Here is a 109,245-nt window from a genome sequence, read left to right on the forward strand (position 1 = left end):
TCCCCTGGGGGAGACCAACACTGAGGCCCTTGGGAAGTGGGGGGGGGGGGGACAGTCAGGGAACCAGGACACCATAGGCTATTAAACCCAGCTCTGCCATTAGTGGAGTTACTTAACCTCTTGGAGCCCCAGCTTCCCCATCTGAAAAATGGGTGTAATAATAATCTACCATGTAGGAGGATTGATGAGGCTGTTCATTCTCAATGCAATGCCTGACATGCAGTGAAGGCTAAAGAAACCTTAATAACTACATGAACCAGAGAGAACGAACTTTCTGGGGTTGGGGCAAGACTCTAACTTTGGAGAAGGCAGCAGCTGGCCTGTCCTCTTCACGGTGTGTAGCAGGTGATCCATGACTGGAATTGAGTGGAAGTGGGGTGACAAAGGGGCAGGTTGGAAGGGAGACCCTCAGGGACACTGGGTGGGGGCGGGGGCAGCTGTGGAGGCTGGATCTGAGACCAGAGGTCTGGATGGGACATGTGCATCTGAGAGTCCTCACGGTCAGCAGGGGGACCCTGCTTCCCGGGTATAGGGTGGCCTTGGACAGCTGCATGAGATTGGGCAAGTCCCTCAACACATCTGGGTCTTGTTGTCCTCATCTTTACAACGGGGGCAGCAGTGCTGGCCTCCCAGGGCTATTGTGAGGAACACGTGGGGGGTATGCCTGCGTATCAGGGACAATGCTGCGCCCTAAGGGCTGCAGTTACTGCTTGGAAATTGTGGAATCTGCTTCTGCAGGCTCAGGGACTGAGCTGGAGAGAGGCTGATGGGACGTGTGTCTCCTGCTTTGCATCTCCACCTCCTGTCCCCCATGCCCCATATCCTGACTCCCCCTGCCATCCTCCCCTCCCACCTCCTCCCTGCTGGAGTCACTGCTCAATCTATTTAGACTAGGTTGTGTCCCTGATAGTTGTCAGATTCAGCACATAAAAATACAGGATGCTTTCTGAAAATTTTATTTCAGAAAGCAAATTTTTAGTATAAGTATGTACCATTCAGTATTTGGGATATGCTTATACTAAAACGTGATTGGGGGCTTGTCTGAAATACCAATTTTACTGGTGTCCTGCCTTTTTCATCTGGCAACGCTAGTCCCTGGCTACACTGGGAAGCTGTGGAGTTGCAGAATTTCTGATTTCCTAATCCATCCACCCCCACCCCCTTTTCAGATGACCAAACTGAAACCCTAGAGGTCAAGCACCAGAGCCAAGGTTGCATGGGCAAGTGGTGACGAGCTTGGGAGGGAGCGGGGTCTCCTGACTCCCACTCCAGTGCTCCCTTCCCCTGTGATAGTGACGGGGTGAGACGGCAGAGTGTATGGCTGTCAAACAGGAGGGTATTGCGGTTTTAATCCTCCATGACTAAACATTCATACCGGTGGAAAAGGTTCTGAGCTCAGAGACAGCATCAGCGTGCTCCTGCAGAGAGGACAGTGGAGGCTTTCGGGCAGCCCCGGTCGGTGACCTCGCTGCACTCTGGGGCCCCTCAGACCACGGTTCAGTATTTCTCATCAGCTTCACATGCTTGGAAGGAGAGCTGGGATTTTTTTTTTGTCTTTTTTCGTGACCGGCAACAGATCGCAACCCTTAGTGTTGCGCCCGTACCGGACCGGGACCGGCAACGGGATCGCAACCCTCGGTGTTGCGCCCGCACCTCGCTCAGCCAGTGAGCGGGAACCGGTCTGTATGTGGGATCCGAACCCTCGGCGGGAGCGCTGCTGCGCTTCCCAAGTGGTGCACTATAGCAGTGCGCCACCGGGCCGGCCCAGAGCTGGGATTTAAGTGCAATTTCTTTTCTTCTCTTTTCTAATCAAAACATGCAGGGAGTGGGAAGGGAGGAGCCGAGGAGCGGGGAACAATCCTTGTTGCTAAACCAGTGCCTGAGGGGCTCTGCTCCCAGCACTTCTGTCTCAGTAGCTCCCACCCCCCAGGTGAACAATTTGCCTATTTCTGCCAGTAGAGAATTGCTCTGGGCCCTCGTTTGTGCTTTGCCCTGGGGCGACATCCTGGTGGATGTAATCATCCTGCACACATGGGGAGGCGCTGTCCTGCGGCGGGTGGTAATTGAAGTCGTCAAACTGCTTGGTGGCTCTAATTAGCCCAGAGCGGCTCCTTCTGGCCTCGGATTGACGGCCCCTCCTGACCCTGGGTTTCACCAGCTGGTCCTTGAAGGCGTAGGGAATCACAAGGCATTGAAACAATCCAGACTTTTCCTGGCTGAGCTGGTCTTTCTCAGTGGGTCCCTTGGGGCCTCGCAGAGCACCCCTGCCTGCATGGAGGTCCCGTCTCCTTCCACTCTGCAGCTAGCCTCCAGGGATGGGTGCTCCAGCTGTGCACGCGCATCCCCTTCCCACCTGGAATGACTCCCACCAGCATGTCTCTGTCCTACTGACCTTTCAGGGTGCAGTGCCTCCTCCTCCAGGAAGCCATCCCTGATCCCCAGGCTGGGCCCTCTCAGGCCCCATGTCTCCCTTCATCACAACACGGGCCACACCACATAGTGCCTGTTTACATTCCTGACTCCTGGAGAGACTGGGGCCCCCTAGGGACAGGGGCTGCCTTGCCTCATTCACTCCTGGCCTCGAGTGGTGACACAGCACGTGTCTGCTGGAATGGGAGGAGCAAAGGTGGGAGGAAGGAAAGGGGAAAGGAAAGGAGAGAAAAGAGGAGGGGAGGGCAGGGGCGCTGTGCCCATTTTGCAGGTGAAACAGTGGGGACACATTTCTGGAAGGGGTGGAGCTGAGCACACCACTCACTAGCTCATCATATTTCCATTCTTGGTCTCAAATGGCAAAGAGGAGCCTCTGTTTGACTTGGTGAAATGGGAGCAGCTCATATGCCGAGCTGCGGGGAAGGGGAAGGTGTGGAGGGCGGGAGCCGGGCAGGTGCAGGTGCAGAGCTCATCCGCTCCTTGTGGCGCGCTCACCGCTCTGCGCTCTTGGGGGGGCGCTTCAGCCTTCGAACCTTGCTTTTCTCATCTGTACACTCACACTCCTCACCTCCCGGGCTGCTGGGCGGATCAGAGGAGGTGATAGCAGCAGACACTACATCCCAGATGGCATCCCAAGCTCTTCCCCACATCCCCACTTGTCCTCACAGCACCTGATGGGGCAGTTGATACTCACCATGTCATTAACCCGGTGTACAGACGAGGGTGCCCAGGCACAGAGATGTTGAGTCACTGGCCCAAAGTCGCAGAGCTAGTGAGCGATGGAGCCAGGATTTGAGCCTGGGTCCTTGGCTCTGATACCAGTGCCGTGACTCCTCCACCCAGCTGCCTGAGGTATGCAGGCGTCTAGCACAGTGTCTGGCAAATAGTAGGCACTTTGGTGGAAGCCACCATTAACATTGTCCCAAACACACTCCTCAGCACCATCGTCCCCTGCTGAGTCTGTCTAGATGCTTGCTCCCTGGTGTCACTGTGACCTTCCTCTGTGAGTTCATTGCCAGGTGCACTGGAGCTTCTCCATGGTCACTGCTGGAGCCACTTGGACAAATAAAGTGACTATGATGGAGGGCGGTCGGGCACACGAGACCATGCAGGGGAGAGTGGGGACCTGAAGCCCAGCTCAAAGGGGGCTCAGACTCTGATGCTCCAGGGCTCAGGGCTTGGTGTGTGTCCAGCCCCCAGCTGCTGTTCCAGGCTTTGGCCTCACCCATGGTCTCTGGAAGGCCGAGTGGCTGCATCATCTTTGTCCGTGAACTGCTTGGGGTCAGTGATCCTAGAATCACGAATGTTGCTAGCACAGCCAATCTGCACTAATAACTTACGGGGCAAAGCGTGTGCGAAAATATTAAAAATAAATATGTAGGTGAGGGTGGCAGTTTGAAGATTGCTTCTGAAAATACTCAGAAGCACCTCACTAAGCAGCGGCCGGAGCTTGCATTTGCGGGCTGCTTCGGTGAACCTGCAGCCTTCCTGTTTATTAACCGAGTTCAGGAGACAGGTGGAAAAATCTCCCCTTGATCAGTTTTTCTTAGTGGGGCAGGCAAGCTGAATAATTTGAGTATTGAAATTTCTAATAAGATTAATGCTTAAAATGTTGTTTTTGAATTCATATTCATAGTGCGTAAGTTCTTTCTATGATGTCCTCATAGACATTTTATTTGGCCTTTGGTAAATATCAATTTCAGCATTCTGCCATGTGTCATTCGGCCAAAATGTATGTTGTAAACACTTCTACTTTTGACAGAATATCTGTGTGAGTTGAGGCCCTTTCTCCCCTTGAGATCTTCTCTTGGACCCTCCAAGCACAGTTTCCTTCCCACATCCCCTGAACATGACAGCCCCCACGAGCAGAGGCAGGGCGTTATCACAGAGGTGGGAGGGCAAGCCAGCCAGGGTGAGCTTCAGTCCAGTTCTGAGATGCTCGTGTGCAGGGCTCCCATGGGTTGACCTTGACTTCTGCTTTAGGCTCTGAGCATCTTGTGACAAATGGCACCAGCCTAGGAACATGGAAGGGTCCTCGATGGGCCAGGAGCCCCAAGTACTAAGGAAAGTCGTTGGATCAGTAGACACACTCACAAGGGTTTGGGTCCCCTTACCAGCCAGCCTCCCTCCACCACCCAAAAAAGGAAACTTTATAAATATCCAATTTTATAAAATTTTTACAGATTTTGTGATTTTTAAAAATCCATGTTCAATAAAAACAAATCCAAGCCAAAACAACAACAACAACAAAAAAAGATAGAGGCACTCATAAATCAGTCAAATGCCCAAATTGCCCAATGTACTTTCAGGGTGGTAGTTGCCAAACTGTTTGGTCTTAGGAGCCCTCTACACTCTTAAAAATTATTGCAGATCCCAAAGAGCTTTCGTGTGCGTGGGCTCTATCTATTGGTATTTACCATATTGGAAATTAAAGTGGAGATAGTTAAACATGTTTATATATGAATTCATTAAAAATTAAAAACAATAAACTGTTACATGTTCACATAATTTTTTTCTGAAAAATAACTATGCTTTGTAAAGCAAACAGTGAAAAGAGTGGCATTTTTGTAGATCTTTGTCATGTCTTATTAGATGACAGCTGGATTCTCACGTCAGCTCCTGTGTTCAGTCTGTGACAATATGCTGTTTGCTTGAAGTACTGTAGAAATCCTAGCCTCACACAGATATGTAGCTGGAAAAGGAGAACCCCATGAACCCCTAAAAAGGTCCTGGGGAGCCTCAGGGGTCCTTGGACCACAATCTTAGAACTGCTGATTCAGGTGATTAATGAAACTGATGAAGACAAGAGAAACCATGTCAATCCCAGATGACTCCATGTGTTGACAAGGAGATGTGGGCTCTCTAGGTCCCTAACAGTGTCCAACTTGGAGACAGACCAGGAGGGAAACACCAGCCACAGCTGCTTGACTTCAGGCTCCCATCCAAGGCCCCCATCCTTTGGCTCTGTTGTCCCAGCAGTTTTAGTCAGCTGCAGACTTCTGTCTTCCAGCTGGACTGGACATCTCTGGTGGAAGCCTGTCTGTTTGACCCTGCCAGCTGCCTGACTCTTTTCAGGCTTTGCGGTACCACTGCCCTCTGCTCTGGCCACCTCAGCCCCTATGCCTCATCTTAATTGTCCCTCCTCTGCTTTTTCTTAGCATTCAGTAACGTTCTGCAAGGAGCTTGTCTGCAGACAGACAAAGCTGACTCCTGGCCTCCTGTCAGCCACTGGCGAGCCGTGTGCACCCAGGAGAGTGAGGTGGTTATTAATTCACTTAACAAGCAATGAATGAGATCTCATCACATGACTGGCCCAGTGCATTTCCCATGCCAAGGCTGGGGTAGGTCAGACCTCCTTGAACAAATCTGGATGAATTTGTGGCTTGATAAATATGAATGATCTTAGTTGATGCAAAATGCACCAAATGATTGTTTTTCTTCATGTGATTACTCAGGTGGTCGACTCAATTACATTTAGGGGGTTTAATCAGCACTGTGCTGGAGGCTTCAGATGAGGCTGGGGCCTGAGTACTTCTTTTTTCCCCCCTTTTCCCCTTACTGCACATAAAGACTTTTAAATAACTGTATTGAGTACAATAATCTGCACCCACTTAAAGTGTCGAGTCCCACAGTGTTGACAGCGGCATGCACTTATGAAACCACCACCATAGTTAAGATTCGGGACATCGCCATCACCCCCACAGAAGTTCCCTGTTCCCCGTGTGATCCATCCTGTCTCTGCCCTGCACCCTGGGGAACCGCTGATTTGCCTCTGTCACTGTGCATTAGTTTGTACTTTCTAGAGTTTCATATACATGGGATCATACGGTGCACGCCTTTTTGGTCTGGCTCCTTTCACTCAGCATAATTATTTTGAGATCCGGCCCTGTTGTTGTGTGTATCAGTGGTTTTTTTTTTTTTTAATTGCTGAAAAGTATGGACATGTTATAATTTGCTCATCCATTCGCCTGTTGATGGATAGTTGGATTGTTTCCAGTTTTGAGCTATTGTGGCTAGAGCTGCCGTGAACTCATACCGTATGTACAAGTCTGTGTGTGTTCATGGGCTTTCGTTACTCTTGGTTACAAGGACTCGTTGGGTCACATGGTAGGCATGTGCTTAAGTCTTTCAGAAGCTGCAGAAATGTTTCCCAAAGGGGCTGTGACCTGTGCGTCCCCCCAGCAGTGTGAGTTCTGCTTGCTCCACATCTTCACTGACTCGGTCCTTGTCACTGTCAGTCTTTTCATTTTAGCCATTCATGGGTGTTTGCTGGCATCTCACTGTGATTTTAATTTGCTTTGCCTTAGTGACTAGTGACATCGAGCATCTTTTCACGTACTTACTTGTGATTCATGTATTTTGCTTTGGGAGGTGTCTGTTCAAATCTTTTGTTCATTTTTAACCAGGTTGTTTGTGTTCTTATTTTTGAGCTTTAAGGTATCGGATACAAATAGTTTGTTAGGTGCATGTGTTGTGAATATTTTCCCTCATTCCGTGGCTTGCCTTTTTGTTTTCATAACATTTTCCTTCAAAGAGCAAAAGTTTTTAATTTTTCTAAGTCCAATTTGTCCATTTTTCCCTATGTCATTCATGCTTTTTGTGTCTTGCCTAAGAAATCAAAGTTGCAAAGATTTTCTCCTAGATTTTCTTCTAGAAGTTTCATAGTTTTAGCATTTCTAATTAGGTATACGACTCATTTCAGCATAATTTTGTATGTGGTGTAAGGTAAGACTCAATTTTTCTCCCATATGGATATTTGTATATCGGGAAGATCATCCTTTCCTCATCGAACTACCTGGGTTCTCTGAAACAATCAGTCGATGAGGGATTGGTGGGTCTGTTTCTGGAGTCTCCGCTCTGTTGTATTGATCTATATATCTATCCTTTTACTAATTCTACACTGTTTTGATTACTGTAGCTTTCTAGCAAGTCTTTAAATCAGGTTGGGTAAGTCTTCCAACTTTGCTGTTTTTTTCTGTATAGTTTTTGTTTTGGCTTTTCTGGGTCCTGTTTTAACAGTAATACATATTTACTCATTTAATCCTTATAGTCCTCTGAGGCAGGAGTGAGTATTAAGCCCATTTTACAGATGAGGAAACTGAGGTTCAGAGGGGATAAGTAACTTTCCCAGGTAACTAAGAGGAGGAAGTGAGATTTGAACCCGGGTGTTTGCTGCAGCACCTGGTACTAACCATTAGGATTTACTGCCCTCATTTTGGGGTTCTGCCCATTCCTGGTACAGACTTCTACCCCAGAACCTGGGAGGCTGAAATGAGTTTATGGGCCTTCTTGTCCATCTCCCTCTGAGCTGCAGACCCCGTGTAGGCAGAAACTACATCTACGGCTGTGACCCAGCCCCGGGGCTCTGGCGTGAACATCTGGTGAACAGCTGGCAAATGTGAACGATTGGCTGAATGGGTGGAGTCCACTCAGGAAGGGACCCCAGTCAGCTTTTGGCAGCTGGAGGGCCTGTTCCCGCCAGCCACAGGATCCCAGCTGGGAGCCTCTGTGCTGGTGAGGAAGTGGAGGCAGCATTCCGTGGCCTGAGCTGGCAGAGGGGGCCTGGGGAAGGCCGTGGCTCTCCCAGGGATGCACGGGTCACCACCTGCAGGATAGAGCCTTACCTCCAGACTCATCGGTACCTGCTGATGAGACGGAGCCTTAATTGGCTTCTGTGAGGGGAAGGGTGACGGAGGAGCAGGAGGGTCCGGGGCCTGCCGGGGCCTCCTGCAGGCCAGTGCACAGCAGGCTGGGGCGGGCGGGGGCCTCTGCGAAGCTGCGGGAACAGGTGTCCCTCCAAGAGGGGCAGATTGGAGGGGAGGGGCCTGGCATCCCACGCTGCCTCTCCTCCGGCTCCCGTCCATCCTGCCTGAACTAGGGCAGCTGCAGAAAAGGAGGTCACCAAGAGGCCCCCCAAGCCCAGCCATTTCTCTCACCCTGTCCCCGAGGCTGGGAGACCCCATAGCACCGAGAATATCACCCCTGATGTTTCTTCCCCAGGCAGTAGCGTTCTGTTTATCAAGCCAGGTGGGCGTTTCCCACTGGCCTGGGGTGATTATTTGTTCTCAGCCAGAAGGAGCAGTGGGTGGTATGTGGGGGTCTGGCTGTCACTGGAGCTGAGCTCCCCAGTCCTGGCGTCTGTGGTGCTGGACAGAGTTGATGGGAGCTTTGTGGTGACGAGGGTCCTGCTGGCTGCGATGTGGGGTTTTAGGGTCTGAGCCGGTGTGGCTGTGGGAGGAGGCCAACCTCAGGTACTGGGATTTAGACCCTGACCTAAGGATGCCTGCCAGCACGGCATGGGTGACTTGCTGTGCCCAGGGTGTTCTAGAGCTGGCTCCTGTTAGCTTGTGGGAGCCAATTGTTACATTTTTAGGAATTTTCCAAGCCATTGTTAAACTGTAGATAGCTTGGAGTCAGCCCTGGCTGGAGTATTCATGGCACAGACACGGCAGATGGCAGACACCACACGTCGGGGCACTCTCTCCACCTCCTCCCTCCACACCCCAGGACCCGCTTGTTAGTGGTGCACCTGCACACCACTGACTCCACGTCCTGGAGCCTCAGTTTCCCTGACCGTAGTGGGGAAGAGTAATGTCCACCCCTTAAGGCCATCACCACCATTATTTGAGATCATAGGTGTGAAACGCTTGTAAATGGTCTGAGCTCGAGACCACATAAGGGGAAATTGCTACACCGGCCATTACCATCGTCAACCATGTTGCGGTAACTGGACACCGTGCCCAGGCTGGGAGTTTGTGTCTCCGGGAAAGACTGGGGGAAGGAGCCCGAGAAGCCCTGGATAGTAGTTGGGGCTGGGAGGGCTCTGCACCTGCCAGTCTCCGCCAGCCCTGCCTGAGCGTGCCTCGATTTGTTCATCTTTAAATTGGGCTCAGTGATCCCCAGGTGGGAAGGGGGGTTGTGTGGTCAAGTGTGCTGGTCACAAGGGACAGGGCATGGCTGGAGGAGGCTGCAGAACCCCCACTGTCCATAGAGATGCACAGCCGTCCCGTGGTGAAGGACCTGGACCCGGCCTGGCCCGCACTTCGTATCTAGAGCGCAAGTCCTAGAGTCCCACAGCTGTGAGTCCCCACGTGGAAAGTGGCAGAATGCCACGCACCTCCTAGGGCTGATGCGAGGCTTAATGTGCTCTGTGTGAGTCCCCCGGTGACCCACGTGCCCGGCTAGGGTGGTCACCGTGTCACCAGGACAGGAACGTCTCCAAAGCCCCTTCCTCATTTGCTGCCTGGTGGACTATGCCAGTGGGAACCGAGTGGGCCTTGAGGCTGGGAGAGGGAGCCCCAGGTGAGGCCGGGACTCAGTCCAGCCAGGGAGGGAGGCAGCAAATCTGATGCCCATGGGATGCTCCTTGCCAATGAGGTGGGCCCTGTGGAGAGCAGCAGCAGCAAAGTCAGGAGCACCTGCCCACTTGACAGACGAAGAAACCGAGGCCCTGGAGGGGCTGCCGACGGTTACACGCCGGTGCTGAGACAGAGCTGGCCGCTGTCTGGCCGCCAAGCACATGCCCTCACCCCTGGGCACAGCGCAGGCGTCCCCGACAATGACGGGGCTGAAACTGTTCTGGCCCCTCCACTGGCATGTCCCAGGCCCTGACAACACCCCACGCCATAATAGGAACGGACTGTCGTCCTCCACCAGATTGTCACCCAGGGATGGGACACAGGCCTTTCAACAAGGAGGCAGGGAAAGGGAGCAGAAACCAGCGTGGTTTCTTTCGGAGTTTGGGGTTCTTGTTTTGTTTACCTGAGGACACTGTCCCTCACTGGTCAGACTGGTCTGGCAGGGTCCACTTCTGAGTTCCCAGTGCCTAGTCTGGCACATAGCAGGTGCTCACTGAAAACTTCTTGAATAAGTAAATGGCCACCTCATAGAGAAATGAAAAACTTCCTGGCTAAAGGGGAGGGGTTGAGATGGGAGTGGTGAGCAAGAGGTTAGCCAGAGCTGACGGGGCCTTCGTTCCAAGGGCAATGGGGAGCCACAGAAGGCTTCAGGGAGGGTCACGATAGGACGAGGTTTTAGGTTCAGAAAAGTCCTTCTGGTTGCTGGGTGGACGGGCCAAGATGCAGCCATGAAACCCAGAGGGGAGGCAGCCACAGGCTTCCACATGCAAAGTGCTGACTGTCCAGGCCTGGGCAGATGCAGGAGAGGCGGATGCAGGGGATAGGCCGGCTCTGCCAACTATGACCTCAACACTCCAGGCAGGGGACATATGGCCAGAGACAAAGCAGCTCAGTCCTGACCCCACCCTGGAGCAGACAGGTTTGGGACAGGGCTCTGACAGACACGCTGATGTGATGAGGCCTGAGAGCTATCTTGTTACTGGGCCAGTGTGATCCCCACATGCCTGCCTGCTGGCTGGGGTCTGCAGCCTGAACAGAGGAAAGCACCCGCAGGACCTCAGGTGCTGGGAGGACTGGCCAGCCGAGGCCAGCTGGCCTGGCCCAGACACCAGCCATCAGTCCGAGTCAGCTTCAGGCCTCCACCTCCTCATCCTGCGCGGGAACAGACTTTACAGTTTGCAGAGCCCTCTGGCACAGGCAGTTCTCACTGTCACTGTTTCGCAAATGGGAAAACTGAGACTCAGAGTAAATGACTTGCCTCAATCACATAGCCAGGGCAAGGCGAGGTGAGAAGCCAGGTGCCCCTGGCAGCAAATTTACCCTCTCTCAAACCTTCTCTCTGTGTCATTCATTAATCTTTCAATATCCAGATCGTTCTGTGGTTGGGTATGTATACCTGATAATGCTGTGCCAAGGGCAGCTAGTGATTATTAGTGGTTTCTTCTATCTCTGTTGCCTCATTTAATCCTCGCAACAACTCTGAGTATTATACCCATTTTAGAGGTTAGGAAACCGAGGCTCAGAGACTGTTTGTAACTTGCTGAGAATCAGGCAGCCCCACTAAGGTGTGGGTCTCACTTCCAGACCTGTCAGTGCTTTACTAGTGATTCTCAAGCCTCAGCACACTAAAGGAGAACCTGTCAAAATGCAGATTCCAGGCCCCAGTAATTCTGCTCTGGTAATTTGGGCAGGGCCCTGAGAATCTTCATCTTTAGGAGAGATGCCCAGGTGATGGGGGGATGGGGTGCTCTCCAGTGCCTGTGCTGCAAGAGAGCAGGCAGGGAGCAGCTGGTCTTCTCTCAGTCCTCTTCACCTTGACCCTGTCCTAAGGCCAGCTGCTGGCCTCAGGCCACCTGGCCACCCTGAAAGCCCACAGAAGTCTGGTTAAGGGGCGGGACCTCGAGGACTGTGCTGAAGCCATATCTGGTGTCATCCCAAATCTGAGCACAATCCAGCCTGGCCTAAAAGCAAACCCAGCAGCTTGACCGTATCCTGCTGACGACAGGCAAACCCACAGCTGCCCCCGCCTGCCTCCCCAAGCCCATCTGCCTCTGTGCCAGCCAGGTTGACAGGCACTCCTCAGGGTGGGCCCTGTCCTCCTGGGCCAGGGAGGAGCTGCCATCCGCAGTCCCGGCCTCCCCGTACCCTGTCCCCTGTGGAGCACCGTGGAAGGGGCGTTGTCCCACCTCCTGCTGGCTCCCGCACAACCCTCAGTGGCAAGTGGGTGCAGCCATGCTCAGGGTCCAGGGACACAGGGCCTCCATAGGCTCACAACTCCCTCCAACAGGAGGGACCTGTCTTAAAAAACACGTGATTACAATAGAATATTATTAGCCATAAAATAGAGTGAAGTGTTGGTATGAGCTACAAAACAGGTGAACCTTGAAAACACAGTGCTGAGTCAGAGAAGCCAGCCAGCACAAAAGGCCACATGTCTTATGATTCTATTCTATAAAATGTCTGTAGTAGGCAGCTCCATAGAGACGGAAAGTGGATCAGTGTCTTCAGGGACTGGGGAGGAGGAGATGGGGAGTGACTGCTAATAGGCATGAGGTTTCTTTTGGGGTGATGGGAATGTTCTGGATTAGATAGTAGTGATGGTATCGCAACATAATGAATACTAAAATCCACTCAAGTGTACACCTTGAAATGGTGTATTTTATTTTATGTGTATTATATCTCAACTTCAGAAATGCTAAACTAAAAACAACAAAATCATCGTGATGTCAGCGCCTCTCTTAACAGCCAGGAGCCAGAGCGAAACAGAAGCTGCATAAGGCACGTGAATGACAGGGACGGAACACGGGCTCCTGCCACCCCTCCTGCCCAGCAAGGCTCTGTTCCCTCTGGCATTTACTCACAAACCTTTCCTGAGAGCCGTTCCTGTGCGAGGCACAGGACCGGGCATGGAAGGGTCTATGCCCACCCCTGAAAGAGCTTGTCTGTGCTACAGAGACACATAAGGATAGGAGCGGTCATTAAACCTGTCAGATCATGGCTTCCCAGCTCACTTAGGATGAAACGCCAAAGCCTTCCCCTGGCCTGTAAGGTCTGGGGACCCAGTCCAGCCTGCCTCTCGGAGCTCATGTCCTGCCTGTCACCCTTGTGCACACCCTGGCCTCCTTACTATCCTGAAACAGAACAAACTCACGCATGCCTCAGGGCCTTTGCACATGCTGTTCCCCTAGACAGCTGAGTGGCTCCTCCTCCTATTGATTTCTTCAGGTCTCTGTTCGAATGCCCCCTCCTCCAGGAAGTCCTCCCTGACCTCCCAACTGAGAGCACCTCCCACCCCATCCCCTTTACCATACTATGTTTTCATCATAGCCTCTATCCTCCTCCAAAAATACATATTTACATGGAAATTTGCTTATCGTCTGTCTCTTCCACTAGAGAGTGAGCCTCCCATGGGAGGAGTGTTCTGCTGAGTTCCCAGTGTATGAAACAGTGCTTTGGATACAGTAGGTGTCCAATTAACATTCTCTTTTAATTAAAATTTTAATTGTGGTAGAATATACATAACATAAAATTTCCCATTTTTACCGTTTTTAAGTGTACAATTCGGTGGCATTAAGCACATTCACAATGTTGTGCAACCATCACCACCGTCCATTTCCAGAACTCTTCCTTCATCCCAAGCAGAAACTCTGTCCCCATTCAACAGTAACGCCCCACCATTAATATTGTTTTGAATGACTAAGTGAATGACTCAGCAGATTCCCTGAGTGCCTCGTGTGCCACGTGCTGTGCCCGTAAACCTTCCAACAGCCTTGCAAGGCACGTATTACCATCTCTGTTTCCCAGATGAACAGATTGACTGAGAGAGGTGAGGAGCTTTGTCCAAGGTCACACAGCTTGTGAGAGTGGGATCGGAACTCAGGTCTCTCCCCCTCTGCAGTCAGGACAGCGTGTGGGATAACTGCACTGTCGGGGCATCACTACCCGCCCCCAGGCCTCCAGCCCCGCCCTCAGGCTTCACTCCACTGTCCCCCGACCTCAAAGTCATCAGTTAAACCAGACGTCCCCAGTGTCCTCAGCTCTGGCTGGCTGACCACACTTTGAGTTTCCAGCATTCCCTTTTACCTGCAGCTCTTGAGGCACATGCCGGGATAATGGAACTCTTTTCCCTTGGCCTTTAAAACTAATCAATACTGAGCCCAGCTTGAACGTTTACTCCTGTTCGGGTGCACTTTTCCTGTTATAAACCCAGCTGGGGAAGGGATGTTAAGTCCAGGACTTGCCTGACATGGCCAGCCGGGCTCTGGAAAGAATTCAGTGGGGCCACAAGGCAAGTTCCCAGCGCAGCGCCTGGCCCTGGCACTCTGCCCACCCCCTGCCCCGTCTTGTCCTGTCCTCTGCACGGCAGGAGGAGGGATGAGTTTGTTATTCCTCTTTCGTGGGTGAGGACAGGGAGTCCAGAGGGGAGGTGGCCTACCCAGGCTCACCAGCCACGGAGAGGTGGGGCAGACTCTAGACCCCATCTGTGGGCCAGGACCGGGGCTCCTGCCTGATGCCAGGGTGGCAGCATGGCCACCCCTTCTCTTGCCTATGTGCGGCTGGGACTGGACGCCCTTCCTGTGCTGATGGGAGAGCTCTGGCTCCTGATAGGCAAAGCCAGAGTCCTGGGCCTCTGGGCTGCGTGGGTGGGACAGGTGGCAGCTGGTGCCTACTCCACACAGATCCCCCCTCCAAAAACCTCCTGCCAGCCCCTTGACGATTTTTCCAGCCGAGTGACACGAGCACAACCCGGGGAGACCTTGTGGCCTGGCAACCACATCCCAGCCCTCTGACCACAGGCCAGCTTGGGCGGGAGGGTGACGAAATGTAGGGATTCTACAGCAAAGTGGACATTCAGTAACAATGTGATCATTGCTCCAATTTGGTGCCAGGAACCATGGTGAACCACGTGCTCCCAAGTGAGAATGGAGGTGTGGCAGCAGGCCTGGCCTGCGATCTCGGCATCTCCGTGGTTCTGCTCTGCCTGTCATAAAACCCTGCTCAGGGAGGTCCCCTCCGCCTGCCCTGGGTGAGGCCCGTGCCCTTCTGATCGCTGTCAGAGAGCTGCGTGTCCTGGCGTCCCGTGGTCAGTAACGAATATCGTCTCTGAGCCAGGCTTGGTGTTTCCCCTCCTGTGCTCCCGCAGCAGGCCTACTCCACGCTGGAGGCCGACAGTGGGGAGGGGCCACCTCCTAGTCACTGGTGGCTCTGTGCATTCTGGGTGGGCCTGGCGGGTGGACACAGCTGCCCATCTCTCATGGGTCCTACACTGTAGAGCCCTTACCTGGGGAGTCACAGCTGTATGTCCACTGGCGCATAGCCACCTGTGGCTTTCACCATGTAGCCCTCTGGGAACGGTGGCCCCCTGCACACTCCCCCAACCCCTGCTGTGTTCTCCTTGCCCTGCCAGGCAGCCAGGATCTAAGATGACCCTAGGCCAGCTCTCTCCTGTCCCCAGAAAGCACATGGGAATAAAAGCCTCACCCTGGGAGAGTCAGACCCCAAACCCCAGACCCCTTTGCTTTGAGTCTCAGGCCTGGGTCGCCCTACTTCAGGACACGTATTTGGAGCTTTCCAAGCGTCTCCCTCTAAAAGGGTGGGTGGGGAATCTCAGCTCAGCACCCCTTTCCCCTGACTCTCCAGCCCTGCATCTCTGACGCCTTTAAATGTCTTGAGAAGCACCAGGCCTGGGGGGTCAAGTTCATGGACTGGAGCCAGCCCGCCTGGACTAATTCTTGGTTCTGCACCCACTAGCTGGGTGGCTTTTGGCAACTTAGTTATCCCCTTTGTGCCTCAATTTCTTCATCTGTGCAATGGGAATAACAGTAGCCTACAACAACTTCTTGGAGTTAAAATACTCAATAATAGGTGTAAAGTTCTAGAGCAGGGCCTGGCTCCCAAGAGGTACCAGGAGGATTAGCTGTTATAACCTGTTCCGGTCCAAGGGTCCAAAGTCGTGCAGCAGGTCCTCAGGGCCACTTCCCTTTCCAGTCCCACTCACTGTCCCTCTGCTCTCCTGATGCCTAATCTGCCACCCTGCTTTGTTCCTCGAGACCCCACTCCTGTTACTGTTTCCAGGAGGCTCTCTTGGATCCCGCCCCCTCCTGCCGCCCCTCTGGTCCTCCTGACCATCCCTTACCTCCTGCGTGTCCCCTGGACCTGGCCTGGCCTCCCTCACCTCCTCATCCTCCTCCCGTGTGTGCCCAGAGGAGGTGCTGGGCAGCTTTGCTCACCGAGCTCCGTCCCAGGTGCCGGCCACTGCAGGTGGAACCTCGCACAGAGGGCCTCCCCCAGCAGCAGGCAGACCCTTCCTCCCCCACTGCCATCCTCATTGGCACCGATGCCTCTGGCAGTATAATCCAGTGCTGCAACCTCAGAAGGCTCAAGCTGGGCATGCACAGGCCCCCTCTGCCCTGGGCTCTGATGTCTGATGGCTCATTAGTGGCGCTGACAACACTGATGGTGGTGGACGAGGAGGGGAGGAAGTCCCCTGACGAGCATCTCAGTGTCTTCCTTGTATTTGCAAGCCCTGGCCAGAGACTCCAGGGAAACTAGAAAGTCCACAGAATTATTCGAATGTCACGTAAATGCTAGGAAAACTGGCTGGCTGGATGACAATTCCCATTTTATCCCTGAGGTAGTCAGGGCTCAGAGAGGGTGAGTGATTTGGGTGAGGTCACACAGCTAACGAGTAACAAGGCTGGGACTGGAATACCGTCACCTTGTTGAAAGCTGCAGCGGCATCTTTAAGATCCAAGGGCAGAGCCTCCCACATGGCACAGTGCAGAGGACACCCAGCGGTCCACAGGCCAGGGTGCATCAGGTGGGCCAGGGTGCAGGGTGCGGGCCGGGGTGCAGTCCATAGGCCGGGGTGCAGTCCACAGGCTGGGGTGCAGCACATGGGCCGGGGTGCAGGGCGTGAGCCAGGGTGCAGCCCCGTGCTCGTGAGGGCGGGTGCCTGCTCCAGCTCTTGTTTCTGCTCTGTCTGTGTAGTTCCCTAGGGCGGCTGTGACAAAATACCACAAATGGGGTGTCTAAAACAACTGAAATGTGCTCTCTCCCAGCTCTGAAGGCCAGAAGTCTGAAATCAAGGTGTCAGCAGGGCTGTGCTCCCTCTGAAGTCTCCAGGGGAGAAGCTGTTCCGGGCTCTTCCTGGCTTCTGGTGGTCGCCGGCAGTGCTTGGCTTCCTTGGCTTGTAGACAGTCGCTCCGATCTCTGTCTCCATTATCACATGGCCTTCTCCCCTGTGTCTGTGTGTCCCTGTGTCTTCATATGGCCTTCTGTCAGGACACCAGTCATTGGATTTAGGGCCCCCTTAATCCAGTATGACTGCATCTTAACTTGGTCATCTGCAAAGACTCTAGTTCCACATAAATTCACCTTCACAGGTACGGGGGTTAGGCCTTTAACATAGCTTTTGGGGGACACAATTCAACTTACAGCCCATCTCTGGCTCCGGCATGCAGAGACCCATCATGGGGCTGGTCTCTTGGGACATCACCTCTACCCTCCTTGGGTGTCTGTGGATAGGTCTGCGCTGTGCCCAACACTGGGGTGTTGGCTGATGTCTCCTTGACCAGTGGTCCCTGCAGCCTCCAAGCTGCCTCTTCCAACCCTCCCTTCTCCATTTGGGGGATGCCCCAGAGCTGCCCCATACGGAAGGAGAGGACCTCGCGGGTGGAAGGGCAGCACATTTTTTTGTGGATTTTTTTTCACACCCACAACAGGGCAACCTAGAATGACCTGCCAGTCATGGGTGGGCTTGGTGGACTCCCCCAGTGGCTGAGCTGGGACCCTAAACTGAGGCTGCAGCCAGTGGCAGCTTGAGGCCCTGGTATAAGGGCAGGGACATGCCAAAGGAGCACGTGGCAAGGCTCTGCCACTGAGTGACTTTGGGCAAGTTCTTTGCTTTTGGGTGACCAAGTTTCCATCTCTGTAAGTAGGGAATGAAATAGGACAATAGGATTGTTCTGAGACTGAAGCACTGGGCCGTGCAGCAGCTTTAACCGAAATGCCTTTACTTGTGTTTCATACTTGAAAACTACTTTCACTGGATTCAGAATTGTGGGTTTGCAGGTTTTAAAATTTTCTTCCAGTGTGTTGAGAGAGTCCTCTGGACTCCACTGTTTCTGCTGAGAAGCCAGCAGGCATCTGAGTCGTTGGGCCTCTGAATGCAACGCGTTGTTTTAATTCAGCTGCTTACAAAATTCTCTCATTATTTTGGGTTTCATCAGTTTGACCATGATACGTCCAGGTGTAACTTTATTTGTATTTGTCCTGCTTGGAATTAGCTAAGCTTCTTAAATTTGTAAATTAGTGTCTTTTACCAAATTGGGGGATTTTTCAGTCATTATTTCTTGAAGGCTTTCTTCATTCTAGTCTCTCTCTCTTCTCCCTCTGAAACTCCAATTGCATGTGTGTTAGACCCTTTGATCCTATCCCACAGGTCCCTGAGGATCTGTTCTTTTTCTTAAAAAATTATTTTCTCTCTGTTCTTCAGATTGGGTCATTTTTATTGATATTATCTTCAAGTTCACTAATTTTTTTTTCTGTTGTCTCAAATGTTGTTAAGCAATTCAGTGATTTTTCTGTTTCAGACATTGTATTTTCAGTTATAGGATTTACATTTAGGGCTGACTGGTTAGCTCAGTTGGCTAGAGCACGTGTTGATAACACCAAGGTCAAGTGTTCAGATCCCCAAACTGGCCAGCTGCCCCCCCCCCAAAAAAAGAGAATTTACATTTAGTTCTTTTTTAATGATTTTTATTTCTCTGTTGAGATTTCCTTTCTTTTCATTAAGTATGAGCAAACTTTCTTTACATTCTTTAACATAGTTATAATAGCTACTTAAGGGCCGGCCCGGTGGTGCACTGCTACAGTGTGCCGCTTGGGAGTGTGGCGGCGCTCCCGCCGAGGGTTCGGATCCCACATACAGACTGGTTCCCGCTCACTGGCTGAGCGAGGTGTGGGAGCAACACCGAGGGTTGCGATCCCGTTGCCGGTCCCGGTCCGGTGCGGGCGCGACACTGAGGGTTGCTATCCGTTGCCGGACACGGAAAAAGACAAAAAGGAAAAAAATAAATAAATAAATAATAGCTACTTAAATAATCTCTATTTGTTAATTCCACTATCCAGAACATTTCAGGGTCAGTTTCCATTGACTTTTTTTTATTAAGTATGAGTGATGTTTTCCTATTTTTTGGTATATCTTTACATAATTTTGGATCATATCCTGGGAGTTGTGAATAACATGATACAGATGTACATTTTTATTACTTTCCTCCAAATAGCATTTGTGTTTGGTTTTGTGTATTTGGACGCAGTTAACTTGGCTGAACTCCCCTGTGAACTCCGCCTGCAGGGCTGAGCAGTGGCGGAATCCTAGTTCACGTCAGTCAGCCCAGCTGGGCGGCAGCTGCTTGGAGTCTGTCCTGTGCATGCGTGGTTTGGGATCAGCCAGACACAGGCGGAGTTTATGTGCCACCTTTGGGATCTCTCCGTGCCTCTCTTCTTTCCAGGATTTGCACTCTCCCTTTTCCAGCTGCTGAGATTTCCTCAGACCCTATTTCTGGTTTATCAAGCCAGTGAGACTGTGGCTTTCCATATGAGTTTTAGCAGCCACATGACACAGGCTGGGCCTTGTCCTCAGGCTAAAAGCCATGGAAACTCTCCCAGTGCTGCGCCCTCTCTGTGCTGCTCCCTGCAGCCTCTGCCTGTGTTTGGTCACATTCTGGTGACTTCAGATAGTTTTGTTTTTTGTTTTTTTTTAGTCGAGGGTTTATAGTCTATCGATATTTGCGAGAGAGCTGCTCCAATAGGAGCTGCTAGGCTATTACCAGCGTGTTTAGGGCACTCTGTATCAGGCAGATAGAAGCACTTAAGAAATGTAAGTTATCATAATCAATCACAGTTCTGTGCTGCCTTCTGTGGCCAGGACTAGAGGAACCTGGACACAGACAGCACTACGTGGGACATACTCAGTACCCTGTGAAGGGTGCACAATGGCCATAAGAAAGTGGTTGTAGGAGAGACCACTGAACTGGGGGTGAGGAAAGTGGGAGCTGTCCAGGAAGCCTTCCTGGAGGAGGTGGTATTGGGGCTGGAGGTGTCTGACATTCTGATGAGAGGATGGACTTTCTCCCCAGAGGTGTTCACCAGAACAACTGGCTTTATGGTTTTACTGATGTGAACTTCTGGTTTTCTCCTAAGGCAACTTTTCCTAAGGCAACCTCTGAAGACACTTACTATAAAAATAAGTAGGTGTTAAACATCCACCAGCCCCTTCCTGGGCCTGAGGAAGCCATGCCCCAGCCTGGCTCAGGGGGATTTGAAGTCTGGCGGTTGCTCTGTAAATGTTCGCAGAATGGAACTGGAGGGGCTGGTGGTGAGGATAGTACGTGGTGACGTTGGGCCACAGATCTGTCTCCCACACTTCTGAGCTGGATGCTGCAAAATCTGTTAAGGCCAGAAGCAAAGAAGACAAAGAGCTTTAGCTTTTTGTCCAGTAAATTTTGGTAATTGGTCATTCCTCCCCAGCCTTCTCACCTCCATTGTCTCACTTGAGCCCCCAACACCAGGAAGACTCTACCATAAGCATACTAGATGACAGGACCAAGGCTCAGAGAAGTTGTGTGGCTTACCCAAAGCCACACAGCTGAGGCGCTGGAGCCAAGACTCCAATCCAGGGCTCCCTACTGGTCCTCAAAGAGCTTGCGAGGTCGTTGCCAGTGGAGGGAGCCTCATCTCCTCAGCCAGAATGGAAGTAACAGTAATATCTCCCTTGGGGGTTGGCGTGAGGTTCAGGGAGGCAGAGGATATGAAAATGGCATATAAATGTAAATTGCTCACAGACATTAGTGTCTGTTACTGTGGTAACCGCCCAGCATTTGTGGACCGCGTTTGCTCTGGATAGTAATAGTTACGTTGGCATTTTACTTTAATAGCGTTGTTATTTTCTCACCATAAAAACAATATGCATTATGCATATGTCCCAATGCATCAGATTGCATACATTAAATATGTGCAGTTTTTTGTGTATCGATTATCACCCCAACAAAGCTATTAAAAAATAATATACCTTCAGAAAATCTAGAAAACATAGAAAAGTATAAAGTGGAGGATAAAACTATCTTTTTTCAACCATCCTAAACACCAACCTCTGTTCACATTTTGGAGAATTCTCTTCCAGCTTTTTTTCCCTCTGCCCAGTTTGTTTGCTCATTTAACATGGCTGTGATCACTGGTCTATATAATTAAAAACATTTTATATACAATTTTATATCCTGTTCTTTTTCCCTTAGGGGATTTTACTATGAAATAGCAAGAACTAGTGCCACAGCTGGGACCCTCTCACAGCTGGGTGTGGCTCCAGCTTCAGCTCAGGGCTGTGCAGGCATCTCTGGGCAAGGACAGGCCACCCATGGAGGGACCTGACCCTGTTCTTGCCTCCACACTCCAGAGGTCGTTTCACGTCTCATCTTTTTGGTTTAATGAGATGTGTGTCTTCGTGAATGGGTATGTCCAGCCCTTTATCCCACATCTAAACCACCCTATCACTCTTCTCTTTTCTTTCACCATCTGCATTAGTCCGTTTTCTGTTGCTTATAACAGAATACCTGAAACTTGGTTATTTATAAAGAAACAGAATTTGTTTCTACAGTTCTGGAGGCTGGGAAGTCCAAGGTCAAGGAGGCACATCTGGTGAGGGCCTTCTTCTTGGTGGGGACTCTCTGCAAAGTCCTGAGGTGGTGCAGGGCTCCCATGGCAGGGGCTGAGCAGGGGTGTGCTAACGTGCTGCTTCCTGTCCTTATGCAGCCATGAGCGCCACTCCCATGATTATCCATTAGCTTGCTTATCCATTAACCCACGAATGGATTAATCCTTTCAAGAGGGCATAATCCTCACGAACCAATTACCTCCCAAAGCCCCCCCCAACACTGTCACACTGAGGATCAAGCTTTGGAGGGGACAGATATTCAGACAATAGCCCCTTAAAGATGGCATTTGCCCAGGGCTCAGGCCAGTGCAGCTCAGGAGCTGCCTCTAAAGGGTGTTCGCTGAAAAAGAAAAGGCATCTATTGAATAGATATCTGTGGCTTGCCTACCACGTGCAGGCACCATTTGAGGGCCTGAGGGTGCAACCATGAATCAGAAAGACCGAGATGCCTGCCCTTGTGGAGTTTTCATTCTGGCGGGGGAAGGAGGTAGGGTGGGGAGGGGGTGAGACAGCCAACAGACTACAAAAGCCTTGTAGGGAAAAGTCAGATCAGGCCAGTGGGTGATGCTCTGGAAGGGGTGCTGGGGTGTGGATGGCAAGTTCAACAAGGTGGTCAGTTGCTCTGTGAGAAGGTGGCAGCTGAGCAGCGTGGAAGGGACAGGAACGAGCCATGCTGTGGGCCGCAGGCAAACCACTCCAGGCTGAGGGAACGGGTCTTGAGACAGAAGGTAGCCAGTGCTTTTGAGAAAGGGCAAGGAGCCCATGGTTAGGAGTGAAATAAAGAAGGCAGAGAGTTGTAGGGGATGAAGCTGGGGAGGTGGGAGGGCATAAAACTATACAACGGTAAATTTTTTTATGGCGCATCTGTGGATTCCGTGATCTAGGCTTAGTTGGGCTTGCCATGCTGTGCAGGTCAGTGGGTCTGCTGGAGGCTGGGCTTGGCTGGCCCGGCTCTGCTGCCTGTGTGCCCCCACTCCCCAGCACCAGTGGGCTAGCCTGGGCAAATCCTTCTCTGATAGTGGCCTGGTGCAGGATAGCAAACCGCAGCTCGCAAGCCCCTTTCCAGTCTCTGCTTGTGGCTTTTCTAATTGCTGTCCTGCAGGCCAGATAAATCACGGAGACGAGCCCAGAGTCAAGGTGGGGGTGGGGAGAGGGGCAGGTTTCCCACACCAGGGTAGGAGGCACTGCTGAGTTCTGTGGAGAAGGACACAGGTGCAGGGGAATGGTGAGGTTTGGGCTCCTGATGTGGTCTGCCTCAGGGGCTTTAGACCACTCTGAGGCCTTTGCTTTACTCTGAATTTAAGATGGGGAGCCCCTGGGAACTTTGCTCAAGAGAGTGACATGACCAGGCATAGGTGTTAACAGGCCCTCTCCCACTGCTCCACCGAGGCTGGATTGTAGCCGGGTGAGGGAGAAAGCCAGCTCCACTGGGGGGCTGTCGCGGTGACCCCGGCAGAGGTGGGAAGTGTTTGGCATCTGGCTATGCGTGAAGGCTGAGCCAGCAGCATTGGGTGTGGAGCGTGAGAGGGGGAGGAGTCAGGGCAACCCCAAGGGTTGGGTTTGAGCAGGACTTGGAGCTGCCACCACCTGAGATGGGGGAGCCTGCAGAGGAGGAGCTTTAGGAGGGATCAGAATTCTGTTCTGGAGACCAGTGGAGGGTGTTGAGCAGAGACACACCACGACTCAGCAGTTTAACCACCACCCTGGCGGCTCAACAGGGCATGGGGCAGGGAGGCCAGCTACGCGTCCTACCTGGGGCCGCCGGGAGGAGTGGCCAGACCTGCAGTTTGTTTGCAAGTAGATCCGTTTTGCTAAAGCCAGGATCAGAGATTTGGGTGCTTACAGAGTCCAGGCCAGGAATGTGAAGAATGACTGAGGTCCCATTCACAGGGGGTAGGTCCTGCTCTGCTCCTGCCAACCAGTGCTGCTTGGGAATATGGGGACAGTGTTCTAGAACTTTCCATCTTTCAAGGCATACTGGAAGTGTGGGGTTTTATAGGAAATTTTCCCTTTTTAAATATTAGGAATGAATTCAAATTAAAAATAAAATCACCTTGGAGCTCCAGTAAAACTCGTTGCTGGAGCAGCCCTCTGGCTTCTAGTTTGCCAGCTGTCCTGCAGGACAGCTCAGTCCCTGGAAGGGGAAGGTTTCCTTCTGCCAGGCCAGGGTCCTGTCCTCCGCTTGCTCTCCCCTAGCTCCCAGGGTGTCCTGCTGGAATGTGCGTGCAAGTCTTCTCTGTGACACGTAGAACCCAAGAATGTTGAAGATGGAAGGGGCATTCCCCTAGTTCCCAGATGCAAAAACTGGGGCCTGGAGATGGGGCTGTCGTTTCTTTCCAAACTCCTGCCCATGCAGGAGGGCCAGCCCTGGGGGCCCAAGACTCCACGTATAGGGCAACCCCATAGGAGGATTCCTGAGTACCTTGAGGAAACTTGGTCGGGAAGACGGACAGGGGGTATTGGGAGCTCAGTGTTCTAGAAGCGCAGACTGGGGAGAGATCCCAGAGGCCTGGCTGGAGGCGGGGCCCCCGACTGGGCTCTGATGGGGCAGGGATGATGTGTGCCCCAACCTTACTGTGTGCCAAGCCCTAAGCAGCCCCTGGCAGAGGAGCGTCTTGTTTGTCTACAGAGCTGCTGGGAAAGGCTGGCCTGCCTGAGGTGGCGAGAGCATGGGGGCCTGGTAGAGGTTCAAGACAGGAGAGTGAGGCCACATCCAGGTGGCTTCAGATGCCACATCAGTCCCATGGAGTGTCCAGTTACTATAGAGTCAGCTGGCCACTATGGTTGCCCCCAGGCCTGTGCCAAGTCCCCTGAAGTTTGTGGGGTTCTGGGACCTCCCTTCCCTTGGCCAGGTTCCCGGCCAAAGGGGTCCAGTGGAGACACTGTGTAGGCCACCTGTCTTGGGCCTTTGCCCATGCTGTCCCACCCCCACATGCCGCCTTCCCACCTTCAAAGTCTCCACCAAGCATGGCCTCTTCCCAGAAGCTTGCCCCACTCCCGCCCGGTGGAATAGCCTTTCCCTTCCCTGTCCTGAGTTGGTCCCAGCCTAGATCATGCACGTGTCCATCACAGCTCAGCGGACTTGGGCTGTGTGGGGTGGGAAGTGGGAGGCCTTACTGAGTGTCAGATGCTGACATCCAAACCACCTGCTCAGCACCCAAGGAAACTTCTGAACTGCTGGAAGGAAGGGAAGGAGGGGGAGAGTGAAGCGTGTCCCTGACGCAGGTCTCTGTCGGCAGCCAGCAGAGGGGGTGGGGGAGCCAGCCTGCAGGTGCTGTGCGGCCCGTCCATGCTCCCCACCCCTCGGGCTCCTGTCTGCCCAGCGGAGGCCCTGCCCGGGGCTGCGGGGCCTGGCGCGGGGCTCCCGCACTGCTGCCGTCAGCCTGGTAAACGCAGGGGTCCAACCAGCCGCTGTGTCCTGTCTCTTTCCCCTCCCAGCTGACATCATCTCTACTGTCGAGTTCAACCACACCGGAGAGCTGCTGGCCACCGGTGACAAGGGTGGCCGGGTCGTCATCTTCCAGCGGGAACCGGAGGTGCGAGGCCATAGGGTCTGGTGGGGGGAGGGGCTCAGGTGGGAGGTGGGGGGCAGAGTTGGTGGGGGCCACACTGCAACCTATGGGGGGGCCTTTAACCCACAGGGTACTGCAGGGCATCCTACTGGGATTGTGTCCCTGCCTCTACCACAGGGTACCTGGGGCTGGTGGGAAAGGGGTGCCATGGGGAGGCAGAGATGGGGTGGGCAGGTCCAGGGTGGGAGTCCACTGAGTGGGCTGCAAAGCCGTGCTTTGAGCTCCTTCCACCCAGCAGACGTTTGCTCGCTGGGTGCCACACCCTGTCCTAGACCCCAGAGCAACTGTCAGGACGAGCCAGAGCCAGCTGCTGCTCCAGCGTGAGCCTCCAATGAAACCTTTTGGCCCTTGCCCCCACCCCCACCCTGTCCCTGTGGGGTTCATTGTCCAGCAGAATTCTGGGCAAGACCGGAGCCACCTGGGACAACCCACCCAGGGGTGTATTTCTGAAACACTACATGAACCTTGTGATAAGAGGCCCCCATTTCCTGAGCAACTACTATGTGCAGACACCTGACTAAGTGTTCTGTACACTTTTCTCATTTACTCTCCATTGCTCACCCCAGAGGGTGAGGATCGACACCCCATTTTACAAATGAGGACACTCAGAGAAGTCACCCAGCTGCTGAACAGCAGACCCAGCCCGCCTGGCTCCAGGACGGTGGTCTGTCACTTACATGCCACCCGGCTTCAGAGAGGGGCATCTCCCCCATCACACGTGTGCTGGGGTTTACAGGCAGAAGACACCCCTGAAACTAGGGATGAGGGAGGAAGGGAGGGGAAGGGCAGGACAGGTGGACGAGGGGTGGGGAGGGGAGGAAAGAGATGAGGCACAATCCCCTTCCCGCACTCATGCCTGAGCACAGTCCCCAGAGCTGACGTGCCTTGAGTCTCACTTTCCCTCATTGGCTCACGTGACCCTCGCAGCAACCCTACTGTGCACTACTCGGGACGAGATGAGGTGTGGGATGCCCTTAGCTCTGTGCCCAGCACACAGTAGGTGCTCAGTAAGTGTGAGCCAGCTTGTTCTTACCTATCGGACTAGCGGGGAGGTGGGGCTCAGCACAGCTGCATGGCGTGTCACCGGCCATTTAAAGTGTAGTTTCCCCTGACCCTTGAGTTGGATCCACGGGCGCTGCTTGGTGCCTGGTCACCGTGGCTGTGTCGGTCCCTCTGAGGTTCAGCCACTGGGCCCTTCCCCAGGTCGGTCCCCACCCCGCCCTTGCTGATCGTGGAGCTCAGGCTCCTTCCTGGGGTTTCCTTGCAGAGTAAAAATGCGCCTCAGAGCCAGGGCGAGTACGACGTCTACAGCACGTTCCAGAGCCACGAGCCGGAGTTTGACTACCTCAAGAGCCTGGAGATAGAGGAGAAAATTAACAAGATCAAGTGGCTGCCGCAGCAGAACGCCGCCCGCGCGCTGCTGTCGGCCAACGGTGAGCCACCCGCCCGCCACCCTCCTGCAGACGGTGCCCCAGCAGCGCGTGAGCCCTGCCCAGTCAATACCCAGCACTGCTGCGCTTTCCCTGTGCTGGGACTCGTGCTGTTCCCACTACTGTACATGGCACCATCATGGACATCTCTGTGAACACTTTTCCTTGGGGTGGAGGGAGCTTGATATTCCTGATGAGGGGGCCAGACCTGGACTCTGTCCTGGCCCTGTGGCCTCGGGGAAGTGGCCTTGCTGTCCTGAGCCTCGGTTACCTCTCCTGTCCAGCGGGGTGGACACAGCTCCCTTCTGGGGGCACAGCCGGATGATGGCCACCCAGCGCCCCAAGCACTACAAGTGCAGTGTGTGAGAGGCTTGTGGGCTGACGTCGCCTGTGCCCTCCCTGAGGAAGCCCACGCTCCTCGGGGAGGCCTCTAAGGCTTTTCCAAAACTGGTCAGACTCACCCGGACAACTCCCACCTCGTCCTGTAAGCTTTTGCTGGGTGTCATCTGCCATTGAGCCTCCCTGACCTCTCAGCTGAGCCAGGTATCCCTCCTGTGACGTTTCTGACCCCTGCTGACCCCAAGCTTGTCCCACACTGGCCACCTGCCATTCACATTGTGTGCTCCCACCAGGCTCCTGACGGGCAGGACCCGTGTCCCTTGAGGGCTGCCTGGCATGGAGTCATGCTCAGCAAACCTGTCACCTGAACCAGTGGGGCCTTTCCTGCACAGCAGTGGAGGCAATAAAACGCCCTGCCTAAGGACAGGCCACCTTGGGCAGGAGCATCCGGCAGGTCCTGAGCCTCATACACGTGCTCCTTTTTTTGCAATGATTTAAGGGAGATGTCACTTTCTTTCTGCCTCTCTGGAGGAAAGGCCAGCTTTAGCTCCTTACCAATCCCCCCAAATGCTTCCCAACCTGGTCTTGAATTTCAGCTTCTCCCTTTTCTAATAAATAGCATGACCTTGGGCACCTGTCAAGTGCTCCCTTGATATCAACTTTCTCCTCCCTTCCTTCTCCTGGACGTGGTGGTATTTGTCTTGGCTACTATAGTAATCAGGGTTCTCTGGAGAAACTGAACCAACAGGGTATACTGGAGAGAGAGGGGGGATTTATTTTAAGGAATTGGCTTCTGTGACTGGGGGGCTGCCAGTCTACAGTCTGCAGGGCAGCTGGAGGCTCAGGGGAGAGCTGGTGTTCAAGGCCCAAGGCCACTGGGCAGCCCCTTCTCCCCTGGGGGGTCAGTCTTTGTCTATTAAGGCCTTCAGTGGATTGGATGAGGCCCACCCCACTATGTAGGGTTGTCTGCTTTACACAAAGTCTACTGATTTAAATAGGAATCTCATCTAAAGAATCCTTCACAGCAACATTCAAGACATGTTTGATCAAATAGCTGGATACGTGGCCCAGCCTAGTTGGCATAAAATGAACATCACAGCTACTAAAGATTTCTCTTGTGATGTTCCTGGCAGGATTCCAGGGAAGTAGGGCTGCTGGAGAGCTGGGTCCTGGACGGGAGGACGCTGCTTAGTTAGGAAGAGCACGTAGGTCACCCTCTTCTGTCCACGAAGGACTCAACTAAGTAGGAAGCTACACTGGTACGGTCTTCCTGGAAATCAGTCGAAAGATTGGTAACGACCCTTCAAGTATCATGCCCTTGGGCCCAGCAATTTCACCTTTAGGTTCAGTTGTGGGGAAAGCACAGAGTGAGGACAAGTGCTCCCTACACAGATGTCCGTCGCATCAGGACACGTAATGGACACAATTAGAAAGAACCCACGTGTCTGAGCACACTTAAATCGTTTCTGGACTGGTGCGTCATTATCTTCTTCACTGAAGTGGATATTCCGTTCTCTGTCCTGGTGGTGAATTATGTGTCTTGTTTTACTTTGTTCTGTTTTTAAAGATAAAACTATCAAATTATGGAAGATTACCGAACGGGATAAAAGGCCCGAGGGTTATAACCTAAAGGATGAAGAAGGGAAACTTAAGGACCTCTCCACGGTGACGTCACTGCAGGTGAGATGGTGGGCACAGAATTCCGGCAAGTGGGAAGCACGTTTACGCCTCTTTTATTAAACTATGAGGGTTTTAGAACTTGAAGGGCCTTTGAGATTTGAGTCAGAGTCATGGTCAGATCCTGGCCCGGCTGCTTCCTTGCTGGATGGCCAGGGACATTTCCCTGATCTGTGCCTCAGTTTCCTAGCCACCAAAGTGGAGATGATCATCTTTCTTCTGGAGGTCTGTGAACATGAGGTGTGGCGAGGCATGTCTATGAAGTGCTTTTCACCTGAAGGTGGAGACACGTCAGATAATCCCTTGTTATACAAAGGGGGAAACTGAGGCCCAGAGAGAGGCAGCACCTCGGTCAAAGCCGCTCAGCTGGGTGAGTGGCAGAGCCAGAAGGAGAACCTGTCAGTGGAGCCTTGTGGGTTCTGATCCCTTTGCCAAGGGACAGACGGAGGCCTGGAGTGTGCAATGCTTGTGGCATTTACAAAGGCCCAGCTTTAAAGATTGTAGCTGATGTAAAAGAGGCCAGAAGGGTTAAGTCGCAGAGCCGTGCCAAGGCAAACTCTTGTCCCCAATACGATTAACAGGCAAAAGGACTCCTATTTCTACCAGCAGAAAGGCTGTGAAACATGGGAAAAAGAGTCTGGAGTCATGGGGCCTGGGTTCAAGTCCTGCCTCTGCCACTTCCTGGCGGTGTGACCTCGGGCGAGGCACTGAGTCTCCACAAGCCCCGATTCCTCGTCTGGAACAGGAACGAACACTTCAATAGCGAGCATGTGTCTTCCAAGCGCTCTCGCTATCATAGCTCATTTAATCCTCACCAGGTCCTATACAGCAGGCACTATCATCATCATCCCCATTTCACAGGTGAGGAAACCGAGAGCCGGATCCAAACCCAGGAGAGTCTGGCTCCAGAGTCGGCATCCCAGACTCCTGCACGAAGCGGGAATGAAGTCCCTGCCGCACAGGAGAGCCGTGGGCATGGTTCATGGCATCATGCCGAAAGGCCTCTAACAGCGGGTCCCTTTCCTTCTCCAGCAGGGCAGGAGGCAGCTGAAGCCACCGTTCCCTCCCTGGCTTCCAGAACTGTGCCTGGGCATGGGTGCTTTGCCCGTGTTTGTTGAAGGTGCTGCCGGTGCATGGCTGGTTCATATTTATTCATTCAGCACAGGCTTACTGAGCATGTGCTGTGTCCCCTGCTTTGCTCTAGGCACCGGGAGGCCACAGCAAACAAAGGCCTTGTTGGCCACTTGAGAGTGGGATTGGGTCCTAGTCTTCTTGGTTTCCCCAGCAGCTGGCTCACGCCCAGCTCAGAGGAGGTGACCGTAGAGTGCTGATGAGTGAGCTAGGGCAGGCGTCGAGAGGTGTCCAGGCCCACCTTCCGCTGCTGACTGGAAAGGTCCAGGCTCCCATCACGTGGACGTCCTGCCTCCCCGGGTTCATCTCTTAACTTCAAGTGTGCTGCTCCCATCGAGGAGTGGTGCTGCATGTGGGGGGTGGTGTGAGTACCTCTCCATGCTCACAGACGCATGGTGACAAATCCATTCCTTGATAGTTGGTGGCCATGGGCATGTCCCTGCTCTGTGCCTCAGTTTCCCCACCAGCCAAATGGAGATGAGAACTCCTTTCTCTGAAATGACAGCAGGTGCACACATTGGCCGCCTCACGTGCATGTTCCCAAAGAGACCTAGCAGACACACACGTGCTGAGCCTGTAGCCAGCCGTCGTAAACATAAAGCAGTAATCAATATTGTTCCTGAGAAGGAGAAATAAACGTTTAAACATGTTGGCCTCTAAATGACTGACAAATTGCACAAATAAATTCTGAGGAAGTGGGAAGCCAATTACCTTTGATGTTGAGTAATGGGGTGAATGGCACCCCCCACCCCACCTGGAGAACCAAGAAAGTTCACGAGGGTTCCAGCTGGTGGGAGGGATGCGGTGATGACATCGTGACTGGCCTGGGAGTGGAGGCAGAGCCAGTGGCACGTGGGAATCCCGTTGATTTCCCTCCCAGTGTTGGAGATTTTTCTCTGTAAGTCACACACATCCCAAGACCTTTTGCTATAAGCCGAGGCTGCACAAGAAAGGCGGAAAGAACTTGGGGGTCCTAGTCTTTCCTCATCTTACCTTGTTCGTTTCCTGTTTCACCCATGCCACCCCAACTCTGCACAGCTTTCTACTAACCCATGCGGTTCATGCTGGAGGCAGCTGCTACTAGCTGAGAAGCTACTCCATGCTGGGCCCTGTGCTAGGTCCCTGGGGTCCCAGAGGTGAGCAAGGTAAAAACTCAGTCCCTGCCCCCAAAGTGTTCCCAGCCCTTCAGGGAAATGGTCACAGAATCACCATCGCACTGGTGGTCAGTGCTGTGACAGAGGGACACACAGGGGCCGTGAGAGCCCAGGCAGCCTTTCTGCACCTTATCTATTTGTGAACTTATTCATCGTTTAAAACCCTACTAGCCTCACCTTTGTAAATCCTTTTCTAGACAGGCCAGATGAAAATCACTATCCTTTCTCTGTCCGTTCTAGCCTTCTGCATTCAACACCGTCTGTCCTTAGTGTTTATGTGTCTGTCTTCCTGCCGCTCACCTTGACTAGACTGTGGCTTCTAGAAGTGTGGGGCATGTTTTACTCATGAACTCCCAAACCTTCAGGGCAGATTTCTTTTCACTCTTGCTCTTCTTTTTAAAAAGTGGCTTTGAACTCTAGTCTGGGGGATAGCAGTGAATGGCTGGGGCACTGGGTGACCTGTCCCCAGGCTACTGGAAGAAACCAGTGTTGCTGGAAGAACGGAGGAGGCGGACTGAGATGCCAGGACTTTGCTGGGCCAGCGATGTTCTGACTTCCTCCAGAGCAGTGACTTCCTCTCTCTCCTGAGAGAGTAGGGGGGTCCCCACGGTGGGCGGTGGCTTCTCAAGGGAAGGGAAGGTTGGGACCTGATCTAGAGTATCTGACACAGAGGGACATGCACAGGGAGGACCCCCTAGAGGGACCTGGACACACCAGCATCGACTCCCAGGCATACAGCCTAGAAGCGCATAGACCAAGAGAAAGTGATATGAAAACCAGCCAGAGCCAGGCAGGCATGCACACCGATGCTGCATGCACACACTCACACACACACACACATGCATGCACACTTGACTGCACACACACACACGTACCCACACATAGTGCCACACACTCATGCATACTTGAACACATTCACACATACACTCATATACACACACAATGTGCTTACACTCCACAAGTCACACTCGTGTGCACACACACGTGTGCAGCCCCCCACACTGGCACACATGCACACACTCACATACATTCATATGTACACACTCACAATGCACTTACACTCCACACAGTCACACTCATGCACACACACACGTACCCATGCACACTGGCACACATGCATGCACACTTGAGCACACACACCCACACATACACTCATGAATACAGTCACACATGCATTTACACTCTACACACAGTCACGTTCATGCACACTCACATATGTGTGCCCACGCACACTGGCATACACTTGTGCATGCACACACTCATGCACACATGCATTCCCACTTTGCACACATACATAGTCACTCATGTGCACACAGACACACACACACATGCTGGGTGCTGTGGTGCATGAATAAACCTCACGTGGGCTGCAAAGCTGCACCTGCGGCACAGGTGCTTAGAACTCATCACCACACTGCAGCACGAAGCTGTCACCTCCTGTCTCTGCTGTCCCCTGGGAGCTCAGGGACACAGCCCAGCATTCATCTACTCACTCATTCACTGGAGGGCCTCTCTATGGTAGGCCCTGGACCGAGTACCAGAGAGACAGAAGAACAGGAGAAGACACGTCCCACCTCTAGCTGGTCCCCAGGACACTGAGGAAACAGACGGGAACAGACGACAATCTCAGGGCTGGTCAGGGCTGTGACAAGGGACCTGCAGGGCTGTAGTGTGAGGTGGGGTCAGGGGAGGTCCCCTGGGAGAAGGAGATTCTCTTCTTGTAGGCCCCACATTGCCTGAGTCCAGCCCACACATCCCGTTTCAAGCCCCTTCTCAAACGTCGCCTCCTGGTCACCCCTTCTAAGCCGGCACCAGCCCCATCACGTGGAGCCCCATCACGCTGCCCTGTCACCCTGTCCCCTCACCCTGACACATATTTCTTCATAGCACATACAGCTATGTGACATGTCTCTCTCTTACACACGTACACACATTGGTGTGTCTGCTTCTTGTCTTTCCCTGACTTGAGTCCCAGCAGCCCGTCTCCACGGCCCGCCCTCACCCCAGTCTGGTTGGATTCACGTGATCCTGCATGGTGACTGCTGCCGGGACGCACCGGCCATGTGGTGAGCTGACACATGTCCATGCAGCCCATCACCAGAAATCGTCCTCCTCCCCACTCCAAGACCGACCTCACACCTCTCTCACAGGCACAATTCCCATCATCCCTGCAGCACCCCTACCCAGGGCTCACTCTGGGGACACCTGTAGACACCTTCAGGTGTCTGAGGCCTGACCACTCCTAGTCATCTTGCCGGCGGAGGTGGCGGGCACCTAGCACAGACTGAGAACTCACTGTGTGTGTACCGAGAGCTAGTCTAAGTGAGCTTGACCCGTGTTTACTGACAGGATCCCCAAGAAGCCCCTGAGCAGGCACCACCATTACCCCCTTTTATAGATAAGGAAACTGAGGGCTAGAGAGGTGAAGCCCTGCTGAAGGTAGCAGATGGTAAGAGCTGTGGGCAGTCAGGTTTTAGAGCATACACCTTTCCATTATGATACCCTCAGGGGCAGTCACACCTGGGTGACAGTCCTGGCCCCGTCACATCCTAACTCTGGGACTTGGACGAGTCAGGCTCACCTTGGCATCCAGTCTTCTCATGGGTGACACAGGGAAGGCAACACCAGCCTCCCTGTCCTGAGCACCCAGTCCAGGCCAGGCCTCAGGAAAGATCATCAAGGGCCATGTCTGTCTGTCTCTCTGCATCTTTGAAGACCTCGCAGTTTACTGGAACAATGCACAATGCACACTGCTGTACACAATGAGAATCCCAGTAGAGATGTGTGCAGCTGCTGGGGTGAGCAAGGCATGGACCCCTGCTGCACTGCCCAAGGGGCTGTTGCCTCGAGTCTTGAAGGAGGAGCTGGAGTTCACTAGGAGTCCAAAGGGGGAGAGTGTTCTGGGCAGAGGGCATGGAGGGGAGCAAAGACCCTGTGCGTGGTGCCATTGTGAGGGCTCCTTATCACCTCTCCTTCAGGGTGATGGAGACACAAAGAGCCCATTACTCAAAGCCCATTTCTTTTGAGCAGTGAGAAGCCCCGAAGGGGTTAATTTTCCAGAAACCCTCAAGAGAGAGGCATTCCTCCTTGGAAAAATAACACCGGACTGGGGTCTTCTCCCAGTATTTATTTTCCAGGGCAGAAAATTACAGAAAAGGAACATAGGTGGTTACAAAAAGAACAGTAAGATAATTGTCATGGCAACACTCATTAATTTGTAAAAAGTTAAGTCGGTCCACCAGCAAAAGCTTGTTCTTAGCAAACACTTTCTTATCCTACAGCAATTTCCTCAGTATATTTACATAACAGTCAAGCAACTTTCTCAATCAGTAGATTAACCTGCACCAAGGACATCTGCCCTTTGAGCCAGCAATTTTGCTGTGTTACAATTCTATATCCACAACAGAGACTTTAGCCTGGGGAAAGTTTCCTGTCTTTTGCAAGCTTAACATTCATATGTGTAATTTTAAAAAGTTAGGCCATACCTGAAACTACAGGGCTTTGGAGGTTAGGCCCTGTGAAATACATTTGCTTTGTAAATGTTACTGCACAGCTCCTCACACCAGCCCTCTGATTTGGGAGCTTGTATGTGTCAGACTGACTCCAGGACTGTAACAAACACCCCAGCATTCCATGGCCAAATATGGAAATGTGTTTTTCACTATGGAAAGGACCAGCATGGTTGGCGCCTGGGTTTCCTGTGGGCTCCTCATGCTCCCATCCCATGTGCCTCCATCCTGAGGCATGGGCACACTCTGCTCACATCCCGTTGGTCAGCTCTCATCACGTGGTCACACCCAGGTGCAAGAGCAGCTTGGAAATGTAGTCCCCAACTAGACAGCCACTTCCCAGTGGCAACCATGTCATAGGAGGGAGACACAAATATTCATGGACAGTGGGCTGGCCCTGCCACGGTCTCTTGTCATTCCATTTTAGAGATGAGGAAGTTGGGGTGCAGAGGGGTCCAGCTGCTTATTCATGGTCAACGTCCTTGCCAGGGCTAAGAACCAATCCCTGGAGCCTGAGTACAGGAGGCAGCCTTCCCTGCAGGGCTGGGCATGATGGACGTTCGCCATCTGCCACTGCTTATTTCAGGTCTGCAGGATCAGGACGGACACCCTCTCACGTGTTCCCAGCCTCTGGTTAGATGGCGAGCTCTGGTATGCTATTCTTGATGCTATCGCCTGGCTGCCCTCTCCCTTTCCCTGCATCACCTGCTCTGACCACCCCTCCTCCTCTGCAGGTGCCAGTGCTGAAGCCCATGGACCTGATGGTGGAGGTGAGCCCACGGAGGATCTTTGCCAATGGCCACACCTACCACATCAACTCCATCTCCGTCAATAGCGACTGCGAGACCTACATGTCCGCGGACGACCTGCGCATCAACCTCTGGCACCTGGCCATCACCGATAGGAGCTTCAGTATCCTTTACTGCTGGCCCCACGGGGAGGGAGGCTTCTGGTGGGTGGGTCGGCTGGTGTGATTTGGCTGCGAACAAGCTGGTTTGGGGGCTTCTGCTTTGTCTAACTTTGTAAACGAGGAACCCTCTGGCTTACAGTATATGAATGAGGCCCAGATATGGAATGATGTGCAAAGTCTGTTTCCAAAAACTTTAATATCATGACTACTGAGCATTGCATTTGACCCCTTGCCACCTCCAGAGTGGCCATGATCCCTATCACCCTAGGGCCTCACCAGGGACCACGAAGGAGACAGAAACCAGGGTTCTACCTCCGTGGAGGAGGGGTGGCTGACCCACACCAGATGGTCGACTGAAGGATGCTCTGGGCCCTCAGCCCGGGGGCCCAAGGCAGGCTGCATCTGTGTCTGACAAATGGCACTGGGGTCCTGCCCAGGGCTTAGAGTGACATCTGGCTTAGTAGAAGCCCAGCTGGATTGGGGAGCCTCTGTTCGGTGGTCCTCTATGTTGGGGCAAACTAGATGTAATAGCATTGACTGGCTCCCACCAACTAGTGAGGAAAGAACTATGATACATGAGCATTGGCCTGGGGAGGGGGCGAGGCTTCCGACCACCAGGGGTGGTGGTGGACAGGGCAGGCAGGTTGTTGAGGGTCACTATTCTGCAGACTAATAATAATACACTGTGAGGTTCTGTGCCTAATATCAACATGCGTTAACTCATTTTATGAGTTTAACTCATTTTATCCTCACAGCAATCCTGTGGGGCAGGTAATATCATGATCCCCCTTTCCAGATGAGGACATTGAGTCACAGAGAGCCTCAGTTAAGTTTCTCAAAGCTCACACCCAGCAAGTGTCAAAGCTGGGAGTCAAACCCAGGCCTTCTGGCTCTGGAGTCCCCACTTCTATGCTAAGCGACCCTTTGTGAAGGGTGCTGCCCACCTGTACAATGGAAGGACGTGGAAGGACCTCCTGAGAGCCTTTTGGCACCCAGACAGTCTCCTGGTGCCAGGCAGCCCTGGGCACCCAGAGCAGCTCCCAACAGAGTGGTTGTCATGCCTGCTACTGCTGCACGTCACTGTTCAGGAGCGGGCTGTGTCCCTTGGAGTGGATGCTGGGAGTGGCTGGGAGGGAGTAGGGGAGCAGGAGGGAGCAGTCTGGGAAGGAGAGAGAGTAACAAATGGTTTTGGGGCACTGAGAGGCAGGAGTGGACAGAGACCACCGGACAGGGAAACCTCAGGAACCAGGAGGAGGGGAACTGGAAAGAGCCAAGTATCCAGATGTTCCCTGAGCCAAGTGAGAGGGCGTGGGGCAAATGCGTGGGCTTCGGAGTCAGTGGGCATCTCTGTGGGGATCTGACTGCTACCTTCAAACTCTGTGACCTTGGGCAAGTTACTGCACCTCTCTGAGGCTCAGTCTCCTCAAAAATCCTGCCCTCATAGGACCACAGTGTGCATATTCAGTGAGCCCTCTATTGCGGTGGCCAACACCAAGCCAGCTCTGAGTGGGTGTCAGGAAGCATTAGCATCCGTCTCCTTTCTCCTGCTCCAAGTAAGAAGCGTGCCCAGAGCTGGGAAGGTGCAAGTGGATTGGGATGGTCAGGAGGGTTCCAGGAGAAGCTGGGGCTGCTTGGAGGGGTGGACACTCAGATTTGGCCAGGTGGAGAGGGCAGGGCAGGGCTCTGCCTCACCCTCCATTCAAGCTGAGAGCCCAGCAGACCCCCCCTGTCCCCAGTGCTCAGAGAACAGGCTGGCCAGGACTTCTTGTGGCGAGGGTCAGGAGGCCTCACTCCAGCTGGTCAAGCAGAACTTAGACATTTACTGAGTTACTCTAAGAGAGCTTCAGGCACAGCTGGGTTTGGGGGCTCAAACGGCGTCAGGGAATGGCTGTCTCCACTTACTGCCTCTGGTCTCTGCTCTGGCTTCAGTGTCAGGCTCCACATGGTGGCCGGGTGGCACCAGCAGCTCGGGCCCCACCCTCCCAGAATAAAGTCATAGTCGTCCACAGCCACGTCTGAGGCTGTGGACTGGCTTCCCAGCAGAGTAAGACAAGGAGTTACGCAGGAGCTCCAGGTCTGCAGATGGGGGACTCCCGTGACTACAGTTGGCCACCCTCAAGCTTTCTGGACAGCACTCTACAGTTTGCAGATCAGCCTGCCATTCATTATTCCACTTGATGCTCATGGCAGTGGTAATGTTATTATCGCCCCATTTTACAGGCAGGGCAATGGAGGCTCGGGGCTGGCCCACGGTCCCCAGTTGCCCACCGCAGCACTGGCACAGCACTGCACCATCCTCGAGCCCAGCTTCCTCATCGTGGGACTAGGGTGGGGACAGTCATCCTGCCTGACTTATCTCCCTGAGCTGTTGTAAGGAGTCAGCACACCACGAATGCCGAAGCGCTTTGAACACCATAGGGTCCTGGTTATAGATAAGGGACTGCTTTTCCTTCATTGACACGGCCATTAATTCCCAGCATCTCTTCTGTCCCAGGCCTCATGCTGGGCTCCAGGGACTCAGGGATGAATGACGGGGACTCAGCCCTTCCCTCGAGGGCCTCGCTGGCTGCTGGGAACACAGCCCGATGTGGGTCGTGTAAGGATGGCATTCTTGCTCTAACCGGGGTCTGCACAAGCTGCTGCGGGGTGCCAAGGAGGCGGCCCGAGAGCGTGGGTGTGCGGGGCCGCGTGCGTGAGGAAGGGGGCGCCGCCGGCCCCGGCGGGAGTGGTGGGCGTCCTCCTGGGGCCAGGGCTCCAAACGTCCGTCATTCACAAACCCCTTCACAGCTATTGCTGCGTCTGCGTGTCCTGTGCTCTTTCATGTGCTTTTCCCATGTTTTCTAATTTTTATTACTGTTCTTTGAGTCAGGTTGCTTTATTTTTGCCTGAATAATTGATTTTCGAAAGGGAATTTTATTTCACTACCATAAATTGAAATAAAACATACTACTATAAGTAGGAGGTGGCCATAAAGACAAATGCAGAGAAAACAAAACAGTAGGGGTAAAATCCTTTCTCAGCCCGGTCCTGTGGAACTTTCCGGGCCATGGGAGGCTCTGTGCTTGCACGGCATAGTGGGGTAGCTGCTGCCACGTGTGCCTGCTGAGTACCAACACGCGGCTAGAGTGACCAAGGAACAACATTTTAAACTTAATTTAGTTTTGATTAATTCAGACTTCAAGTGAAATGCCATACGGGGCTAGCGGCTACCGAATCGGGCAGTGCAGACTGTAACTGTCGCCCGTCAGGCCCGGAGGCTCGTTCTTTCTGTTGTCAAGGACGTGGACAAGTGTGGGCTTGACGTTAAGGGCGTCACAGCACAGAACAGAGATGTCCTCCCTCATTCATCAAGCATGTTGAAAACCTTCCTCAGTCTGTGAATCTGTGTCATGTCACTGAAGGCTGTCTCTCCCTCCACTAACTGCTTTCAGGTGACAAGAAGCTAGATACACACTGTAAGCAGGGAGTGTCACTAGCCAGCTTTGGAGGGGCTGGGGGTGTGCATGTTGTGGGCGGGTTGGATTCCAGCAGACAGGCGTGGCAGCTAGGGGACCAGGAAGGAGCTCCAGGGAGAGGGAGAGGGACAGGGCTGGGACATGACCGTGGCAGGAGGCGTGGAGTAGAGACAGTAGGGACGTAGATTTCATAGAGTTGGGCTGTATCGTAACTGCCTTTTAGACCAAGGTGGCCACAGGACATTAGAACAGTTTTGTTGTTGAGTAAGAAAAGACCCATCCCAGGACCACAGATGGAGTTCCCCCTGGTCATTATGGCCAACCTCGCATCCTCGCCCTGTCCTGAACACACAGTGTGCCCCATCCACACGTGGGACAGCACGCCATTCACCAGCAGGTGTTTCCTGAGCACCTGCTGTGTGCCAGGCCTCATGCTTGGTGCTGGAACTGGGTAAAGGAGAGGACAGATGATGAACATTTAGCGAGACGTCCAGCATTCGAGCAGGTGGTCGGTGTGTGGGGCTCAGAGGACCCAGCCGGCACAGCGGTGCGCTTTCCTCTGCAGTCGTGACTGGCTGCTGGCTGCAGGCACGGGGTCGGGGGAGAGTGAGCCAGGGTGGTGGTTTTGCCAAGTGATTATGTGGACACGGAGCCGATGGTATATGCAAGGAAGTGAAAATAGTGATTGTTGACCATAGAATCTGAGCCAGGTGAGACGTGGTGACAAGAGGGGGAGCATCCGTAGATTGGGGGTCCCCGTGGGAACCCAGAGGACTTCCCTCTGTGACAAGCCTGTGTGGAGACTCTATAACAAAATGAGCTGTTAGTTGATCGAAACATAAACGTCCTGGCCCTTAGCAATGGAGGAGTGTGCATATATAGCATGCTGAGGACTCGGAGCCGGGCTCGAGGTGGCCCTGGCCCGTAGAGCTCAGATGCTGGAAGGAGCCATGAGTCTGCAGGGGTGTGTGGTGGCTGTGGAAACCTCCCCAGGTTAGATTGATTCATGAGGGAACCATGTGGCACCTGGATGTCCCGTGGCCTGCTGCTGCTTGACCATGGGAGTGACAAGATGCAGGGAGCTGGAGCAGAGAGACACAGCATGTGTCCCATGGAGGCAAAGCTCCCCAGGCAGGGAAGGTGTCAGCCCTCCGGGTGGCAGGTGCCATGGTGCATCTGATGGCCGCGAGTAATTAGAGAAGGCGTTTCATTTCTGGCATGGGAGGAGGGCGGCAAGGCTGCTGCACTCCACGCTGAGCTGGGGAATTGCTCGGGGTCTTTGAGGCACTTTTTGAGCAGGTACCAGCTGGAGGCTCTGGCTGTCAGATGGTGACAGTTCCAATGAGTCCGGAGAAGAAAACCAAGCGTGGCAAGCCCTGCACCAGGAGAGGGGAGGGGAGGTGTGGTCTGGACTGGGGGTTCACATCCCTTTGACGCTTGCTTTCTGGTGTCCTGACTCATCCTGATGACACTGTCCAGCCCTCAGCGTCTCCAGGAAATTTGCTGCTGCGTCTCCATTTCCTCATATCCAAACAGTAACACTTTCTACTTAAACAAAATGACTTTTTAGTAATAGGATTAAGAGAAAGAGAAACTTTTTGGTAAAAGAGGAAAAGTGGCCTTGCTTTGGCCATTTCACAGGAAGAGAGCTGGCTCCGAGGACATTTCCTCCACGGGCTTCCGTACCTGGCTGTTCCGAGCCTGCTACGAGCCAGGCACACACATGGCAGTGACCCGGTCCGGTCACCAAGGCTCAAACATTAGGAGCTTCCTCGGAGGTGTCAAGCCCTTTCCCTTCTCCCCGGGACTGGGGCCTGCGAGCCACCCCACAGCTGCGGGAGGCACAGCGGAGCCTCTGCTCCGACTACATCAGTCCCTGCTTAAAGCTCTCAGTGGTTTTCCTTCGGCTTCTGGAGAAAGTCTGACCCCCACAGTGCCCTGAGGCCCTTGGTGACACCCATTATGGTCCTGTGCATTGGACTTGCCTGCTCCTTCAGGACATTGGGTCCCCTACATGGTATGGGGCGGGGGCAGGGCTCTGCCCCCTGCTGTCCCTTCTCCTGATCAGCTGTGTCTGTCTCTGAGCCTGACTCGCATTTACCTACATGCATCAGCTCACAGCCCCCTCACCTGGTCACCTCTGATCTGTCCTCTCCACCCCCCACCCCCCCAGGCTGGCCAGAACCCCTCCAGGCTCACAGCTCCTTGACCGCTCTCCGGCCACAGTGAGTTTCTGCTGATACGACAGCCTCCTCTCTGCTCTGGTGGAAGCCTCGAGATTAGGAACCCAGGCTGAGGCCTCTCTGTCCCTCTGGCACCCCATGCAGGACCCAGCACATCATAGGTCCTTACGAATGGTTGTAGAGGGAGCAGGCTGGTGACTTCAGAGCGAGGAAGTTCACCATCTCCATGTGGTCTTAGGATACAGACACCTCCTTGTCGATTGGGGCTCCACATGGCTCAGAGACCCCAAACCCCAGAGAAGAGGAGAAGGAGTCTGTGCTGCAGGGTCTGGCCGGCCTGGGCTCAGACCCATTGCTTAACCTGCCAGAACATCACCTTCCATGAATGTGAAATGGACAACATTCCAAATCGTAAGGATATTCATGAGGATTAAAGAAATCATTTGTAGAAAGGGCATGGTACTAATTGAGGCCCAGCAATAGCTGGTATTATTTTCTCTCTCTGCTGGTATGGGGATCTGAACCCTTGACCTTGGTATTATAACACCACTAACCAGCCAGTTCCCTTATTCTCTCTCTTAAACAACAGCCCCTCAAATATTTAAGGTTGGTTCTCATAAAATCCTTGCATGTCTGATAATTAAAGTTCCTTTTTTCCCCAGCACTGTCTCAACATCTGTTTAAACAACCTCTCACGTCTTTTAATACCAATATTTGGAGACTGTTAGGCAGCACTGGGCGATTTTTCTTGAGTTCGATGCATCTTAAAGGTAACAAATTGCACAGGGGTCTCAGCTGATGCACCTCCGCTTTATTTTTAGCACCCAGAGAGTTTTAAAGATGGTTCAATTGATTTTTCTCCCCCCACTAAGCGATTTCTTGTGCTGGAAGCTGGCATTACTCCAAGCCTAAGTCTGGAACAAATTTCTAATTCTCATTTACAGAGCAGGTCCCTGCAGCCAGGCAGGCTGGAGTCGGGTACAGCAGTTGGATGCAGGAGGCTGAGAACCTGGGTCAGCATATGCCTGCCTGAGGGCCAGGCTTGTTTTCTGTGCAGGGAACAAAGGAGGGACTGGCCAAGGCCCCTCTGTGTGCCAGAGCCTGGGGTCCACCCCTGCCTCTGCCACTCACTCACCAAGTGACCCTGGTTAGTCCCTCAACCTTTCTGAGCCTTGCTTTTCTCATCCATTCAATGGGGGTGCATCGCCTATACCTGGGGCTGTGAGGGCCGAATATCTGATGGGTACAGGGCCTGATGTGGTGAAGACACGACCCTCACCAGCCCACTGTCAGGTATTTTACAGGTTGACCTTTCACCCTGCCCATGGGATCACTTTGCTGAGAAGGAGACAGGTGTGCACCTGCTCAGAAATGCTCCGTCCTTATCTTGTTAGATGAGTAGAACTGGTGGTGAGAAGTAGAGGCCATGACATGGAGCCCCGGGTTTCAGCTCTGCTATCTGCCCATGGTTCTGTGCATTCATTCACTCATTCATTCATTCATTCCAACAGTATTGACCGGGAGTCTACTCTGTGTTGAACATTGGACTACGTGCTGGGGATACAGGCGTGGTCTCTGCCAGGGCTCCCCAGTACAGTCGTATAGGTTGCCTACTGCACAAAGAACGTGGTGACTGGGGGCAGAAATCTAAGCCAAGCACCCTGGGAAAAAGGGATTTTTCTTTTTCTTCTAATTCTGCACAGAGGAGGTGTCTTTTCAGAATTTGCACAAAGTCACCTTTTGAGTGGGTGGGGACCCTGACACTGCCCTTATGGGGTTTATAGTTGAGCAGGAAGGTAGGCACAGAGCAAATAAGCCCCAGTGAGCCCTGCCGGCCCCACCTTTGGGATGCAGACAGAGCCTAGCTGCCTCTCCCCACCAGCATGTGTCAAGGCCACTGTCATCTCTCACCCTGATATGGCAATGACCCAACACCTCTCTTCTTAGATTCAGGAACCCAGATGCTGTGTTCAAGCCTCAGTTCCAAGACGTAGTAACTGTGCAGCCCTGGTCAGTTTACTTGGACTCTTTGTGCCTCGGTTCCTCACCTGCAGAGTGAGGCAACATCCCTGCTTGCATCCCAGGGCTGTCATGAGGATGCCACCTTCAGAACAGTGCTAGGTGAATGGTGCCACAGCACCACCAGTGCTATTAGCTGTGTTTCCCCTGGGGTCCCCTTATGATCTGTTCTCCTGCATTGACGGCGAGTTTTTTAAAAAAACGTGAACTAGGTTATGGCATTCTCTGTTTAGAACCTTCCAGCAACTTCTGCCAACTTGGAGTAAACTGCACCCCTCTCCCTGGCCTCTGAGGCCCTGCTCCCCCTCCCCCACCTCACTTCCTCCTCCCTCCTCTTGCTCCAGGGCTCAGGATCTGCCAGCTGGTTCCCTGGCAGTTTACTTCACCTTCCTGGGCCCCAGTTCCCCCTTCTCTTGGGTGGGTGTGGTTGGACTGGGGCTCTGAAGCTATCTTTCAGCCCACACAAGCAGGATAGCCTCCCTAGGTCTCCCTTGGTCTGGGCAGGTGTGATCATGCTAGCAGCCGGCTAGAGCTGGCTTGTACCGGCTTGCAAGAGCCAACTGCACACATCTCTGCCCTGCTCCGTGTTCATGGGCATTGCTTTGATAGCTTGAACTGACTATGGTGGTAGCATTTCTACTGCAAATATCCACAAACACTACAAGGTCTGTCTCTCCCCGTCCCCCAGAGAGGTGGCTGTTACAGTCACCAGCGCACCACTGCTTTGGGTCATAACAAGGCCCGGCAGCTGCCACCGTGACTGAGGGCTTCCTGCCCACGGCTCCGCTGTCCACGGTGCTGAGCCATTTGAGACACTGTCACCACTTACCAAGCACCTGTCTGTGCTCTGTCTAGTGTTTTGAGCACAATGCACTCACTGCCTTACTGAAGCCTCCTGAAAACACTGTGTAGCAGGCATTGCTATGCCACAGGAAGGTTAGTAATCTGCCCAAAGCCACACAGCCAGGGGATGGCAGGGCTGGGATTCCAACTCGGGCCGTCTGGATGCAGCACCCATACCGTTCGGTCATGCTGCATTGCCTCTCTGTCGTGATAACAAGCCCTGCGACAGCCACTGGTTATCCCACGTCTAGTCTGCCAGGCCCTGGGCTGAATGAATGCCTGATGCAGCTGGTTGCTTTTAACTCTCGTGGCAGCTCACAAAGGTGAGTGCGGTCCCCCATTGTGCAGACAGGGACACGGGCTCTGAGAGGTAGGCTCTCTTGCCCACGGATGCCCCAAGCCCAAGTCTCTCTGGTTGCTTGTCCAGCTCTGTCAATGCAGCAATGTTTCTTGGCTCTTGTTTTAGATCCTAAGGAAAAGCAGGCCCTTTTTATGTCATTGCAGAACAGAGTAGAGATTGTTTTGCAGTGCATGGACTGTAGCAGCCGTGTGATGTTTCTAGCATTTTCTCTAGCTCATGGGATGGTAGGGGTCACGTGACCCTGTCACGCTTCCTATCTCTTCCTAATAGGCCTCTGTGGCATTTCTGTAACACGCTCCCGATTAAGACCCCCTGACCCCCATCCAGAGCCCCAGACCCCGGGTCTGTGTCCCTCTTCACGATCGGTCCTGCCACCTCCAGCCTCACTTCTCATCACCCTGGACACTCACTGAGCCTCTCCCTAGCCCGGCCGCCTCCTCTTAAATCCTTCGTCTCCTCTCCTCTGCCTGTGGCCTGCCTGGCCCCACCCTCTCTGCCTCCCTCACGGCACTCCAGCTGCCTGCCCTCGCAGATCCTCAGCTTCACACTCCTCCCACAGCCTTTCCACAGGTGATGTGTCCCCCTGCCCCATGCACCGGACACTCACCCTACCCTGACTCTGCCCGGATAACTCCTGCTCACCTAACGCCTCGGCCTGATGCCTCTGCCTCAGAGCCCCTTCCCAGACTCTCGAGACCAGCTCAGGGCCTTGTTAGCAATCCCCATCACGTGCACCTGTGTGTCTCCTGGAGCATCGATCCTGGAGCTAAATCTGGATTCCGTGCTGGGCTGGGAGCCCTGGAGGTCAGCACGGTGCCCGGCTCGCCCCTTCTCAGTGCCATGAGGAGTCAGCTGCCTGGGCGTGTGTTCCAGCTCTGTCCAACCTCGGGTTTTCCCCTCCCTGCTCCAGAAGCCAAGGCATGCCATTCAGCACAAGCCCTCCTCGTCCTTCCAGAGGGGACAAGCTCTGCACCTTTTGCAGCCTGCTCAGTTTATGGTTTTTTTTCCCCAGAAGGAGAGAAAGACACCGATTCTTGATTCTTGTATAACTAGCTTTAATTCAACTTTAACCATGTACTAGGTCCTTTGACATATGCCATCTCGTGAAAGGCTCATTACAGCCCTGCCACACAGAAGTTATCAGCCCATTCTGCACATGAGAAAAGCAGGGTGCAGCGAGGCTGAGTTTTGGGAGGTCGCACAACTGTTCGGTGGCAGGGCTGCAATTTCAGGCCCTGGGCTCTGTGACTCAGAATTCAGTGCTTTCTTCCCATGCCATAGTTTGGTTGGTTCCTTCCTGAGCATGTAGGCATTACATAGGCTGGCTGGTGGTAGGGCTCTGTGGACTGGCTCGTCACACAGAGAGCAGTGGGCTTGTGCAGCGACTTCCCCTGTGGCCCCAGCAGTCTGGGCTCTGCTGCCCAAGAGGCGTTGCACCCTCATCACCAGTGAGATGTGCTGAGCAGAGAAGGCGAGGAGGCTGCTACAGGCTGAGCTGTGTCTTCCCAGAGTCCATATGTCGAAGCCCTGACTCCCAGAACCTCGGAACGGGATTGTATTTGAAAATACAGAGGTAATTAAGCTTAAGTTAATAAGGCCGTCAGGCTGGACCTCATGCAGTCTGACTGGCGTCCTTATGAGAGGAGGCGATCAGGACACAGAGAGACACCAGGCTGTGTGAACACAGAGGGAAGACCTGTGAGGACACGGAGAGAAGGCTGCCAAGACCAGCCCTAGAAGGAACCAGCCCTGCCGACACCTTTGCGCTTGGACTTCTGGCCTTCGTAACTGTGAGAGATAAATGTGTGTGGGTTAAGCTACTCAGTCTGGCATTTTGCTGTGCAGCCAGGAGCCCTCTTGTAGGATCTGACATGCTCTGCCTGAGTGTTTGCAGCTCATGTGTGTGGTCGGGTCATCTTTTGAAGGAAGTTAGCTGAAAAGACAGTTTTTCAAGACCATGTGCAGGAGGCCTTCCAGGGCACCTCTATGTCCCTGGTGAGCCTGCGTGGGAGGCATTTCGTGGTGTGGCCCTTGGCAGGGCTGCCTCCATCCCTCTCTCCAGTGGCTGCCTGGTCGCCATGGTGACAGCCCTCCCATCATGAGAGCAGGCTCCTGCTGAGCCATCTGGATAACACACACTTTGCTTGATTAAATCAACAGAGCCCAAGGCTTCATGAAACCCCTGTCTGCCTGCAGTGTCCACCTTGCCGAGGACACAGCTAGCCCAGCCAGCCCAGCATCAGGGCCCTGAGGGTGCTGACCCCATGGGGAGAGCTACAGGGTACACGGAGATACATTTGCTCCAGAATGGTGGGAGGAGCACTGGCTGGAAGTTGGGAGGCCAGGATTCCAGTCCTCACTCTGCCATGGCTCCACGTGTGGCCCTGGGCAAGTCACTGCTCCACCCTGGGCCTCCCTCTCCTCCTGGGTGGGACTGGAGTGTGGACAGTTTCTTCCTGCAGGGATGGGCTGCGTGCCTGGCCATGGTGGGATGTGGCTCTCTGAGGTTATGACTGTGTCTCAAAGCTCCATTAGTGGCCGGGTCTTCACAGACTAGCTTGCGGCCACCCCACTAAAGCTTGTTGTGACATGGGTAACATCGGTGCACGACCTTGTGAAGACTGTCATGGCTTGGGTAACATCGGTGCACGACCTTGTGAAGCCTGTCATGACCTGGGTAGCATCAGTGCACGACCTTGTGAAGACTGTCGTGACCTGGGTAACATCGGTGCACGACTTTGGCGTCTGGGGACTGCTGTCCATACCCCTTTCTCACTTGAGCTCCTCACTGGAATGAACCAGCAATGTTTGTTCATTCACATGCCTGACTTGATCTACAGTCAGCAGAGACCTGCCTGTGGAGGAGGGAGTGACTCTTAGGTCCCGTGCCCACCATCCAGGTGAGGGGGACCAAGGCTCGGAGAGGCACAGCTGGGTGAATTGGAACCACTGCAAGTGGTGGCTCCTGTCCGGCGTCTCACCAGCCCTTGGCATGCAGTGCTGGTGGGACCCCGGCTGGGCTTCAGGAGATCAGCTGATGCCCTTGGCAGCAGGAGATGCAGGGTTTTCTATAAAAATCTCCACAAACCTGATGACTCTGCGGAAGGCCCACGTGGATTACGTTTCCTGTGTCCTTGGCAGGAAGAGCCACAGACTTCACTCTTGGGCGGAACGACCCCCTATTTATGAGCTCTGTGGACTCCCCCAGGCACGGGCTTTGAACAGTTGGGGGCACCCAGCACCTCCACCCCAACCCAACAGGGTGAGGGGGCCTCATGCTGGTTTGGGGTTAGGGATGGGGCCCCACCTGCCCCTTCAGGGCTGCACTTACTCCATCTGATCTTGGAACTGGGGTCTTGGGGGTGGGGGGCAGAAGAGGAAGGAGGCCTGGCCCCTGGGGCTGCTTCACACACGGCCCTGCATGCGCTAAAGAAGCCAGGCTGCTGAGACAGAAGGCAGATTGCAGTCCTGTTCTGGACCTGGGTCAGCCAAGTGTGCCGGGGGTCAGGCCCAGCCCACCTGTCTATAAAGGTTTCTCTGTAAAGCCATATCCTTCAAGTATTTATTGTCTATGGCTGGTTTTTTTTTTTTTTTTCCTTTTTGTCTTTTTTTACTGACCAGTAACGGGATCGCAACCCTCGGTGTCGCGCCCGTACCGGGGACTGGCAACAGGATTGCAACCCTCGGTGTCGTGCCCACACCGCGCTCAGCCAGTGAGCGGGAACTGGTCTCCACATGGGATCCGAACCCTCGGCAGGAGCGCCGCCGCGCTCCCAAGTGGTGCACTCTCCAGTGTGCCACCGGGCCGGCCCTATGGCTGTTTTTTTACAGCAAAAGCCAACTCAGGTAGTCGCAGTTGCAATAGAGATCTTATAGCTGGCTAAACCTAAAATATTTGCTCTCTGGCCACTCACAGCCAATGCCTGGTCTAGAGGGTTACGTCTGTGAATGTTCACACTCGGCTGCTGGAAGGAAAAGGGGGTTCATCGTAAGTTGAGGGAGCTGGAGCTGAGCAGCTGCAGGAACCAGAGATCTCCTCCCAGGCCCCTGGGCCGTCCAGGGAGATGGCAGCTCCTCCCTACCCACTGCCCTGCCATCCCTGTCTCATGCCAATGCCTGTGTCTTTCTTTTCCTGCTCCCAAGCCTCAGGCAACACAGAGTCCAGAGACGCTGAGTGAGTGGCTGGAGGCTCCACCGTGGGTTAAAGGCAGGTCGGAGGCTGGAGTCAGGCTCCTGCAGCCAGTCAGCGCTCACTGCATGTGTCACCTGCCTTCAGCAGCTCACTACAAAGCTCCTGCTGCATGCCGGGCCCACCACAGCCCTTCACAGGACTTCTTAGTTATTCTCACCACAGCCCTAGGAGGCAGCAAGTGCCATTGACAGTATGAAGTCGGGGAAACAGAGGCACAGAGAAGTTTAGAAACTTGCCCACAGACACACAGCAGGAAGAGGCAGAGCCTGGATTCACCCCCAGGCTGTCAGGGACTAGGGGTCACGCTGCTGAATCACAGCAGGCATATTGTCAACTCTGGAACCCAACTTAGTTGCAGTCCTGGTCTGGCCGCCTCTCTCTTGGCTTCTCCTGGCGGAGTCTTTACTTCCTTATCTGCAGAAGGGGTGCCCCTCACTTACAGGGGGAGGGGACTGAACCAGACACAGATGTCAAGCAGTGGTCACAGGCAGCCCACCAGGCATGTTAGCTGTGGACAGGACCAGGTGCTTGGCTGGGATTTGGAGACACAAAGAGGAATATGATTTGGCCCACAGTCAGATGAAGGACACAGACAGGTCAGCCAGTATTTGTGACTTAAAAAGACCAAGCTATGGGTCTGGGAGCAGAGTGCAGTGGAGACCAGAGGAGGCAATCTGGGGATCAGCCCTTCCCGATGAGCCTCGCAGAAACTGCACCTAACAGCAAGCTTCCCTGTCTGCAGCTCATGCATTTGTGCAGCCGCAGTGAAAAAACTTCCGACGCACTGTAGGGTGACAGCTCCTTTTAATCACCCTTGTCAGTGACGGTGCACTCGTAGAAGGAACTCCCTCCTGGCCTGGGGTCGCCTTGATTCTGTCTCTCTTCTCCACTTTAAGGGCTTCTTCTGCTTGGTATGGGTTTGAAACCTACGGTACCCCCAGCCCTGACTGGAGGGGCTGAGTCATTCAGTGTCAGCAACTATTTACTAAGCACCTGCTATGTGCCTGGCACTGCAGCAGTGATCTCAACAGACAGGTGTCTGCCCTCACTGGGGAGGCAGACAGTTAACATACGCCAAGGTTGTAATAAACAGTGGTTAATGCTTGCAAAAATATAAAGCAAAAACCATATATACTAAGCAAGGTGAAGGAGATGAGTTTATTTAGAGGGGACGTGGGGAGTTCTAGGAGGCCACTTTGTGAGGAGCACTTGGACAGAGACCCGAAGGATGTAAAGGTGGGAGCCCCGCAGGTATTTGGGAGAGTTGCTGTCCAGGCAGCGGGGACAGGAGGTGCAAAGGCCCTGTGGTAGACTGTGCCTGTCACATCCCAGGTTGTGACAGCTGCGGTGCACTCATCCTGCAGTTTCCTCTAAGAAGCAGGGGGCTTGGCTCCGAGGGTCTGTGAGAGCTAGATCTGCAGTCCTGCATCCTGGTCCAGATATAAGCGCTGTGGCCCAGTGGCTGTGGGCACCACCGTGGCTCACTCTCCTAATCTAAATAAAGCTAAGGGTAGCGCCACCTGCCGTCTGTATTCAGAGAGGAGGTGGAGACAGATGACATGAACGGGGTTTCTAAATTGGGAGGGCCGTGCCCAAGGGAGGATTAAGAATCATCTATCTGATACTTGTTGACACATCCATCAGGCAGCAGACATCCCCTGTCACCAGCTGTGCTGGCCATGGCAAGGGGGCAGTGGGTACACAGAGGTGCTCAGACGGGGTCCCTGTCCTGGAGTTGACCGTCGAGAGGGTGAGATGGGCACGTTCACAGCACGGTGACCCACAGGAGGTGAGGTCGGTGGTTTCACCTTCCCTGCATTGTCCCCGCCGTGTGGCTGGCTCCTCTCCCGAATGCCTACCTGTGTCTCACAAACTTTCCTTGCAGGGAAAATGATTCTTAGCTGCCTTGGTGTGATTGAAAGTAAAGCAAAAGCCCATCAGACAGTTGGAGAAGAATTAGATAGAAAAATAGAATACGAGTAATTTAGCCAGCTTTGCCAAGGGGAAGGGGCTCTGAAACAAGTCTAATTATGCTTGTTCCCCAGGGAGCTCAGTCCTGAAAGGAACCTTGAAAAGCACTGTTTTACACATGGGATTTATGCGGTGATCAGAAACAGGGAGGGCCACCTGGGGGTTAATCCTTGAAAGGAAAGGGCACTCTGGGACCATGCCCAACCCCTCATTTGCAAATGGGGAGACCGGGGCTTGTGGAATGAAAAGGAGACAAGACCAGATGCCAGCCCAGGGCCACCTCCTGTCCTGGTGCTTGTCCCACCAAAGTTAAAGCTACTGAGTGTGGTCATTGTTGGGTCAAATATCTCAAAGTCCACATGTGCGTGGCCACATGGGTATGAGTTGAGGGCACGTGTCTGCGGTATCTGAATTTGTCGTGCTACGGAGGCTTTTTTTCACAGCACCTCCCTTGTCAACAATCTGTCCTCAGGCCTCATTTTATGATGGACTAAAGGGAATTCAAGAGGGACAGTTCCACTCAGTAATTACTTCCTACAACACATCTGGTGGCACTGGTGCAGAGATAGGCGGCAGACACGGGTAGCACCTGTGGCCAGCTGAGCTGGAGGTCTTGGAGAGGCCATCCTAGGGGCGGGTGACCATGGGCTCGCTGGGATGCCCACCATGGAGGCTGTCGTGCTGCCCTGGAATTGCTGGGTGTGGCTGTGGATTCAGAGGTGCAGTTCTGCCCGCTGGGCCTCTGGGAGCCCCTGCCCAGCAGGGGCCTTGCTGCATTGGCCATGGCCGTGGTTTGTCTTTCTCTGCCAGAGTAGTGTGGAAACAAAGCCTCTGTCTTTCACATTATTGTTTTCACAGCAACCACTGTATCCAAAGTCCTTTGTTTGAAACAGCAGGAGAGTCCCCAAGTGATGCTCACGCTGTAAGAACCACAGTCCTGGGCTGTTGGTGGGACCCAGGTTTGGGGACTCTGTCTTCCCGGCCTGAACATGGTGCCCCCAGTCTTGTGCCTTCGCCCCTCAGCCAGCTCTGGGTTGCTGCGTTCAGGGGTGTTTGCCACAGAGAGCTGAAGACATACTGTTCCCTGGGCACTTTTAAAAGTTCTAGGGCCGGCCCGGTGGCGCACTGGATAAGTGCGCCGCTTGGGAAGCGTGGCAGCGCTCCCGCCCGAGGGTTCAGATCCCACATACAGACCGGTTCCCGCTCACTGGCTGAGCGAGGCGCGGGAGCAACACCGAGGGTTGCAATTCCGTTGCCGGTCCCCGGTTCGGTACGGGGCAACACTGAGGGTTGCGATCCGTTGCCGGACACGGAAAAAAAGACAAAAGACAAAAAAAATAAAAATAAAAAAATAAAAATAAAAGTTCTAGAACATGCTGAGGTGGGAAAGGCAAGTGTGTTTGGATGGATACTGTCAGTCAGGAGTGGGAGGGTGTGCTGCAGTAACAAATAACCCGGAAGTCTTCAAGGCTGAAAACAGCCCAGGTGTATGAGGGCACTTCAAAAGTTGGTGGAAAAATAGAATTAAAAGGTAATATAGATCTTTCCATGAACTTTTCGAAGAACCCTCATATTTCCCACTCATGCTACCAGCATGTCTGCCACAGGTCCAATTTGGTGTGGGTCTTACAGCAGAAAGAAAATGTCATGACAAACCACGTGCTGGCTCTCAAAGCTTCAGTCTGGAAGTGACACAGGTCATTTGTCACCTCCGCCATCCATTCATTGGCAAAAGCGACAAGTCTGCTGGCTTCCTTGGTTCCAAAGGACTCCTAGGAACCCGAGACGTTCAGAGAACCATCCAGAGTTTCCACTTACCATCAAGCCCACCCCCTGCCCCCATGAGTTATAACCCTATGAAATGCAGCCAGAATGAGTTTCCTAACAACGACACCGAAGGAACCACACAGGAGCTGTGTTCCCTGGACACTTCTGTTTCTGCCCAGCTGCTGTTGGCTTTAGCTTGTGTCTCGAGTTCTGCAGAGAGGATGTGGTCCCTATTTGCCCTGACCCTTTGGTGGGGAACATTAAACAGGGGCCACAGTACTAATGTGCGTGACCTTTCATAAATGACCACACTTTTCCTCCAGACACCATGTCAGTGAAGCTCAGTGAGGGATTGAAAGCCGCTGCCGAGCAGGCAGAGCGTCCTGGAATGTCATCACGGCACGTGAGCTGGGAAGGACGGCCACCAGGCTGGTGTTGGTGACATTAGCATCCCTGGAGTCCCAGCTCTTTTTCTCTCTTAACCTTTAGTATCATTTTCATTATTTAATCTCTGCTGCTCTTCATACCAGAAAAACCACAGTTTCCTGTGAAACCAGCCAGGCACCGATGACTCAGCTCATTTTTTCCCTCTCTTAGTATTTTTAGGTGATTCTCACTTTCTGGTTAGTTATGTGCTTCCAGGAAGCAAGGCTTGAGGGTGGGCACAGAGACCCTCCTCGGTTCATTCTGATTGCACAGAGTCAACTATTTTCTTGTGGTATTTTGTAGATTCTCATTTTTGCAGAAGTGAGAAAATACTGCTTTCTTATTGAGAGAGGACACAGCTTGCAGGTGGGAGTGGGGGGTCCAGGGGGAGGAGGGAGGGAAGCGGGCTCATGGCAGATGAGCCTCAGAGTTTTAATTGGTATTTTCCATGTAATAAAAAAATAATAATGGCAAGCAGCATTCCTGGAGCTTTGCAATGCTTTACCTCATAATCTTCACGGCAAAGCTGTGAGGTTAGAACTGTTAACCTATTTTACAGATGAGGAAACTGAGGTATGGGGAGCTGGGGAACTCATTTAGGATCACACAGCCAGGAGGTGGCCAAGATGGGACACAAGTCCCAGGCCCTCTGACTCTGGGGCTTATGTGCAAATGAAGAGGGGACACAGGGAACAACCACCCAAAGCCGAGTCACAAGGAACAAGCACCCAAAGCCCCATGCACAGCTGAGGAGACTAGAGGCCATGGGTGTTGCTGTCAGAGGAGAAGGAGCTGTTTGGACAGGACAGTGAGCAGGATCTGAAACTGGAAAGCTAGAGGAGGCTGGGTATGCCAGGCCTTGAATGCTGTGCCAGGGGGTTCTGGTTTGCTGCTGTGAGCCATAGGGAAGAGACAGGGCAAGGGCAGGCTTTGGGGCCTGGGCGGTCGTGAGGCTGAGTCCAGCCTCATCTCTCACTTCTGAGTCACCCTGGGCAAGGTGCTTAACCTCTCTATGCTCCAGTGTATCAGTCATGGATACGTCCCTTGCAAGCAGCAAAATTCTTGACTCTAAACAAGAAATGGAAATTTATTAGCTCCCATGTTTAACAGTTTGGGGATGATGGCTTCAGGTGCAGCTCAATCTAGGATTCAAAAGGCATCACCAGACCTTTCTCTCCACTCTGTCTTTCATGTTGTCTGTCCCACCCTCAGGCACCAGGGTTCCCCTTGTCACAATAGCAGATAGAAGTCCCTCCTCTCTGTGCCACCCAGCCCAGCAGGAATGGTTGGTTACATTCCAGCATTCCCAGTATCAAAGTCCTGGGAGCTGGAAGGCACAGATCAGAGCTGGTGGGAGTGGGGTGGGGCTGGCCCAGAGAGGCAGAAACTTTTTCCAAAGGAGAATCTTGACACTGTGGACGGGAGAAGGGAAGTGGGTGCTGGGGTGTGGGGGGGTGTGGGGAACCAACAGATACCCCACACTCAGTTCCAGACACAATGCACAGAGTGACAGAGAGATGTGAAATCATTCACCACGAGTGGCGACAGCCCAGCACGTAGTAGGTGCACAGCAAACTCTCCTTTCTTTCCTCCTGCTTGACAACCGATGGGGGAAGGTGAGCAGAGGGGAGAGGCCCCACAGGTCACTACTGCGTGGGGCTGTGCAGCTGCTGGGCACGTGCTAGGGAGGGGGTGCAGGTCAGGAGGGGACGAGCAGTGGTCGGGCACTCAGGAGGGGCAGCTGGCAGGCAGTCCACCCTGCAGGTCTGCAGCTTGGGGGACTCTCAGGTCTGGGGTGTTTATCTGGGGGTCCTGGGAATGGAGAGGCGGCTCAACCACAACTGGGGGGATGCCTGGGAGAGGTGTTGGGGAGCCCCAAGGAAGGCAGAGCAGCAGGTGCCCTTCATTGCCCCTTCCTTGACCGCACCGCCTCCAGACATCGTGGACATCAAGCCAGCCAACATGGAGGACCTCACCGAGGTGATCACAGCGTCCGAGTTCCACCCACACCACTGCAACCTCTTTGTCTACAGCAGCAGCAAGGGCTCCCTGCGGCTCTGTGACATGCGGGCCGCGGCCCTGTGTGACAAGCACTCCAAGCGTAAGTGCCATGCCTGCGGGGCGTGCAGAGGCAGGTGGGGAGGCGCTCGACCTGGGGCAGGGGAGGCGGGCATGGGCTGGGAGTATCTGGGCTGGCTGGGGCGGCTGGGCTTTGTGCTTCTTTAGTGCTGGCTGGCAGGGGGAGTCTGTCCTTGCCACTAGCTGCTCCCTCCAGAGTCCCTGCATAGCCAGGAACTGCCCAGCTTCCAGGGGTCGGGCTGCTAGGATGAGCATCAGGGATTCTGGAAGTTAAGGAGGCACCAAACTTAGGTGTCACCTCCTCCAGGAAGCCTTCCCTGACCTCCACATTGCCACCCCGTGGCCCTCAAAGCTTCCCTCTCTCACTGAACTGGCTGCATCCTGCAGAACTTTCTGCAGCCCACTCTGTCTCCTCTAGCAGCCTGTGAGCTCCTTGGGGGCAGGGTCTGTAACATGTCACCTCCTCATCTTCAAGCCCACCACAGGGCCTGGCATGGGAGATCCCATGGGGTGCCCGTGGAGTTCTGGGGCTGAACAAGTTTCAGGGAACATGCTGTATAACCACCACAGCCCATGTTTCTGATCACACTCAGCCCGGCCGCTGGCCAAGCTCTTTACTGTGTAGTCTCACCCAACCTTGCCCCAAGCTCCCGGGGAGGTTCTGTCCAGTGGAGGAAACTGAGGCTCCAGGGATTGGTCTGAGGTCACCTGAACTGAACAGTGGTGGGACGGGGATGCTCAGTGCAGGGCTGTGACAACATGCTGCCATGGTGTCCCCGGAGGGTCCTGGAGGCACAGGATCAGGCCTTCCCGGACTACTTTGGAGGTGTGGCAGAGTGACTAGGCAGGCTGAGCCCTGGCTCTTTGTCTGGTTCATGTCTCTCTCTTTCCCCGGTGCCTTCAGCTGTGTCTGGAAATAAACAGTTGAGTGAACTGATGAATGAATGAATGAGTGTGTAAGTGAGGGCTGTTTGGCCTTGGAGGGGGCTTTGGTACAGTCTAGTGTGGGTGGCAAGGGCTGGTTGGGAAGGGCAGGGTCATGGTCTTCCCCTGGTTTCGCTGGGTGCTGCATGGGCCCCGGGACTCAGGCTCAGGGCCCTCCAAAGCCTCAGTTCCTTCCTCAGCCAAGTTCTGTCCCCCAGTCCCACCCCCTGCTCTCGTCCGGGTCTGTCCACACTCCACATGTCTCACAACCATTTAGGCACTTGGTGGGCGCCTGTGGCCGGCATGGGGCTGCAGCCCAGAACCTCAGACAGAGGCCCTCACTCCCTCTGGAGCTGACATCTCGTGGGGGGTACACGGACAGTGGGTGCACAACTAGGTAATGCCAGTGATGTCAGCAATTCCTGAAATGCTGGGCACGGGATGGAGGGCTCAGGGAGGGTCTCACTGAAGAGGTCACAGTGGACGAGACACCCTGAGGGGGTGAGGGGTGGGAAGAGTGTTCTGGAAGGAGGGCACTGCAGGGGCAAAAGCTCTGTCCAAGGTGGGACAGAGCACTTGCAGGCAGCATGACTTTCTTTAGCGTGTCTCCTGCCAGGGGTTCACGTGAGAAGAGATGGTGACTCCAGGGTGGGACAGCGGAGGTGGGGAGGGGGCATCTCTGCTCTCCCCTAGATGCTTGGATCGGGGAGGTGGAGCCGGCAGGCTTTGCTGGCAGGATGTGGGTGTGCAGGGTGACTCCGCTGTGTGGCTTGAGCATTGGAAGAAGGTGCGGCCATTTCTGGGACGGCTGGGAGTGGGGTGGACACCAGGAGGGCTTTGGACACAGTAAGCGTGAGATCCATGCTGGACTCCGAGGAGGAGGGTCCAGTAGGCCCCCAGACACTGGGGTCTGGAGTCCAGGAAGAGACCCCGAGTGGACAAAGTTTGGAGTTATGGTGCCTGGATGGGACGGGGCGCTGCAGGGACAGCTGAGATGTGCACAGGGGAATGTGGACAGGGCCAGCCCCACAGCCACAGCCCAGGGAATGGATCCCTTTTCTGTGGCTGTCACAGCAAATGACCACAGATGGAGGGGCTTTAAACAACATGGATGTGGGCCGGCCCGGTGGCGCACTGCTACAGTGTGCCGCTTGGGAGTGTGGCGGCGCTCCCGCCGAGGGTTCGGATCCCACATACAGACCAGTTCCCGCTCACTGGCTGAGCGAGGGGCGGGCGCAGCACCGAGGGTTGTGATCCCGTTGCCGGTCCCGGTCCGGTACAGGCGCGACACTGAGGGTTGCGATCCGTTGCCAGACACGAAAAAAGACAAAAAGGAAAAAAAAAAAATAAATAAACAACACGGATGTATTCAGTCTGTAGGCGGCAAGTCCCACATGGGTCCTGCTGGCTGAAATCAAGGTGTGGGCGGGGCTGCCACCTTCCCTGCCGTGGCCGTGGCTGTGGCCGGGGACACACGCTTCCTCACCTTGTCCTGCTTCTAGGGGCTCCCGCATTCCTTGGCTTGCCATCCCCCCACCCCTACCTTCAAAGTCAGCCACAGCCAGCAGAGCCTTTCCACGACGGGCTCTCCTGTGTGCTTCTTTCACTTGAAAAGACCCTTGTGACCCCATTGGGCCCACTGGGATGTCACCGGGGACATTATTCTGCCCCCCATGGTGGCATTGTCCTGAGCCCTATCCCCACTGCCTGTTGACTCGGGCCACCTGCACCCCGAGCTGCGTGGGGCTGAGCCCTGGTCAGCTCGGCAAGAATAGGACTAAAGAGGAGAGGAGAGCCTGGGCCCTGCTCCGGCTTCTAGCCCTGACCCCCAGTGAGCCCCGTGGGAGGGAACCTGAGGCCTCGTGCACGTCCTTGTTGATGGGGGTGGAAGTTCAGAATCGTCCTAAATGGCCGACAGCACATGGCAGGTCACCCATGCAGATGTCCGTCTAGTGAAACATTGTGCGGTCATTTCAAGTACACTTTTCTGTGTATTTGCATTTTACCGATGGGTTTTAACCTTGTATCAGAAAACGTGTGTGTGTGGTATTGAGTGAGTACAGAGGATGCAGCACAGAAGAAACTGCTTCGTGTCCCCCACGCTGTTTGAATGATGCTCTTCGGTGGGCTGGAGGTAGAGGCACAGCCCGCCTTGGCCCTGAAGCCTGTGTCATCAGCCCCCAGTGTCTGATAGAGCTGCCACCCACAGGGCAGCTGTCACGGGCACCTTGTATCTCGGAGCCAGGCACAGAGGCGTTCATTGCAGCCACGTAATTGTCATACGGCTGGTGGTGTATGAGCCACACGTGAATCAGCTCACAAATTCAAGAGTGCAAGAAATATAACTATTTTCAATGACTCAACTCAATTTTTATTTCTCACCCCCATCTCCCAGGGCTGCAGAGAACATTACCTTTAGGATCTTGGCGCATTTCGCCTCTCCCCAGACTGTAGGAGGTTCCAGAAAACTCTTGCAGGGGTGGGGGATGGAGAGAGGTACACTGGGTCTTTCTGACCACCGGGGGCTTTTGACTGTGCCTGGGTGATGCTGGGGTCAGGTCTCTTGCTGAGAAATTCGGAAGGGCCTGTTGTCTGGCTGCCTAGGAGCTGTGGTGCCTGGGCCCCTCCCCAGGCCAGCGATCCTAAACCTGCATGCGGGGCTGGGGCTGCTTGTGACTTGCTAAGGGTTTCTGTAAGCTTTTTGCACATGTATTCATAGGTGAAGTTGGTCTTTAATTTTCTTTTCCTATACTTTCTTTGGCCAATTTTAAGATTCTTTAACTCTCCCGAGATGAGTCGGGCAGCTTTTTCTTTTTCTGGAACACCTGATGTAATATATCTGCCCCTTGAAGTCTTGGTGAAACTCATGTGTAAATCTATCCTGTGTCTTTTTGAGGGAGAGAATTTTATTTTTATAACCTGTTCAATTTCTTTTTTGATTATTGGTTTATACAGGTTTTCTATTGCAGTTCTTTGTCTTTTAAATTTTCCTAGAATTTTTTTCTCATTCTCAAACTCAATATCCTGCACAAAAACTTTCTATTTAATGCCAGTAAGAGGATTGTTTGCCAGTCTTTTAACATGCCTTTATCACTTCTATTTTCCTCGTCTCGTTTAATTTGCCATAAATAAGTAGTGAGCAGTTAAAATCTGTCCTTCTGAGTGTCGTATCCAGACTGTGTTTGCTCTTAGTTCTCATGAGGCGTTAAGCAAGCAGCCAATTCCCAGTCATCAGGTTGTGATTGTTGGTTTTAATCAGAACACAAGTGGTTGTTATTCAAGCTAATTTTTTAAAAGAGACTTGGAGACTAGGACTAGCTCTTTACCTCCCACTTCTAGCCTTTGATCCAGTTACTGCTCAAAACTCAGAGAGTGGCCGACAGTGACACCCCAGAGACAAATGTTCATAGCATCATCTTCCTACCAGGATAAAGCCGCGATGTTCTGTTCACTGAATGAAGACTGTCCTGGACCCCTGTGGGTGTTCATTTCTGCCATTGGACAGATGAGGAAACCAAGGGTCTGAGAAGCGCGGTGGCTTCCCCAGACCCCTGCCCATCAGGGCAGATCTGGGGGCAGGCCGGCCACTGTGTTCGCCCATCCACAGCTTCCTGTCTCTCTCCAAAGCACTAGAAATCTGAATCTTTTGTCTGCTAGGCGTCGTGACAAGGTAACCATGGAAACAACCATACACGGTCCTCAAAATAGACAGTTATTTCTGCTTCTGACAGCAGAGAATCTTCTGAAAGGAAGGGCTGTGCTGGAGCACAGAGATTTCTTGCATTAGGGGGTAATGACAGTCGAGACCCCTCTAGGTCCTCGACGATGTGCTGGGCCCGGCACTGGGTGAAGTCATAACGGCGGCAGGCCTTCCTCGAGTGCTTGGCACGTGCACGTGCCGTTCTGAGTTTACCTGCACCCACCGTGGAGCCGCTGCAGCACTCGCCTCACAGATGAGGAAATCGAGTGTTTTCCTCTCCTACTGCTGCCCTAACAAATCGCTGCAAACTTCATGGCTTAAAACAACACAGATATGTTTTTGTACAATTCTGGAGGTCAGAGGTCTAAAGTCAAGGTGTCAGCAGGGCTGTGTTCCTTCTGGAGGCTTCGGGGGAGAATCTGTCTCTTTGTCTTTTCTGGCTTCTAGAGGCCACCTGCGTTCCTTGGCTCATGGTTCCTTTCCTCATCTTCCAAGTGCGTCCCTGCAACCTCTGTTTCCGTCATCCCAGCTCCTCCCGCCTTTGACCTTCCTGCTTCCGTCTATGAGGACCCTTGTGATGACATCAGGCCCACCCAGATAGTCCAGAATGACCTCCCCATTGCAAGGTCCTTAACTTGAGCACGTATGTGAAGTCCCTTTTGCCACGTGAGGTAACATGTGCACAGTTTCTGGGAAGTAGGATGTAGACATCTTTAGGGGCCACTGTTACCTGCCATATTGAGGCACAGAGAGGTTAAGACATTTGCCCAGGGTCACACAGCTAGACGGAGCTAAGATAGAGCCTCAGGTAGCCTCGTGCCATCAGAGTGAGCTTTTTCTCACTTAATCGTCACAGAAGCCTCGAGAACTAAAAACCCTCCGGGTAAATTGTGGGTGAGCCAGGTTTATTTACAGCGGCTGTGTGGGGTGGACTTCCAGGGCTTACGCCTGTTCATGGATCTGCAGTCGAAAGACCAGACCTAGTCCAGACCCTGCAGCTTTCTGGGGGCAGAGCCAGGGCAAAGTTTTCCCACAGTGGGAATGGACAGTGCGAAGGGCCTGTGGCTGGATTTTAAGGCCCATGTGGCAGGAGCATGGGGGGTGGCGGTGGCGGAGGTGGGAGTGCGTGGATGAAGGCAGGTTCACATCAGGAGCTTTATAGATCACGGCAAGAGCTTTGGGTTTGCTCTGGAAGGGACGGGAGCTACAGGCGGGTCTGAGCAGGGAGTGACCCAGCCTGGCGGTGTTTTAAAGAATCCCTCTGGCTGCTGAGTGCAGGATAAACTGTGAGGCGAGGTGGAAGTGGGGGCCAGCTGGGGGATGAGCAGGTTAATGGTGCTCAGAGCGGGGTGGACGCAGCACAGGAGTTGAGGGTGGCAGGGTCCTGCGTGCAATGCTGGATGTGCAGACGGATCAGATGGGAAGCGGGAGCGAGGGTGGAGCTGGCTTTGGGCTCTGTGCTCTGTGCTGTGTGGATGATAGTGAAGTGGGGGCGTGAGTCAGGTGTTTCTGTGAAGGGTGCAGGGCCCTGATGCTGTTGGTCTGAATTAGGAAGAAGCTTCTCTGAAGAACGACAGAGCCTGGGAGGCACGGGACAGAGCATCGCAGGTGGAGGGCGGGCTCTTGGGTGCAAAGATGCCGGGTAGGGGGGCACCGAGCATGCCGGGCCACTGGGCCGCAGCTGGCGGTGGGTCTCATTTTGTCTGGTGGGGGCCATCACATGGTGTCGAGCAGGGAGTGACAGTTGTCAACTCTTCATCGGCGAGTGTTCATTGTGCTCAAGCCTTGTAGAGACTCCCTGCCCTCCCCAGTCTGCACAGGCTCGGGGTGGGGAAGGTGGCCACCCAGGAGTGCCCTCCCCAACGGTGGCATCACCCAGGACTGGTGAGGTACCCGGTACCCGGGGTGCCCTGTGATCTAGAGCCCCAGTCCTTCTTCTGTTGACAGACCCCTCCCAGCTCCTCCCAGAGTACTGCCCAGGCGGGGCTAGCCTGGGCTCAGAGAAGCCCGAAGTGGGGCTAGCCTGGGCACATGTGCTCACTCCATACATGTAGGGGTCCCTGTGTAATATCAGAGCAGAGAAGGGACCCATTGCTAAGAAGCCAGGAGCAACGATGGACAGGACCCAGCTGGTCGGCCCCTCTGCTCCCTCACGCCTGCCTTCGCCTGTGTCCTCTGCCTCCGTGGACCTGCAGGCCCCTGTCCGTTTCTCCTCAAGGCCTCGCTGACCCGCACTCTTGTCCCAGAACGTGTGGCCTAAGCCCAGGCCTTTCTGCCATCTAACCCCGATCCTGCCTCACCCTGGCCCCATCTCCTCCTCTTAACCCCCACCCCCCACCCGTGTCCCGGGAAAAGGCCATCCATGTACTGACAACAGCAGGTGTGGGACACTGCAGGCGCCACTGAGAAGGACACAGAGCAAGTGCCATGGCATGCAGAGGCCACTCCCCACCAGGCAAAGGCTTCCCCGCTGGCCTGGAAGCTGCAGTGGCCACGTCAGGGTGGGGAGGAGAGGCGGTGTCAGCTGGCGGTGCCAGAAGTTTCTGTCTGCTCCATGAGCAAGGCTGGGCCCTGAGCCAGGCTCCATGCTGGGCAGGGATGCCAAGACGTCAGATGACCGAGGCAGGACCCTGCCCCGAGGGTGCTCACAGCCCCATGAGGTGACCACGCACCCCTGCCGGTGCCACAGAAGAGGGAGGGCAGCCAGGGCTGGGCAGGCACTGAGGGTGAGCATCTGGTTTCTTTGGAGGGCATCTGGACAGTGTGCACTTTGGAGGGCAGGCTGCTGGAGCTGGGGTTCTGAAGGATGTATAGGAGTTGGAGGGAAGATGGGCTAAAAATGGGAATGGGGAATTCGGGGAGAGAAAACGATGTGAAAAAAATAAAAGTAGCTACACAGTTCTTTTGAGCAGCTACTCTGAGTCCCACGCCGGGCCGGGTGCCTCCAGGTATGACTCTGCCAGAGGTCCCATCACCCTCCTTCTCCAGGGGCTTGCCTGCGGTCACACAGCAGTTCTGCTCTGTTCCGCTGCGCTGCCTGCTCCACGGCAGGGCAGGGGCTGGGGGAAGGCGAGCGAGATGCCAGGGCTCAGCGCTGAAGGCGCCTCACTGCCAGTGCTGCCTTGAATGAATGCTGTGCCCTCGGGGCCTGGCTGGCCTCACCCTGCTGGAGGCAGGAAAGGGGCTTGGAGTGTGCTGCAGGGGGTAGATTTGTGTATGGGAGGCCAAAAGGGCAGGCTGGTGGGGACCCAATTAGGAAGGAGCTTGTCAGCTACAAGTAGAGGCTTGAACTTTGACCCTGTGGGCACTGGGGAGTCATGGAGGGTTTGAAGCAGAAGAGAGATGCCGTCAGAGCTGCGTGTGAGGCTGGCAGGAAGGCTGGCACCTGCTCTCAGGTTCCCTTCCCTTTCCTTTGAGGCACGGGTCCTTCATGTCTCAGTTGGGCTCCCCCAGTCCCCTCCACCTTGGCCTGAGCAGAGCATGAAGGTGGGGGGTTCCACTGTTCCCCTTTGGGTGCTGATGACACCGTGAGCCCCCCAGGGAGGAGGACATGGCTGTAGGAAACCACTAGAGCCACGAAGGCCTTAATTATGCAAAATCATTACAAAGAAAAAAGATTGAGATTTCTGCTGATTCACAGCCCTCCGACTTCTAAATAATTAGAGTAGAGGCGGGGAAGAGCTGCGGGGTTGGGCCTGTCACAAGTGACAGGGGCTCTGGGACATGTTTCTTTAAACTCTTGGCAGCAATAATTACTGTGAAGTGTCCTCAGTGATCCCGGCCATTAGAGGGGAGACGCTTTTCTCTTGTTCATGCCTGCGGGGAGGGGTGGCTTGTGTGTGTGCTGGGGGTGGGGGACAGGGATTGACACAGAAGAGTAGATGTAGACGTCATTCGAAAAAAATCTATTATATCAAAAATTTGGTAGAAATGTTTAAAAAGAATAACAACGTTCAGGGACATTTTTTTCCTGCTATTCGTATCCCTTCCCATTCATCCTTTGTCCTTAAAAACCATCAGAAATGCCTGAGTTCAGCCATGGTTGGGGGCGGCACCACTTGGTGTTTGTTTTCAACTCTTGATTGGATTGTCTTCCCAGCCTTGGACCTTGGTGGTTTGTCCTCCTGGAGGCTGGCGGGGGACTCTGCCAGTCGCTCTGTGACAAGGAGTGCGTGAGCCCCTAGATGGTTCTGGTCTCCATCTGCCTCCCTACCCCCCACAGGGCATGCTGGGAACTTGGACCTCGTGATTTAGGGGGGACCACGGAAGAGGAGAGGGGTACCAAGGCCACTCCTAAAGTCAGGGTGCAAGAGATAGCCCTGCTTGATGGTTTTATAACTTGGCTTCTGTTCTGACCCCTCGCAGCAGAAAAGCCAGTTCAGTCCAGAAAGGGTTCCGCCTTTTACCTGGGCAGGTGCTGGGGACCACCCGGGTTCTGCGGAGATGCTGTCCCTTGTGTCAATCCATTTAGCAGCCTGGGGCCCCTCTTCTCTCAAACCTCTGTCTTGTTCCTCCCAAATATTAGGTCTGTACCACTGCTTATTGAAAGAAAACACAGAATCTCACTGTCTTAGTTTAAGTAAGAAATCAAGTATTGAAATTTTTTTCTTTACTCCAGGCATCTGGAGAGAAGAGGGAAACATCATTGATCCTTTTTGATTTAACAAGGAAAAATTACGAATACGCACGCTGCACAAACACCGATGTCAATTCAGTTGTGATCAGGACTCCAAACATTGCGATGTGAGATGACCAATCAGAATTCAGATATTTTAGAGGCTAAAGGTGACTCTCCAGGAGGTGTTACCACCCCCACCCCCACTTGCTCTCGACACCAGGCCACCACAGGCAGGGGAGTCCCGGGGATGCCCACTGGAGGGCACTCCATGAACTTCACTGCACGTGGGACTTGCACTGCCTGAGGCCCTGCCCAAGCTGGCGGTGTCCTGCCTGTCCTGCAGCCCCCACCCTTACCCCGCTCCTCCCTGGAGGGGGTGTCCTCGCTGAGGCCCAGGGACGGGAAGGCCTATCCCCCAGCTCCTTCCTCCCAGCCCACCCTTCAACTTGCCCTTGCTGAAAGAGGATCGCTCGGGCCGCTGGGCAGTGCGTCCCAGGGCACAGCTCAGGAGGAAAGAGGGGAAACCTGGGGGCATGTCAAGGGATGGGCCAGGGTCCTCCTCAAAGAGGATATGTTTAGTCAGTTTGTGTTTCATTAATTAAATGCCTGCAGGGCTAAAATCATTCTAATTCTAAAATGTGAGTGACCTCTTGGGGAGATAAACCAGGAGGTAAACCCTTCCACGGCACTGGGAGGAGGGGCCTGCCCTCCAGATGGTGCTTAAAGGCCTTTCTCTCAAGATGGGGGGACTTCTTTCCTTCCTGCTCGGATTTTCTCGGGGATACCAGTGGCATGGAGGTAAAGGCAGGAGCCTCTCCTTGCCCTCTGCTGGGCTCCCTCCCCTCCCCGTGCCTGGTGGCCTGGAATGAGAGTGGTGACTTGTCTGCTCTGTAGCCCTGGCCTCCCAGGTGCTGTATGGCAGGGGGACTCCAGTCTCCCGCTTGCCACTCTCTCTGCACTTGACTTAGATTCTACCCTCCCTGCCTCTGGACCCCCTCCCCACAGCCTGCAAGGCCCTGTGTGGGGCCCCTCTTGCGTCCCTCTGCCCCCTGCTCATTCCTGCCCCTGCCTATGCTGGCTTCCTGCTGGTTCCTGCCTCAGGGCCTTAGCACGTGCTGCTCTTTCTGCTTGGAGTGCCGCTGTCCCAGGTATTGCCGCTGTCCTCTCCCTGCCTTCACTCAGACCTCTGCTCAGACGCCCCTTTCACAGAGGCCCTGTCCATCTAAAGAACCGGCCCCTTACTCCGTCTCGTCGCTTGCTGTCTTTCTTCCCGACACCTGCCGCTGTCTGGCGGGAGAGTACGTCACTTAGCTCTGTCGTCGGTCTCTGTGAGGAGAATGCTGGTTCCATGGGAGCAGGGCATCTGTGCCAGTCACTGCATCGTGCCAGGGGCCCTCACAGTGCCTGGCACATAGCAGGCGCTCAGTATGGACTGTTTGACTAAGTGAATGAATGAGTGAATGAATGAATGAATGCATGCAGGAGTACTTCAGAGCATCCCATGGGGTGGGAATGCTTTCAGCCTCCCTGCAGAGCGGAGCTAGGCCAGAGTTGTATTTCTGGGAAAGAAGTGGAAGAAACAGCGTCCACCTTGGACAGGAGGGAGAATGAGGGGTCCCAGATGAGGGGATTAGGGGTTCGACCAGACCTGGGAAGCAAGACATGAGACCTTGTGACCCGGAGGGGCCATCAGGGAGGGGGGCTCTTGTGGAGCCTCTGAGGAGCTGTGTGTGATCAGCTCTCTGTCCCCCTGGAGATGCAGAACTGGCCAGCAGGCAGGGCTGCCATGCAGCTGGTTTCCATGGGGACAGCAGGACAGGTGGTCACATGTTTAAGTCCTTCAGACTGGCAGGTATACAGCTGCCAGCCCCACCATCCTATCCTCTTCCCATGGATCCTGCACCTCTCCATGGCCCAGGTCCTAAGGAGATCATGCCTGGCCTAACAGGGATTCTAGTCCCCACCTGGCCCTAGCACCAGGCAGCCAAGCCAAACCCATCTGTGGGCAGGGCTCAGCACGAGTGCCCAGGACACTGTGAATGGAGGTGACTACTGGTCCAAACTCCCAGGGCCAGTTGGTGCCAGAGCCACAGCAGTGCTGGCCCAGTGGAGGACATTGTCCAGCACACTCAAGTGTGTCAGGACACCTCTGCAGTCTGGCACTCAGCATCACCAGCAGGGGGCAGTGGAGTGCAGCACGTCTAGTACAGCTCAGGGTTCGAATCCCGACTCCTCCACTTCCTTCTAGCTCTGAGACCCTGGGCTTGGGTTTTAGTATCTCTGCCTCCATTTTCTTGGCTATAAAATGGGGCTAATAGTGGAATAGGCCTGACATTTTTATTGGGGGGTTAACTGAGGTAATATGCAAGAAGGGACCAGGACAGAACCTGACTCAGATGCTCAGTAGACATTGTCCCCATCCACGAGCCCTTCCGTAGCTGGTTCTTCCCTCTTTACAGGGACAGTTTCGGCCTGAGGCCTGAGAGGTGTTTGGTGACAGGTCTGATGACTGAATAGGTGACTGTACAGACAGCGTGAGCCCAGGTGCAAAACAGAGTCGTCTGTGGTTGCAGCCCGTGGGCAGAAGCAGCCTGTGACAGCCGTGGCTCTTCTGTCTCCACAGTCTTTGAAGAGCCCGAGGACCCCAGTAACCGTTCCTTCTTCTCGGAAATCATCTCCTCCGTGTCGGACGTGAAGTTCAGCCACAGCGGACGGTACATGCTCACCCGGGATTACCTCACAGTCAAGGTCTGGGACCTGAACATGGAGGCGAGACCCATAGAGACCTACCAGGTGGGTGCCTCAGTGGGAACCCCCCCTCAGGTCCCCTTCCCTGGGCTTTTCCAGCTGCGGGGGTGGCTTTCACATGCCGGCATTCACAGGGGCTGTGAATGTCCCTGAGCTAGGCCTGCAGTCCAGGGCCCAGGCCCTCGGTTTCAGGGAGGGGACAGGTATGGGGACAAAGATGTGGGGGCAGATGGTGGCTTCCCTCCGCCTCCCTGGGGGTTGGCGTCTGCAGTCTTACCATGGAGTGGGTTAAGCTTTGCCTCCCCCAGGACGTAGTGCCACATGGGGGGCCATGCTAGGTTTCTAGATCCTCAGCACAGGCCTCACAAGCCAGGCACAAAGGGGAAAATGCGGCATTTCTGGAAGGTGTTATTTATTGGTTTTTTAAATTATGATCCATCCAGATATATTAGGGAGTAGAAAACAAAGTTCATGTGATGTTAAAACATGAACTTGAAAGAACTGTGGGGCTGCTTTGAAACTGGTTCCAGTTTCGTCTGTAGCTGGGGAGATCTGGAAGCTTCTTGGAAGAGGTGGCATTTGTGCTGGACATTGAAGGATGAGTTGGATTTGGTTGTGCAGCGGTGGGTGGGAAACTCCCCCAACTGCCAGAAACCCCAGCCCGATCCTCATGGTGTCACCAAGTATTGGGGGCACACAGGGAGTGCCACATAATTGACAGGTCACCTCTATTCCTTCCTGCCCCTGCGAACAGGTGCCATCAGCCCCATTTTGCAGAAAAGGACGCAGGGGACTAAGAGGTTGGGATATGAGGGATGTGTCTCACAGCTGGGCAGTGACAGACTCAGAGTCCAGACTCAGAGGCCTACATGTCCCTTGCCTCCCTGCCGAGGCCTGGGTAGGAAGGTGTCCTGGGAGGCAGAGGACTCTGCTGGGAAGGGGTGCAGAGCTCTGAGTCTGGCCCAGCTGGCCTATTGATTCTAAAATAAGCATAATAATTACAAAAAAGCAACACAACTAACAGTTTTTGGTGACTTACTATGTGCTAGAAATTGTGTGTAGCTGGATTGCGTTTGGCTGACTGGCAGTACTTAACAGATAGTGGTTGTTTTTCTTCCACCACAAGAAGTTTGCAGGAGGGCAGTCCGGGAATGGTGAGTGGCTCCATGTCCTTATCAGTGTCCCAATGGTCCCTTCTGTGATCTGGTGTGCCATCATTTGGGTGGTGGTTTTCCACTTTCATTTGTGGTGCCTCATGGTGACAGAATGGCTGCCATACCTCCAGGCACCAAGCCTGCATTCCAGGCAGGAAATAGGAGGAAATGCAAAAGGCCATGGCCACTGGGCCCATTGCATGTTTTATTTGGATCACAAAAGCCTCCCCAGAGCACCTCTCAGAAGACTTCTTACAATTCATTGGCTAGAATGGGTCCCTGGCCAGCCACCACAGCAGCTGGGAGCATGAGAAGCTTTACGTCCTCTGTGGTTGAGGGAGGCAGGGAGAAGGGGATGGGGATGGGTGTGGAACGAGGCAGCCCTCGGCAGCCCTCGGCAGTGCAAGTCCTTGGCATACTTGGCTTCATCTGAGCCTCCCAGCTGTCCTGGGAGGTGGGCTCAGTATTCTGCCTCTGCCAATTTGTTTGAAGACAGTTGAGTTAAAAGGTGTGTCTGGGGTGACAGAGCTAGCAAGCAGCAGACCTGAGACTGGTGCTCACATCTTTCTTGGGAGCTGGCGCTCTTCCTCACCCTGCCACCAGAGGGCAGGAGGTGCCAGCACACAGGAGAGGACAGCCAGCATGTTTGGATGAGTGCATCACTAAGGCTGCTGTGACCAAACACGGAGGAATCACAGAGATGCAGGCTGGGAGTGAAGCCTGAGTGCCTTACACTGTCTGCTGCCAGGAACGAAGGCAGGCACCGTTTGTCCCCTTTGATTTTAGTCGTTGCACATACTCAGCTGGTGGTCAGTGCCCGACATGGTGCTAGACCCTGGGCCCAGAGAGAAGGTGGAGCCTCGGCCTCACCCTCCAGGGTCCCAGGCAGGCAGGAGCCTCAGCGTGTAGGGCTGTGGGCCCGGGGCCCGAGGGCAGGTGAAGCTCGCCAGGACGTTGGGGCTGGAGAGTGATGAGCAGGGACGGGTCCCCAGGTGAGAGCTGAGGGGCCTTCCGCAGCCCCCGTCTGCCATAAACGGCAGTGCCCCTTCCTCCCAGCCCTGTTCCCTCTTCCTCCACTTTTCCTTTATAGCCCTTACTGCCTGTGGTCGTCGGCTTCTCCAGGGAAACAGAGCCAGCAGGATGGTGACAGAGAGAGAGGAACTGATTGATTTTAAGGAAGTGGCTCACGGGACGGGGAGCTGCAGGTCCACAGCCTGCAGGGCAGGTGTGAAGGCCGCCGGGGCAGCCCCTGTCCCCAGGGTCAGCCGCTGTCTGTGCGGCTGTCAACAGACTGGGCTTGGCCCTCCCTCACCGTGGAGGGTCGTCTGCGTTGCTCACAGTCTACTGATTTAAATGCGAATCTCATCTAAAACATACCTTCACAGCAGCATCCAGAATAACGTTTGACCAAAATCTGGGTCCTGTGACCAGCCAAGCTGATGCACAAAATTGACCATCAGGTCACCCTGCACGTTTTGTGTGTTAATTGGCCTTTCCCCCTCCCAAGCTCCAGAGCCGGGAGTTGTGTTACCAGAGCTTGTTACCCAGTTACCTGCTCTTACCCCCACCCACCCCCAGAAGGCAGAGCCGGTGCCCCCCCATCCCACCTCAGCAGAGGACTGGCCCCCGCGGGGCCCTCCAGGCGCAGAGCTCATAGGACTGGGCTGCAGTCAGGTGGACGCAGGTCACAGGATGTACCATCGCTCCCGAGGTGTCAGGGAATCGTGGGGGAGGGGCCTGTCTGCTACTTCCACGCTGTGTGACCTCAGGCCGGTTACTTAACCTCTCTGAGCCTCGCTGCCGCATCCCGTGGGCCCTCCAGGCGCAGAGCTCATAGGACTGGGCTGCAGTCAGGTGGACGCAGGTCACAGGATGTACCATCGCTCCCGAGGTGTCAGGGAATCGTGGGGGAGGGGCCTGTCTGCTACTTCCACGCTGTGTGACCTCAGGCCGGTTACTTAACCTCTCTGAGCCTCGCTGCCGCATCCCGTGGGCAGATGATGACGCTGCAGAGACAACGCTTGAGAAGCCTGTGCGAGTTCCTGCCTCCGCCTTTTCTTGATGATGGTCACCTCGTGTTCAAGGTGATCGTGTCGTCCTCAAAGGGCATGACCTACACCAAGCACTGCCCTGCACTTAATCCTAGAACAACCCATGAGGTTTGCCCTCGCAGCACTTTAAGGATGAAGAAAATGAGGCTCAGAGAGGTGAAGTCGTGTGTCCAAGACCACACAGCTGGGGACGGGCAGAACCAGGATTTTGACCCCAGCAGGTCTTGGCTGCCCACGCTGTGGGTGTTCCCTCGGTCACACTGAACTCTGCTCCCTGGTGCTGTCCCCTCTGGCCACAGCTCAGGGCTCAGCCATGTGCCAGGCTATGGGCCCTTCTGATGAGCCCAGCTATGTTGGGGACACCATCCAGACCCTCGCTGCTCTGTGAGACTCTCCTTGTGGAGGGATCCAGGGCAGTCAGGCCTCCGTCCCCTCACCTGTCCCCTTCTTTCCCCAGGTCCACGACTACCTTCGGAGCAAGCTCTGCTCCCTGTATGAGAATGACTGCATTTTCGACAAGTTTGAATGCGCCTGGAACGGGAGTGACAGGTGACCTTTTATTTTCTGTACTGAACCACTTTGAGCCCCTGTTCCATGGGCAGTAGTGGGAACATGTTTAGTCAATTCAGGGTCCCTGCCTATGTGCCCTCATCCCCAGGTTGTCGGGGGTGAGGGCTGTCCCCAGCGCCACGGTCTCCATGAGGCAGAAAGCTCTTGGCCCTGGTCACTATCTGTCCACACCCACCTGCCCCAACACAGCCTTGCTCCGCTGGTGCATTCATCAGTGTCCACCCCCTCTTCCCACTGTCACTGTCATGGCCACTTCTTTCTGGTGGCAGCTCGGCTCAGGCCCATGGGGCCTCAGCGGCACCTCCAGGGCTGCCACAATCGGCATGTCCAGTCACCTGTCACAGCCCTACCTACCCGGGCAATGGCTACCATCGTGTGAGTTCCTGTGTCCTCATAGCCTGGGCTCAGCCCAGGGTGGGTGTGGGCAGGGAGGCCTGTGGCCTCTACCTGTGCGTCCTCTCCTCCCTGTCTCTTCTCTCCACAGCCCACAGATCCTTCCGCTAGCCTGGAGGTGGGAAAATCCCCCCTCTGTCCACATGTTCTTCCAAATCGCGTCAGTCTTTTGCTCGGGCCCTTAGCCTAAGATTGTGAAACATAAAATCTACTTTCTTGCAGTCAGAAAGGCTGGAATGACAGTTACAGGGAGTCACTGAAGGACCCTTAGAAAACCAGGATGGAGTCCTGGCCTGAGTCTGGGCTGGCACAACAGCACTTTCTCCAGATGCCTGTCCCCAGGTTGACACCAGACACCCCAGGAGACAGGCCTCCTCAGACACTCTGAACTGCAGGCCCTGACACCTTTGGGGGTGGGTCTCCGGAGGGTCTATTAAAATTGCAGGAGAGGGATTTATTATTGTAAAAAGGTGATTCCAACCCAACTACTCTGTATTTTGCGGCATAGGTCCCCATGGGTTGTGACCCACTGCCCGTCCTTCCTTCACGTTGCCACCAGGGGGTGCCTGTGACCAGAGAATCTGCCAAGCTCCTCCTGGTTGATAGGGGTGCCCAGCTGCTGGGGCTCAGCTGTCCTGTTTCAACCGCCACTTCCTGTGGGCGCTTTACACACAAGCCACCCCCAGCCCTAGTGGTCCCACCCCTCACTGTTTCCCCCTCCACACCTGGCTCTGATCCTGCCCCCTGGAACCCTGCCCTGGAGCACACTTTGGCTGTCACCTCCTCCAGGAAGTCTTCAGGGTACTCTCCAGCCACTCCTGCCCCCTAGGCTCCTGGGATTTCCTCCTATGTCTTGGCATTTATCATGTTTTCTCCTTGCTTCTGTCTTTGTTTGCCTTCCCCACTCACTGTGCCCCTGGGGTGGGATTGTGACTCAGCCCATCCTGAGCCCCTCACTCGGGGCCTAGGAGTGTCCAGTCAATGGCCATTGACATTTCTGGAGGGCATGGAGTTGTACCACCTCCTCCTACTTCATCCTGAGCACTCCTCCAAGCTTGGCATGCCCGGTGGACAGCATCTCTGGCCCCTGCCTTCCAGCAGCTCAGAGGCTAAGGGGAGAGCACGTGTTGCCCCCAGGGCCCACATCCTTACAGGCCAGAGCAAGGCCCTTAGCTCTCCTCCTTGTATTGATGGAAGCTTCCAGTATCCCCAACTTATAGACAGGCCGGCAGAGAGCTGGAGATGCTGCACCAGTGGGAGGTCTGCCCCTTGGTGGCCCCTCACCAGCTCCAGCAAGATGGATGGGCATGCTGATGTGCAGCTGTCGTGTCAGACACCCTCACTTCTGGCCCACATTGCCACCTCTCTCCAGCTGTGCACCTGAAATTGTCACTGGGCTTCTTCGTGTCTAATGTGGTTCTAATAAAATGTGATCTTCCGTGGCTGTTTGGAGGATAAGATCGTGTGTGGAGGTCATGGTCCATATTAACAGTGAATGTTCCGATGCCTTTCCCACTCTAGCCTGTTGGTGGTCCTGCACTTGCCCTGGTTACCCACGGACCCTCCAAGACCCAGCTCAAATGCCCCCTCTGCTGTGAAGCTCTCTGTGATCTGTTCTTCTTGGCCGGAAGCGATTTGTGTCCACCAAGGTGTTTCGGTAGCTGGAGTCAGAGAAGCCCAAGCTTGATCACAGGGGCCGGGCGAGGCTCCCCCGAGAGCTGACACTGTGTGTTTGGGGCCATCTCTTTCTCTCCGTCCTTTCCCATCTCTGTTCTTTCCTGCTTCCCCTTACACGCTGGCCTCAGCCACCCCCACTGCAGGGACCACCACCCCAGACAGTTCCCCTTCCAGTATCCTCAGCCCACAACCCCTCTATGTTAAATTCTCATGGAAGGATCTGATTGGCTTTGCTTGGGTCATGTGCTCACTTTTGAGCCAATCAGCATGGATGTGAATATCACACGCCACAGTTGGCTCAGCCAGGGGGTGGGTAGACTGTTGTGATTGACAGTCCACAGGGATGGGGTCTTTCCCCAAAGGAAGGGGACAGCTGGGGACAGAAGTGAGTAGCATGTTATCCCCACTTGCAGATGAGGAGAGCGAGGCTAGGAGAGGTTACACAACTTGCCTCTACACAAGCCGGGGCAGGGGCTGCCCTTTTCCCTTTAAAGGGAATCTTCTGGAATTTAAGACAATGTTTATCAGTGTAAGGAACGGGCCATCCTTTCCTGGTGTTCCGTGGTGAGAGAGGCCCCTCATCTTCCCTCAGAGCATGTGTCCCCTGAATGCCGCACCCGAAGGCAGGAGGATTAGTAACTGTGTGGGTCGCAAGTGACTTTGATTATCTCGCTCTCCCTCGGCTGGGTGGGTCAGGAGAAGAGCCAGCATGTGAGAAATCACCTGCTCTGGCTCTGGCTGCCTTAAGTGACCTGCTTCCTACACAAAGGAGGGCCTGCCTTTCCCCCTTTGCTGGATGTGGGAGGGAGCGTGGCGTCCCCCAAGCCCCGGAGCCCTTCTCTGGGGATCTTTCACCCATCCCCTCTCTCAGTCCACTTCCCTTGTCTTAGGCTCCGTGTCGCAGATAAAGCAGGAGGGCTTCAGGCCACACTGAGGATTAGAATCAAGAAATACCTGTTGGCATTTAATAAATAACAAGAGGCGAGATGTACTGAGACCAGCACTGTTCTAAGTGTTCGACCTGAGTTACTACTTCATGCTCCCCAGGGGCTGGGTTCCCTCATCCCCATTTCACAGTTGGGAAACCGGGCAGAGAGCATGCCTGGGCAGAGGCAGGGCTGGAATCTGGACCCAGGTAGGCTGGCCAGAGCCGGAGCACCTCATGGCACTGCCTGAGCTCAGGTGTGAGCCTTTGCCTTTCAGGCCTGAGTAGAGCAGGTGGGTGGAGAAAGATCCATCCTCATTTTTACAGTGAAGTTGGCTGAGGAAGAAAACCAGTGATCCGACCCCAAATCAAATCACCAGCAGCTCGTGCCTCACCACCGTGGGCTCCCGACCCAAGTCTGGAAGACCTTCTGCTATTTCTGCTCTGTTACAGCTGCTCCTACCTGGGGAGGGAGGGAAGGCCTTGGCCCGGGATCTCGGGATCTCCGATTCCTGTCCAGCCCAGCGTGGGTGTTTGACAAACACGGCTGCCCCTGCCCTCAAGCTACTGAGTCCACACACCTGGCTGGGCTGGGCGGGGCTGGTGGGGGGTCTGTGAGCTTCTCAGGTGGGTCTGCGGCCCTCCAACTGAGAACTTCTCCTTACTGTGGGCTCTGAATAAAGCCACCTGGAGCCATCCTGGGACGCCCAGGCTTATGGAGATCACAGGGGAGGGTGGAAGGGGAGAGGACTTGGGGGGGAGGCCAGAATCCACCTCCTGTGCTGCTGCCTCTTGCATTTGCAAAGTTCCAGCCTCTGTTGCCCATGCCGGGCATGCAGCAGATGCAGGAGTCACCCGCTAACAGAGCTTTGTGCCACAAGCATCTGGGCTCCATCAACACCATTACCTGTGCATGGTCTCCTGTGGGATCCGACAGGTCCCCTGCCCCCCACCCCGACTACCCTGGACAGAGCCTGGCCCAGCAGGTGCCTGCTGTGGGAGTGAAGGGCAGGTGTCTGGCAGGTCCTCCTCCTGCCTTGTTACCTGCCAAACCAGACCTGGGGTTGTGACCTGGGTCAGGTCAGAGGTCATCCCAGCTGATGACCCCCATAGCCAGCCTGCCTGGTGTCTGTAGATTTAGGTGTGCCCACCTCCCTCCGCTGTGTTGGATCAATGTGACCTTGAACAGTGTCTGACCACCATCGTCCCTGAATGTCCACTCCTTAGCGCCAGGGTTAACCTCGGATCCCCACCCCCTGGCTCCACCCTGGCCCCTTTGGCCTGGCCCAGTTTCTGTGGCACCAACGTCAACAGCCCCAGTGTTGTCCTCTAGCGTTGTCCTTTTAAAGCCACCAGGAGCTGGGCCTCCAATGGGCTCCAAACAGGATCGTGACACCCTAATGTCAGGTGGGTGTCTTTCTTCCGTGAGAACAGCTCCTTCTTTGATGTTCGTCGCCCGTCTCTTCCTTTCCTGGGCCTGGGGTCTGTCTGAGCCACTGACTATGGTGTAGGGCACTTGACCTGGCCCAGAGGGCTGCCATGTCCAGGTGTCTGAGCCCCTAGTGGCAGCCGTGGGTGCACACCAGCCCCAGGGGCAGGCCTGTGAGGCGTGCAGTGACTTTCAGACGCGGATCTCTGGGTCTGGGGTGTTTTCGGTCCCGCTGGCTCCCTGCTCGCCCTTAGTGGGACCTCTCGGGTCATAACTTCAGCTGGCATCAGACCCAACCCCAGCTGCCCCAGGATGAGCTGAGGACAGGATGGGTGGGCCCCTCACCCCCTGGGCATCCGCTGGGCCAGGCTCGGGCCGTGAGGCCACTACACCTGTGCCACCTCATTGTCACTCATCCTCCTCCCCTCCAGGGATTAGGCAAATCTCTTAAGAAGATGGAACTGTTGGGCTGCCCCTTCCCCACCGTCCTCCCCAGAGAGCTTCAGAGAGGTCCCTCCCCTGGTCTCTTGGGCCTGTCCCGTCGGTGTGCACGGGGATGCTGGACAGCCCCTTGTGGGCTGGTGCAAAAGCCCCCAGTCACCTCCAGGGGATCCTTGGCCAAAAGTTGCCAAGCCCGAGCCCAGTAAAAGGTTCTTTTGATGGAGTGACCGGCTCAGAACTCTCAGAGGCAGACGTATTGGGAGGCAGGAGACACGGTAGAGTCCCCTTGTTTCTGCAGCTCTGTGCCTTTTGACCTTAGGAGACGTTCACGGTCACACCACCCTCCACCCTCTGCTGGGGAGACCTCTCCCCTTGGGTAGCTTTAGGGCAGAGGGGCCTTCCCACCATGACCTGCTATCTCCATCTGGAAGGACTGACAGTAGGAGATGGTCCACAGGCAGAGGGGTCTGGTGACTTCTAATCCCGGCTTGTCCACCCTCCTGTGGCCCTGGGAGGTTGACTTCCCCAGTCCCTACTAGAAATGTCATGGGCTGGGCCTCGGGGACCATACTCTCCTGATGTCAGTTCTCCCACAAGGAGGATGCATTGTTACAAGATTTGTCATCTTCAGCCTGTGACACAGCATCATCCAGGGGTCCCCAAGCTAGTCACATGAGCCTCCGACCCCCTGCACAGCCCAGACGCCTGATAAGATACCCTCTCCTGTCCCATCCATGTGGACCTCGCCTGCTCTCACCTCCTGCTTCTCTGCACTATGGCTCCTGTGCAGCTCGGGGACAGGGAGGCCATGTCGGCCTTAGCCCCCATCTATGTGTAACCCTTGCTAACCCAGGGGCCCACCTGGCTCCATCTCAGAGCAGTGTCACCCTCATGAAGCACAGTCCAGCTTCCCAGGGGAACAGAGGATTTCCAGTCTTCACTCGCCTCCCTGCAGAGCATTAGACAGGACCTGCTCTTGGCTCCTTGGACTCCCCTGCCCCTCCCCCACAGCTGCCCAGCTTCTCACGGGCCGGACCCACAGCCCTTCCTCTGCGCGGGCGAGTGCGGCTGTCCTGCCTCCTAGGTCTGCTCTGCAGATTAACTTATCCTTCCTCTCATGCGACAGAAGTCTTCCTCCTTAGGACCGGGGAGGAGGACTGGAGTGGACAGAGGCCGAAGGCTTTGTGGCAGGATCAGGGTGTGTGCATGCATCGTGTGCTCTCTTCACCCCGCGCGCTGATGAGCATTTATTTGTCCACCCAGCTACCTGGAGCAGGAGGGTCCTGGTCCCTGGAGAGAAGGCTCGGTGTGGCTGACAGCCACGGAGCTTATGTCCCCGTGTCTTCTGTGATCATGTCCCTCTTTGAAAGTCCAGGGCTATCTTGCCTGGTCTAAAGGGAAGTTGTAGGAGGGCGTGTTTACTATGTTTGGGGCAGAGCATTAAAGGAGTCTTAGCTCCTGGCCCCCAAGTCTGTGTGGCAATGCAGCTGAAGCGTGAGGGGCTACAGGACCCCAGAGAAGGTGGGATTGGGCAGATGGGGGTTCCCTTCCCAGGGAGCGACGGCCCCATGGGCTCTGGGGTTTGTCTCTCGAGAAGAGTCTGGTTTCCCTCTTTCCTGTCTCCCTGACTGATGCACCTCCTTCCCCCGCCAGTGTCATCATGACCGGGGCCTACAACAACTTCTTCCGCATGTTTGACCGCAACACCAAGCGGGACGTGACCCTGGAGGCCTCGAGGGAGAGCAGCAAGCCCCGGGCCGTGCTCAAGCCGCGGCGCGTGTGCGTGGGTGGCAAGCGGCGGCGCGACGACATCAGCGTGGACAGCTTGGACTTCACCAAGAAGATCCTGCACACGGCCTGGCACCCTGCCGAGAACATCATTGCCATCGCTGCCACCAACAACCTCTACATCTTCCAGGACAAGGTGAACTCCGACATGCACTAGGTGCGGAGGCCCTGGCCCTGCGAACCGGCCCTTGGCAGGTTGTCCCTGATGTGACCTTCACAACCACGACACGGGAGGGGAAGAAAATCAGTGGCAGCGAAGACGACTGCAGACGTGGCCGTCGTGGGACATCGGTATCCAGGGCCCCTGTCCCTCCCCAGCTTCCTAGGCCAGAGTCGCCTTTGGTGGTGATTGTCCAGAAAGACGGAAGGAAGGATTCACAGCCACAATCATAAATGGACGTGATGGTTGAGTCCTGCAGTTCAGGGTTCTCTCATCCACTCCCTTCCCTTCTCATTCTGCGGTCTTTACCACACGAATAGATTTTTTTACATGTCCAGCTTCATTTTTCACTCCAGCGGGTCCTTTCCAGGGCAGCTGAGCTGATGGGAGCTGCTTCCCCATATGCCTCTCTGGTCCCAGATCAGGGCTCCGGGGACAGATCTCAAAGTCCAAACAAGCCAGCCAGGGGTTCTTTTGATTATAAATGGAGCAATTTGCCCTGTCTCAGAGCTGATGGTCTCACCTTTATGTTTTGGGTAGTGCATTCATGCTGAGAATTTGCAGGTGCAAGCTCCTCTCTTAGCTTTTTTGAATGTCTTTAAATTCCCAGCTGCCAGGTCTGGAACAATTTCCTGAGAGGAGGGGGTGGCACTCAGTCACTGTGCGTGCCTGTGGTCCTCTGCTGAGCTCAGCCCTGCAGGCGTGCCAGTTCCACCGCTGTGGCCCACCCTGTGCTAGCTCTCTGGCCATCCCTTGCTGTTCTTTGGGCACCCTCTGGGAACTGACACCGCTCTCATCCTGGTCTTTTGAATCTTCCTCCTGACCATGAGGTGGGTGTCCGCTCATTTCCTCCATAGACATCAACTGCTCGCAGGGTGCCAGGCTCTGGGCAGGGTGCCAGGGAACAAAGGTGACTAATTATTATCCCCTCTGTACACACGGGGAAACTGGGGCTCTGAACAGATTAACAGGTTGCCCAAGGCAGGCGCCACCAAGTGGTGGTGTCAGGAATCCTGCCCAGATCTTCCCACAGGCTCTTTCCAATCCACCACGTTGGTGGCTCATATTGAAGCGACATTCAGCTGGAAGGTTCTGGAAGAGACACGCTTGGTCATCTAGTGACAAGGGTCCCGGAGAGAAATGAGAGGCAGGACGGAAGATGGGAAGACCCTCTGCCGGCTCCTTGCTCTGCTTGGTAACTTCGGGAGCTCGGCCCTCCACAGGACACCTGCTCCACCTGTGTGTGCATCTGTAGCCCCTTTTCAAATGCACTCAGCTGCCTCCAAAAGGAGATTGCATGTTAGGACCATTTTAGGACATATTTTCTTTAAGGACCACACAGTCCCAGAGGACACTGTCATTCAGGAGCTCTCCTTTCTGATGCTGAGGGCCACAAAAAATGTGGCTTTTCCACAGCAGATCCTCCTGTGCTGTCAAGACCAGACCCACCCATCCTGTGCTGTCTTTGCCCCTGGAATTGTGGCAGAACCACGTGGCTTGGCATTTTGGTTCAGAAAGCAGAGTGCAGATAGCGGCCCGGCCAAATCCAACTTTTTTTTCTTACCAGATGTAACATAACCCAGGAAATAGACCCAAGTGAGATTTTTCTCAATGGGTTACAGTATACTTCTGTGTGTGTAAAGCACAAAACCCACGTGCACTCACTTCAGGCCATACCATATTTACACAGGGAAATGGGTCTATTGATTTTTCTTTTTTAAATCGATATGAATGAAGAATGTTCGTTTAAATATCACTGTAAAATCCAGGTGACCTGGACAGTATTATATGTACATATCTATTCTAATTAAATTTAACAATCAAAAGATTGGATTACTTTTTTCCCCCTTGTAAAGAAGTTTAAGAATGTGGTAAATTGTATAGAAATCTTGTAGAAGCCAAAATCCAGCTCTGAGGGCCTTACACAATGCCTCCGATGTTTGGCACAATCCATCTGCCTTTGTGATTCCGATGTTAAGGGAGAAATTGTGCATTTGCAGCGAGAGGGTACTGTCAAGTCATAGATTTAACGTTTACTATCTTCAAAGTGCAAATCTTACACAGTCTTTACAGGGAGTCTTAGTACAGTTCCCAGATCCTTACTTCTGTTTTAAACTTTGGGTAGCAAACCAGAAGGAAAAAAAAAAGAAAGAAAGAAAAAGATCTTCTCAGAAGAAAAGTGTGTCTTTGGACACCTGGAAGATAATGACGTCCAAGGCAAATTGTAACAAAATGTGCATTGAGAGAAGAGGTCGGGGAGGGAGGACACTGGACATGGCAGAAGGACCAGTGGAACGTCGCAGACTTGGTGTCCTTCCTGCATTTAAATGTCCCGGTCTTCTTGAATGTACGGGCGTTCACATAGTCGTCGTGAAGTTGCTGGGGTTTTGTTTTTCGTTTTGTTTAAATTCTGCTATTCTCTGAGGCTGAAGCTGTTGGTGGCGGTGCAGGGTTTGTGGTGGTGACGTCGTCAGAACCTGACCATTTTGGACTCTGTAACTCATAGGTGCATTCTTTCTTTGGTGTCTCACAAATTATCCAACTGTTGAATAAAATTATAAATATGTTAATACCAGCTTTTTCCAATAAAATAACAAATGTTACATCTAAAATGAGGCTCAACTGCTGTTTGGTTTTAAAGAGGCCAATGTGGGGAGGAGGATCCATCAGGAGGCAGGATGGTGGGTGGGGACGCACCTGGCCTGTCACTGGGGAGCCTGGCTCTCATCAAGGCTGAGCTGCTTCTGGCTCCTAACACAATTTAGCCTTTCTGAGCTCTGAATTCCTCACTGAAGAAATGGAGCTAATAATAGGACCTACCTTATAGGTTTGGGGTATGGGGAGAGAAGAAAGGTAAACTTGGATAGTGCCTGGCACATAACACGCAGTAAGTGACAGCTGTCAAGACTAGTTTTGTTCTGGAGTGGGTATGCACAGCCTACCAGGGTGTCCAAACACTCTCTGTGAGAATATGGTGCAGATGAGGAAACAGGTACAGAGAGGTTAGAGCATTAGCTCAAGGTCACACAGCTAGCACGTGTTGGAACTGGGTTTCCGGCTTGGGCTGGCTAACCCTAATCCAGTGCTCCCCCTGCACCACCACACATGTGCCTCAGGGCCCCGTGAATGGAAGTTGGGAGGAGAGAGACCACAAGGCACCTGGGTTCGCTCAGGCACACAGAGGCCTGGCCCAGCTTGCTGCGATCCCTGAGATGAGCAGGAGGCTGTGTGGGGAGCCTCGTGCTCCCGTGGGCCTTGTGGCACCCTTCCCGGGGCCCAGGCCTTGCTTCTCGCTTGCAAGAGGACGCTTTACACTTCAGTTCCAGCAGGAGGAAGGCAGGAGCTGTTCTGGTGGTCTGCTGGCAGGGGACCTCCCTGGCCTAAGTCCTCCATCAACCCACACTCCCCAGGACAGAGCACATGGAGAAGGCCACTTGCTAGCTGTCTGACCTTGGACACGTGGCTAACCTCTGTGACCCAGCTGTGTAAATAGAGGGCATGATGCTCCTCATCAGCGTTGTTGCATAACTGATGAGATAATAATAACTGCTTCATCGAGCCCCACGGTACCACTGTGCTGGCTGCAATACGGCTCATACATGGAAAGCAGTAGCTTTCTTAGGCTTCATCTTATCCTTTCTGTAGGGGATAAGGGTAGTACTACTCTTATACCCATTTTACACATGGAGAAACTGAGGCTTAGAGAGATTAATGTATGCCCAAATTCATAAAACTAGTTAGGTGGTGGAGTCAGGATTCACACTCTGATGTGAAAGTGCCAGGCACATGGTGGCTGCTCAGGATGTGACCAGCACCATGGTCTCAGCCCCACCAAGTCCAGCTTGAGCCAACATTGACTGAGCCCCAACTCTGGGACTTTGCAGACGTGGTTATGACCTTGAGATGGGGAGAGTATCCTGGATTTCCATGGGGGACCCATCCAATCACATAAGTCCTTGGAAGTGGAGAGCCACTCCTGGACATATTCAGAGGGAGATGGAAGAACAGAAAAAGGGTCAGAGAGATGGGATGTGAGGACTCAACCTGCCATTGCTGCTTTGAAGATAGAGGTGGGGCCACAAGCCAAGGAATGTGGTGGCTCCAGAAGCTGGAAATGGATCTCCCTGCAGCCTCCAGAAAGGAAATCAGTCCTGCCGACACCTTGGTTTTAGCCCAGTGATACCTCTGACTTACCGACTGTAAGAGAATAAATGTGTTCTTTTAAGCCACTAAGTTTGGTCATTTGTCATGGTAGCCCTAGGACCCAGTGCACCTAGGTGCTTTCATTCTGATCACAAAGCCACCCTTTGGATGGGGATTCCTGCCCCCATTTGCAGATGAGAACTCTTGGAGAGGTCCAAGGACTCGCCTCAGGCCACACAGCATATAGTACACAGCAGAGGAGGGATGTGAACTCCTGGTGATGCCACGCTGCCTTTCCTGAGGGTGGCAAGGGGGAGACCCTTCACTGGGGAGCTTCCAGGTTGCAGGAGGCAGAAGAGCAGCCAGATGGTGGCAGAGGGGGTATGCATGGGGCCTCGGAGAGGGCCAAGTAGGTACTTGTGGCCCAAAGCTGGAGCAGCAGCAGGGAGCTGGGCCTCTGGGCAGGGATGGCCGGGCCTGCTCCAGCTGGGGCTGCACATGTGGACGGGGTCCCTGCTTTGTGCCAAACCTCATGCTCAGAGCTGTGGGCAGCTGCAGAAGGGAGCGTTCAAGCTGCATGAAATATGCTCAAACCCTCTCTCCCTCCATGACCTCCGGGATCTCATCTCTCCCCAGCCCTGTGGGCTCCGAGGCTCCCGCTATCCACTGGACTATGTCCAGGCCTTGGCCTGGTCTGGCGGTCCCTGGGGATCTGCCTGCCTACCCCTCCACACCCCACATCATTACTAGCATTACAAGCAGGTGCTGTGCTGAGAGATCTGTACACATCCTTGCATTCACCCACATGGTTTCCCTAAAAAGAGGACACTGGAATTCCCCCCATTTTATAAGTAAGGAAACTGAGGCACAAAGTGGGGGGTATGACTCGCCCAAGGCCACAGTCTCTGAGTGCTGGGCCAGGAGCTGACCTCAGGCAGCTGACCTCAGTCTTGATGACCAAACTGTGTCCTGGACTCTGCAGCCCCTGAACGGCTCCAGGCCCTGCAGGTGACGTCCTGATGGACACTTATCAGCCACAGCACATACTTCTGGTCCCACCTGGAAGTAACTCCACAGCTTTGCTCCCCCGAGAGCCTCCCGAGCTGAGAGCTGAAGCCTCCCTTCCTTCTGGCCCCCAGGCTGGGGCAGGGCCCCCTCTGGCTCACAGCCCCCTCTCCCCTGTTTCTTACAATGGCTTACAACTCTGGGAGTCAGCTAGGGAGCAGGCTGAAGCTGTGTGTTCTACAAGGGCCTCACACGTGTTCCGCAGCTGGCTTGATGTCAGACAGGCAGCGTGGATGCCACCACGTCCCTCCTTGTCCAGCCCTCAGGCTCAGCCGCAGCAGGCCGGGGGCTCCCGGGTGAGTAGGACAAGCCCCGCGGCTGCAGTGCTTCTCAGGGCTCTGCTGGGTCACATTTGCTGTTGTTCCACTGACCAAAACAAGTTGCACGGTCCACGGCCAAGCCCAGAGTCAGCATGAGAGGAGACTGCCCAAGGGTATGGACTCATGGTGGGAAGTTTTAAAAATTCCTCCCATCCATACAAATGCACTTTCTCAGGAAGTTACTGGAGGATGTACTTGCCCACATGAAGGCATCAGCCAGGAAGGAAGAAAATACACTGAGGTGGGAGTCCTGTTGTCCCCCGAGAGCTGACCCTCCCTCTCACATAGCAGTGGAGCTGCTGTGTGGACGCGTGGCCGTCCACGAGCTGCAGTTCCAGCCCCTGGTGCCAGGTGTGGCTGGTGAAGAGCAGTGGCAGAGGTGCTCTGGGCACTGCTCTGAGAGCAGAGAGCAGCCGTCCCTTGCCCTGTCACCCTTGCCATGGGCTGCACCGGAGGCCCAGTGGTGGAAGCCGAGTGATGTGTCAGATCCCAGCTAGAAAGTGTGGGTCAAAAGACAGAAAAACAAGATAGAAGAAACCTGCTTTGAGCCAGCCCACTGGCCTCGGACCACATGCTCAGATGTGGACCTGAGAGAGAAATAATATCCATTTTGTAGAAGCCACTGCATTTGGGCGTCTCTTTGTGGTAGGAGCCTGGCCCATTTCTGGCTAATCCATATGGATCCCAGGAGTAGGGACCCAGCTCAGGAGAGAGGTAAAGGGAGTGCAGGGGGCGGTGACGGAGACCCCGGGTGACAGCCGTGTGCGGCAAGCAGACTGTCCAGACTGAAGCAGGAAGATGGAAAGTTCCAGAATAATGACTCTACGGGGTGTGTGGAAGCAGAAATTGAGCACTTACCTGGTAGTTTTAACACATTGAGAAGAGTTTTCTACTTTTGGCAAATGAATTAATGATCAATATAGAAAAAAACTGGACAGACAAAAAAAACCTAGGTAATTATTAAACTCAGAGTAGATAAAAAGTTTACTAGAAAGGATATATAGGCCTTGTGCCCTACACAGCCCAGCATAAAAACATAGATGATGGACACGGACGTGACAGGAACCTATGAGACGGTCATCCTGGGAAGACGGGTGGGCGTGGACGTTAAGCAGGGGCCGGTGGGGACGTACGAGAGCTAAATATGTGTCTTCCACAGCATCCATGGCACGTGAGCGTGTCGTTAGAAATGTGGGGGTGATTATCAGCAGCCGCCGCTGAGAGGGTCACAGGCGGTTGCCCCAGAGGCATGGCACCCAGACTGACAGAGCCAGGCGGGGAACGAGGTTACCAGAACTTTATCAAACATAAACAACTTAATTAAAAAAGAAAGACTAGTTCTGCCATATGTCCCCTGCTGGGTGGAGTGGGGACATATGAAGACTCAGGGGCTGGCAGACTCTGGGCTGGCAGGGAGGCGGAGATGTCCCCAAGCCCAGAGCTCCTGCATGGCCTGAAGTGGGCCGGGGAGGGGGAGGGGAACACGGGCCTCTTCTTCTGCATTCTGGAACAGTGTGCTGGTGACAGTCCCTGGTGCTTACTGATGTCCCTGCTTGCCTGCCTCCCCATGGACAGGGAGCGTGTTCCAGCCACTCCCAGCACAGGGGACTTAAGAACTGGAGAATGAATGAATGATTGAATGAATCCGTGAAGCGGGGAGTGACTCAATAAGTGACTGAGAGAAGGCAGGATAAGTGTGTGCGTGACAGTGTGATGCGCTGACTCATTACCACCCTGAAGAGCAGGTCTTTACAATCCTCTTCCACAGAGGAGCCAGTGGCGGCCTGGAAAGGCAGGAAGCGTGCCCACAGACCGCCCTCTACGGTAACGACAGGGGTGACCACTGACTGAGACCTGCCACGTGCCAGCACTGTGACACACTATTTCATCCTACAATAAGCCCACGTGATGGGTACTATGATTTCCCCTGTTCTAGAGAAATGGAACTTGAGGCTCAGAAAAGTTAAGGAGTCTGGCCAGGGCCACACGCTAAAGTCAGAGGCCAGACTGGAGCCCAGCTCTCTGAAACCCCTGTGGTCATCGTCTCTGGAGCTGGGGTCCGGCCCCATTCTGTCTTGACCCCAGCACCCCTGTTCTTCCTGCACTGACACCCACAGGCAAGGGGTGGTCACCTCCATGGAGCCTGCCTATAAAACTAGGGGTGCTTTTATAGTTTCCCTTGGTACCTGCTGGGATTCCTTCCTTGTGTGCTATGAAAGGTGGCTGCTGCTGACTTCTGCCACTTCTTGCTGATGCTATTACTGAAATCCAAATGGCCTCAAAAAGGGGGCAGCTTCCTTGACTTAAACTAAACAGAAAGCCCTCCCAGGTTTAAAAATACCTGGAGAAAGCTTGCCCCGGTGGGTCAGAGCAGCTGGGGGGCGGGGAAGGATGCCAGGCTTACTGCAGGGCCTTACACACATTTTCTGACTTAATTTTCCTCAATCCTGAGAGGGAGGTCCTTCCACCGGCTCTTTCCCCACAAGGAAATGGGGCTCAGGGAGTCTGATGGATCTTCTGAAGTCACGTGACCAAGGACTGGTGGAACCCTGATTTGGACGGTGCCCAGACCCCTCCTCTGGACCCCACCAAGCAGGGAAACAGTATTGGTGCGGGAGAGCAGGTAAGGAGGAAGGTTCTGAGAGCTGCACAAGGCCAGGCTGACACGGGGGACAGCGCCACACGTCTCTTTACCATAGCTTAGCTCCAGGATGATGTTGAAAACTGATGCCGCCTGCGGGCAGAGAAACTGCACTTGCCTTCAGCCTCATTGAAGCCACCACGTCAGGAGCGGTAGAAACATTTAGAAAAACACGACCGATTGTAGTAGGAACAAGGTGGGGGTACCCACCTGTGTGACAAGCCCGACAACCCAGGAGACTTGGTGAAAACATCTGAGGCTCTTGGGGACTTTTAAGCCTCAGAGGGACGTGACTCTTGGCCTTGGGGGAGGGGAGGGGGTGCAGCAATAGGAGAGCTGGGCTCCAGCCTTATCACTTGCAGGGTCGGGATTGTAGCCGTTATCTACTGCTGCGTAACAAACTACGCCCAAGCAGAGCAGCTTAAAACAACAACATTTATCATCTCCATAGTTTCTGAGGGTCAGGAACCTGGGAGCGGATTAGTGGCTGGTTGTGGCTCAGAGTCTTCCATGAGTCTGCAGTCGAGTTCCCATCTCGGAAGAATCAGCTGGGAGTGGAGGCTGTTTCCAAGCTTACTTCCACGGCTGTTGGCCCGAGGCTTCAGTTACTCACCACCCAGGCTTCTCCATAGTGCTGCTCACGGCATGGCTTCCTCACCCAGAGCGAGTGATGGAAGAGAGAGACTGGCCAAGCCGAAAGCCACAGTCTTTATATAAATGAACCTCAAAGCAACATCGTATTACTTCTGCCATATTTTGAGGTCACATGGACCAATCCTGGTACAACGGGAAGGAGCTGGGGAGGTGGGAGACCATTGGGGCCATCGTGGAGGCTGCTACCACAGGGGTCTTAAGCAAACCCCTGTGCTTCTCTGAGCCCCAAGTTCCCCGTGTAGAAAGCGGGAACTATTATATCACCTTCAAGAGGTTTTTGTGAGCCTGAAGTGTGATGACATCCACAAAGCAGCCACCATAGTGCTTGGCCCTGGTTAGGTGCTAGAGGGGGAATCGGTCAGTCATCTGCCCCCTCCCCACCTTTGCTCTGGACCCCAGTGCCTTCCTCTGGTGGGGCTGATGTTCTCGGGGGCTCCTCCGGCTCCTGTAGAAATCAGGAGGTGGGGTGGACCTGGCCACCTCATTGCTGGTCTTGCCCAGGCACAGCTCCTGGGTCTCAGCACCAGGTGCAATCAGACTCACCTGGGGACCTTTCAAAACCTGGTACCCCACCCTCTGAGGGTGAGATTTAGCACAGGAGCTCTGTGAAGTGATCCTGGGGCCCCACTGTACTAAAGAGACAAGTGATTCTGTGAATTAAATAGGAAGAAAAGGGCCTTTTTGGCTGTTTGCCTAAAAAGCAAATCATACATTTGGAGAAAAGTTAAAAAGAGTGAGTTTGGTCAATTGATTGTTGTAGAGGGTTAGAAATCTTGATTCTCATTTGATTTTTAGAACAGGGTTTTTAGGTAATGCATGTATGTGGCAAAAGCCCTTGATTAAGAGACAACGGTCTACAGCCAGTAGGCAAAAGCCCATCCAATCAACTCTAATCACTGTTTAAGTATGGGATTATATACTTTAATGTTTAGAGCTAACAGGTGGCTGACGTACCGATCCTGTTTAGAGATTTTTTTTTTTTTTTTTTTCCCTTTTTGTCTTTTTTCGTGACCGGTTACGGGATCACAACCCTCGGTGTCGCGCCCATACCGTGACCGGCAACGGGATCGCAACCCTTGGTGTCGCGCCCGCACCACACTCAACCAGTGAGTGGACCGGTCTCTATATGGGATCTGAACCCTCAGCGGGAGCGCCGCCATGCTCCCAAGCGCCGCACTCTACCAAGTGCGCCACCGGGCCGGCCCCTGTTAAGAGATTTTAAAGAATTGCTATAGGGAAAAATGTGAAAAAATGTTAGCTAAGGGCAAGCTGTTGGTGGAAACTTTAGGCAATTATACTTAGATTTAAATGATGTTGCTAGTTTCCATTGCTTAAGCTATACTTAGCCATAGATAACTTTTGTCACGTTGCCCATGTCTTGTGTCCTTTTGAAATGATTGAATCAACTGATTTTTCTTGTGAAACTTCCTTGTCTTTACAATAAAAACGGAAGCTAACTTTGAATCGGGGCTGTGCCCAGTTTTCTCCTAACAGAGGAGTTGCTGAGGTGCAGTCCCGTCAGGCTTCTCATTGCATTCATGTTACTTTGAGCAATCCTTTTTTTGTGTCTCTGTTACACAGAGAGAAGTGTAACAGATTGAATCACTTCCAGAAGGAAGGTGAGGGAACCTGAGTCTTTTTTTCGTTTGGTTTTGTTTCATCCAGCCCACTTTTCAAAGTTACACTGCAGAAGTTCAACCACCGATAAACCACTTTAACGAAGGTTTACCTGCCTCCAAAGGTGGTTTCCTAGCAACTGAGAAGCTTTTAGAGCTCCAAACGATTGTGCAAGTCATGAGTGATTCATTTCAAACAGCCAGGTCTTTTCTTTAAAAACAAAGCAGCATTATCTTTACCTGGATGCTGTTAGAATGACTCACGGAGCCCACAGTCAACTGACAAGACGAGCTTCAGAGAGGGACCCACGATCTGCAAAAGGCAGCAATATTAGGGGGAAAAAAGTAAAAATGAGAACTGTAGGAAGTCTATGCCAAAAAAAAGTCCAAACGTGCACAATAGACGTGGATGTTTGGAGAAGTGAATTATTCCTTTAGTGCCTTTGCAAAGCCTCTGCAAGTATCATTTATGAATGTGCCAAGAGCAAGCCAACTTCGCCTCTGAAATCTCACCATTTATCCTCGCTGTCTGGTTCATCGTTCATGTATTCATTCAACAAACATTTTCTGAGCACCTACTATGTGGACGGCTGTGAGGCTATGTGGATTCAAACACTCACTTTCATGCTAGTGTGGATCTTAGGGATTTTTCCAACCTTGCCATGCCTTAGTTTCTTACCTACAAAACGTGTAATAACAGTACCTTCCTCGTGGGGCCATTGCTTTTCCCCTGCACTGTGACCAAATCTTCAGTGAAGTCTTGCTAGCACTGCAGCTTGGTCCCAGCCACCCCTGGGGGAAATCGAGGACTGTTCGTGGCCACGCTGAGGAGGGTGGCAGCTGCAGACTGTGGGGGGTGGGGGAACTGGGGCAGGTGGTGGGTGGGGAGGAGTAGGGTGCTTGAGGCCGGCTGGAGCCACCAGCAGCCGAGGGTGGGCTGAGGGTCCCCACACATCCTCAGGACCCTGGCATTGCTCAGTGAGGGGCCTGGCCAGGACCTGGATTCCCTGCTGGCAGGTGGCAGGTGGGACTGCGGGTAGTGGATGTTTGATGTTTGCTCTTTGTGACCATTGGATGCCGCTTTCCGTGCCACAGGTAAGTGGGCTCCAAACTGGTGAGGTGATGTTCCCTACTGTCAGGAGAATGCTGTAGGGGGTAGGACACTACATTGGCTCTGTGTTATAGAGACCCCAAATAACAGGGGTTTAAACAGAGGAGACAATCCTATCTCCGACGTAAAAGTCTTGGTGGTGTGGTGGCTTCACCTCGCAAGGCTATCAGGGGCCCAGGCCTTTTCTCTCTTGTTGCTCCTCATTTCTGGTGTTTGTCCTTGTCCTGACAGTCAATCAAGATGGCAGGAGAGGGTAAGGATAGCACGTGCCTCTGTCCTTCAGGGGTATGACCTGGAAGTTTCCCGTCTCCCTTCCAATCACTCCCATGGGCCAGGGATTAGGCACACAGCCGCCGGTAGCTGCAGGGGAGGCTGGGAAATGTGGTTATTCTCGGATAGCCAAAGGTCCAGCTTGAAATCAGGGCTTCTACTACTATAGAAGGGACTTGTGGGGACAGGGAGCCGTTGCCTCTGCCATAGACAGAAAAATGCTGCATATTTGTCGTAGTGCTTGGGCCCAAACACACCCCCAGAGAAGCCCCAGGTTTTGCCCTTCAAAACTGGGCAGGTCCCAGTGCCCTGCAACAGGACTTTTCTCCCAGAGTCAGCCGTGGTCCATTTCTGTGATCTGCCACCAAGCTGCTCTGAGGGATAGGAGAGACCTGCGCCCACTCGATGTGATCATTAGGGTGTCATATGGGTCTGCTTCTGGAACAGGGGCGTGAGCGCCCAGTGATGGGTTCTCCCACAGATGACAACTTTGCTTGGCACAAACCCCCAAGCAGCAACTTCCTGAAGGCACCGGACAGTGGACCAGAGCAGGCAGACAGAGGAGAGGAGCAGAACCTTGGAGCTGCACAGGCTTAGCCCGAGGGCAGGTGCAGGGAGGCCCCAGGGGCAGCTAAACTCCACGGAAAAACCGCCCAGAGGAGCAGGGCCTGAGACAGAGACCTGGCTTTGGCTAGAGGGCCACCGCGTCTGAACTGCTACCTTGGGACCGTGGGTATCAGTTACCCTGCCTGCAGGTGGGGAGCTGGTGAGTTTTGGAAAAAATCCCACTTTCAGGGATAACACACAGAGAGCAAGAATCTAAGGGTTTTCTAGGAGGCACCTCAGAGAAAGTCTCAGGAGCCACACAGTGAGGCAGAGGGTGTGGGATCTGGGGACTCTGTGGCTTTGTCATTGGCCCAATATGATACTTTGTCACCCCTGCCCGGGGGGGACTAGTCACCACCAAGGAGCCTGGGCCTGTCCTCATCAGAGCAACAAGGCGGGGGAAGCAGGGAGACCTCAGTCGTCGGGCAACCACCTGGAGAAGGGATCCCCAGGGATGAGTGGGGGAGGCAGCCCTGATGTGAAAAAGAGGAGCAGGGGGGTCCCCAGGCCCTGGGTTGGGGAGATGCAGAGATAAGGATGTCAGCCCCGGCCCGAGCAGTTGTTCTGGGCTAGTTAGAATAGTGTATTAGTCCATTTATGTCGCTTATAACAAAATACCCGAAACTGGGTGATTTATAAAGAAAAATGAAATTTATTTGCTTACAGTTTCTGAGGTTGCAAAGTCCAAAGTTCATCTGGTGGCAGCAACTTTGATCCAGGGGACTCACATTGCAAGACGGTGGAAGCAGAGAGAGCAGAGAGAGAGAGACAGACTCTCCTCTTCTTTTAAAGCCCTCAGAACCACGCCCCTGGCCACCATTTTTAACCCATTCACTAGGACACGATCCTACAATCCAATCAGCTCTTCAAGGCTCCACCTTGCAATCACCACCTAGGATTTCCCACCCTCTTAACAGTCACAGTGGGGACCAAGTTTCTGATACATAAAACTTGGGGACACAATTCTACATTCAGTGAGTCTTGGGGGGACATAATTCAATCCACTACATTCTTCCCCTGGCCCCCCAAAACTCATGTCCTTTTCACATGCAAATATGCTCATTTCATTCCCCAAATCTTAACTTGTTTCAACTCAAGAGTCCAAAGTTCAAAGTCTCATTCATGAAATCAATACAAGTCATCTACCTCCAGATACAGTGGTAGGACAAGCATAGGGCACATATTCCCATTCCAAAAGGGAGAAATAGGTCAAAAGAAAGGGGTAACAGGTCCTAAGCAAGTCCGAAGCCCAGCAGGGCAGGCATTAAATCTCAAAGCTGGTGAATCATGTACCTTGACTTCATATTCGACGTTCTGTGCCCACTGGTGTGGGGGTTGGGTCCCCAAGTCCTCCGGCAGCTCCACTCCTATGGCTTTCCTGGTCTCAGGTGATGCTTTAGCTCTCGCAGGCTGGCGTTGCATGCTGGTAGTTCCACAGATTTGGGGTCTCCCTGGTGGCCCCGCTCTCACAGCTCCACTAGACAGGGTGCTGATGGGGTTTCTCTGCTGCAACTCCAAGCCCACATTTCCACTCTCCATTGCTCTAGCAAAGGTTGTCTGTGGTGACTCCACCCCTGCAACAGACTAGAAAGGAGGGTTTTCTAGGGCACAGGGCTACAGGGCGGTTGAGTCCCAACTCCATCGAGACTAAGGTGTGAGTTTGGGGAGAACACAAACCTTTCTAGACCTATTTCATTTTGTAGTGTTTCCTGTGGCTGCTGTAACAAATTACCACAAACTTAGTGGCTTAAAACGACACAAATTTATTTTCTTCCAGTTCTGGAAGTCAGAAGTCTGGAATGGGTTTCACTGGGTTAAAATCCGGGTGTCGGCAGGGCTGTGTTCCTTCTGGAGGCTCTGAGGGAGGACCACCGCCTTGCCTTTTCCAGCTTCTAGAGGCGGCCTGCCTGCCTTGGCTCAAGACGCCCCGTCCATCTCAAAGCCAACAGCAAATTACCTTCAAATCTCTCTCTCGCTGTGACCCTCCTGCCTCCTTCTTATAAGGATACTTGAGATTACACTGGGCACATCTGGATACCTGGATACCACCTCCCCCATCTCAAGATCCTTAACATAATTCCATCTGCAAAGTCCCTTTTGCCAGGTAAGGTAACATATTCACAGGTCTAGGAGATTAGACCCTTTGGGAGGCCATGATTCTGCCGACCACAATCTTCAAAATGGAAATGTCTATCCTGCAATGGCTGTCACATGATGATTACATGAGAAAATATGTTAAGTGTCCAGCACACAGTAGGCATTCCATTAGTGCTGGTAAAACTGGACGGAAGCATCTCAGGTGCTCATGGTAGATGACAGCAGCACTTTCCTCTACCTGCCATTGTGCTAAATTTATTTATTGGTTGATAGTCTATCTCCCCCATGACCCCCTGCACCGCCCTGCCCCAGGGCAGGGATTGTGTTCACCGCTGCTTCCTCTGTGCCTAGGCAGAGCAAAGCACACATTGGGTGCTTAATATTTGTTGAGTGAATGAGTATTACTTTTCCTCGCCATGAAAAAGAAGCACCAGTTACCAGATGGAGACCCTGCCAGTATTCGTGTTCTCTAGGGCTGCTGGATGAGGTCACGTAAGCACAGATGGCCGCCGAGCCCGGTACCAAACCTGCTGATCATGTTTGAGATGGCCAGAGGTTTCTGTCCTCAGACAGCAGACTCGAGAGAGACAGGTCCTGCTCTGCGGGCAGCTGCACAGGTGTGGGCTCCTGCCACTTGCGCGTGCGGCTGCATGATGCAGGACAGAAAAAGTGAAGAACGTTGTGGTAACGGACTGGTCTCTACCAGCTTGTCCATGGGGAGGCAGGGTCTCTCCCATACTGTTTTCACCACCCCAGAGAGCAGACAGTGCCGGCGCTGTGGAAGAACACCCCACGGGAGCTGGGAAGGGGCAGCTTCCAGAAGGTTTGGAAACTGGCGCCATACCCTCTCCTGGCTCTCAAAATGGCGCCACCCAGTTGGGTCTTTCTCAAGCGGCTCAAATGCTGCAGCTACTTCATGGAAGCATCGTGAGACCCCCCACCCCACCAGGGTCCCTCTGATGCTCCCACAGCCCCCTGAGGTGAAGGCCCAGCCAGAGTTGGTGGCCTGACATGGTGTTAAATGGTGACGGTCTCTGCAAACAGCAAGTTCGTTCCTGGGATGTCCCGGGGCTGCCTCTCTGTAAGACCCAGGAAAACACTGATTTCTTCATGACTGGGAGGAAGAACAGGCTGTGGTGCCATCCCATCTGTGCCACCTCCTAGCCATGACTTTGGGCAATTCCCTACCCCACCATCATTTAGGAATCTTCATATATAAAATATTGGGGGGGTTGGGGGGTGGGAACTAGTTGTGAGGACCTAACGTGAACGAAGTGCCAGACCCACAGTAACGTTCAGGACTCTGACCCCCCACCCCACCCCACAGAGGGCTGGGGTCAGCTTCTGGAAAGCAAGGGCCTTTGCCCCCAACAGTTCTGACTTCTGCAAATCCCTCCATGTGCCTAAGACCTGGTCCTGGGCCAGGGAGGCAGCAGCTTATTTATCAATAGGAAGGGACGATCGGGCTGTCAGGGAACCTCAGGGTTATAGGGCGAGGGCATTCTGTTCACTGCTCCTTGAAGCGGTCTGGAGAGGCTGTCTCCAGATCTAAGGGGCCCACCGCCGGCCGGGTCTGCTGGGAAAGGAGGAGAAGCCACTTTTCACAGACCCTCCTCTAAAGAGTCTCACTGTACCCAGACACATCTCACCAGGGCTGGAGAGCTGGGAGGGGCCCCGGCTGCCTGCAGGACGAAGTCCAAATTCCTAAGTGCCTCCAACCTGGCCTTTCAACCCTCCCAACCCCACTGAGCTCTATCCTCCTCCACACCAGAGGCCTTGAATACCGAATATCTTCCCTCCTGGCCTCTCCAAGCCCAGTTCCTCCCCTTGCTTGCAATATGGGGCGAACCCACCTCTTTCCGGGAGCTGGGAGCCTTCCTGACCTTCTGCAACCCAGGGCTGGAAGGCTGCTCCCTCCCCTGGGCTCCCACAGCACTGCCTGTCTCTGAACTGGGGCCCTCAGTGTTTTTTCTTGCCCATGGGGTCATGATGTTCCTGAGGCTGGGGCCTGGTTTGACTCAAATTGAGGAATTACAGTCTAGCTCAGCATCACAAGGCAGTAAATATTTGTTCAAGGGCGGCAGTGAACGTGCTCAAGGCTGATTAGTTAAGGTAAATAAAGAATATTTTAGAGAGTAAGTCACAGGTATTGGCCAACATTTCTGCATGCGGAGTCCGGAGGAGTTACACCCTGGTGCACAGGAAAGGCAGGACTGTTTGCATGGGGTGGGGGTCCTGCGGGTGTGTGTGGGGGGTGCAGACACAGAGTCATCAGAAACCAGGCCCTGTTCAGATTCAGCCGCTTCCAATCAGTTCCAATCTAAACCCAGTTATTTTCACAAAGTCTGAGTTCTTCAAAAGCTAGCAAGGACTTTACAGTTCCTCTGGTGATGGACTTTAATGATTCTTAGTTGGTTCTTAAGTTCCATGAATATTTAAGTCCTTTTAAAAAAATTGACAAATTGCTTATTGAGCATTTAGTAGTGCCAGACACTATTCTAACCACCCTGTGAGAAAACGAACTCATTTTATCCTCAGAACAGCCAGTGAGGTAGGTCTGTTATCCCCATTTTGCAGGTGAGAAAACTGAGGCCTGGAAAGCTTGAAATAGCCCAAGCTCACTCAGCTGGGAAGGCAAAGAATTGGGATTCAAAACTGGGCGGCCCGACCCCTATTCTCATCTATGTATGTTACATCTGAACTTACAACTAAACGTTCTCACTGCAGCTTGGGGTTCTCTACATTTAGTTTCTTAAAAATGGCACCATTGGGGCCGACCCCGTGGCACACTCGGGAGAGTGTGGCGCTGGGAGTGCAGCGGTGCTCCTGCCGCGGGTTCGGATCCTATATAGGGATGGCCGGTGCGCTCACTGGCTGAGGGTGGTGCTGACAACACCAAGCCAAGGGTTGTGATCCCCTTACTGGTCACACACACACAAAAAAAGGCATCATTGCTAAGTTTTGAAAACCACTGACCCAGCCCAGACTTCCCATTTTATAAATCAGGACACTGAGGTCTGGGAACAGGTACTGAGTGGTTCCTGGTCACACGGCATGTGTGGTAGAGAGAGAAGCAGAACCTGGGTCCAGTGCCCAACCCGGCTGCTGTGGGTTAAACGTGTCTCCCAAAGTTCACGTATTGGGAACTTGGCCCCCACTGTAACAGTGTTAAGAGGGTGGGAAATCCTACTACAGCAATTGAAGGTGGGGCTTTTAGAGTGATTGGACTGTGAGGACTGTGCCCTGGGGAGAGGATCCATCCGTGGAGTAGCGGGTGTGGTTCTGACGGCTTTATAAGGAGAGTGAGTGAGCAGGTCAGCTCTCTCTTGCTCAGCACATTCTCGCCATGACACCCTGCATCGCTGTGGAGAGTCACCACCAGAAAGAAGGCCCTCACCAGATATGTTCCCTGGACCTTAGAATTCCCAGCCTCCAAACTGTAAGAAATAAAATTTCATTTCTTTATAAATTACCCAGTTTCAGGTATTGTTATAAGCAACAGAAACGGACTAATACACCTACTTTCCCCATGAGACCATGATGCCCCTGCTCCAAGCTGGTGGCTCTGGTGGTTGTTCAGAAGCTAATCATGGCGTGCTAAGTAGCTTTGTGGTGGCCCAAAGGACAGGGCCCGGCAGAGCTCAGTCCAATGCTGGCTCTGCTGCTAATATGCACTGTGGGCTCCTCTCGGTGTCCTCTTCTGCAGATGGGGGTTGTCATAGTACCCCTCATCCAGGTGTGAGGATTAAATGTCCCCTGTGTTCACTCAGAGTGCCTGGTGGCTTTCCCTACCTCCAGACAAGAGTGGTGAGTCTGGGGAGCAGGGTTGAGGGGTGAATGCATTTTGTGGCCTCATAATCTGCAGGATGGGGAGGGACTTGGGGCTGACCTTCAACCTCATCTCACTATTGGGCGAAGAAACCCAGGAGCAAACACACAGCCGGGAGCAGTAACCCCTCCTGAGCATTTCTTTATCACGGGGATTCCAGGCAGACCCTGGGGGCAGAAGGACAAAACGAGATGAGCTAGCGGTGCAGGGAGGCAGCTGCCACCTGCCCCACGTGATGAGGGAAACAGCCACTGCCACATCCTGAGCCGCCCACGCCAGGGTCTGCCATGGGAAGACTGTGGGTGATTTGAAGTTTCCCAACCATAAGTGGAGCCCGCTGCCCACTGGGGAGCAGCCAGGCCCATGGGGGTTGGGAGGGGGTGCTGGACTTGTCCTAAGCCTCAGGGAAGAAACTGAACACCCAAGGGACAGAGCCAGACACACATCCCCGTAGTGGGGAGCTAAGTTTGCTGGGGGCCCCAAGCTGCTCTAGCACCCCCAAGCGATGTAAGTTCTGATTATAATTCCATGGAATATCACTGTACACTGTTGAATACAGGACAGTTTCACAAACACATTACTGTGTGGGGTGGCAGCCACCAAGCCCTGAATCACCACGTATGCTATACTTCATCGGTAATTTGAGCTTCAAAAATAATTGTGAATGTGTGTGCTTTCCACCTAGTAAGATCTGAGTTGACAGCAGGGCTGACGTTCTGTGAATGTTGGCATCAGCTGGCCCCTGCTACTGAGGGTCACAGCAGACACCTCAGGGGCCCTCACACTTGAGGGGGTGCCGGGGTCTGCTCTCTGGCAGTGGGTGTCAACTGTGTGAACATGGACTTGGATTTCATTAAATAGTGTCAATACCTGCTGATTCTCATGCGTGTACAAAAGAAGACTTCTTTTAAACAAAAAAAGAAGGAAAGGACTGTAGATTTCGCCAAAGGCTTTTATTTCGGCTGCTTTAGGACCCTGACTTCCTGCTCTATAGTACTGAACATGGCCAAATTTTTCTGAGTATTGGGAAAGGATGCTGAGGGTTCCTTCTGTTTCCCAAGTCTTGACGGATTCACCCACTACCCACAGGGCAGGAAAGCCATCAGGCAGACTGTGGTGCCCAGGGCTCAACATGGACATGCTCTGCCCAGAGCCGCCACCTCCCCTGGCCTCTGCTCAGGCCAGGGCTTGACTATAAGGCCAGGAATCAGGCAGCTGGGCACATGCCCTGGGAAAGGCGAACAGATGTCAAGGCTTAGCAGTAACCAAATAAATAAGAAATGCTACCACTGAGTTTACACTGATGCATATTTGCTTCTTAATTAAAAAACAAATCCAACACAGAAGTAAATAAGAGCCACAGGGTGCTTAGAGGCGGTGGGGGAGGAGGGAAGACTTCATCTGTAAAGTGCTTTTGGGTCCTGGGACTCCTTCTAGTCCAGTCTGAAGCACCAGCTAACTCGGAAGGGGTGGGAGAGTGGGTGAAGACCGTGCATGCAACTTCCAGCGACAACGGGCATTCAAAGTGGACACAGTGAAACAGCGGTCACCCCTCGTCGGGGCCTGAGCAGTCCGTACATGAACGAGAGGTTTCAGAAGCCCAGACCTGCACACGCGGGCACACACTTAGCACTGGGCTGTGCTCGTTGGCCAGGCGGCCACCGGGAAAGGTCCTCACAGCATCATGCACGGAGGCCTTCCCCAGCCGTGGACAGGCCCTCACACAGCTGACAGGAATGGGAAGAAGAAGAAGTCAAAGGCGAACTTCACAGCGCTATGTGCGGTGCTGCGCCAGTCATGCTCGATTTTCACGTGCCGCTTGGCAGGCGACAGCTGGGCCATGCAATTGAGGCAGCTGATGGCCTTGAGCTCGAAGACGGGCCACTTGCTGCCCAGGCGGCCCTCGAGGACGGTGCTGAACTCGACGAGGCTGCCCTGGCGCAGGCTGAGCAGCACGCCCTTGAACTCGCTGCTGGCCCGCAGCACGATGTCCTTGGTGACGTCGTCCTCCTCGTGGCCGCGGGGGCCGTTGGCCCCGCTGCTGTATGGCATGCCCACCGTGATCTCGAACTTGTAGCGGTCGAACTTCCTGATGTGGCAGGGGTGCTTGGCCAGCAGCTTGAGGCGGCAGAGCTCCTCCTCGGCCGTGGAGGTGTTCCCGGGACTGCAGGCGGGGTAGGGCTCACCATAGAGGCAGCGCATCCAGTCGCCCACGAAAAACGGCAGCATGTTGATAGCTGACTCGGCGCTGTTGTCGATCTCGGTCACCCGGACGTACTTGAAACGGCCCGTCCACGTGACCCTGTGGCCCTCTAGGTGGCTGCACAGGATCTGGGTGCGCGCCATGTTGGTCTCCTTCCAGGCCCGCGGCCCGCACAGGAAGCCGTACTGCTGCCAGGTCAGCGTGGAGTTGTAGACCTTCATGCCCTCCGAGCGGTACACGTAGAACCAGCAGAAGAGCACGACCGCTGAGATCCACACCAGGATGAGCTTCACGACGGAGCTCCGCGTCAGCGACTTGACCATCTCCACCACGGAGAAGTTGGCCTTGGTCCACCAGCGGAACAGCAGGGGGACGCTGCAGACTGCCATGGTGACCACGATCTTGGTGAGCTCCAGGGACACGAACCACCGGGCAAAGTGCAGCATGCCCATGAGAGCGAGGCCAGCCACCAGGACAGGGAGCGCAAAGAGGAACAGGAAGTAGCCGACGGAGGCGCGGACCAGCCCCAAGCCAGTGGACTCCAGCAGGATGACCACGGAGAGTTCACACCACATGAAGCAGACCAGGTAGGGCACCAGGTAGCAGTAGGTGCCTTTGAAGTGCCTCAGCTGGGCCATGCGGAAGAAGAGGTAGAAGAGGTAGATGTAGAGCAGGCAGGGGACGCTGACGTTGAGGACGACCAGGTGGCCAACGGGCACGGTGAAGAAGGTCTGGCCGAGGAGCTTCAGGTAGCGCCAGTCCAGGGGCACGGAGGGCAGCAGGGACAGCAGGCCAGCGGTGACCTCGGTGACCAGGGCCCGCCTGGTGTAGGGCTCAGCCGAGGTGCTCAGGCTCATGTAGCTGGTGACAGTGAAGAAGGCGGCGATGACGGCTAGCTCTGAGCAGGGCACACAGTCCTTGCTGGCGAGGGGGAAGGAGAAGATGACGAAGATGACGGACAGCAGGAAGTGGGCGTAGGGCTCCAGGTGGTTCCAGCCGAAGTTGACCTCGGCCTGCTCCACGTCCAGATTGGGCTCGAAGCGCAGCAGCAGGTCGGTGAGGGTGCGGAAGTTCTCCCAGGCCTTGCTGTCCTGGAACACCTTGAGGGTGCAGATCACCATGGACACGAAGGACAGGTAGAAGATGACCAGGGGGATAAAGAAGGCGAAGAAGTCGACGGTCAGGTTGCTGATGATGAAGAAGAAGATGAGGGCGTTGATGTGGTGGGTGGGGACGATGGTGGACAGCCAGTGCATGCCGGCCCGGGAGGCCACGTCAATTAGGTACTCCTTGATTTCCATGATGGCGTGCAGGGGGTACTTGACCACCTGGGGGCAGGGGGGAGATGGAGCATTGGAACCAAGCTGGGACAGGAATCCCCACAGCTCTCCCTCCCATGCCTCCCTTCAACCAGCCCAGCTCTGGGGCAATGCACACCACCCCGGCTGTTGTCTCACGGCTGGGCCCTTTGCCCTGCTGGGTCCTAGTGGGTCCTCCTACCTCCACCTGGTGGAAAATCCTCCCATGCTCTAGGATCCATATGGGCCTTCTCTCAGTACCACCCCACTACAGGTCCTGGCCCTTCCTCTTCTGGGGCCCTGGAGCCCTTCTCCACCCCCCACCCCCGTGCCTGGCTCCCCACCCTCAACAGGGGTGCTGGACTCACACGAACTTGTCTCCCCTGCAAGACCTCAAGAGCCCAGCGGGACCCTCCCAGCTCCCCTTCCTTCCCCATGGGGTTCTTTGGAGCACATGACAGGGTCCCGGGCTGCCGTCTAGGAGCAGGTTCGTGCCTCAGCTCCACATTGCAACAAGGATGTCACCCCCCTGAGCCTCAGCTTCCTCGTCTGTCGAGGGGGATGGCAACCATTACTTTACAAGACTATGCTGGGCTCTAAAGAAGTGACAGCCACTAGCAGTCCCGAGAGGGGAGGCTGAGTGGGCATTTGAGAGAATTCGGCGCAAACACAGACAGCAGGGACTCATCACGTCTTTCCTGAACAAAGCGATGATTCAGTGGTAACAGGTGGATGAGAAACTTTCGCTAGTGGCAGTGGGCCCTGAGAACCAGCTGCCTGCCCCCCGCAGCCCACATGCACATACACACTCACCCAAGCACATGTGCACACCCCCTGCACACCCCCCCATACACACACGCATGCACACACAGTGCATGCACACACAACATGCTGCTTACACACAACCCCACACAGACACACACCCTCACACAGATGCGTTCAAAGGCAGCCTCTCCTCCCCAGCCTTGCCCCTGTCCCCCCAGCAGCACAGTGAGAGGTCAGAGCAGCTCTCAGCCTTCACCACAGCCACAGGTGAATGAAGGGCCGGGGAAAGTGAGAGGGGAGCAGCCTCAGGAAGCAGGTGGGGGTGATTCTCCCACCCAGGGCACCCTCACATCCTGCCTGGTCTGTGCAGAACTCGTAGAGGCCCTTGGCCGGGCCAGGGCACAGAGGAAGGGGACAGAGGCTGGAGGGGTGAAAGGAGAAAGTGGCCATGACAGTGCCAGTCCTCACATAGTGCAGCATGGAGCACAGGGCAGGGGTCTGGATGTCTCCAGAGGGACAAGGGCCTGGACAGCACCAGGGAGTGGCTCCTCAGAGTACTCAGCCCTGTGTCAGAGCAGGAAGCCTGACCATGGGCCCAGAGCCCATTGAGATGCTATGTGGTAGGGCCAGGCCTGAGCACAGATGGACAGGAAGCAGCAGCCAGATGCCCCATCAGTGCTGGGACAGGTGGGCAGCGCCAGCCTCCCCGACTCCTGTGGGCAGGCTCTCTCTGTTGTCCCACTGGAGGGCTGAGGAAGAATCCTGGGTGAACAGTAACTGAGTGACACCACCAGCATGTGGCCCTCATCTGCCCAAGAACCTTGGCTGTCAACTCAAAACAACTTGAACAGGCATATCCAAACCAGTAACGGAGCCAGCCTGATGCCTGGGGAGGTCCTGAGATGGGGGCCATGGGCCTTAGCTCCGCCCCCGCCACACATCCAGCCCAGCAATGGAGCCAGATGACACCCAGGATCTTGAGACAGTGGCCGGGCCGGCTCCGCCCCAGCCCACAACCAGATCCAATGTATTTGTCAACCACGGGTGTTCCTTTGGGGTGCGTGACTTATCTGCTCATGTCCCTCACCAAATTTCTGCTTAGATTTTTCTAATTAACTTTTAAGAGTTCTTTTTGCAATAAGGATGTTAACCTTTGTTAAAAAAAAAAAAAAAGTAAAGAGTAGAATAGTGGTTACCAGAGGCGGAGGGGTGCAGGGTGCAGGTAGGGTGGGGAGATTGGGGTGAACTAATGGGGACAATACTATGCTGTCCACCCTAAGTGAATCATTGCACAAGATACGCATGTATCAAAACAACACATTGTACCCCACGAAAATACAGATAAAATTGAATTTAATAAAAAAAAACAAAGAAAAATAACTAGCACACCTGGAAGCTACCGGCAGACGGAGCTTCCCCAGGTGAGGACCGTGACACGCTTAAGGACATGTATGTGTGTGTACACACCTATATACACTCACATGGACGAACAGCTCTGTGTCCTCTTACACATTTGTGACAGTCCACGGTTCTATAACAAGCAAAGAGAGGAGCAGTCTAATAAACCACCTAACGGCTCCCCCACTCTCTGGGGCCACCAGCCTTCCCCATGAGTGGAGAGGTGTCCACACATGCTGTGGGAAGGGTGACAGGGACGATCAGGCTCAGCAGCATTAGCCTCTGGGGTCGTTTCTGACGCTTGCCATAGAGCAAGCCAGCACTTATGAAAACAAAGCCGCCGCAGGGCTTCTCGGGGAGGAGCTCTCCGGATGAGGCCCGGCCAGTCCAGCCAGCTGAAGCCAGCAGCTGGAAGTGCGTCAGCCGGCGCAGCTCAGCCCCGTGGGGAGCTTGCTAACAGCGGGCAAGCGGGCAGTGCCCCCAGGCCTGCGTGACGCGCAGCAGGGAGCTGGCCTTGGTTAAAGTTCACCTGAAATCCCGTCCCACTCAAAGCTGTTCATACTGTTTTGCCACACAACTGATTGCCTAGCTGAGAGGGCCTCTAAAAGACAATGAAGCTTCTAGAACATGACACTGGTGGTGTCCAGTGTCTTGGGCAGCACGGGTGACCAGGGAATGGTTCCTTTTCAAGTTCCTGTACCCTGCTCCCTGCAGCTTCCACCCAAGCCTTCCACCAAATGGTGGGACTCCTTTTCTGTAGAAAATGTGTAAACAAATGAAAATAAACTCTGCTTTGAGATGGAAAAAAACGAAATTAAGAAAATGCAAGCAGGATCTAGTTCTGCGAGAGGAACAGTGACGAGCATGCGCCCCACCCGAGGTGATCGCCCTGTGCTGTCCCAAGAAACGTAGAAAACGCAGCGTCACAGCCGGGCCGTGACCAGCGTGCCGCCTCCCTCCACTCGGGCCGAGGCGAGTGAGTCTCAGCTAGATGCTGCTCAAACCCGAGTGAAAACATCCTCATGTTGCATTTTGCAATGATTTAATGGAAAAAATGTTAGGATTTTAAAATATCATTCAATGTATTTTTCAGAGGGTTTATCTGTCACGGTGCCTGCACTTCCAGGCTCCAGAGTGGAGTCTGGAACTTTCCTTGTGGGAGTAACGTGAGCTCACAAAGAGGCGTCTGTCATTTCTCACTGTGGGAGAAGACAACCTCTCCAAAGTACCTTCTCCTTTGTTCTCCAAAAGGCTATTAAAAGCTGGGACAGCTTTAGCTCTAGGAGACGCCTGTGATGATTCATTATGTGTCTTTTGCAAAAGACTTTTAATAAGAAAAACTGTAAAGGCATCAGAGCTCTGACAGTTTCAAACGTTGGAAGGAAACTCAGAGCCTTGCTTTTTCCGTGTCAGAATACTTTAAGTCTCTCTCCCAGAAAGGACTTTCAGGTATAGTACAGCACCAGACTCATCACTTGTAAGTGGGGTGACATAAAATTCAGTGTCCAAAGCAGGGTGCTTTATTAGTACTTATGCTGGGATGGCGTAAACTGGGACACCCAGGCCATGGCCTTCTGGCACGAGGGTCTTCTCCAACTTACCCTTTCACCTTTGACCCTCACTGGCATTTGAGGAGCACCTCCTCTTTGCCAAAAACCATGCCAAATGCTCCTCTTCCCTCTCTCATGCTAGTAAGGAATTATGACATCTTATCTGTGAACATTTAGCCCAGGGCCCCCCTCTGAGTACACTGTCAATGAAAGCCCTGAGCTCCCTCAGTTCAAGTTCTCTGCTATCCTGGCGCTGCGTCTCAGCCTCCAGAATGGCCAGTCTCTCTTTCACTGGACAGGACACTTGACAGCTCTGGGTGCTCCTTGCAGACTCACGCTCAGATACAATTGCTCTCTGGGTCCCGGGGAGCATCCTGCCCTGCCCTGTCCACACACTGGGCTCCGACTTCCCGCCGGCTGCAGCTGACCCACATCCTGCCCCAACCTTGACCCGTTTGCCCATCCAACACATTGATGGTGGTTCACCCATGTTCTCAGTCGGTTAAGAATACCAGAACCTCAGGGACACTTGGACAACACACACCCATGGGTGCTGTGACAGCAACTCATCTGCTCAGAGGCCCCTTGTGCTTGCTGACACACCTGTCTGGAAGTTTGGGTTCCCCTGCAGACTGAGCTATGTTCACATCTAATTCAACCATGTGAACTGAACCAGGGCAATCTGTAAGGAGACCATATGGCTGCCTCGTGTGTCTGCACCGTACGTCCCACCACGTGGCTGAGAACGCAGAAGCTGTCAAGTAGGCAGTGGGGCTGCGCCACTGGGCTCTCCGCCCCTGCTCAGCCCTTGCCGTCTGTGCTGCTCGCTTCCTTCAGGTGAGCCCCTTGTCCTGCACACATACCGGCCCACCCTCCCCCACTCTCCCACGCTCTTGCTCTCTCTCCCTGAGCCCTCGCAGGACCAGGGACAACAGGCATCACTGCACAGTCCTCCCTGGCTAGATGGACACTGCACTTCATTTTGGGGAAGGCATTTTCAAAGTTCTGACCTCTGTTCTGTGCCATAAACGGCTAATTTTTCTAAATGATAAAGTCTAAATGAAAGTCAGAACCCAATCCCTCCACCCTGCTCTCCACACGGTGCTTTGTGGCAGAGAAAGCCAAAAGACGGGCTCTCTCCAGCGCACATCACCTTGGGCGCACATCACACTGGGTGCACGTCACCCTGAGTGCGCCCACCCGACTGCATAAGAAATGCCTCTGTCCCGAAGACGCGTCCTTACGCAGCGACAGAGGGCGTCCTGAAGGACAAGCGGCACAGCTCCAGGACGCTTCTGTTAGGTGAGGACCGTCCCACCCACAGCTTCGTGGAGAGCACGAGGGGTGCCTGACAGGAACCGCGTGTGTGCCCAAGGAGGTGAGGTCTGGCCGACTCACCCTGAGGCGCAGGGGCAGGTCCTCGGGGCTCTTCCCTGCCAGCTCGTCATCATCGTCCTCATCCTGCAGGAACAGGTTTGTGGGGATGATGCCCTTGGCGTACTTCTTGGTGATCTCCACAAAGTCGTCCAGCGCGATATAGTTCTTGGCTGAAGCACATGAAAAAATGGCATGGGGTCCTCACCGTGGCCCTGACACGGATGGGTGAGGTGGGGAAGGGTGGCTTGGGGCCAAGCTCAGACAGGAGCTGAGTGTGGTCAGGTGGAGGAACCCTGCCTCAGCTGATGAATGGACAAGGGCCAGGCTGGACGGGGGTGGGGTTGGGAAGCGGCAGGTCTGCCCAGTGCCAGCCTCCACTCCTGCCCCTGGCCTTTGTGACAGACTGCTGTGTCCCTGCACCCAAGCTTTCCTTCCTTCCCTAGCTCCTGATGTCTGGAGTCTACCTGCACCTCTGAGCCCAGATCAGCTGCCAACCCTTCAACATCCGGAACCTCCAGTGCCCTGACATCCTTCTCTACCTCCAGCCTCAGCTGGACTTCTCACAGTGCTGGTGACAAGCCACGCTGCAGCCCAGCCCTCTGCTAACCCCGCTATCCAATGATCCGCTGAGGGCCTACTATGCACCTGCTAACCCCTCCACCCAACACACATCCACAGAGGGCGTACAATGTACCTGTTAACCCCTCCATCCAACGTGAACCACCGAGGGCCTACTATGTGCCAGATACTTTCCTGAACACTGGGAAATGCTTAAAATGGGCAAACAAAACCCAGAGAGTGCCCAAGTCCGGGCTCCCTCTAGCAGGGGTGATGGATGCTGGATAAAGGTTGGGAAGTCGCTGAGAGCCACATCCATCTTGGAAGCTCTCCTCCAGGTTGGTCCAGGACGGGCGTGTCAAGGGACCTCTCCAACCCACTGAGCCCTGAGTATGAGGCCCAGGGCTGGTGGGAGCCAGCTTTCTGGGAGCTTCCCGTGGGGGGAAGAGAGGGCATGTTCTAAGAGGGGGATACAACACCCAGGCAGCCTGAGTCCTGGCCTCACAGAAGTGGCATCCCATGGAGGCAGGCAGTTAACAAACAGCAGATATGCCAGAGATGATGGCGCAGGGGAGCAGGGCCAGTGCCCTGGAAACACAGCGGATGGAGGGCCCCTATCAATGCGGGGACACAGGATTCATGTGACGGCAGGGAGGGAGGGGGCCACACATGGCCACGGAAAGAGCAAGCCAGGCACAGGGATCAGCCAGCGCACAGAGGAGGAATGACGGGGAGGAGCTCCATGGGGCGGGGGACAAGGAGGGCCAGGTCCCTCAAGGCCCCCAGCTGCTGCTTGGGTGAGACTGCGCGGGAGGACCTCAGCCTGAGGTGAGTGATCTGGGCAACGGGTAAAGAGGGAGCTGTGGGGCAGGGGGGCGGTGACGTGGGGCACTGTCAGGCCGTTGTGAGGACTCTGGAGTTATTCTATGGACGAGGGGGAGACCCTGGAGGGCTGTGAACAGAAGTCAGAGAAAAGACTATGCCAGGGTGGGGTGGGAGAGGGAGACCAGGCAGGAGTGTCACAGACACTCCAGAAGAGGTGACAGGCCAGATCCAAGGAGTAGCTGCAGGGGTGGTGAGCACTGGGGGCCTCCTGGTGGACCAGGTGTGAGTGTGCAAAGGAGAGAGGATCCAACACAGTGCCCAGGTGTGCAAAAAGAGGAGCCAAGCATGGTGCCCAGGTGTGCCAGGTGAGGCTCTGGAGGCCGAGTCTCTGCCAGGGTCCCACACTGGCGGGTGGCAGAGGAGCCCCAGGCAGTGGGTCTAAGCCCAGGGAGTGCATTTTTCCCACTCGAGTGCATGACCTTCCAGCAGTTTCTATGTCCAACAACAGAGTTGTGACCTGGTTAATCACAAATCTCTGCAGGGTGTGAAGTCAGAGCTGCATGGCCTGGGTGGCCCACGGATCTAAACTCTGCCTGCAACGTCACTACAGGAAGGACTCCTGACCTGGGCGCCCTGCTCAGGCACACACACGTCTCTCTGCAGTGCAGCCACGCACCCGGCACCCTGGTGGTTGGAAACTTCTAAAGGTCTCTCCGTTCCTCCAGTTTCTGTAAGTCACGGACTCCTCTCCATCTCAGCATGATACAATTCTCTGCCTCCCCCAAACGGAGAATGCAGCAGCCCACACACCCACGTCCCCCTACTCAGACGCAGGGATTCAGTTGTCGCCAGAGTTCCAGCGACACTTTCTCTCATTGGTCCAGAGGGAAAGTGAGATGTCTCCCCAACTGCACGATACCCCCCCCCACCACAAGAAGCTCAGAAGCTCCTGAGACAGGGGGGCCCTTCGATCCTCTAATCTGACCATCTCACTGTCCAGAAGGGGAAACTGAGGACCAGAAAGAAAATAAGACCTGCCCAAGATCACAAGAAGAGTCTGCAGCAGACCTGGGTGTTCACCTGAGCTCTCCTGTTAATGCTGAGGAGCCAGAGTGTCCCACCTGCCTGGCTTCTCCAGGACAGGAGTCCGGGGCACCCACACTGCAGAGTCCACCCCATACAGGGGAGCGGTGGTCAGGGGGGTGGCTGCATGGGGGGATGAGAGTCTCTTCTAGTTCCTGGAGCCTAGTCCCAAAGACACACCCAGCTCAGCATGTCCCAAGCCTCTATTGCCTCCCTTCATGCAGGCTCTGCTACCCCACTTCCTACCTCCCCGCAAAGGCCCAGGCTGGGGTAGAGACCCTCACACGCCCCGCCAGGTCTCCCCTGGGCCTCTGATCATGCTGTTCCCTCCGCCTGGATTGCCCTCCGGGGCTGGTCACGGCACTAACTCCCCCTCAGCCTTCCCCACTCACTCAGGCACCGGATGCAGCCCACCCGCTTCTCTGTCTGGCAGGGATCGCCGTGCTGCAGTGTCAGTCCCATGTCCATCTTCCCGCTAGAGCAGGTGCTCCCTGTGGGCCAGGTGCACATCCCAGTGCCCAGAACACTAACACCCAATGGGCTGCACTGAGAGTCCCTTCCCATCCCTGAGATCCTGCTGGGGCCAGGCCTGGGCTCTGCAGAAGGGGGTGGACGCCATGCCCGGGGGGCAGGTGGGGACATGGACAAGGGTGTTGATAGGTGTAGGGCAGGCGGCCGTACTCACATTCACTGCTGACCAAGCGCTCCAGCATCCGCCTCTGCTTCTGTAGTGACTTGGGGACGGGGCCTGGCTGCGCCCCTCCATCTGCAGGGGACAAGGTGGGTTGAGAATCAACACAGGCTGCCTGACCCTTGTGCCCTACAGCCCTCCAAAATCTGGCTACAGGCTCCTGGGGCATCCCGAGCTCTGGGGACCACAGGCCTGGGAACTCCATCACAGCCATCGGGCAGGGCAATCACCTCTGAGCCTCAACCACGAGGGTGGACACAGTGCCCCCCAGCGGTGCTCCAGAGGAGGCTTCACAAAGCACTGCCTGCTCCGCCCTGCTTAGTCAGCACTGCCTGAGCCCAGCCACCTTCTGCGGGCCTTGGCCGCTGGCATGAATTCCCCTCAATCAGACCATGAACTCCCTGGGGGCCAAGCCCTGTCACTCCTGTGTCTCACCCTGGCACTAGGATGAGCTCAGGGAGAGTGTGCTCTTTGCTGTCCTTTTTGTTAACAGGCCACCTATCCCCCTCCCCACCAGCGAGCTGCTCCCTGGACACGCCTGGTGCCTGTGAAGAGGCCACGTACCATGCTCGTTGACCTGGCCCACATTCTCCAGCAGCTCCGACACGGCCACCTGCTTCTTCTTCTTGGGGTTGAGCTTCCAGTACATGACCAGCGCCGCCTTGCGCACAGCCCTCTCCAGGTCGGTCTCGGAGGACAGCTGCCTCACCTCCGGCTCGTTCTCCGAGGTGATGCCTGAGAGACAGGAGGGGTAATGGCTGCGTCCCCCCGGCCTGGATGCCATCAGTGCTGCTCTGAGAGGGTGACTCGCGCGAGAGGCTTGTCAGGCACCTTGGTTACCAGGGTAGAGTGAACATTTAACTGAAAGGCCATCTGAGCACAGTCCCTGCCAGCGCCCACTCTGCACGTGGGAGGCCCGCTGGTCTTGCAGTGTCCGCCCGCTCAGTGTCCACTGTGTGTAGGTACGTGTGGCTGTCTCCTCCCCGTGACACCAACAAAGCCAAAGGGAATGAAAGTGGCTCGGTCTGTTAAATGTCCATGCTATGCTCCAGAAACAATGTCCAGCAGGACAAGGCCACTAGCAAAACAGAAACTGCACTCATTTCCCAATGGCATCACCAGCACCGGGCTTTCCTGCTGCTATTATTTCACTTGTGCATCTACCAAGCAGCACTACCAACTGCTTGTCTCTGGGGCGGCTGTCTTAGCCTCACACACACCCACCTTTTCTGTCTGCCAAGCATCGGCGAAGAAGCTTCACAGCCTCCCGCCGACCCTGCTTTGCAGCGAGGACCAGCCAGTCCACGGCGGTGCAGTTGTTGAGTTCTTCATCCGCGTCATTGGCTAATCGCAGGTAGTGCTTCCCCACCTACAAACCAGACACCATTCAACATCCAGCTTCTCGGACCCGCTGCCTCCTGCCCCACGCTGCCGGACAGCCGCCTCCTCCCGCCCCTCCCCTTTGTCACTAGGCCTCACTGGGTGTCTACACTAGGCAGGCCCTCTTCAGCTCCTGGTACTTGCTCCTCCCCAGAACACTGTGAGGCAGATGCGGCTACCCCTCTGCAGATGAGGGAACCACGGGCTCCGAGTCATACAGATTTCCTTCCCTGAGCTGCTCCTGCCTACCAGATGCCCCAGGCTCACCAAGAGCGGCCAGTAGCTGTCATGACTAGATACACCTGCCGCCTCTCAAAACAGCCAGGGGGCCACAGAACGGGCTGGAGAGAGGCCAGCTAAGCAGCAGTCAGCACTGGCCACTACCTGTTTTTGAAAGTGAGGTTTGGGCCGGCCCGGTGGCGCACTGGGTAGTGCGCCGCTTGGGAAGCGCGGTGGCGCTCCCGCCCGAGGGTTCGGATCCCACATACGGACCGGCTCCCGCTCACTGGCTGAGCGAGGCACGGGAGCAACGCCGAGGTTTGCAATCCCGTTGCCGGTCCCTGGTCCGGTACGGGGGCAACACTGAGGGTTGCGATCCGTTGCCGGACACGGAAAAAAAGACAAAAGACAAAAAAAAAAAAAAAAAAAAAAAAAAAAAAAAAAAAAAA

At 54.3% G+C, this 109,245-nt stretch overlaps 2 protein-coding genes across 2 annotated transcripts in view; one reads left to right on the forward strand and one right to left on the reverse strand.

Annotated features, from left to right (window-relative positions):
* Window positions 1-20,148: 20,148 nt before the first annotated feature.
* Window positions 20,149-79,709, forward strand: PPP2R2C (protein phosphatase 2, regulatory subunit B, gamma). Its single transcript, XM_008580495.1, has 9 exons — window positions 20,149-20,169; window positions 24,825-25,037; window positions 26,341-26,506; window positions 28,410-28,522; window positions 35,048-35,225; window positions 54,377-54,541; window positions 66,385-66,554; window positions 70,172-70,263; window positions 76,803-79,709. Exons 1-9 carry the CDS (start codon window positions 20,149-20,151, stop codon window positions 77,092-77,094), a joined length of 1,410 nt encoding a protein of 469 aa, XP_008578717.1. The 3' UTR covers window positions 77,095-79,709.
* A 16,674-nt stretch (window positions 79,710-96,383) lies between these two features.
* The window catches only part of WFS1 (Wolfram syndrome 1 (wolframin)), a 27,482-nt gene continuing 14,620 nt past the window's right edge, over window positions 96,384-109,245 (reverse strand). Inside the window, exons 3-7 of the mRNA XM_008580494.1 lie at window positions 108,422-108,566; window positions 107,762-107,932; window positions 107,192-107,272; window positions 104,062-104,210; window positions 96,384-98,980 (exon numbers count right to left, since the gene is read on the reverse strand). Coding sequence (XP_008578716.1) covers window positions 97,169-98,980; window positions 104,062-104,210; window positions 107,192-107,272; window positions 107,762-107,932; window positions 108,422-108,566 — 2,358 coding nt within the window. The 3' untranslated portion in view covers window positions 96,384-97,168. The remainder of the gene's footprint in view (window positions 98,981-104,061; window positions 104,211-107,191; window positions 107,273-107,761; window positions 107,933-108,421; window positions 108,567-109,245) is intronic.

This window comes from Galeopterus variegatus, unplaced genomic scaffold (genome assembly GCF_000696425.1).
Source record: "Galeopterus variegatus unplaced genomic scaffold, G_variegatus-3.0.2 Scaffold2113, whole genome shotgun sequence".
Lineage (NCBI taxonomy): Eukaryota > Metazoa > Chordata > Mammalia > Dermoptera > Cynocephalidae > Galeopterus > Galeopterus variegatus.

What these genes read in the sequence shown, in the direction of transcription:
- PPP2R2C (XM_008580495.1), top strand. Translation starts at nt 20,149, where the DNA reads ATGGAACTGGAGGGGCTGGTG. An exon ending in TGGAACTGGAGGGGCTGGTG is followed by an intron (nt 20,170 to 24,824) that starts GTGAGGATAGTA and finishes CTGTCTGCCCAG; the next exon opens with CGGAGGCCCTGCCCGGGGCT. An exon ending in CCACGGTGACGTCACTGCAG is followed by an intron (nt 28,523 to 35,047) that starts GTGAGATGGTGG and finishes CCTCCTCTGCAG; the next exon opens with GTGCCAGTGCTGAAGCCCAT.